At 48.3% G+C, this 137,878-nt stretch overlaps 10 protein-coding genes and 1 long non-coding RNA gene across 17 annotated transcripts in view; 3 read left to right on the top strand and 8 right to left on the bottom strand.

The window, feature by feature from the left end:
- Positions 1-1,015: 1,015 nt before the first annotated feature.
- Positions 1,016-3,951, top strand: LOC129151643 (spermatogenesis-associated protein 31E1-like). The gene is made up of 4 exons (XM_054727232.1): positions 1,016-1,208; positions 1,939-2,002; positions 2,586-2,646; positions 2,898-3,951. The coding sequence occupies exons 1-4, from the start codon at positions 1,026-1,028 to the stop codon at positions 3,946-3,948; spliced, it is 1,359 nt and encodes a 452-aa protein (XP_054583207.1). The 5' UTR covers positions 1,016-1,025; the 3' UTR covers positions 3,949-3,951.
- A 5,799-nt stretch (positions 3,952-9,750) lies between these two features.
- LOC114227415 (spermatogenesis-associated protein 31E1-like) lies at positions 9,751-12,666 on the top strand. Of its 4 annotated transcripts, XM_054727235.1 has the most exons (5): positions 10,444-10,548; positions 10,655-10,718; positions 11,302-11,362; positions 11,614-12,187; positions 12,541-12,666. In XM_054727235.1, the coding sequence occupies exons 1-5, from the start codon at positions 10,522-10,524 to the stop codon at positions 12,655-12,657; spliced, it is 843 nt and encodes a 280-aa protein (XP_054583210.1). In that variant the 5' UTR covers positions 10,444-10,521; the 3' UTR covers positions 12,658-12,666. The 4 variants fall into 4 exon arrangements, 3 of the variants coding, with proteins under 3 accessions (XP_054583209.1, XP_054583210.1, XP_054583208.1); XR_008558298.1 differs by lacking the exon at positions 10,444-10,548 and adding an exon at positions 9,751-9,923 and having other exon boundaries at positions 11,614-12,666; XM_054727233.1 differs by having other exon boundaries at positions 10,449-10,548; positions 11,614-12,666.
- A 12,471-nt stretch (positions 12,667-25,137) lies between these two features.
- On the bottom strand, positions 25,138-29,233 carry LOC129151724 (spermatogenesis-associated protein 31E1-like). Its single transcript, XM_054727617.1, has 5 exons — positions 29,003-29,233; positions 28,214-28,277; positions 27,569-27,629; positions 26,744-27,317; positions 25,138-25,155 (listed from the first exon to the last, which is right to left on the bottom strand). The coding sequence occupies exons 1-5, from the start codon at positions 29,231-29,233 to the stop codon at positions 25,138-25,140; spliced, it is 948 nt and encodes a 315-aa protein (XP_054583592.1).
- Positions 29,234-34,937: 5,704 nt separating this feature from the next.
- Positions 34,938-37,907, bottom strand: LOC129151680 (spermatogenesis-associated protein 31E1-like). 2 transcript variants are annotated; one of them, XM_054727432.1, is made up of 5 exons: positions 37,710-37,907; positions 36,921-36,984; positions 36,277-36,337; positions 35,452-36,025; positions 34,938-35,098 (listed from the first exon to the last, which is right to left on the bottom strand). In XM_054727432.1, exons 1-5 carry the CDS (start codon positions 37,890-37,892, stop codon positions 34,982-34,984), a joined length of 999 nt encoding a protein of 332 aa, XP_054583407.1. In that variant the 5' UTR covers positions 37,893-37,907; the 3' UTR covers positions 34,938-34,981. The 2 variants fall into 2 exon arrangements, with proteins under 2 accessions (XP_054583407.1, XP_054583406.1); XM_054727431.1 differs by having other exon boundaries at positions 34,938-36,025.
- Positions 37,908-43,642: 5,735 nt separating this feature from the next.
- LOC129151682 (spermatogenesis-associated protein 31E1-like) lies at positions 43,643-46,613 on the bottom strand. The gene is made up of 4 exons (XM_054727434.1): positions 46,416-46,613; positions 45,627-45,690; positions 44,982-45,042; positions 43,643-44,730 (listed from the first exon to the last, which is right to left on the bottom strand). Exons 1-4 carry the CDS (start codon positions 46,596-46,598, stop codon positions 43,680-43,682), a joined length of 1,359 nt encoding a protein of 452 aa, XP_054583409.1. The 5' UTR covers positions 46,599-46,613; the 3' UTR covers positions 43,643-43,679.
- Positions 46,614-52,342: 5,729 nt separating this feature from the next.
- LOC129151679 (spermatogenesis-associated protein 31E1-like) lies at positions 52,343-55,312 on the bottom strand. 2 transcript variants are annotated; one of them, XM_054727430.1, is made up of 5 exons: positions 55,115-55,312; positions 54,326-54,389; positions 53,681-53,741; positions 52,857-53,430; positions 52,343-52,503 (listed from the first exon to the last, which is right to left on the bottom strand). In XM_054727430.1, exons 1-5 carry the CDS (start codon positions 55,295-55,297, stop codon positions 52,387-52,389), a joined length of 999 nt encoding a protein of 332 aa, XP_054583405.1. In that variant the 5' UTR covers positions 55,298-55,312; the 3' UTR covers positions 52,343-52,386. The 2 variants fall into 2 exon arrangements, with proteins under 2 accessions (XP_054583405.1, XP_054583404.1); XM_054727429.1 differs by having other exon boundaries at positions 52,343-53,430.
- Positions 55,313-61,048: 5,736 nt separating this feature from the next.
- Positions 61,049-61,844, bottom strand: LOC129151681 (uncharacterized). The gene is made up of 2 exons (XR_008558329.1): positions 61,563-61,844; positions 61,049-61,209 (listed from the first exon to the last, which is right to left on the bottom strand). It is a non-coding gene; the product is annotated as an uncharacterized LOC129151681 (long non-coding RNA).
- Positions 61,845-69,756: 7,912 nt separating this feature from the next.
- Positions 69,757-72,725, bottom strand: LOC129151678 (spermatogenesis-associated protein 31E1-like). Of its 2 annotated transcripts, XM_054727424.1 has the most exons (5): positions 72,528-72,725; positions 71,740-71,803; positions 71,095-71,155; positions 70,271-70,844; positions 69,757-69,917 (listed from the first exon to the last, which is right to left on the bottom strand). In XM_054727424.1, exons 1-5 carry the CDS (start codon positions 72,708-72,710, stop codon positions 69,801-69,803), a joined length of 999 nt encoding a protein of 332 aa, XP_054583399.1. In that variant the 5' UTR covers positions 72,711-72,725; the 3' UTR covers positions 69,757-69,800. The 2 variants fall into 2 exon arrangements, with proteins under 2 accessions (XP_054583399.1, XP_054583398.1); XM_054727423.1 differs by having other exon boundaries at positions 69,757-70,844.
- A 5,738-nt stretch (positions 72,726-78,463) lies between these two features.
- LOC129151653 (spermatogenesis-associated protein 31E1-like) lies at positions 78,464-81,427 on the bottom strand. Its single transcript, XM_054727334.1, has 5 exons — positions 81,237-81,427; positions 80,448-80,511; positions 79,803-79,863; positions 78,978-79,551; positions 78,464-78,624 (listed from the first exon to the last, which is right to left on the bottom strand). The coding sequence occupies exons 1-5, from the start codon at positions 81,417-81,419 to the stop codon at positions 78,508-78,510; spliced, it is 999 nt and encodes a 332-aa protein (XP_054583309.1). The 5' UTR covers positions 81,420-81,427; the 3' UTR covers positions 78,464-78,507.
- Positions 81,428-105,109: 23,682 nt separating this feature from the next.
- Positions 105,110-120,871, top strand: LOC129151654 (protein FAM240B-like). Its single transcript, XM_054727335.1, has 2 exons — positions 105,110-105,255; positions 120,778-120,871. Exons 1-2 carry the CDS (start codon positions 105,113-105,115, stop codon positions 120,869-120,871), a joined length of 237 nt encoding a protein of 78 aa, XP_054583310.1. The 5' UTR covers positions 105,110-105,112.
- Positions 120,872-136,208: 15,337 nt separating this feature from the next.
- LOC129151723 (NUT family member 2G-like) overlaps positions 136,209-137,878 on the bottom strand; it is a 6,409-nt gene continuing 4,739 nt past the window's right edge. Inside the window, exons 6-7 of the mRNA XM_054727616.1 lie at positions 137,621-137,737; positions 136,209-137,096 (exon numbers count right to left, since the gene is read on the bottom strand). Of these exons, the coding sequence (XP_054583591.1) occupies positions 136,209-137,096; positions 137,621-137,737 (1,005 nt within the window). The remainder of the gene's footprint in view (positions 137,097-137,620; positions 137,738-137,878) is intronic.

Genomic DNA, 137,878 nt, shown 5'->3' with positions numbered 1-137,878 from the left:
GGGGGAAAGGGGTGTCTGTGGGGGCGTACGGGAAGAGACTGGACAAAAATCATACACTTATGGATAAGGAAAGCGGGGGGAGGTAAGGCAGAGGAGGGGTGCGAACCGGGTGGTGGGGAGATATGGGGGGAAAATAGGAGAAACAATTGTAATAATCTGAACAATAAAGATTTACTAAATTTAAAAAAAAGTAAAGAAAAAGAAACCGAAGGCCACTATGCTAAGTGAAATAAGCTCGAGAAAGACAAAGACTGCATATTGTCACGCACATGCGACTCTAAAGAGAAACAAAGGTGTCTGCCAGGACTGGGGTTGGTGGAAATGGTGGAGCCAGGTCTAACACAGGGACAACTTCCAGTTATAAGATGAAGCCTGAGGCTCTAGCAGCTGATAACATTGAAATTTGGTATTCCTGTATGCATGTATGTGAGCATAACCAATGGACGCAAAACACTGGGGGGTGAGGGTGTGTATGGGAGTGGGGTGGGGGGCCAAAGGTAAGATATGTACACATATAATAACTTAATAAAAAATGAAAAAAAAAGAAATTTGATATTTTTTAATTTGCTACAGTAGAACTTAAATGTTCTCACAAGAAAAGAAATAAAAGGAAATATGTGTGGTGAAAAACGCCCACAAAATCAGAGTTGAAGACAGAGGAGATTCTAGAAGATCAATCCCTGTGAAATATCCAAAACCCCAGAGAGCACTTCAGACTTTCATCAGCGATGACATTGGGGATTGGTGGATTCATGCTAAGATCTCCAAGAGATACAGACACCAGGTAATGCCTGGCTTCCATGAGGAATCAATGGAAAACTGATAAAGGCCTAGAAGGTCCAGGAGAGCACAGGGATGAGGCCTGCAGGCGGGAGCGAGGGGCAGTGTTCAGCCTCCCTCTCCTGGCCCTCTCTTTGCCTCAGGAGCCCTTTGTGACCTGGCTCAGCTGTGATGTGAGCCTGGGCCTCTAGGCCTGCATGGCTGCCAGTGCTCCATTGCCTGAGGGCAGCTGTGCGATTCAGATCATGGAGAACCTTCTCTGTCCTCTGAAAAGCGCTATTGCTACCTGGCAGCAATCCAGTCCTTGCTGGGTGATCGATGCCATCGTGGGCATCGTGTGTGGGGTGCTGCTCTTCCTTGTGTTCACCCACTGCTCCGAGAGTGATGGACCCTCACCACCACCGAGGGAACATAGAAACACCAGGAAGGTAGGGGTCCCTTGGCCAGACCCAACGGAGATGATCCTTTTTCTATCCTTATTCCCACTTTTCTGAATGACCATTGGAGACTCCTGTGATGGGAGGAGAGAGCAGCTGCTCTCAGGAAAGGACAGAACCTCATCCTGCTGGGAAGCAGCCAGGCGGGGAGGGTTAGAGCAGGCGGAGGATTTCTCTGCTGAGCTCTCCGACCAGGAGGCAGGTGTGGTGGGGGCTTTAGGGCCCGGCCCCAAACACAGTGACCAGTGGCCAAGGATGGAATTCTAAGTTTGGGCCTCTGTGGGGGATAGGCCCAGAGCCCTGGTTTCCCACCGCCTTACTCGGCAGGTGCCTTGAGCGAGCCTCCCCTCTGTGGGGTTGATCCGAGGGAGCCCCTGGGAGCCGCTGAGCAGGGGCTGGGTGGGCTGTGGCCTCAGGAAGCAGAGTCCTACCTGAGGGAGCTCTCGGCAGGCCGGCAGGTCTGAGGATGTGTGTGTTTCTCGAGCTGAGGAACAGTGATGGAAGAAATCCCTGCTCGGTCTCCAATAGAAATATTCCTTACCTTTTTCAAAGAAGAAAAACATAAAATGATTTTAATGCACTTCACAAATGAAAGGGGAAGAACCAGAGAGCCCGGTAGGTAACTGTAGAAGGTCATATTGTTCACGAACCCTGAGCGACTGCCGCTGGTCTAGAGAGGAGAGTGAGATGGGGTCCCAGCCCCTCGTTTTTCTTGTCTCAGCGTTCAGTGGTGCCCAGGAGGAGCAGCAGGAGCAGGAGCAGGAGGAAAAGTGGAGCTTTGAAAGGTGAGCTTCTGCCCTCACTCAGCCCTGCCTGAGGCTTTGCCTCCATCTGCACTGTCCCTGAGGCCAGGCGGTCCCCAGGGTGCCAGCGGCACAGCTGTCTCTCAGGAAGCAGAGCCTCTGGAGGCTCCTGGAAGGATGCAGAAGGCAGATGCTTCCCAGATCCCGTGCTGGGAATGAAGCCTCAGGGCCTGGAAGTGGGTGCTTTCCTAGAAGAGGGTCCCAGGAGGGACATTGGGCTGTTGGGGACCAGTAGTGCCGGACTGGGAGCTGGGACCCCAGGTGTAGCTGTTGGCGTGCTGTTTACCTTTGCTCAGAGCCCTCCCTGGTGCCCCTGCCCTTTCTCCCCCTCAGGGACTTAGGGAGGGCCGTAGGGGGGAGTGGATGTGGAAACACTTTGTAAATGACAAAGCACTACCTCTCCTGAGCCTTGCCATGGCTGTCAGTGGTCATGTGGCCTTGACCCTGATGCTTGGGATCCTGAGTCAGCTCTCCAGGGTGTCACTCTTAAAGGGCCATGGCACTCAGCCTCCTGTAAGACCCCCTGGCCCTGGTCCACCATGTGACTTGGTCTCCTGATTTTCAGACGACAGAGAGTGCCTGCGGTACCTCGAAAAGGCTCGGGAATTGATTAGTCTTCTGCGAAGGTAAAGAATCTTGCCCTTCTCTCCTAGGTTCTCTTTTGTCCCAAATCTAGATGTGACCCCAGGGCTACAGGCTGCCTTGCACTGACCTGGGAGGACCCATGGGGTGGGCGTGGCTATGGCCTTGGGTGAGGAATGGCAGGAGCACTGGGTACTCAGGGTCAGGGCCATGGAGGACCCTGGGCCCCAGGTGCCCACCCTGCCCAGCCTGTCTGCCTTTCCCTGGCTGCAGCCTGTGCCTCTGTCTCCTGCAGCCACCTGGGGAGGCCCCCTGACCAGTGCGGCTTTCGTCAGCACTCCCATCAAGACAACTCAGCTTCCCAGGAGCACCATGACCGCAGTTCAAGTGGAGGGCGCTGCCAGCAGGAGCCCCTCAGACCTCAGGACCCATGTCACAGACAGAGCAAGAAGTGTGTCCCCACTGAGGAGAGGGAGGGCAACAGGAGGCCGGATCCAGGGAAGCACAGAGGGGGCTCAGCAGCACTGAGGGCCTCTCAAGCCAGTGGGATGAGCACTGCCCAGGATCAGAAATCAGCAGAGCCAGTCAGAAGCCAGTCCTGCCAGGGCTTGTGGGAGGGACAGGCCCCTGCAGAAAGCCTGTTCAAGACGAGGATGAGGCACCTTCTGCAGGGGGTGCTCCCCAGGAAAGGCAAAGGACGGGAAGGTCCCCAGCACAGAGGCCCGCCTGCAGCAGCCACTGCCCGCAGCTGGGGGCCAGCCAGACGCAGATCGGTGATGGACGGCAGAGCTGCGGAGGCTCACGTGCTCCAGACAGCTGCTGGCCCAGAGGCGGGCACAGCACTTCACCCGGGACTTCATGCCCCAGAGGTACATGGGCACAAAGGAGGACTCCAGGCTCCAGCAGGTCCCCATCTCAGCCGCCTCGGCGTTCTCTGCCACGGAGGGGTGGCCTGTGATCACCACGCCACCCCCAGTGGCCACAACAAGAGAAGGTGGAGCACAACTGGGGACAGCAAGGTGGCCTTCCCACCCAGGGAGCCAGAGGCCCCAGGCAGACACTGCCAGCATGGGCCGAGGATGGCAGGGCCCTCAGGCCGACCCCGCCACTGCCCAAGGCCCTGTCCCAAGGCAAGATCTGACTCCTGGTGTCGGCCAGAGCATGCTGCGCATGTCCTTCCTGATGGGACTTACGTACAGGAAAGCACATTTGCTCTGTACAGGGAAACCCTTTCCTCCTGTGTGCGCCCAACATCAGCATCGTTGCCTCTCCTCTCGTGGACAAGGACAACGACAACAGTTGTGACAGTGCAGTGGGCCGGTGGGGGACACAGAAGTGATAAATAGTGATGGGAAAAATGATAATAAAAATTTTAAAACTTTCTCTTTTCTGGTCTACCTCAATGTACTTCTCATGCTTTTCCTGATAAAAAGAAATTTGAAAAATTTCAGTTCATAGAGAGAAATCCTGCTTTTTTTCTCCTTAGCACATGCTGTTTGCACTAATGCCTTCTTCCTAGCACAAATTTGTTTCCAAAATATATGATTTTTGCAGTGAGAGCTGGTGGCCTCTGTGCCCTGCGGGGGAAGAGAAGGGAAGGGGGTTTGGTCTTCCCGAGTGCCTGTTTTGGCTTCCAGAAGGAAGGGGGCCATTGAGGGGTTGACCACACTGAGGCACACCCCTTCCCTCAATACAGCTTGTCTCCATAGTTCACCCTCACAAAGACAAATGGACGCCTTCAGGGGTTGTCAAGAGAATGGTGACTGAATTGCAAAGGAGTTACTGAATTATCTTTGCATTTGATTGCCAGGCAGATTTATAAGCTGGAACTATGCCCCATGGTGAGGTTCCGGATGGAATCTTTGCAAGGGGAGGAAGGGTGATTATGAAAGTAGAAGTAGGAAAGCAGACCCTCCACCAGAAGTATCTTTTCTTGCAAATAAATATCAAGAGGTATCGATTGTACAACCTATGGAAGTTGCAGATGGGGAAATTGATTTCCTTAAATCGATCTCATGAAAAGTCTGTGCACATCCCAGCGGGATGCATATCCCAGTTTGAAGACCACTGTTCTAGAGCAGTGAATCTCCAAAGGGCATGAGATTTGCAATCCAATGTGCCATGGAAACAACAGAGCAGAACTTACTTCTGAACTTATTCTTATCACAAAATAAGGAAGTTCCAATTATAAAATTCGTCCTGGCTGTTGTGCACCGCGGTGACTGCAGTTAATCACAATACGCTGTGGTTTTGAAGGTTACTAGGAGAGCAGATCTTAAAAATTCTCATCACAGGAAATAAAAATTGTACCTGTGTGTGATGATGCATGTTAACTAGACCTATAGTCAACCATTTCACAATATATACATATATCAAGTTATTGTGTCAGACACCTGAATAATCTGTAATAATAAAAGCATTATATGCTAATTAGACTGGACAGCCGAACGACCTTCTGGACGTCCTTCTGGACGACGTTCCAGATGAAGCCTGGGCTGTGAAGGCTGAAGCAGCCGCCAGGGCTACGAGGGCCGAGCCCCTTGCACGATTTCGTGCATCAGGCCTACAGTTAGGACGTAAGAGTCACTCAGTCATGTGGATCATTCACTATCTTACCAATGGAATTAATGCCCTTATAAATGAGACCTCTCTTAGCCCTTCTACCATGTGAGCACACATTAAAGGAGTGGGTTGTCCATGAGCCAGGAAGGGGGCCTTTACCAGACACCAGAAGCTGACCATGCAGGCACCCTTATCATGGCCTTCCAGCCTCTGGAATGGTGATAAACAAATTGCTCTTCTTTATAAGCAACCAAGTCCATGGTATTTTTGTTAGAGCCCTCTAGCTGATGAATTTTAAATTAAATCAATTAATTTTTTCAATTTAATGTTGAAAATATCACAGATGTCCTTCCTTCCCCTTCGCCTCCATTAACCCTCTCCTCCCCACTCTTACCCGCTCCCAGGCCTTCACCCCAGTGTTTTCTGTGTCCATGGGTTTATGTATATATGCATATAAATTTTTTGGTTTATCCTACCCACCCTGCCTTTCTTCTAAGATTCCTCAATCTGTTGCAAGCTTCCATGTGTCTGGATCTATTTTGTTTTTCAGATTATTCTGTTGAATAGATTCTTATAGGAGTGAGATCATGTGATACTTGTCTTTCTCCGACTGGCCTATTTCACTTAGCATAATACTCTCCAGGTTCCTCCATGCTGTTTTAAAGGTTAAGAGATACTCCTTTTTTTCAGAGGCATAGCATTCCATTGTGTAAATGTGCCACAGTTTTTTTATCCATTCCTCTACTGATGGGCACTTGGGTTGTTTCCAGATCTTAGCTATTGTCAATTGTGCTGCTCTGAACATAGGGGTGCGTATATGCTTTCTCATTGGAGTTTCAGGCTTCTTAGGGTCTCTTCCTGGAAATGGGATCACTGGGTCAAATGGCAGTTCTGTTTTTAATTTTAATTAAACGTCAAAATTAAATCATGAATTTAAGTTTTGTATCAGTTGTTCTGAGATTATACAACAAAGTTTAATGAAAACAATAACAACTTAAATAGTACAATTTAAATAAGTATAAACTTCTACTTCTGCATAGATGAAGGTAAAAAACTTATTACCTGCAGAAAATCGGTTGAGATGTGCAACAACATGGATGAAACTGAAGGGCGATAAACAAAGGAGGAACCAAGATGGCGACAAAGTTAAACAACTAAACTGCCGCCTCACACAACAATTTCAAAAATACAACTGAAAGACAAAACGTCGACCACCCAGAAGCATGGGAAAGCTGGCTGAGTGGCAGATTGACAACTAAGAAGAGAAAGGAGCACAAACGCTGAAAAGCTGAGGTCGGAGGCGTGCGAATCGGGCTGGTGGCAGGCGACTGGGCGCGCGGCTTTTCTTCAACCCAAAGGGAGACAAGCTCCGGGTCACTCTGAAATCCAGATTCTGGGGACACCCGGGGGACCCAGGCGCCTACAGGGAGAAGCTGGACTCTCAGCCATCGGGTCGGAAAGTGAGAGTGACTTTTTTGCAGAGGTGCATCCAGCAATCAGTGTTTATTGCGCTGGAGCGCGGGGCGCGGGGACTTGGAAATGCGGGAAGGCAGAGATGGCTGACAGCAGCCATCGCTGTTTGCCATGCTCTAGCCTAGTGACGCCCTGAGACCCCGCCCTGCACATTCTACAAACCCACCCAGGCTCCACACAGTGGCTTTTGCATATAAATGGCCTGTTCTGTGGCAGCTTAACCAAATTAACTGCAGCTCCAGTCAGACTGCTCCGAAACCACTCAAGCAAAGAGGAGAAAACTGTAGTTCTTGCTGTAGCTAATTCTGGGGGGACTCAGACAGTAGCTGACCTGCACCCCATTGGAGATCCAAACACTAGTGTATCTAGTGGTCGGTGTGAGACGACACCCGATTTCAACCACTCTCATAAGGGACGCATTCAAGAGGCAGACTCAGTGAGCACCAAAGCCTACTGTGTCTCCAGCACAGCAATTCTTCCGTTACAGACACAGCAGGCCCTCACAACCAACTGGACCGGAGGTCAATTCCTCCCAGTGTACCAACAGCAATCAGGGCTTTTAACTACACCAAGACTTTCCACTCAGCCCACAAAGGGGAGTACCAAGAGCGACCACCTAGGGTGATTGGGGAAGCTGAGCTACCAGCCCCTATAGGTCACCGACCACACAAAGCCACTCCATCAACACAGGGAGGCAGCCAAAATGTGGAGACATCACAGTATGTCACAAGTAGGAGAGATAGATGAAAGCAAACTAATGGACGACACAGTGTTCAGAACCATATTTATAAGGTTACTCAAGAATTCTAAAAACCGCTGAGAAACTTGAAGAGACCTTCAAGGACCTAAATGAGAATACCAAAAAATGGAAAAGGACCAGTCAGAAATTATGCATACACTGTCTGAAATAAAGAATATACAGAGTAGACCACTGCACCCAAAGAGTCAAACCAAAGATCTGGAATATGAGGAAGAAAAAAACACCCAACCAGAGAGGCGGAAAGAAAGAAGAATCCAAAAGTGTGAGGATAGCATAAGGAGCCTCCAGGATGGCTTTAAGCGTACCAATATCCAAATTTTGGGGGTGCCAGAAGAGAGAGAGCAAGATACTGAAAACCTATTTGAAGAAATAATGACAGAAAACTTCCCCCACCTGTTGAAAGAAATAGACTTACAGGTTCAGGAAGCGCACAGAACCCCAAACAAGAGGAATCCAAAGAGGAGCACACCAAGACACATCATAATTAAAATGCCAAGGGCAAAAGACAAAGAGAGAATCTTACAAGCAGCAAGAGAAAATCAGTTAGTTACCTACAAGGGAGCACCCATACGATTATCAGCTCATTTCTCAACAGAAACTATGCAGGCCAGACGGGAATGGCAAGAAATATTCAAAGTGATGAATAGCAAGAACCTACAACCAAGACTACTCTACCCAGCAAAGTTATCATTCAGAATTGAATGGCAGATAAAGAGCATCACAGATAAGAAAAAGCTAAAGGAGTTCATCAACACCAAACAAGTATTATATGAAATGCTGAAAGGTATTCTTTAAAAGGAGGAAAAAGAAGAAAACAGTAAAGATAAAAATTATGAACGACAAATACATATCTATCAACAAGTGATTCTAAAAATCAAGTGAATTAAAAAACTGAGGAACAGAATAAAGTGGTGAACATAATACAATCAGAGGCATAGAATGGGAGTGGATTAATAATTCTCAGGGGGAGAGGGGTGTTGGTGTGGGGGGTACGGGAAGAGACTGGACAAAAATCATACACCTATGGATAAGGACAACGGCGGGGAGGGAACCGGGTGATGGGGAGATATGGGGGGTAAAAAAGAAGAAACAATTGTAATAATCTGAACGATAAAGATTTATTAAAAAAATAAAAAGAGGAAAAAGAAGAAAAAAGTAAAGATAAAAATTATGAAAAACAAATACATATGTATCAACAACTAAATCTAAAAGTCAAGTGAATTAAAAATCTGAGGTACAGTGAACATAAACTAGGGAACATAATCGAATCAGAGGCATAGAATGGGAGTGGATTGATAATTCTCAGGGGGAAAGGGGTGTCTGTGTGGGGGATACAGGAAGAGACTGGACAAAAATCATACACCTATGGATAAAGAAAGCTGGGGGGAGGTAAGGACGGGGGGGGGGGGGCGTGCGAACCGGGTGGTGGGGAGATATGGGGGGAAAATAGGAGAAACAATTGTAATAATCTGAACATTAAAGATTTATTAAATTAAAAAAAAAGTAAAGAAAAAGAAACCGAAGGGCACTATGCTAAGTGAAATAAGCCAGAGAAAGACAAAGACTGCATATTGTCACGTACATGCGACTCTAAAGAGAAACAAAGGTGTCTGCCAGGACTGGGTTTGGTGGAAATGGTGGAGCCAGGTCTCACACAGGGACAACTTCCAGTTATAAGATGAGGCCTGAGGCTCTAGCAGCTGATAACATTGAAATTTGGTATTCCTGTATGCATGCATGTGAGAATAACCAATGGACGCAAAACACTGGGGGGTGAGGGTGTGTATGGGAGTGGGGTGGGGGGGAGCCAAAGGTAAGATATGTGCACATATAATAACTTAATAAAAAATGAAAAAAAAAAGAAATTTGATATTTTTTAATTTGCTACAGTAGAACTTAAATGTTCTCACAAGAAAAGAAATAAAAGGAAATATGTGTGGTGAAAAACCCCCCACAAAATCAGAGTTGAAGACAGAGGAGATTCTAGAAGATCAATCCCTGTGAAATATCCAAAACCCCAGAGAGCACTTCAGACTTTCAACAGCGATGACATTGGGGATTGGTGGATTCATGCTAAGATCTCCAAGAGATACAGACACCAGGTAATGCCTGGCTTCCATGAGGAATCAATGGAAAACTGATAAAGGCCTAGAAGGCCCAGGAGAGCACAGGGATGGGGCCTTCGGGCGGGCTCGAGGGGCAGTGTTCAGCCTCCCTCTCCTGGCCCTCTCTTTGCCTCAGGAGCCCTTTGTGACCTGGCTCAGCTGTGATGTGAGCCTGGGCCACTAGGCCTGCATGGCTGCCAGTGCTCCATTGCCTGAGGGCAGCTGTGCGATTCAGATCATGGAGAACCTTCTCTGTCCTCTGAAAAGAGCTATTGCTACCTGGCAGCAATCCAGTCCATGCTGGGTGATCGATGCCATCGTGGGCATCGTGTGTGGGGTGCTGCTCTTCCTTGTGTGCACCCACTGCTCCGAGAGTGATGGACCCTCACCACCACCGAGGGAACATAGAAACACCAGGAAGGTAAGGATCCCTTGGCCAGACCCAACGGAGATGATCCTTTTTCTATCCTTATTCCCACTTTTCTGAATGACCATTGGAGACTCCTGTGATGGGAGGAGAGAGCAGCTGCTCTCAGGAAAGGACAGAAGCTCATCCTGCTGGGAACCAGCCAGGCGGGGAGGGTTAGAGCAGGCGGAGGATTTCTATGCTGAGCTCTTCGACCAGGAGGCAGGTGTGGTGGGGCCTCTAGGGCCCGGCCCCAAACACAGTGACCAGTGGCCAAGGATGGAATTCTAAGGTTTGGGCCTCTGTGGGGGATAGGCCCAGAGCCCTGGTTCCCCACCGCCTTCCTCGGCAGGTGCCTTGAGCGAGCCTCCCCTCTGTGGGGCTGATCCGAGGGAGCCTCTGGGGGCCGCTGAGCAGGGGCTGGGTGGGCTGTGGCCTCAGGAAGCAGAGTCCTACCTGAGGGAGCTCCAGGCGGGCCTGCAGGTCTGAGGATGTGTGTGTTTCTCGAGCTGAGGAACAGTGATGGAAGAAATCCCTGCTCGGTCTCCAATAGAAATATTCCTTACCTTTTTCAAAGAAGAAAAACATAAAATGATTTTAATGCACTTCACAAATGAAAGGGGAAGAACCAGAGAGCCCGGTAGGTAACTGTGGAACGTCATATTGTTCACGAACCCTGAGCGACTGCCGCTGGTCTAGAGAGGAGAGTGAGATGGGGTCCCAGCCCCTCGTTTTTCCTGTCTCAGCGTTCAGTGGTGCCCAGGAGGAGCAGCAGGAGCAGGAGCAGGAGGAAAAGTGGAGCTTTGAAAGGTGAGCTTCTGCCCTCACTCAGCCCTGCCTGAGGCTTTGCCTCCATGTGCACGGTCCCTGAGGCCAGGCGGTCCCCAGGGTGCCAGCGGCAGAGCTGTCTCTCAGGAAGCAGAGCCACTGGAGGCTCCTGGAAGGAGGCAGAAGGCAGATGCTTCCCAGATCCCGTGCTGGGAATGAAGCCTCAGGGCCTGGAAGTGGGTGCTTTCCTAGAAGTGGGTCCCAGGAGGGACATTGGGCTGTTGGGGACCAGTAGTGCCGGACTGGGAGCTGGGACCCCAGGTGTAGCTGTTGGCGTGCTGTTTACCTTTGCTCAGAGCCCTCCCTGGTGCCCCTGTCCTTTCTCCCCCTCAGGGACTTAGGGAGGGCCGCAGGGTGTAGTGGATGTGGAAACACTTTGTAAATGACAAAGCACTACCTGTCCTGAGCCTTGCCATCGCTGTCAGGGGTTATGTGGCCTTGACCCTGATGCTTGGGATCCTGAGTCAGCTCTCAAGGGTGTCACTCTTAAAGGGCCATGGCACTCAGCCTCCTGTAAGACCCCCTGGCCCTGGTCCACCATGTGACTTGGTCTCCTGATTTTCAGACGACAGAGAGTGCCTGCGGTACCTGCAAAAGGCTCGGGAATTGATTAGTCTTCTGCGAAGGTAAAGAATCTTGCCCTTCTCTCCTAGGTTCTCTTTTGTCCCAAATCTAGATGTGACCCCAGGGCTACAGGCCGCCTTGCACTGACCTGGGAGGACCCATGGGGTGGGCGTGGCTATGGCCTTGGGTGAGGAATGGCAGGAGCACTGGGTACTCAGGGTCAGGGCCATGGAGGACCCTGGGCCCCAGGTGCCCACCCTACCCAGCCTGTCTGCCTTTCCCTGGCTGCAGCCTGTGCCTCTGTCTCCTGCAGCCACCTGGGGAGGCCCCCTGACCAGTGCGGCTTTCGTCAGCGCTCCCATCAAGACAAGTCAGCTTCCCAGGAGCACCATGACCGCAGTACAAGTGGAGGGCGCTGCCAGCAGGAGCCCCTCAGACCTCAGGACCCATGTCACAGACAGAGCAAGAAGTGTGTCCCCACTGAGGAGAGGGAGGGCAACAGGAGGCCGGATCCAGGGAAGCACAGAGGGGGGTCGGCAGCACTGAGGGCCTCTCAAGCCAGTGGGATGAGCACTGCCCAGGATCAGAAATCAGCAGAGCCAGTCAGAAGCCAGTCCTGCCAGGGCTTGTGGGAGGGACAGGCCCCTGCAGAAAGCCTGTTCAAGACGAGGATGAGGCACCTTCTGCAGGGGGTGCTCCCCAGGAAAGGCAAAGGACGGGAAGGTCCCCAGCACAGAGGCCCGCCTGCAGCAGCCACTGCCCGCAGCTGGGGGCCAGGCAGACGCAGATCGGTGATGGACAGCAGAGCTGCGGAGGCTCACGTGCTCCAGACAGCTGCTGGCCCAGAGGAGGGCACAGCACTTCACCCGGGACTTCATGCCCCAGAGGTACATGGGCACAAAGGAGGACTCCAGGCTCCAGCAGGTCCCCATCTCAGCCGCCTCGGCGTTCTCTGCCACGGAGGGGTGGCCCGTGATCACCACGCCACCCCCAGTGGCCACAACAAGAGCGGGTGGAGCACAACTGGGGACAGCAAGGTGGCCTTCCCACCCAGGGAGCCAGAGGCCCCAGGCAGACACTGCCAGCATGGGCCGAGGGTGGCAGGGCCCTCAGGCCGACCCCGCCGCTGCCCAAGACCCTGTCCCAAGGCAAGATCTGACTCCTGGGGTCGGCCAGAGCACGCTGCGCATGTCCTTCCTGATGGGACTTACGTACAAGAAAGCACATTTGCTCTGTACAGGGAAACCCTTTCCTCCTGTGTGCGCCCAACACCAGCATCGTTGCCTCTCCTCTCATGGACAAGGACAACGACAACAGTGGTGACGGTGGGATGGGCCGGTGGGGGACACAGAAGTGATAAATAGTGATGGGAAAAATGATAATAAAAATTTTAAAACTTTCTCTTTTCTGGTCTACCTCAATGTGCTTCTCATGCTTTTCCTGATAAAAAGAAATTTCAAAAATTTCAGTTCATAGAGAGAAATCCTGCTTTTTTTCTCCTTAGCACATGCTGTGTACACTAATGCCTTCTTCCTAGCACAAATTTGTTTCCAAAATATATGATTTTTGTAGTGAGAGCTGGTGGCCTCTGTGCCCTGCGGGGTAAGAGAAGGGATAGGGTTTGGTCTTCCCGAGTGCCTGCCTTGGCTTCCAGAAGGAAGGGGGCCAATGAGGGGATTGACCACACTGAGGCACACCCACCCTTACCCCCTTCCCTCAATACACCTTGTCTCCATAGTTCACCCTTACAAAGACAAATGGACACATTCAGGGTTGTTAAGATGAACACAAGTATAAGATGTGGCTTGGCCGTCCTCTCATGCTTTCTCTACCTTAAACTTGTGGGCTTTAGAGAAAATATTATTTATTTTCTTTTTAGTATTGAATGTACTTTATAAACAGTAAAATGTAGATATCCTATATATACAGTTTGCTGAGTTTGAAAACACATCTATACTAATAAAAGCCTAGGTGGTCCTTGTGCCCTCACATCATCACAAGATGGCTGCCACAAGATGGCCATCCTCACATTGTCAGAAGATGGCCAACACAAGATGGCAGCTACAAATTGGCCCACAGGGGAGGGCAGTTGTGGGCGAAGAGGCCAGCAGGAGAGGGTAATTGTGCGCAATCAGGCCAGCAGGGGAGTGCAGTGGAGGTGATCTGGCCAGCAGAGGAGGGCAACTGGGGCAAACAGGCCAGTAGGGGAGGGCAGTTGTTGGTGATCAGGCCATTAGGGGAGGGCAGTTCGGGGCAAAAAGGCCAGCAGGGGAGGGCAGTTGTTGGTGATCAGGCCAGCAGGGGAGGGCAGTTGGGGGCAAACAGGCCAGTAGGGGAGGGTAGTTGGGGGCAATCAGGCCAGCAGGGGAGGTTAGTGGGGACAATTGGGTCAGCAGGGGAGGGAAGTTAGAGATGATCAGGCCAGCAGGGGAGCAGTTAGGCATCAATCAGGCCAGCTAGGAAGTGGTTAGGGGGTAATCGGGTTGGCAGGCAGGTGAGTGTTTAGGAGCCAGCAGTCCTAGATTGTGAGAGGGATGTCCAATTGCTGGTTTAGGCCCAATCCCTGCCAGCAGTCGGACATCCCCCGAGGGGTCCCAGATTGGAGAGGGTGAAGGCTGGGCTGAGGTACACCCTTACCCCACACACGAATTTCGTGCATGGGCCTCTAGTCTATATATATAAAAAGCCAACGATAGTAATGCCATGACGACACTAATGACCATAATGACCAGTCGCTATGATGCCCACTATGACCAGCAAACCACCCAATTGGGGTTTGGCTTGTCAGCTAACCTCCCGCAGCCCTCCCTCTGGCTGGCCCTCCACAATCAGACTCTCCCACCCTGATCACGGGCATGTCGGCCTGCCAAACGCCCCCCCCTTCCCCTCAGCTGGCCCTGCCCCCGATGGGCCCCCACCACCCTGATCAGCCCTCAGCTGCTCCCCCAGCTGGTCCCACCCTTGATAGCCCCCCCATAGGGGGCAGGGCCAGCCAGCCAACCTCCTGCAGCCTCTCTCCCCAGCCACTTCACCCCTGATCACACCCCTACTCCAATAGGGGGTGGGGTCAGCCAGCTAACCTCACACAGCCCCTCCCCACAGCCTCCCCACCCCTGATCAGCCCCTCCCACCCCAATCAGGAGGCAGGGCCAGACCTGCCCTGATTGCCCCCCACCCCAATATGGGGAGGACAGCATGGCCAAACTTCTGCAGCCCCTTCCCCCCACCTAGCCCCACCCATGATCGGCCCTCCCACCCCAGTCAGGGGCAGAGCTGGCCAGCCAACTGCCTGCAGCACCTCCCCCCAGCTGTCCTGCCCCTGATGGGCCCTCACCACCCTGATAGGCCCACAGCCCCTTCCCCAAGCCAGCTCTGCCCCTGATTGGCCCCCCACTCTGATTGGGGGCAGGGCCCACAGGCCAATCACCCACAGCCCCTCCCCCAACCAGCCCAGCCCTGACAGAGCCCCAATAGGGGCAGGCCAGCCGGCTAACCTCCCACCATCTTTTCCTCCTGACGGGCCTGGCCCGGATCCTCCCCTATTGGGGCCAGGCTGGCTGGACCTCACCGGTGCACAAATTTGTGCACTGGGCCTCTAGAATACCCATATAACTCACTGCTGTCAATTTATTACCCTAGAAAGATTCCTGATACTTAGGGTGATCAAATAGCCTCGGTTTGCCTGGGACTTCTCGGCTTTTAGAGTTGAAAGGCTTGTATCCTGGGAACCCTCTTGGTCCTAAGAGGACTGTGGCAGCTGGATACCCTACTGGTAGTTCTTCCCATGAAGTCTGTGTGATCAACGCTCTAATTGCTTTGGAGAACATTTGAAGATCTTTTCAGAGAGGAACTTTCTGGTGATGGAAAAGATTGGGTAAAGGAATATTGCCAGTATATGGTGGATGCTTTAAAAAACTCAGTCAACATTCAACATATCAATGGTTGAATGAATTGGTGGGGCTTTTTCTTTCTTCTGTGATTGTTTTGGCTGGGGAGAGATAGAGGGATTCTTTCTAGGTTTGGTGATCTTTTCAATTCAAAGCAAAGCTAAGCCATGATACATAACTTATTTATTTTTAATTTCTGCAACACTAAACGTGAATTTAAGACTTAGGCAAAGGGAAGGCAACAAGTGCCATGAACAGAAAATTGTCACATGATTCTTGGAAACAGTGTCAGAGGATACACTCTTATTGCCACCGTATGAGAAGGTCCATTTCACACAGCCACACCAGGTCTGGTTATCATTAAAGAACTTGGTTTTTATTAATCTTATAGATTAAAAAATCATATATCCTTGATACTTGAATTTGCATTAATTTATAGTGTAATTTGATTTTTTTCACATTTATTGACTCTTCTTATTTCCTTTTCAAGGAGTTGGCCAGGAGATTTCTGCTGAAGTTGAACAGAGAACTTTCACTCTGCTTATGCGTCATTTCCTCTGGGAATTCCTTCCTGACAAATCCCGTACTCTTCTCATTCCCTTCTAGGCTAAGATATTCCATCTGCACACACACCCCTTCCTCTTCTCAAGGGATTCTTCACACAGATCGTGAAGCATTCCTTGTGTTCCACCCCTCTCTTCCTCCTCCATCTCCCTGATCCCCCAAGAGACTGGGCTCCCACCTGTTTCTCCAAGGCCCAGCACAATTTCTGCACTTTTTGGCTTCATTTTGCCTAAGTCGCAATTCACCCCTAGTGTTTGCCACCCCTGTATTTTTTTTTTTTTAAATCAGGTGTCATGGTTTAGCTTTGCTTTTTAAACTGTCCAGTCATTGAGAAGATTATTGACTCCAGGGGGAAAAATTCCCTTCCTTTTCCCCCCATCCCAGAATAATCACAGAGGAAAGAAAGGCAAAATCCCACCAAAACATTCCATTACCATTGATATTTTGTGAAAGGGTTAAAGAGAATAAAACGGGGCAGAGAAAAACTTACTGTCCTTAGCAGATAGCTTGCAGAAAGCTTGCAGCCTTGAACACCCCATAGCTCAGAAGACACCTGGTGGTGAGAGGAAGGAAGGACCATACCCTTATGTCAGCTGAACTGCTTGCAGCCAACAGTACTATATAATAAAGAGGGAATATGCAAATTGACCATCACTCCATTACAAAGATGGCTGCACCCACATCTGAGGCCAAGTTCCCATAAGGAGCCTTAATGAGCAATCATCAGGGACCTGCGGCTACGCCCTCCCCGACCCCTGTGGGGCTTGATAGGGGACCTCAGGCCACACCCCCCACCTGGAAGGGCTTGACAGGGAACCTCAGGCCGTGCCTCCCATGTAATGGGGCTTGACAGTGCTGGGTCAGGGGAACTCAGGCAGTACCCCCCACCCAGCAGGGCTTGACCAGGGACCTTAGGCTGTTCCCCCTGCTGGTGGGGCTTGATGGGGGACCTGAGGCTGTTCCCCACTCCTGGTGCTAGACCGGGGTACCTGAGGCTGTGCCCCCTCGCCTGGTGGGGCGTGACAGGGGACCTCAAGGCACACCCCCCGGTCTGGGCTGGGGGACCTCAGGGCATGCCCCCAGTCCTGGCGCCGGGCCAGGGGACGTGAGGCTACATTCCTTGCCTGGCGGGGCTTGACAAGGGTGGGACTGGCTGGGTCTGAATCTAGCCCAAAGGGGAGGGGGTCCAGCCAGGTCTGGGTCTCACACAATTTTGAGGCACATGTGGGCGGGCGAGAACCTGACTCTGGATCCCGTGTTGTGCCTCAGACTCTGACAGGAGGAAGGTTTTCATATACATTTTACTAATTTTCTTTCATCTCTGATACTTCTATTATAGAGAAAGGGAAAATAGCAATATTAAATTATTTCCTCGAATTAATCCCCTTTTAATGTGCACGAATTTCGTGCACCGAGCCACTAGTAGCTGTTAAAAGTCTTCCCCCTCCCTGCACTCTCCTCTGACTCCTTTTTGTCGGACTCAGCCAGTCCACACTCAGGCACCTGAAATAAAAGCTTTTTGATACATAGGTGTGTGACCCCGGCCCACTCCGAACCTTTAATTTTGGATGCTGATAGCTTTTTAAAGCACCCACCGTATGCCACAATGTGCACTGTTACATTTCCCACTGTGGCGTCAGGGATCCTCCTCTCTGGCGGGGCTCTGATGGAATAAAAGGAGCTCCTGTCAGTATGGGCAGAGTCTGATTTTTGGCTTTAGGCAAGGTCACAGTTTATAGATGTTTTCCCCACCTAGGTGCACTTTTTCTTTTTAAACTCAACAAATATTTACTCACCAATTAATTACCAGATGCTAAGCAGAGGGGATCACAAAGATCTCTGTATGGGTGTATGTGTTGTCCTCCAAGGTAGAGAAAAAGCACAATAGTTCATGATAAAGAGAGAAGGTGAAATTGACACTTTACACACGAAAAAATGCTGAGGAGGGGAGGTCACTTCCAGACAGCTAGTGCTGAACTGGTTTCGGCCAAGTAATGTGAGAGCAAACAGACAGGTAGTCCCAAAAAGTTTCCCTGGGAAAGGGAGTGTGGGATTTTTTAAAGGGTGGGGGGGTGGTCATAGTAAAGCACTTTTTATTAGAATGTGATATTTGGACCCCTTTCTCAGCTCTTACTGGTCTGAAATGTGATAACGTGCAAAGTGAAGACGGGAGGCAGGGATGCCAAACCCTGGCTGCACTTGGAAATGAGACGATCTCTAGAGAGAACACATCTTGCTCCCATGCAGCATGTGAAGTGCATCTAGCCCTGTGCTAAGGAGGCTGCACAAACACTCGTCTTTCCTGTATTTTCTCCTAGGTTCATTGGCCCTGGCAAAGCTTCTCTGAGCCCTCTTGTGAACTAGGCCTCAACATAGGCCTTGAACAAACACTATCACAGTCTGTAATAGCTCAAGGCTACATCCCAAAGGAGACCCCAGCCCTCCTTAAAGTGCCTGCCTGAGAAACTCAAGTTGGTCAAAAACAATTATGTTTGTTCCAGCCAACACCTGAAGATCAGATCTCTGTCTTCCAGTCTCCGTGGGAGGATAGAATTTTATCTTTGATGATTGCCAGTTACCGGGCACAGTTGGCTGGAGCCACCTTTCTGCCTTTGCTCTGGCCCAGAGCCGCCTTTCTGCCTTAGCTCCAGCCTGGAGTCGCCTTTCCACCTTCCCAGGCTGACCAGAGGCCTGGAGCGAAACGCCTGCATTGTCACCATGGCAATGAAGCAAGCATCCCGCCCCCAGCTGCTCAGCGCCTGTGTATGCAAATTAACCCACCATCTTTCTTGGGTTAATTTGCACACTCACTCCTGATTGGCTGGTGGGCATCGTGAAGGTATGGTCAATTTTCATCCTTCTCTTTTATTAGAATAGGTTATTTATATTCTTATCTTGTGTTTTGGCTCCAATAGTTATTTTCAAGTATTGATTGGTGAACAATTAATAGCTCATATAACTCTCACTAATGGCTACATTTAGCATTCAGCAGACTTTCCAATAAGACTGTCTTTCAGGACATAATTGTGCAATTATCCTGATTGAATTGGGGTCTATAACATTTACCAAACACCTGTGTGAGGGACTGCTCCAGGTGCCCAGGAAGCAAAGAGAAATAAGATCCTTTTCCCCAGAGATCTTGCACGTAACCATTGTTACTGTCACATACCTGCTGTTAGGGGTGTTGTTTTGAGTTCTCTAGCTGGGTGCCTTGGGGTATAGAGGAGGAGAGAGAGATTCTGGTGAACAAGAATGCTGTGTTTCTGACAGCAAGGCAGGCATGACTTGGGCCTTTAGGAAGAGTGAGATTTTGCATAGAGGAGAAGAGGGGGAAAGGAGTGGCCTCAGAATAGCAGTGGGCTACAGGTGTAAATATTGTCTGGACTCTGCACTTGGGGGTTGGATAATGGGACAATAGTGGGGATGAGGTAGGAAAGAGAGGAGGCATGCAAAGTAGGTCAGACAGACTGTGAAGAGCCTGGGATGTGAAGTTATGGGACCATGACTACTCGGCAGCCATGGGAATCCACTGGAGATTTGTAAGAGAAGGGTGACTCCTCAGTCCTGAGAGGAGGGAGGCTTAGAGAGGAGAGCGCTGCGTTTCAGGCACCAGTTAGGAGACCCTTCAAATAGTTCAGCAGATCAGCGAGCAGACAAGGTTTTTGGAAATACTTCTGAACTCTACCTTGTTCAAATGGAAAGAAAGGGGCTGATTCCGTTGCCATATCAGCTACATAATTTGTGTCCTTAACAAACTGCAATAGGTGGAAGCTCCCTCTTAGTTGACTAGGGCTGCTAAAAAGGCCACAGACTACACAACAGAAATTCATTTTTTCCCAGATTTGGAGGCTAGAAGTCTACGATCAACTTGTGGCAGGTTTGATTTCTCTGGAGGCCCCTCTCACTATGTCCTCACATGACATGGTCTTTCCTTTGTTGGTGCACATCTCTGGGGTCTTCCTGTTCATCCAGATGTCTCCAGTCAGATTGGATTAGGGCCCACCTAATGGCCTCATTCTAACTTTATTGCCCCTTTAAAGGCCCTGTCTTTAATACAGTCACGTCCGAGGTACTAGAGGTTAGGGCTTCAACATCTGAATTGGAGAGGGGTCAGGGGAGAAGACACAATTCAGCTCATAACAGGACTCAGGAAATATTCTTGGTGGGAGGCAGTAGAGCTTCCTGGTTAAACACATGGGCCTAGAAGCCATATTACTTGGGTTTAAATATTGAATTCTGTGCTTAAGCAAGTTACTTGACCTCTCTGCTCCTCAGTTTTCTCACCTGTCAAATGAGGATGTGCAGAATAGTCCCTACTTTATACGGTGAGGGGTAAACAAAATAATATATAAGAGTGTTCAGAACAGTGCCTGGTACCCAGCAAGCTGTATATGAGGGCTTCCTTCAATGACCATGGCTGTGGGCAGCATGCTGGCAGCTCTGGAAGTCAATCCCACCCTGGGCTCAGGTGGACACTGGCCAGTGAGTTGCATGGCCTGAACTTCTGTCCGAAGCATTCCTGCTGCTTCCACAAAGTCAGTCTCTTAAAGCAGTAGTCCTCAGTCTTGGCTGTACATTAGAAATCGGAATCTGAGGAGATGGGGCCAAGGTCTCGGTGAATTTTTACACTTTCAGGTGATTCTTCCATGTAGCCAGGATTGGAAATTGTTGCCTTACGTCCTTTGTTCCTTGGGGAAACTTGGAAACTGAGCTTAATGAGGTGGTTGCATAATCTTACTTCTCACCACTAGCACCAGCATCACTGTGAGCACATGTCACAGGCTGCAGTTTAATAACTGCCCAGGGAGTTTGCATGCACGGGAAGGTTTGAGGATTCTGGGAAGTACTTTGGTATTCACAGGTGCTTTTTAGGGCCCTTTCTTCTGTGGATGGAGGTCAGAATGTGGCTGCTAACACTCAGCGCAATGGAGGATTTTTAGTGATGCACCTGTTGGTGATGGTAATAATATGTGTAAGCACAGGAGGTGGAAAGACCATTGCCTTTAGAGTTAGGATATTCAAAAGGAGGTCTCACAGCAGTCTGAGGTAGCTCAGCGACCTTGGGCAAGCCATCTAGCCCCTCTGAGCCTCTGCTTCTTCAAGCAGCGTTTAATGCTGCGTACACACCAAGTCTGTGCGAGGTGCCCAAAACAAAATGAAACAAACAAGATACTACTCCTGCTACTACTACACACACACACACACACATGCACGTTCATGCAGCCAACAGCAAACAAGGCTCTCAGGGACTTCACAATTTGGGAGAAATGACACAAAAACTGTTATACACAATAGACAAGCAACATCAAAGGCCCTTGGGATCCAAAAGGAAGGGGGAAAATTCTGTCTGAACTTGGCAAAGAACATGACATTGGAGCTGCATCTTAATGAGTGGGTGGATTGATTTTCAGCAAGGACAAAAGTCTCATGGGTAAAGTCAAGAGTGGGAGAAGGTTAAGGGCATATTTGAGGCAGCAGAGGGATAGGTTTTAACTGAAAATTAAGTGCTTAGGAATAAAAGGGTGGGAAATCAATAAATTCATTTGACATCCTTATTACTGAACATCAAATATATAACAGGTACTCTTCTAGGTACACTCCGGCAGCTGTGAAAATATAATCCCAAATACTAGTCAGGGAGACACATTATAAAAGGCATAAGTAAGTAAATATTAAGGCATAAAAATACAAAATCCAACAGAAGAGCAGCCCAGGCGGAGAGAATAGCAAGTCAAATCCTTGGGGCATGAGCAAGCAGTTGTACTCAGAGCAGGAAGGTGGGCACTGACTACGGTGAGGTTGCAGAGCAGGGGATTAGTTACAGATTGAATCAGAGTTGTGTTATCAGGCCCCACCGTGCTATAAGGATTGTTGGCTTCTACTAGTATTCTGAGTAAGAAGGGAGTGACTGGAGGGTTTTGAGCAGAACTTAAGGCAGATCAAGAGTGACATGATCTGCCTTAAGTTTCAATGATTTACTCTGGATGCTGAGCAGAGAAGAGGCATTAGGAAGATAAGGGTGGAAGCAGAGACACCAGTTAGGAGACTACTGTAATAACTCAACAACAAATAATGGTGAAAAAATGAAGAAAGCTAGCAACCTGACTCTGTACCTGGTCAATCAGTATGCCTAATGCACATTCTTATTAACCTATAGTCAAGTCACTGCCCCTACCTTAATTATCTGGTCTTACAAAACCTATTTACCTAAATATTCCCATTTTTCAGAGGCCATAAAACATGAACCATACAAAATCCCCGGGGAGGGTTATCCATGCTGGCGCCAGGCCAGGCTTTTAGGTGTGGTCTCACAGCCCCCGTCCAAACACAGAGGGATTTTTGAAAAGCCTGTGAAAGGTCCAGAAGTCTAATCCATATTTGGGGGACAAAGAAAACAAAGGGTATAAAGAGAAAGCTTCCTCTGTATTCAGCTTCTCAGGATTTGTAAAACTGTCCCCCTGCGTCACTGTATCAATACATGTGAAACATCTAAAAGTAAACGGGTTTATCCTGAATCTCCAAGTATTCCTGTGTATTTTGAGGTCGCCTGGTAAATTATGTAACAAAGGAGGAAGCAGAAGACAAGTTACACACTCCTGATTGGACAACTACAATGAGGTCTGATGTCAAAACACTGGATTCAGCAACATGGGAGCCATGGTTGCCTTCACGGGGACAGGTTCAGTAGGATGTGGGTTGAAAGCCTGGTTGTAGTGGATTTCAGAGAGAGTGAGAGAAGAGGAATTGTACACAGCAGCTAAAGATGATGCTTCTGAAGAGCTTTGATGGAAAGGGGAACAGAAACTTGGAGCAGTACTTGGAGGCGAAGTGCTGTTTTGTTTCCTCCAGAAGCTGATCTTGAGCTAAGCATTAAGTGGAAGCAGTTTAACTGGGAGGCTCAAGGAACATCAGCAGGGGAACGAGAAGTTAGAGGAGGAAGAAGCCCAGAAGGACGACTTCTCAAGCCAGCTCCCAGTGTGGGATGGAACTCAGTCCTGTGGGGAAGCTTCGGGACACACACATACAAGCCAGAAGTAGCCCACCTGAGGGCGAACGGAGATGCAGTACTTATACACCAACTCCTGCCAATCATTAGTTGAAAACTGTTCCAGGGAGTGTTAATTTACTGGCACTTCTGTTTGGAATTGGTAAGTGGGGGGCAAAACTGAGGCAGGAGAAAACAAGGCTTTGAAGAACACGTGCTGATAGGTGAAGTAGGGCCTTGGAAAGGTAATAACAGAGATAACAGAAATGGGGAGAGGGATAAGCATCAGTGGTTCCAAGCCCAAAGACATTTTTAAGAAAGATGGGAGGAATAAAAGATTCTTTGCTGATGTGAATGATTGTGTGTGTGTGTGTGTTCACGTGCGTGCCCAGGGGCTGGCCCTGGATAGCAGCATGGAGAGTCCACCTGCAGGAAGAAAGCTGGAAGGCAGCACATGTGTGTGCAGACAGAGCTAGGGATTTGTGCTCACCCTCCCTGATTACTGCAATTTTCTGAGTGAATAGGAAATAAGGCCATGAGTGGAGAGTGAAGATGGACTAGGAGGAGTTGGAGGCTTCTAGAGAAAGGAGAAGGAGTGCAATTCCATGTAGCAGAGTGGGCAGGGAATGGACTTGGGTCTGTAGTATGATTCCTTGGCAAGCTCAAAGGGACCACCTTCTAGAATGTAGCCTCTTAGCAAATTGCAGAGGTCCTGGGAAATGTGTTAGAAGGCCAAGTGTCATTGGTTTTCTGAGTGGTTTAGTCAAACAGTGAAGTGTTTGCTCAGAGTCAGGCTACAAAGCTGGGTGTTAGAAATGGGGGTGTTGAGCTGGGGAAGATGTGAGAGCATAAATCAGTTAGGGAGCTTCCTCATTAGCCTGACAAAAGATGGGGAACTCTTGTACTGGGGATGGAAAATGAGGAGCAGAGTGGGCCTGTCCCAGCCTCAGGGCCTCAAGGGGAGTGAAATGTTAATGCTACATCTTATTAGTTGCTTGTGCTTGCCTGATTAAAATTATCTGTAATTCTTGGTTTCTTTTCGAGTATTTTTAAGCTTCATTATGTGTGTGAATTCATTTAGTTACAATTAAATAATGAGGTGTATTGAACCCCTGCACTGGGCACTAAAATGCTAAAAGCAAACAACTGGTGTGAATTCCACTCTTCTTTCAAGAGGCTCGGGGTCTTCCTGACATATGGAGCAAACATCAACCCATATACTAAGTATTAGTAAAGCAAAATTATCTCTTCATTTTTCCAAACACATTTTTCGTAATACAAACAAACAACAAAAACCCTCACTCTATTCCTAAGCCACTGGCATTACAAAAACGTCTATGGAAGTGAAAGGGGGCAGCAACAGAATCTGGGGAACCAGCTCGTATTGGGAGAAATATGAATCGCTCTGTCTACCATGACTGTTTTATTCTGATTAAAGGAGGCACATTCTACCCTGGCTGGAGCTGACCTGGAGATGCAGCCCTTCCTCCCCATCTGGAGCTGCTGGTTATCATGGAAAGATTGACAACTTTGCTGCAGAAACCGGAATCGCCAGCCCTTTGAAGGTCCCCAGCCCTTTGCACACCTGCAGGCCTTTGCAGACCTCCAGCCTGCTCACCTGTGACCTGCCCACCTGGCACTCCCTTTGGCTATTTCCCCTGTAAGCCCCCCAGCCCTTGCCTATCACTCAGCCCTTTGAAGACCCCCAGTCCTTTCGTACATCTGTAAACTGCCCTTCTGCCTACTTTTCCTTTGTAGTTCTACCTATATAAGCATGGTGGGCTGCAGAGCAGATTTTTGTGGATAACTTACTGCTCTCTCATACTGCCAGCAACATTGGAATAATCCCGCATATATGATTCAACCCTGTGTCTGCTTAATTGGCTCAAGTACTGACAGGCAGCATGGACCCATTGTTTGTCCAGTTACAAAAGGTTCATTGGCTTAGTATTAGGTTCTAATGTAGTAGCATCAGTCACAGTCCTGTGCATCTCTCAAGACAATTGTACCATCAAAATGTGGTGCAAGAGACATTAACAGCACAGAACTGGTGTATTTTTCATTCTCACCCACCGTAATTATGCCAACATGTAAGAGTCAGGCTTCCACACGTAAAACAACAAACATGCATATGAAAACTTCTTTTTCATTGAATATAATTGACATATATAATTACACTAGAGGCCCAGGACACGAAAATAATTCATGCACTGGTGGGAGGGAGTGGGGGGTGTCCCTCAACCCGGCCTGCCCCCTCTCACAGCCTGGGAGCCCTCAGGGAATGTCCTACTTTGGGAGGCGACCAGGCCTATCAGGGGATGGCACCGCCCCCATCACCCCACTGCTGCTGCAGCTGCCAGCCACCATGGCTGCCTGCCCTTGGCCCTCAGAGCCGCGACGGCTATGTCCGGAAGGATGTCTGGAAGGACATTCAGCCGTTCAGTCTAATTAGCATAGTATGCTGTTATTATTATAGATTATTCAGGTGTCTGACACAAAAATTTCATATATGTGTATATTGTGAAATGGTGACTATAGGTCTAGTTAACATGCATCATCACACACAGGTACAACTTTGATTTCCTGTGATGAGAATTTATAAGATCTGCTCTCTTAGTAACCTTCAAAACCACAGCAAAATGATATTAACTGCAGTCACCGCGGTACACAACAACCAGGACGTATTTTATACTTGTAACTTCGTGATTTTGTGATAAGAACAATTTCAGACGTAAATTCTGCTCGATTATTTCCATGGCACATTGCATTGCAAATCTCATGCCCTTTGGAGATTCACTGCTCTAGAACAGTGGTCTTCAAACTGGGATATGCATCCCCCTGGGAAGTGCACAGACTTTTCATAAGATCGATTTAAGGAAATCAATTTCCCCATCTGCAACTTCCATAGGTTCTACAATTGACACCTCCTGATATTTATTTGCAAGAAAAGACTTCTGGTGGAGGGTCTGCTTTCCTACTTCTACTTTCATAATCACCCTTCCTCCCCTTGCAAAGATTCCATCCGGAACCTCACCATGGGGCATAGTTCCAGCTTATAAATCTGCCTGGCAATCAAATGCAAAGACAATTCAGTAACTCCTTTGCAATTCAGTCACCATTCTCTTGACAACCCCTGAAGGCGTCCATTTGTGTTTGTGAGGGTGAACTATGGAGACAAGCTGTATTGAGGGAAGGGGTGTGCCTCAGTGTGGTCAATCCCCTCATTGGCCCCCTTCCTTCTGGAATCCACAGCAGGCACTTGGGAAGACCAAACCCCCTTCCCTTCTCTTCCCCTGCAGGGCACAGAGGCCACCAGCTCTCACTGCAAAAATCATTCATTTTGGAAACAAATTTGTGCTAGGAAGAAGGCATTAGTGTACACAGCATGTGCTAAGGAGAAAAAAAGCTGGCTTCATCTCTATGAACTGAAATTTTTGAAATTTCTTTTTATCAGGAAAAGCATGAGAAGCACATTGAGGTAGACCAGAAAAGAGAAAGTTTTAAAATTTTTACTATCATTTTTCCCATCACTATTTATCACTTCTGTGTCCCCCACCGGCCCACCCCACCATCACCACTGTTGTCGTTGTCCTTGTCCATGAGAGGAGAGGCAACGATGCTGGTGTTGGGCGCACACAGGAGGAAAGGGTTTCCCTGTACACAGCAAATGTGCTTTCTTGTACGTAAGTCCCATCAGGAAGGACATGCGCAGCGTGCTCTGGCCGACCCCAGGAGTCAGATCTTGCCTTGGGACAGGGCCTTGGGCAGTGGCGGGGTCGGCCTGAGGGCCCTGCCACCCTCGGCCCATGCTGGCAGTGTCTGCCTGGGGCCTCTGGCTCCCTGGGTGGGAAGGCCCCCTTGCTGTCCCCAGTTGTGCTCCACCCGCTCTTGTTGTGGCCACTGGGGGTGGCGTGGTGATCACGGGCCACCCCTCCGTGGCAGAGTACCCCGAGGCGGCTGAGATGGGGACCTGCTGGAGCCTGGAGTCCTCCTTTGTGCCCATGTACCTCTGGGGCATGAAGTCCCATGTGAAGTGCTGTGCCCTCCTCTGGGCCAGCAGCTGTCTGGAGCACGTGAGCCTCCGCAGCTCTGCTGTCCATCACCGATCTGCGTCTGCCTGGCCCCCAGCTGCGGGCAGTGGCTGCTGCAGGCGGGCCTCTGTGCTGGGGACCTTCCCGTCCTTTGCCTTTCCTGGGGAGCACCCCCTGCAGAAGGTGCCTCATCCTCGTCTTGAACAGGCTTTCTGCAGGGGCCTGTCCCTCCCACAAGCCCTGGCAGGACTGGCTTCTGACTGGCTCTGCTGATTTCTGATCCTGGGCAGTGCTCATCCCACTGGCTTGAGAGGCCCTCAGTGCTGCTGAGCCCCCTCTGTGCTTCCCTGGATCCGGCCTCCTGTTGCCCTCCCTCTCCTCAGTGGGGACACACTTCTTGCTCTGTCTGCGACATGGGTCCTGCGGTCTGAGGGGCTCCTGCTGGCAGCGCCCTCCACTTGTACTGCGGTCATGGTGCTCCTGGGAAGCTGAGTTGTCTTGATGGGAGCGCTGACGAAAGCCGCACTGGTCAGGGGGCCTCCCCAGGTGGCTGCAGGAGACAGAGGCACAGGCTGCAGCCAGGGAAAGGCAGACAGGCTGGGCAGGGTGGGCACCTGGGGCCCAGGGTCCTCCATGGCCCTGACCCTGAGTACCCAGTGCTCCTGCCATTCCTCACCCAAGGCCATAGCCACGCCCACCCCATGGGTCCTCCCAGGTCAGTGCAAGGCGGCCTGTAGCCCTGGGGTCACATCTAGATTTGGGACAAAACAGAACATAGGGGAGAAGGGCAAGATTCCTTACCTTCGCAGAAGACTAATCAATTCCCGAGCCTTTTCGAGGTACTGCAGGCACTCTCTGTAGCCTGGAAATCAGGAGACCAAGTCACATGGTGGACCAGGGCCAGGGGGTCTTACAGGAGGCTGAGTGTCATGGCCCTTTAAGAGTGACACCCTTGAGAGCTGACTCAGGATCCCAAGCATCAGGGTCGAGGCCACATAACCCCTGACAGCGATGGCAAAGCTCAGGAGAGGTAATGCTTTGTCATTTACAAAGTGTTTCCACATCCACTACCCACTGTGGCCCTCCCTAAGTCCCTGAGGGGGAGAAAGGACAGGGGCACCAGGGAGGGCTCTGAGCAAAGGTAAACAGCACGCCCACCGCTGCACCTGGGGGTCCCAGCTTCCAGTCCGGCACTACTGGTCCACAACAGCCCAATGTCCCTCCTGGGACCCCCTGCTAGGGAAGCACCCACTTCCAGGCCCTGAGGCTTCATTCCCAGCACGGGATCTGGGAAGCATCTGCCTTCTGCCTCCTTCCAGGAGCCTCCAGAGGCTCTGCTTCCTGAGAGACAGCTCTGCCGCTGGCACCCTGGGGACCGCCTGGCCTCAGGGACCGTGCACATGGAGGCAAAGCCTCAGGCAGGGCTGAGTGAGGGCAGAAGCTCACCTTTCAAAGCTCCACTTTTCCTCCTGCTCCTGCTCCTGCTGCTCCTCCTGGGCACCACTGAACGCTGAGACAAGAAAAACGAGGGGCTGGGACCCCATCTCACTCTCCTCTCTAGACCAGCGGCAGTCGCTCAGGGTTCGTGAACAATATGACCTTCTACAGTTACCTACCGGGCTCTCTGGTTCTTCCCCTTTCATTTGTGAAGTGCATTAAAATCATTTTATGTTTTTCTTCTTTGAAAAAGGTAAGGAATATTTCTATTGGAGACCGAGCAGGGATTTCTTCCATCACTGTTCCTCAGCTCGAGAAACACACACATCCTCAGACCTGCAGGCCCGCCTGGAGCTCCCTCAGGTAGGACTCTGCTTCCTGAGGCCACAGCCCACCCAGCCCCTGCTCAGCGGCCCCCAGGGGCTCCCTCGGATCAGCCCCACAGAGGGGAGGCTCGCTAAAGGCACCTGCCGAGGAAGGCGGTGGGGAACCAGGGCTCTGGGCCTGTCCCCCACAGAGGCCCAAACCTTAGAATTCCATCCTTGGCCACTGGTCACTGTGTTTGGGGCCGGGCCCTAGAGCCCCCACCACACCTGCCTCCTGGTCGAAGAGCTCAGCATAGAAATCCTCCGCCTGCTCTAACCCTCCCCGCCTGGCTGGTTCCCAGCAGGATGAGCTTCTGTCCTTTCCTGAGAGCAGCTGCTCTCTCCTCCCATCACAGGAGTCTCCAATGGTCAAAAGTGGGAATAAGGATAGAAAAAAGATCATCTCCGTTGGGTCTGGCCAAGGGATCCTTACCTTCCTGGTGTTTCTATGTTCCCTCGGTGGTGGTGAGGGTCCATCACTCTCGGAGCAGTGGGTGCACACAAGGAAGAGCAGCACCCCACACACGATGCCCACGATGGCATCGATCACCCAGCAAGGACTGGATTGCTGCCAGGTAGCAATAGCGCTTTTCAGAGGACAGAGAAGGTTCTCCATGATCTGAATCGCACAGCTGCCCTCAGGCAATGGCGCACTGGCAGCCATGCAGGCCTAGAGGCCCAGGCTCACATCACAGCTGAGCCAGGTCACAAAGGACTCCTGAGGCAAAGAGAGGGCCAGGAGAGGGAGGCTGAACACTGCCCCTCGAGCCCGCCCGAAGGCCCCATCCCTGTGCTCTCCTGGGCCTTCTAGGCCTTTATCAGTTTTCCATTGATTCCTCATGGAAGCCAGGCATTACCTGGTGTCTGTATCTCTTGGAGATCTTAGCATGAATCCACCGATCCCCAATGTCATCGCTGTTGAAAGTCTGAAGTGCTCTCTGGGGTTTTGGATATTTCACAGGGATTGATCTTCTAGAATGTCCTCTGTCTTCAACTCTGATTTTGTGGGGGTTTTTCACCACTCATGTTTACTTTTATTTCTTTTTTTGTGAGAACACTTAATTCTACTGTAGCAAATTCAAAAATATCAAATTTCTTTTTTTTCATTTTTTATTAAGTTATTATATGTGTACATATCTTACCTTTGGCCCCACCACCCCACTCCCATACACACCCTCACCCCCGAGTGTTTTGCGTCCATTGGTTATGCTCACATGCATGCATACAGGAATACCAAATTTCAATGTCATCAGCTGCTAGAGCCTCAGGCCTCATCTTATAACTGGAAGTTGTCCCTGTGTTCGACCTGGCTCCACCATTTCCACCAACCCCAGTCCTGGCAGACACCTTTGTTTCTCTTTAGAGTCGCATGTACGTGACAATATGCAGTCTTTGTCTTTCTCGGGCTTATTTCACTTAGCATAGTGCCCTTCAGTTTCTTTTTCTTTACATTTTTTTTAAATTTAATAAATCTTTATTGTTCACATTATTACAATTGTTTCTCCTAATTTCCCCCCATATCTCCCCACCACTCGGTTCGCACCCCCCCCCCCTGCATTACCTCCCCGCCACTTTCCTTATCCATAGGTGTATGATTTTTGTCCAGTCTCTTCCCGTACCCCTCCCCACAGACACCCCTTTCCCCCTGAGAATTATCAATCCACTCCCATTCTATGCCTCTGATTCGATTATGTTTTCTAGTTTATGTTCACTGTACCTCAGATTTTTAATTCACTTGACTTTTAGATTTAGTTGTTGATACATATGTATTTGTTGTTCATAATTTTTATCTTTACTTTTTTCTTCTTTTTCCTCTTTTTATTTTTTTATTTGTTTTAATAAATCTTTATCGTTCAGATTATTACAATTGTTTCTTCTTTTTCACCCCCCATATCTCCCCATCACCCGGTTCCCTCCTCGCCATTTTCCTTATCCATATGTGTGTGATTTTTGTCCAGTCTCTTCCCGTACCCCCCACACCGACACCCCTTTCCCCCTGAGAATTATTAATCCACTCCCATTCTATGCCTCTGATTCTATTATGTTCACCAGTTTATTCTGTTCCTCAGTTTTTTAATTCACTTGATTTTTTGAATCACTTGTTGATAGATATGTATTTGTTGTTCAAAATTTTTATCTTTACTTTTTTCTTCTTTTTCCTCCTTTTAAAGAATACCTTTCAGCGTTTCATATAGTACTGGTTTGGTGGTGATGAACTCCTTTAGCTTTTTCTTATCTGTGAAGCTCTTTATCTGCCCTTCAATTCTGAATGATAACTTTGCTGGGTAGAGTAGTCTTGGTTGTAGGTTCTTGCTATTCATCACTTTGAATATTTCTTGCCACTCCCGTCTGGCCTGCATAGTTTCTGTTGAGAAATCAGCTGACAGTCGTATGGGTGCTCCCTTGTAGGTAACTAACTGTTTTTCTCTTGCTGCTTGTAAGATTCTCTCTTTGTCTTTTGCCCTTGGCATTTTAATTATGATGTGTCTTGGTGTGCTCCTTTTTGGATTCCTCTTGTTTGGGGTTCTGTGCGCTTCCTGAACCTGTAAGTCTATTTCTTTCACCAGGTGGGGGAAGTTTTCTGTCATTATTTCTTCAAATAGGTTTTCAGTATCTCGCTCTCCCTCTTCTGGCACGCCCAAAATTTTGATATTGGTACGCTTAAAGCCAACCCGGAGGCTCCTTATGCTATCCTCACACTTTTGGATTCTTCTTTCTTTCCGCCTCTCTGGTTGGGTGTTTTTTTCTTCCTCATATTCCAGATCTTTGGTTTGACTCTTCGGGTGCAGTGGTCTACTCTGTATATTCTTTATTTCAGACAGTGTATGCATAATTTCTGACTGGTCCTTTTCCATTTGTTTGGTATTCTCATTTAGGTCCTTGAAGGTCTCTTCAAGTTTCTCAGCGGTTTTTAGAAGATTCTTGAGTAACCTTATAAATATGGTTCTGAACACTGTGTCGTCCATTAGTTTGCTTTCATCTATCTCTCCTACTTGTGACATACTTCACTGTCTCCACATTTTGGCTGCCTCCCTGTGTTGATGGAGTGGCTTTGTGTGGTCAGTGACCTATAGAGGCTGGTAGCTCAGCTTCCCCAATCACCATAGGTGGTCGCTCTTGGTACTCCCCTTTGTGGGCTGAGTGGAAAGTCTTGGTGTAGTTAAAAGCCCTGATTGCTGTTGGTACACTTGGAGGAATTGACCTCCGGTCCAGTTGGTTGTGAGGGCCTGCTGTGTCTGTAACGGAAGAATTGCTGTGCTGGAGACACAGTAGGGCTTTGGTGTTCACTGAGTCTGCCTCTTGAATATGTCCCTTATGAGAGTGGTTGAAATCTGGTGTAGTCTCACACCGACCACTAGATACACTAGTGTTTGGATCTCCAGTGGGGTGCAGGTCAGCTACTGTCTGAGTCCCCCCAGCAGAACTACAGTTTTCTCCTCTTTGCTTGAGTGGCTTTGGAGCAGTCTGACTGGAGCTGCAGTTAATTTGGTTAAGCTGCCACAGAACAGGCCATTTATATGCAAAAGCCGCTGTGTGGAGCCTGGGTGGGTTTGTAGAATGTGCAGGGCGGGGTCTCAGGGCGGAGCAGGGTCTCAGGGCGTCACTAGGCTAGAGCGTGGCAAACAGCGATGGCTGCCGTCAGCCATCTCTGCCTTCCCGCATTTCCAAGTCCCCGTGCCCCGCGCTACAGTGCAGTAAACACTGATTGCTGGGTGCACCTCTGCAAAAAAGTCACTCTCACTTTCCGACCCGATGGCCGAGAGTCCAGCTTCTCCCTGCAGGCACCTGGGTCCCCCGGGTGTCCCCAGAATCTGGATTTCAGAGTGACCCGGAGCTTGTCTCCCTTTGGGTTGAAGAAAAGCTGCGCGCCCAGTCGCCTGCCACCAGCCCGATTCGCACGCCTCCATACCTCAGCTTTTCAGCGTTTGTGCTCCTTTCTCTTCTTATTTGTAAATCTTCCACTCAGCCAGCTTTCCCATGCTTCTGGGTGGTCGACGTTTTGTCTTTCAGTTGTATTTTTGAAATTGTTGTGTGAGGCAGCAGTTTAGTTGTTTAACTTTGCCGCCATCTTGGTTCCTCCTTTGTTTATCGCCCTTCAGTTTCATCCATGTTGTTGCACATCTCCACCTATTTTCTGCAGGTAATAAGTTTTTTACCTTCATCAATGCAGAAGTAGAAGTTTATACTTATTTAAATTGTACTATTTAAGTTGTTATTGTTTTCATTAAACTTTGTTGTATAATCTCAGAACAACTGATACAAAACTTAAATTCATGATTTAATTTTGACGTTTAATTAAAATTAAAAACAGAACTGCCATTTGACCCAGTGATTCCATTTCCAGGAAGAGACCCTAAGAAGCCTGAAACACCAATGAGAAAGGATATACGCACCCCTATGTTCAGAGCAGCACAATTGACAATAGCTAAGATCTGGAAACCACCCAAATGCCCATCAGTAGAGGAATGGATAAAAAAACTGTGGCACATTTACACAATGGAATGCTATGCCTCTATAAAAAAGGAGAATCTCTTAACCTTTAAAACAGCATGGAGGAACCTGGAGAGTATTATGCTAAGTGAAATAGGCCAGTCGGAGAAAGACAAGTATCACATGATCTCACTCCTATAAGAATCTATTCAACAGAATAATCTGAAAAATAAAATAGATTCAGACACATGGAAGCTTGCAACAGATTGAGGATTCTTAGAAGAAAGGCAGGGTGGGTAGGATAAACCAAAAAATTTATATGCATATATACATAAACCCATGGACACAGAAAACACTGGGGTGAAGGCCTGGGAGCGGGTAAGAGTGGGGAGGAGAGGGTTAATGGAGGCGAAGGGGAAGGAAGGACATGTGTGATATTTTCAACAATAAATTGAAACAATTAATTGATTTAATTTAAAATTCATCAGCTAGAGGGCTCTAACAAAAATACCATGGACTTGGTTGCTTATAAAGAAGAGCAATTTGTTTATCACCATTCCAGAGGCTGGAAGGCCATGATAAGGGTGCCTGCATGGTCAGCTTCTGGTGTCTGGTAAAGGCCCCCTTCTTGGCTCATGGACAACCCTCTCCTTTAATGTGTACTCACATGGTAGAAGGGCTAAGAGAGGTCTCATTTATAAGGGCATTAATTCCATTGGTAAGATAGTGAATGATCCACATGACTGAGTGACTCTTACGTCCTAACTGTAGGCCTGATGCACGAAATCGTGCAAGGAGCTTGGCCCTCATAGCCCTGGTGGCTGCTTCAGCGCTCACAGCCCAGGCTTCACCTGGAACGTCGTCAAGAAGGTAGTTCGGCTGTCCGGTCTAACTAGCATATAATGCTTTTATTATTACAGATTATTCAGGTGTCTGACACAATAACTTGATATATGTATATATTGTGAAATGGTGACTATAGGTCTAGTTAACATGCATCATCACACACAGGTACAATTTTTATTTCCTGTGATGAGAATTTTTAAGATCTGCTCTCCTAGTAACCTTCAAAACCACAGCATATTGTGATTAACTGCAGTCACCGCGGTACACAACAGCCAGGACGTATTTTATAATTGGAACTTCTTTATTTTGTGATATGAATAAGTTCAGAAGTAAGTTCTGCTCTGTTGTTTCCATGGCACATTGGATTGCAAATCTCATGCCCGTTGGAGATTCACTGCTCTAGAACAGTGGTCTTCAAACTGGGATATGCATCCCGCTGGGATGTGCACAGACTTTTCATGAGACCGATTCAAGGAAATCAATTTCCCCATCTGCAACTTACATAGGTTCTACAATCGATACCTCTTGATATTTATTTGCAAGAAAAGATACTTCTGGTGGAGGGTCTGCTTTCCTACTTCTACTTTCATAATCACCCTTCCTCCCCTTGCAAAGATTCCATCTGGAACCTCACCATGGGGCATAGTTCCAGCTTATAAATCTGCCTGGCAATCAAATGCAAAGACAATTCAGTAACTCCTTTGCAATTCAGTCACCATTCTCTTGACAACCCCTGAATGTGTCCATTTGTCTTTGTGAGGGTGAACTATGGAGACAAGCTGTATTGAGGGAAGGGGTGTGCCTCAGTGTGGTCAACCCCTCAATGGCCCCCTTCCTTCTGGAAGCCAAAACAGGCACTCGGGAAGACCAAACCCCCTTCCCTTCTTTCCCCCGCAGGGCACAGAGGCCACCAGCTCTCACTGCAAAAATCATATATTTTGGAAACAAATTTGTGCTAGGAAGAAGGCATTAGTGTACACAGCATGTGCTAAGGAGAAAAAAAGCTGGCTTCATCTCTATGAACTGAAATTTTTGAAATTTCTTTTTATCAGGAAAAGCATGAGAGGTACATTGAGGTAGACCACAGGAGAGAAAGTTTTAAAAATTTTATTATCATTTTTCCCATCACTATTTATCACTTCTGTGTCCCCCACCGGCCCACCCCACCGTCACCACTGTTGTCGTTGTCCTTGTCCATGAGAGGAGAGGCAACGATGCTGGTGTTGGGCGCACACAGGAGGAAAGGGTTTCCCTGTACACAGCAAATGTGCTTTCTTGTACGTAAGTCCCATCAGGAAGGACATGCGCAGCGTGCTCTGGCCGACCCCAGGAGTCAGATCTTGCCTTGGGACAGGGCCTTGGGCAGCGGCGGGGTCGGCCTGAGGGCCCTGCCACCCTCGGCCCATGCTGGCAGTGTCTGCCTGGGGCCTCTGGCTCCCTGGGTGGGAAGGCCCCCTTGCTGTCCCCAGTTGTGCTCCACCCGCTCTTGTTGTGGCCACTGGGGGTGGCGTGGTGATCACGGGCCACCCCTCCGTGGCAGAGAACCCCGAGGCGGCTGAGATGGGGACCTGCTGGAGCCTGGAGTCCTCCTTTGTGCCCATGTACCTCTGGGGCATGAAGTCCCGGGTGAAGTGCTGTGCCCTCCTCTGGGCCAGCAGCTGTCTGGAGCACGTGAGCCTCCGCAGCTCTGCTGTCCATCACCGATCTGCGTCTGCCTGGCCCCCAGCTGCGGGCAGTGGCTGCTGCAGGCGGGCCTCTGTGCTGGGGACCTTCCCGTCCTTTGCCTTTCCTGGGGAGCACCCCCTGCAGAAGGTGCCTCATCCTCGTCTTGAACAGGCTTTCTGCAGGGGCCTGTCCCTCCCACAAGCCCTGGCAGGACTGGCTTCTGACTGGCTCTGCTGATTTCTGATCCTGGGCAGTGCTCATCCCACTGGCTTGAGAGGCCCTCAGTGCTGCTGAGCCCCCTCTGTGCTTCCCTGGATCCGGCCTCCTGTTGCCCTCCCTCTCCTCAGTGGGGACACACTTCTTGCTCTGTCTGCGACATGGGTCCTGCGTTCTGAGGGGCTCCTGCTGGCAGCGCCCTCCACTTGTACTGCGGTCATGGAGCTCCTGGGAAGCTGAGTTGTCTTGATGGGAGCGCTGACGAAAACCGCACTGGTCAGGGGGCCTCCCCAGGTGGCTGCAGGAGACAGAGGCACAGGCTGCAGCCAGGGAAAGGCAGACAGGCTGGGCAGGGTGGGCACCTGGGGCCCAGGGTCCTCCATGGCCCTGACCCTGAGTACCCAGTGCTCCTGCCATTCCTCACCCAAGGCCATAGCCACGCCCACCCCATGGGTCCTCCCAGGTCAGTGCAAGGGGGCCTGTAGCCCTGGGGTCACATCTAGATTTGGGACAAAAGAGAACCTAGGGGAGAAGGGCAAGATTCTTTACCTTCGCAGAAGACTAATCAATTCCCGAGCCTTTTCCAGGTACTGCAGGCACTCTCTGTAGCCTGGAAATCAGGAGACCAAGTCACATGGTGGACCAGGGCCAGGGGGTCTTACAGGAGGCTGAGTGCCATGGCCCTTTAAGAGTGACACCCTGGAGAGCTGACTCAGGATCCCAAGCATCAGGGTCAAGGCCACATAACCCCTGATAGTGATGGCAAGGCTCAGGAGAGGTAATGCTTTGTCATTTACAAAGTGTTTCCTATCCACTACCCCCTGCGGACCTCCCTAAGTCCTTGTGGGGGAGAAAGGACAGGGGCACCAGGGAGGGCTCTGAGCAAAGGTAAACAGCACGCCCACAGCTGCACCTGGGGGTCCCAGCTTCCAGTCCGGCACTACTGGTCCACAACAGCCCAATGTCCCTCCTGGGACCCCCTGCTAGGGAAGCACCCACTTCCAGGCCCTGAGGCTTCATTCCCAGCACGGGATCTGGGAAGCATCTGCCTTCTGCCTCCTTCCAGGAGCCTCCAGTGGCTCTGCTTCCTGAGAGACAGCTCTGCCGCTGGCACCCTGGGGACCGCCTGGCCTCAGGGACCGTGCACATGGAGGCAAAGCCTCAGGCAGGGCTGAGTGAGGGCAGAAGCTCACCTTTCAAAGCTCCAATTTTCCTCCTGCTCCTGCTCCTGCTGCTCCTCCTGGGCACCACTGAACGCTGAGACAAGAAAAACGAGGGGCTGGGACCCCATCTCACTCTCCTCTCTAGACCAGCGGCAGTCGCTCAGGGTTCGTGAACAATATGACATTCTACAGTTACCTACCGGGCTCTCTGGTTCTTCCCCTTTCATTTGTGAAGTGCATTAAAATCATTTTATGTTTTTCTTCTTTGAAAAAGGTAAGGAATATTTCTATTGGAGACCGAGCAGGGATTTCTTCCATCACTGTTCCTCAGCTCGAGAAACACACACATCCTCAGACCTGCAGGCCCGCCTGGAGCTCCCTCAGGTAGGACTCTGCTTCCTGAGGCCACAGCCCACCCAGCCCCTGCTCAGCGGCCCCCAGGGGCTCCCTGGGATCAGCCCCACAGAGGGGAGGCTCGCTAAAGGCACCTGCCGAGGAAGGCGCTGGGGAACCAGGGCTCTGGGCCTGTCCCCCACAGAGGCCCAAACCTTAGAATTCCATCCTTGGCCACTGGTCACTGTGTGTGGGGCCGGGCCCTAGAGCCCCCACCACACCTGCTTCCTGGTCGAAGAGCTCAGCATAGAAATCCTCCGCCTGCTCTAACCCTCCCCGCCTGGCTGGTTCCCAGCAGGATGAGCTTCTGTCCTTTCCTGAGAGCAGCTGCTCTCTCCTCCCATCACAGGAGTCTCCAATGGTCAAAAGTGGGAATAAGGATAGAAAAAAGATCATCTCCGTTGGGTCTGGCCAAGGGATCCTTACCTTCCTGGTGTTTCTATGTTCCCTCGGTGGTGGTGAGGGTCCATCACTCTCGGAGCAGTGGGTGCACACAAGGAAGAGCAGCACCCCACACACGATGCCCACGATGGCATCGATCACCCAGCAAGGACTGGATTGCTGCCAGGTAGCAATAGCGCTTTTCAGAGGACAGAGAAGGTTCTCCATGATCTGAATCGCACAGCTGCCCTCAGGCAATGGCGCACTGGCAGCCATGCAGGCCTAGAGGCCCAGGCTCACATCACAGCTGAGCCAGGTCACAAAGGGCTCCTGAGGCAAAGAGAGGGCCAGGAGAGGGAGGCTGAACACTGCCCCTTGCTCCCGCCTGCAGGCCCCATCCCTGTGCTCTCCTGGACCTTCTAGGCCTTTATCAGTTTTCCATTGATTCCTCATGGAAGCCAGGCATTACCTGGTGTCTGTATCTCTTGGAGATCTTAGCATGAATCCACCGATCCCCAATGTCATCGCTGTTGAAAGTCTGAAGTGCTCTCTGGGGTTTCGGATATTTCACAGGGATTGATCTTCTAGAATGTCCTCTGTCTTCAACTCTGATTTTGTGGGGGTTTTTCACCACACATATTTACTTTTATTTCTTTTCTTGTGAGAACACTTAAGTTCTACTGTAGCAAATTCAAAAATATCAAATTTCTTTTTTTTTCATTTTTTATTAAGTTATTATATGTGTACATATCTTACCTTTGGCCCCACCATCCCACTCCCATACACACCCTCACCCCCCAGTGTTTTGCGTCCATTGGTTATGCTCACATGCATGCATACAGGAATACCAAATTTCAATGTCATCAGCTGCTAGAGCCTCAGGCCTCATCTTATAACTGGAAGTTGTCCCTGTGTTCGACCTGGCTCCACCATTTCCACCAACCCCAGTCCTGGCAGACACCTTTGTTTCTCTTTAGAGTCGCATGTACGTGACAATATGCAGTCTTTGTCTTTCTCGGGCTTATTTCACTTAGCATAGTGCCCTTCAGTTTCTTTTTCTTTACATTTTTTTTAAATTTAATAAATCTTTATTGTTCACATTATTACAATTGTTTCTCCTATTTCCCCCCCATATCTCCCCACCACTCGGTTCACACCCCCCCTCTGCATTACCGCCCCCTCGCTTTCCTTATCCATAGGTGTATGATTTTTGTCCAGTCTCTTCCCGTACCCCTCCCCACAGACACCCCTTTCCCCCTGAGAATTATCAATCCACTCCCATTCTATGCCTCTGATTCGATTATGTTTTCTAGTTTATGTTCACTGTACCTCAGATTTTTAATTCACTTGACTTTTAGATTTAGTTGTTGATACATATGTATTTGTTGTTCATAATTTTTATCTTTACTTTTTTCTTCTTTTTCCTCCTTTTATTTTTTTATTTGTTTTAATAAATCTTTATCGTTCAGATTATTACAATTGTTTCTTCTTTTTTACCCCCCATATCTCCCCATCACCCGGTTCCCTCCTCGCCATTTTCCTTATCCATATGTGTGTGATTTTTGTCCAGTCTCTTCCCGTACCCCCCACACCGACACCCCTTTCCCCCTGAGAATTATTAATCCACTCCCATTCTATGCCTCTGATTCTATTATGTTCACCAGTTTATTCTGTTCCTCAGTTTTTTAATTCACTTGATTTTTTGAATCACTTGTTGATAGATATGTATTTGTTGTTCAAAATTTTTCTTTACTTTTTTCTTCTTTTTCCTCCTTTTAAAGAATACCTTTCAGCGTTTCATATAGTACTGGTTTGGTGGTGATGAACTCCTTTAGCTTTTTCTTATCTGTGAAGCTCTTTATCTGCCCTTCAATTCTGAATGATAACTTTGCTGGGTAGAGTAGTCTTGGTTGTAGGTTCTTGCTATTCATCACTTTGAATATTTCTTGCCACTCCCGTCTGGCCTGCATAGTTTCTGTTGAGAAATCAGCTGACAGTCGTATGGGTGCTCCCTTGTAGGTAACTAACTGTTTTTCTCTTGCTGCTTGTAAGATTCTCTCTTTGTCTTTTGCCCTTGGCATTTTAATTATGATGTGTCTTGGTGTGCTCCTTTTTGGATTCCTCTTGTTTGGGGTTCTGTGCGCTTCCTGAACCTGTAAGTCTATTTCTTTCACCAGGTGGGGGAAGTTTTCTGTCATTATTTCTTCAAATAGGTTTTCAGTATCTCGCTCTCCCTCTTCTGGCACGCCCAAAATTTTGATATTGGTACGCTTAAAGCCAACCCGGAGGCTCCTTATGCTATCCTCACACTTTTGGATTCTTCTTTCTTTCCGCCTCTCTGGTTGGGTGTTTTTTTCTTCCTCATATTCCAGATCTTTGGTTTGACTCTTCGGGTGCAGTGGTCTACTCTGTATATTCTTTATTTCAGACAGTGTATGCATAATTTCTGACTGGTCCTTTTCCATTTGTTTGGTATTCTCATTTAGGTCCTTGAAGGTCTCTTCAAGCTTCTCAGCGGTTTTTAGAAGATTCTTGAGTAACCTTATAAATATGGTTCCGAACACTGTGTCGTCCATTAGTTTGCTTTCATCTATCTCTCCTACTTGTGACATACTTCACTGTCTCCACATTTTGGCTGCCTCCCTGTGTTGATGGAGTGGCTTTGTGTGGTCAGTGACCTATATAGGCTGGTAGCTCAGCTTCCCCAATCACCATAGGTGGTCGCTCTTGGTACTCCCCTTTGTGGGCTGAGTGGAAAGTCTTGGTGTAGTTAAAAGCCCTGATTGCTGTTGGTACACTGGGAGGAATTGACCTCTGGTCCAGTTGGTTGTGAGGGCCTGCTGTGTCTGTAACGGAAGAATTGCTGTGCTGGAGACACAGTAGGGCTTTGTTGCTCACTGAGTCTGCCTCTTGAATGTGTCCCTTATGAGAGTGGGTGAAATCTGCTGTAGTCTCACACCGACCACTAGATACACTAGTGTTTGGATCTCCAGTGGGGTGCAGGTCAGCTACGGTCTGAGTCCCCCCAGCAGAACTACAGTTTTCTCCTCTTTGCTTGAGTGGCTTCGGAGCAGTCTGACTGGAGCTGCAGTTAATTTGGTTAAGCTGCCACAGAACAGGCCATTTATATGCAAAAGCCGCTGTGTGGAGCCTGGGTGGGTTTGTAGAATGTGCAGGGCGGGGTCTCAGGGTGGAGCAGGGTCTCAGGGCGTCACTAGGCTAGAGCGTGGCAAACAGCGATGGCTGCCGTCAGCCATCTCTGCCTTCCCGCATTTCCAAGTCCCCGTGCCCCGCGCTACAGTGCAGTAAACACTGATTGCTGGGTGCACCTCTGCAAAAAAGTCACTCTCACTTTCCGACCCGATGGCCGAGAGTCCAGCTTCTCCCTGCAGGCACCTGGGTCCCCCGGGTGTCCCCAGAATCTGGATTTCAGAGTGACCCGGAGCTTGTCTCCCTTTGGGTTGAAGAAAAGCTGCGCGCCCAGTCGCCTGCCACCAGCCCGATTCGCACGCCTCCATACCTCAGCTTTTCAGCGTTTGTGCTCCTTTCTCTTCTTATTTGTAAATCTTCCACTCAGCCAGCTTTCCCATGCTTCTGGGTGGTCGACGTTTTGTCTTTCAGTTGTATTTTTGAAATTGTTGTGTGAGGCAGCAGTTTAGTTGTTTAACTTTGCCGCCATCTTGGTTCCTCCTTTGTTTATCGCCCTTCAGTTTCATCCATGTTGTTGCACATCTCCATCTATTTTGTGCAGGTAATAAGTTTTTTACCTTCATCAATGCAGAAGTAGAAGTTTATACTTATTTAAATTGTACTATTTAAGTTGTTATTGTTTTCATTAAACTTTGTTGTATAATCTCAGAACAACTGATACAAAACTTAAATTCATGATTTAATTTTGACGTTTAATTAAAATTAAAAACAGAACTGCCATTTGACCCAGTGATTCCATTTCCAGGAAGAGACCCTAAGAAGCCTGAAACACCAATGAGAAAGCATATACGCACCCCTATGTTCAGAGCAGCACAATTGACAATAGCTAAGATCTGGAAACCACCCAAATGCCCATCAGTAGAGGAATGGATAAAAAAACTGTGGCACATTTACACAATGGAATGCTATGCCTCTATAAAAAAGGAGAATCTCTTAACCTTTAAAACAGCATGGAGGAACCTGGAGAGTATTATGCTAAGTGAAATAGGCCAGTCGGAGAAAGACAAGTATCACATGATCTCACTCCTATAAGAATCTATTCAACAGAATAATCTGAAAAATAAAATAGATTCAGACACATGGAAGCTTGCAACAGATTGAGGATTCTTAGAAGAAAGGCAGGGTGGGTAGGATAAACCAAAAAATTTATATGCATATATACATAAACCCATGGACACAGAAAACACTGGGGTGAAGGCCTGGGAGCGGGTAAGAGTGGGGAGGAGAGGGTTAATGGAGGCGAAGGGGAAGGAAGGACATGTGTGATATTTTCAACAATAAATTGAAACAATTAATTGATTTAATTTAAAATTCATCAGCTAGAGGGCTCTAACAAAAATACCATGGACTTGGTTGCTTATAAAGAAGAGCAATTTGTTTATCACCATTCCAGAGGCTGGAAGGCCATGATAAGGGTGCCTGCATGGTCAGCTTCTGGTGTCTGGTAAAGGCCCCCTTCTTGGCTCATGGACAACCCTCTCCTTTAATGTGTACTCACATGGTAGAAGGGCTAAGAGAGGTCTCATTTATAAGGGCATTAATTCCATTGGTAAGATAGTGAATGATCCACATGACTGAGTGACTCTTACGTCCTAACTGTAGGCCTGATGCACGAAATCGTGCAAGGAGCTTGGCCCTCATAGCCCTGGTGGCTGCTTCAGCCCTCACAGCCCAGGCTTCACCTGGAACGTCGTCCAGAAGGTAGTTCGGCTGTCCGGTCTAACTAGCATATAATGCTTTTATTTTTACAGATTATTCAGGTGTCTGACACAATAACTTGATATATGTATATATTGTGAAATGGTGACTATAGGTCTAGTTAACATGCATCATCACACACAGGTACAATTTTTATTTCCTGTGATGAGAATTTTTAAGATCTGCTCTCCTAGTAACCTTCAAAACCACAGCATATTGTGATTAACTGCAGTCACCGCGGTACACAACAGCCAGGACGTATTTTATAATTGGAACTTCTTTATTTTGTGATATGAATAAGTTCAGAAGTAAGTTCTGCTCTGTTGTTTCCATGGCACATTGGATTGCAAATCTCATGCCCGTTGGAGATTCACTGCTCTAGAACAGTGGTCTTCAAACTGGGATATGCATCCCGCTGGGATGTGCACAGACTTTTCATGAGACCGATTTAAGGAAATCAATTTCCCCATCTGCAACTTACATAGGTTCTACAATCGATACCTCTTGATATTTATTTGCAAGAAAAGATACTTCTGGTGGAGGGTCTGCTTTCCTACTTCTACTTTCATAACCACCCTTCCTCCCCTTGCAAAGATTCCATCTGGAACCTCACCATGGGGCATAGTTCCAGCTTATAAATCTGCCTGGCAATCAAATGCAAAGACAATTCAGTAACTCCTTTGCAATTCAGTCACCATTCTCTTGACAACCCCTGAATGTGTCCATTTGTCTTCGTGAGGGTGAACTATGGAGACAAGCTGTATTGAGGGAAGGGGTGTGCCTCAGTGTGGTCAACCCCTCAATGGCCCCCTTCCTTCTGGAAGCCAAAACAGGCACTCGGGAAGACCAAACCCCCTTCCCTTCTTTCCCCCGCAGGGCACAGAGGCCACCAGCTCTCACTGCAAAAATCATATATTTTGGAAACAAATTTGTGCTAGGAAGAAGGCATTAGTGTACACAGCATGTGCTAAGGAGAAAAAAAGCTGGCTTCATCTCTATGAACTGAAATTTTTGAAATTTCTTTTTATCAGGAAAAGCATGAGAGGTACATTGAGGTAGACCACAGGAGAGAAAGTTTTAAAAATTTTATTATCATTTTTCCCATCACTATTTATCACTTCTGTGTCCCCCACCGGCCCACCCCACCGTCACCACTGTTGTCGTTGTCCTTGTCCATGAGAGGAGAGGCAACGATGCTGGTGTTGGGCGCACACAGGAGGAAAGGGTTTCCCTGTACACAGCAAATGTGCTTTCTTGTACGTAAGTCCCATCAGGAAGGACATGCGCAGCGTGCTCTGGCCGACCCCAGGAGTCAGATCTTGCCTTGGGACAGGGCCTTGGGCAGCGGCGGGGTCGGCCTGAGGGCCCTGCCACCCTCGGCCCATGCTGGCAGTGTCTGCCTGGGGCCTCTGGCTCCCTGGGTGGGAAGGCCCCCTTGCTGTCCCCAGTTGTGCTCCACCCGCTCTTGTTGTGGCCACTGGGGGTGGCGTGGTGATCACGGGCCACCCCTCCGTGGCAGAGTACCCCGAGGCGGCTGAGATGGGGACCTGCTGGAGCCTGGAGTCCTCCTTTGTGCCCATGTACCTCTGGGGCATGAAGTCCCGGGTGAAGTGCTGTGCCCTCCTCTGGGCCAGCAGCTGTCTGGAGCACGCGAGCCTCCGCAGCTCTGCTGTCCATCACCGATCTGCGTCTGCCTGGCCCCCAGCTGCGGGCAGTGGCTGCTGCAGGCGGGCCTCTGTGCTGGGGACCTTCCCGTCCTTTGCCTTTCCTGGGGAGCACCCCCTGCAGAAGGTGCCTCATCCTCGTCTTGAACAGGCTTTCTGCAGGGGCCTGTCCCTCCCACAAGCCCTGGCAGGACTGGCTTCTGACTGGCTCTGCTGATTTCTGATCCTGGGCAGTGCTCATCCCACTGGCTTGAGAGGCCCTCAGTGCTGCCGACCCCCCTCTGTGCTTCCCTGGATCCGGCCTCCTGTTGCCCTCCCTCTCCTCAGTGGGGACACACTTCTTGCTCTGTCTGCGACATGGGTCCTGCGTTCTGAGGGGCTCCTGCTGGCAGCGCCCTCCACTTGTACTGCGGTCATGGAGCTCCTGGGAAGCTGAGTTGTCTTGATGGGAGCGCTGACGAAAGCCGCACTGGTCAGGGGGCCTCCCCAGGTGGCTGCAGGAGACAGAGGCACAGGCTGCAGCCAGGGAAAGGCCGACAGGCTGGGCAGGGTGGGCACCTGGGGCCCAGGGTCCTCCATGGCCCTGACCCTGAGTACCCAGTGCTCCTGCCATTCCTCACCCAAGGCCATAGCCACGCCCACCCCATGGGTCCTCCCAGGTCAGTGCAAGGGGGCCTGTAGCCCTGGGGTCACATCTAGATTTGGGACAAAACAGAACATAGGGGAGAAGGGCAAGATTCCTTACCTTCGCAGAAGACTAATCAATTCCCGAGCCTTTTCGAGGTACTGCAGGCACTCTCTGTAGCCTGGAAATCAGGAGACCAAGTCACATGGTGGACCAGGGCCAGGGGGTCTTACAGGAGGCTGAGTGTCATGGCCCTTTAAGAGTGACACCCTTGAGAGCTGACTCAGGATCCCAAGCATCAGGGTCGAGGCCACATAACCCCTGACAGCGATGGCATAGCTCAGGAGAGGTAATGCTTTGTCATTTACAAAGTGTTTCCACATCCAGTACCCAGTGTGGCCCTCCCTAAGTCCCTGAGGGGGAGAAAGGACAGGGGCACCAGGGAGGGCTCTGAGCAAAGGTAAACAGCACGCCCACAGCTGCACCTGGGGGTCCCAGCTTCCAGTCCGGCACTACTGGTCCACAACAGCCCAATGTCCCTCCTGGGACCCCCTGCTAGGGAAGCACCCACTTCCAGGCCCTGAGGCTTCATTCCCAGCACGGGATCTGGGAAGCATCTGCCTTCTGCCTCCTTCCAGGAGCCTCCAGTGGCTCTGCTTCCTGAGAGACAGCTCTGCCGCTGGCACCCTGGGGACCGCCTGGCCTCAGGGACCGTGCACATGGAGGCAAAGCCTCAGGCAGGGCTGAGTGAGGGCAGAAGCTCACCTTTCAAAGCTCCACTTTTCCTCCTGCTCCTGCTCCTGCTGCTCCTCCTGGGCACCACTGAACGCTGAGACAAGAAAAACGAGGGGCTGGGACCCCATCTCACTCTCCTCTCTAGACCAGGGGCAGTCGCTCAGGGTTCGTGAACAATATGACATTCTACAGTTACCTACCGGGCTCTCTGGTTCTTCCCCTTTCATTTGTGAAGTGCATTAAAATCATTTTATGTTTTTCTTCTTTGAAAAAGGTAAGGAATATTTCTATTGGAGACCGAGCAGGGATTTCTTCCATCACTGTTCCTCAGCTCGAGAAACACACACATCCTCAGACCTGCAGGCCCGCCTGGAGCTCCCTCAGGTAGGACTCTGCTTCCTGAGGCCACAGCCCACCCAGCCCCTGCTCAGCGGCCCCCAGGGGCTCCCTGGGATCAGCCCCACAGAGGGGAGGCTCGCTAAAGGCACCTGCCGAGGAAGGCGCTGGGGAACCAGGGCTCTGGGCCTGTCCCCCACAGAGGCCCAAACCTTAGAATTCCATCCTTGGCCACTGGTCACTGTGTGTGGGGCCGGGCCCTAGAGCCCCCACCACACCTGCTTCCTGGTCGAAGAGCTCAGCATAGAAATCCTCCGCCTGCTCTAACCCTCCCCGCCTGGCTGGTTCCCAGCAGGATGAGCTTCTGTCCTTTCCTGAGAGCAGCTGCTCTCTCCTCCCATCACAGGAGTCTCCAATGGTCAAAAGTGGGAATAAGGATAGAAAAAAGATCATCTCCGTTGGGTCTGGCCAAGGGATCCTTACCTTCCTGGTGTTTCTATGTTCCCTCGGTGGTGGTGAGGGTCCATCACTCTCGGAGCAGTGGGTGCACACAAGGAAGAGCAGCACCCCACACACGATGCCCACGATGGCATCGATCACCCAGCAAGGACTGGATTGCTGCCAGGTAGCAATAGCGCTTTTCAGAGGACAGAGAAGGTTCTCCATGATCTGAATCGCACAGCTGCCCTCAGGCAATGGCGCACTGGCAGCCATGCAGGCCTAGAGGCCCAGGCTCACATCACAGCTGAGCCAGGTCACAAAGGGCTCCTGAGGCAAAGAGAGGGCCAGGAGAGGGAGGCTGAACACTGCCCCTTGCTCCCGCCTGCAGGCCCCATCCCTGTGCTCTCCTGGACCTTCTAGGCCTTTATCAGTTTTCCATTGATTCCTCATGGAAGCCAGGCATTACCTGGTGTCTGTATCTCTTGGAGATCTTAGCATGAATCCACCGATCCCCAATGTCATCGCTGTTGAAAGTCTGAAGTGCTCTCTGGGGTTTTGGATATTTCACAGGGATTGATCTTCTAGAATGTCCTCTGTCTTCAACTCTGATTTTGTGGGGGTTTTTCACCACACATATTTACTTTTATTTCTTTTCTTGTGAGAACACTTAAGTTCTACTGTAGCAAATTCAAAAATATCAAATTTCTTTTTTTTTCATTTTTTATTAAGTTATTATATGTGTACATATCTTACCTTTGGCCCCACCATCCCACTCCCATACACACCCTCACCCCCCAGTGTTTTGTGTCCATTGGTTATGCTCACATGCATGCATACAGGAATACCAAATTTCAATGTCATCAGCTGCTAGAGCCTCAGGCCTCATCTTATAACTGGAAGTTGTCCCTGTGTTCGACCTGGCTCCACCATTTCCACCAACCCCAGTCCTGGCAGACACCTTTGTTTCTCTTTAGAGTCGCATGTACGTGACAATATGCAGTCTTTGTCTTTCTCGGGCTTATTTCACTTAGCATAGTGCCCTTCAGTTTCTTTTTCTTTACATTTTTTTTAAATTTAATAAATCTTTATTGTTCACATTATTACAATTGTTTCTCCTATTTCCCCCCCATATCTCCCCACCACTCGGTTCACACCCCCCCTCTGCATTACCGCCCCCTCGCTTTCCTTATCCATAGGTGTATGATTTTTGTCCAGTCTCTTCCCGTACCCCTCCCCACAGACACCCCTTTCCCCCTGAGAATTATCAATCCACTCCCATTCTATGCCTCTGATTCGATTATGTTTTCTAGTTTATGTTCACTGTACCTCAGATTTTTAATTCACTTGACTTTTAGATTTAGTTGTTGATACATATGTATTTGTTGTTCATAATTTTTATCTTTACTTTTTTCTTCTTTTTCCTCCTTTTATTTTTTTATTTGTTTTAATAAATCTTTATCGTTCAGATTATTACAATTGTTTCTTCTTTTTTACCCCCCATATCTCCCCATCACCCGGTTCCCTCCTCGCCATTTTCCTTATCCATATGTGTGTGATTTTTGTCCAGTCTCTTCCCGTACCCCCCACACCGACACCCCTTTCCCCCTGAGAATTATTAATCCACTCCCATTCTATGCCTCTGATTCTATTATGTTCACCAGTTTATTCTGTTCCTCAGTTTTTTAATTCACTTGATTTTTTGAATCACTTGTTGATAGATATGTATTCAAAATTTTTATCTTTACTTTTTTCTTCTTTTTCCTCCTTTTAAAGAATACCTTTCAGCGTTTCATATAGTACTGGTTTGGTGGTGATGAACTCCTTTAGCTTTTTCTTATCTGTGAAGCTCTTTATCTGCCCTTCAATTCTGAATGATAACTTTGCTGGGTAGAGTAGTCTTGGTTGTAGGTTCTTGCTATTCATCACTTTGAATATTTCTTGCCACTCCCGTCTGGCCTGCATAGTTTCTGTTGAGAAATCAGCTGACAGTCGTATGGGTGCTCCCTTGTAGGTAACTAACTGTTTTTCTCTTGCTGCTTGTAAGATTCTCTCTTTGTCTTTTGCCCTTGGCATTTTAATTATGATGTGTCTTGGTGTGCTCCTTTTTGGATTCCTCTTGTTTGGGGTTCTGTGCGCTTCCTGAACCTGTAAGTCTATTTCTTTCACCAGGTGGGGGAAGTTTTCTGTCATTATTTCTTCAAATAGGTTTTCAGTATCTCGCTCTCCCTCTTCTGGCACCCCCAAAATTTGGATATTGGTACGCTTAAAGCCATCCCGGAGGCTCCTTATGCTATCCTCACACTTTTGGATTCTTCTTTCTTTCCGCCTCTCTGGTTGGGTGTTTTTTTCTTCCTCATATTCCAGATCTTTGGTTTGACTCTTCGGGTGCAGTGGTCTACTCTGTATATTCTTTATTTCAGACAGTGTATGCATAATTTCTGACTGGTCCTTTTCCATTTGTTTGGTATTCTCATTTAGGTCCTTGAAGGTCTCTTCAAGCTTCTCAGCGGTTTTTAGAAGATTCTTGAGTAACCTTATAAATATGGTTCTGAACACTGTGTCGTCCATTAGTTTGCTTTCATCTATCTCTCCTACTTGTGACATACTTCAATGTCTCCACATTTTGGCTGCCTCCCTGTGTTGATGGAGTGGCTTTGTGTGGTCAGTGACCTATATAGGCTGGTAGCTCAGCTTCCCCAATCACCATAGGTGGTCGCTCTTGGTACTCCCCTTTGTGGGCTGAGTGGAAAGTCTTGGTGTAGTTAAAAGCCCTGATTGCTGTTGGTACACTGGGAGGAATTGACCTCTGGTCCAGTTGGTTGTGAGGGCCTGCTGTGTCTGTAACGAAAGAATTGCTGTGCTGGAGACACAGTAGGGCTTTGGTGCTCACTGAGTCTGCCTCTTGAATGTGTCCCTTATGAGAGTGGGTGAAATCTGCTGTAGTCTCACACCGACCACTAGATACACTAGTGTTTGGATCTCCAGTGGGGTGCAGGTCAGCTACGGTCTGAGTCCCCCCAGCAGAACTACAGTTTTCTCCTCTTTGCTTGAGTGGCTTCGGAGCAGTCTGACTGGAGCTGCAGTTAATTTGGTTAAGCTGCCACAGAACAGGCCATTTATATGCAAAAGCCGCTGTGTGGAGCCTGGGTGGGTTTGTAGAATGTGCAGGGCGGGGTCTCAGGGCGGAGCGGGGTCTCAGGGCGTCACTAGGCTAGAGCGTGGCAAACAGCGATGGCTGCCGACAGCCATCTCTACCTTCCGCATTTCCAAGTCCCCGTGCCCCGCGCTACAGTGCAGTAAACACTGATTGCTGGGTGCACCTCTGCAAAAAAGTCACTCTCACTTTCCGACCCGATGGCCGAGAGTCCAGCTTCTCCCTGCAGGCACCTGGGTCCCCCGGGTGTCCCCAGAATCTGGATTTCAGAGTGACCCGGAGCTTGTCTCCCTTTGGGTTGAAGAAAAGCTGCGTGCCCAGTCGCCTGCCACCAGCCCGATTCGCACGCCTCCATACCTCAGCTTTTCAGCGTTTGTGCTCCTTTCTCTTCTTATTTGTAAATCTTCCACTCAGCCAGCTTTCCCATGCTTCTGGGTGGTCGACGTTTTGTCTTTCAGTTGTATTTTTGAAATTGTTGTGTGAGGCAGCAGTTTAGTTGTTTAACTTTGCCGCCATCTTGGTTCCTCCTTTGTTTATCGCCCTTCAGTTTCATCCATGTTGTTGCACATCTCCATCTATTTTGTGCAGGTAATAAGTTTTTTACCTTCATCAATGCAGAAGTAGAAGTTTATACTTATTTAAATTGTACTATTTAAGTTGTTATTGTTTTCATTAAACTTTGTTGTATAATCTCAGAACAACTGATACAAAACTTAAATTCATGATTTAATTTTGACGTTTAATTAAAATTAAAAACAGAACTGCCATTTGACCCAGTGATTCCATTTCCAGGAAGAGACCCTAAGAAGCCTGAAACACCAATGAGAAAGCATATACGCACCCCTATGTTCAGAGCAGCACAATTGACAATAGCTAAGATCTGGAAACCACCCAAATGCCCATCAGTAGAGGAATGGATAAAAAAACTGTGGCACATTTACACAATGGAATGCTATGCCTCTATAAAAAAGGAGAATCTCTTAACCTTTAAAACAGCATGGAGGAACCTGGAGAGTATTATGCTAAGTGAAATAGGCCAGTCGGAGAAAGACAAGTATCACATGATCTCACTCCTATAAGAATCTATTCAACAGAATAATCTGAAAAATAAAATAGATTCAGACACATGGAAGCTTGCAACAGATTGAGGATTCTTAGAAGAAAGGCAGGGTGGGTAGGATAAACCAAAAAATTTATATGCATATATACATAAACCCATGGACACAGAAAACACTGGGGTGAAGGCCTGGGAGCGGGTAAGAGTGGGGAGGAGAGGGTTAATGGAGGCGAAGGGGAAGGAAGGACATGTGTGATATTTTCAACAATAAATTGAAACAATTAATTGATTTAATTTAAAATTCATCAGCTAGAGGGCTCTAACAAAAATACCATGGACTTGGTTGCTTATAAAGAAGAGCAATTTGTTTATCACCATTCCAGAGGCTGGAAGGCCATGATAAGGGTGCCTGCATGGTCAGCTTCTGGTGTCTGGTAAAGGCCCCCTTCTTGGCTCATGGACAACCCTCTCCTTTAATGTGTACTCACATGGTAGAAGGGCTAAGAGAGGTCTCATTTATAAGGGCATTAATTCCATTGGTAAGATAGTGAATGATCCACATGACTGAGTGACTCTTACGTCCTAACTGTAGGCCTGATGCACGAAATCGTGCAAGGAGCTTGGCCCTCATAGCCCTGGTGGCTGCTTCAGCCCTCACAGCCCAGGCTTCACCTGGAACGTCGTCCAGAAGGTAGTTCGGCTGTCCGGTCTAACTAGCATATAATGCTTTTATTTTTACAGATTATTCAGGTGTCTGACACAATAACTTGATATATGTATATATTGTGAAATGGTGACTATAGGTCTAGTTAACATGCATCATCACACACAGGTACAATTTTTATTTCCTGTGATGAGAATTTTTAAGATCTGCTCTCCTAGTAACCTTCAAAACCACAGCATATTGTGATTAACTGCAGTCACCGCGGTACACAACAGCCAGGACGTATTTTATAATTGGAACTTCTTTATTTTGTGATATGAATAAGTTCAGAAGTAAGTTCTGCTCTGTTGTTTCCATGGCACATTGGATTGCAAATCTCATGCCCGTTGGAGATTCACTGCTCTAGAACAGTGGTCTTCAAACTGGGATATGCATCCCGCTGGGATGTGCACAGACTTTTCATGAGACCGATTTAAGGAAATCAATTTCCCCATCTGCAACTTACATAGGTTCTACAATCGATACCTCTTGATATTTATTTGCAAGAAAAGATACTTCTGGTGGAGGGTCTGCTTTCCTACTTCTACTTTCATAATCACCCTTCCTCCCCTTGCAAAGATTCCATCTGGAACCTCACCATGGGGCATAGTTCCAGCTTATAAATCTGCCTGGCAATCAAATGCAAAGACAATTCAGTAACTCCTTTGCAATTCAGTCACCATTCTCTTGACAACCCCTGAATGTGTCCATTTGTCTTTGTGAGGGTGAACTATGGAGACAAGCTGTATTGAGGGAAGGGGTGTGCCTCAGTGTGGTCAACCCCTCAATGGCCCCCTTCCTTCTGGAAGCCAAAACAGGCACTCGGGAAGACCAAACCCCCTTCCCTTCTTTCCCCCGCAGGGCACAGAGGCCACCAGCTCTCACTGCAAAAATCATATATTTTGGAAACAAATTTGTGCTAGGAAGAAGGCATTAGTGTACACAGCATGTGCTAAGGAGAAAAAAAGCTGGCTTCATCTCTATGAACTGAAATTTTTGAAATTTCTTTTTATCAGGAAAAGCATGAGAGGTACATTGAGGTAGACCACAGGAGAGAAAGTTTTAAAAATTTTATTATCATTTTTCCCATCACTATTTATCACTTCTGTGTCCCCCACCGGCCCACCCCACCGTCACCACTGTTGTCGTTGTCCTTGTCCATGAGAGGAGAGGCAACGATGCTGGTGTTGGGCGCACACAGGAGGAAAGGGTTTCCCTGTACACAGCAAATGTGCTTTCTTGTACGTAAGTCCCATCAGGAAGGACATGCGCAGCGTGCTCTGGCCGACCCCAGGAGTCAGATCTTGCCTTGGGACAGGGCCTTGGGCAGCGGCGGGGTCGGCCTGAGGGCCCTGCCACCCTCGGCCCATGCTGGCAGTGTCTGCCTGGGGCCTCTGGCTCCCTGGGTGGGAAGGCCCCCTTGCTGTCCCCAGTTGTGCTCCACCCGCTCTTGTTGTGGCCACTGGGGGTGGCGTGGTGATCACGGGCCACCCCTCCGTGGCAGAGTACCCCGAGGCGGCTGAGATGGGGACCTGCTGGAGCCTGGAGTCCTCCTTTGTGCCCATGTACCTCTGGGGCATGAAGTCCCGGGTGAAGTGCTGTGCCCTCCTCTGGGCCAGCAGCTGTCTGGAGCACGCGAGCCTCCGCAGCTCTGCTGTCCATCACCGATCTGCGTCTGCCTGGCCCCCAGCTGCGGGCAGTGGCTGCTGCAGGCGGGCCTCTGTGCTGGGGACCTTCCCGTCCTTTGCCTTTCCTGGGGAGCACCCCCTGCAGAAGGTGCCTCATCCTCGTCTTGAACAGGCTTTCTGCAGGGGCCTGTCCCTCCCACAAGCCCTGGCAGGACTGGCTTCTGACTGGCTCTGCTGATTTCTGATCCTGGGCAGTGCTCATCCCACTGGCTTGAGAGGCCCTCAGTGCTGCTGAGCCCCCTCTGTGCTTCCCTGGATCCGGCCTCCTGTTGCCCTCCCTCTCCTCAGTGGGGACACACTTCTTGCTCTGTCTGCGACATGGGTCCTGCGTTCTGAGGGGCTCCTGCTGGCAGCGCCCTCCACTTGTACTGCGGTCATGGAGCTCCTGGGAAGCTGAGTTGTCTTGATGGGAGCGCTGACGAAAACCGCACTGGTCAGGGGGCCTCCCCAGGTGGCTGCAGGAGACAGAGGCACAGGCTGCAGCCAGGGAAAGCAGACAGGCTGGGCAGGGTGGGCACCTGGGGCCCAGGGTCCTCCATGGCCCTGACCCTGAGTACCCAGTGCTCCTGCCATTCCTCACCCAAGGCCATAGCCACGCCCACCCCATGGGTCCTCCCAGGTCAGTGCAAGGGGGCCTGTAGCCCTGGGGTCACATCTAGATTTGGGACAAAACAGAACATAGGGGAGAAGGGCAAGATTCCTTACCTTCGCAGAAGACTAATCAATTCCCGAGCCTTTTGCAGGTACTGCAGGCACTCTCTGTAGCCTGGAAATCAGGAGACCAAGTCACATGGTGGACCAGGGCCAGGGGGTCTTACAGGAGGCTGAGTGCCATGGCCCTTTAAGAGTGACACCCTGGAGAGCTGACTCAGGATCCCAAGCATCAGGGTCGAGGCCACATAACCCCTGACAGCGATGGCAAGGCTCAGGACAGGTAATGCTTTGTCATTTACAAAGTGTTTCCACATCCACTACCCACTGTGGCCCTCCCTAAGTCCCTGAGGGGGAGAAAGGACAGGGGCACCAGGGAGGGCTCTGAGCAAAGGTAAACAGCACGCCCACAGCTGCACCTGGGGGTCCCAGCTTCCAGTCCGGCACTACTGGTCCACAACAGCCCAATGTCCCTCCTGGGACCCCCTGCTAGGGAAGCACCCACTTCCAGGCCCTGAGGCTTCATTCCCAGCACGGGATCTGGGAAGCATCTGCCTTCTGCCTCCTTCCAGGAGCCTCCAGTGGCTCTGCTTCCTGAGAGACAGCTCTGCCGCTGGCACCCTGGGGACCGCCTGGCCTCAGGGACCGTGCACATGGAGGCAAAGCCTCAGGCAGGGCTGAGTGAGGGCAGAAGCTCACCTTTCAAAGCTCCACTTTTCCTCCTGCTCCTGCTCCTGCTGCTCCTCCTGGGCACCACTGAACGCTGAGACAAGAAAAACGAGGGGCTGGGACCCCATCTCACTCTCCTCTCTAGACCAGGGGCAGTCGCTCAGGGTTCGTGAACAATATGACATTCTACAGTTACCTACCGGGCTCTCTGGTTCTTCCCCTTTCATTTGTGAAGTGCATTAAAATCATTTTATGTTTTTCTTCTTTGAAAAAGGTAAGGAATATTTCTATTGGAGACCGAGCAGGGATTTCTTCCATCACTGTTCCTCAGCTCGAGAAACACACACATCCTCAGACCTGCAGGCCCGCCTGGAGCTCCCTCAGGTAGGACTCTGCTTCCTGAGGCCACAGCCCACCCAGCCCCTGCTCAGCGGCCCCCAGGGGCTCCCTGGGATCAGCCCCACAGAGGGGAGGCTCGCTAAAGGCACCTGCCGAGGAAGGCGCTGGGGAACCAGGGCTCTGGGCCTGTCCCCCACAGAGGCCCAAACCTTAGAATTCCATCCTTGGCCACTGGTCACTGTGTGTGGGGCCGGGCCCTAGAGCCCCCACCACACCTGCTTCCTGGTCGAAGAGCTCAGCATAGAAATCCTCCGCCTGCTCTAACCCTCCCCGCCTGGCTGGTTCCCAGCAGGATGAGCTTCTGTCCTTTCCTGAGAGCAGCTGCTCTCTCCTCCCATCACAGGAGTCTCCAATGGTCAAAAGTGGGAATAAGGATAGAAAAAAGATCATCTCCGTTGGGTCTGGCCAAGGGATCCTTACCTTCCTGGTGTTTCTATGTTCCCTCGGTGGTGGTGAGGGTCCATCACTCTCGGAGCAGTGGGTGCACACAAGGAAGAGCAGCACCCCACACACGATGCCCACGATGGCATCGATCACCCAGCAAGGACTGGATTGCTGCCAGGTAGCAATAGCGCTTTTCAGAGGACAGAGAAGGTTCTCCATGATCTGAATCGCACAGCTGCCCTCAGGCAATGGCGCACTGGCAGCCATGCAGGCCTAGAGGCCCAGGCTCACATCACAGCTGAGCCAGGTCACAAAGGGCTCCTGAGGCAAAGAGAGGGCCAGGAGAGGGAGGCTGAACACTGCCCCTTGCTCCCGCCTGCAGGCCCCATCCCTGTGCTCTCCTGGACCTTCTAGGCCTTTATCAGTTTTCCATTGATTCCTCATGGAAGCCAGGCATTACCTGGTGTCTGTATCTCTTGGAGATCTTAGCATGAATCCACCGATCCCCAATGTCATCGCTGTTGAAAGTCTGAAGTGCTCTCTGGGGTTTTGGATATTTCACAGGGATTGATCTTCTAGAATGTCCTCTGTCTTCAACTCTGATTTTGTGGGGGTTTTTCACCACACATATTTACTTTTATTTCTTTTCTTGTGAGAACACTTAAGTTCTACTGTAGCAAATTCAAAAATATCAAATTTCTTTTTTTTTCATTTTTTATTAAGTTATTATATGTGTACATATCTTACCTTTGGCCCCACCATCCCACTCCCATACACACCCTCACCCCCCAGTGTTTTGCGTCCATTGGTTATGCTCACATGCATGCATACAGGAATACCAAATTTCAATGTCATCAGCTGCTAGAGCCTCAGGCCTCATCTTATAACTGGAAGTTGTCCCTGTGTTCGACCTGGCTCCACCATTTCCACCAACCCCAGTTCTGGCAGACACCTTTGTTTCTCTTTAGAGTCGCATGTACGTGACAATATGCAGTCTTTGTCTTTCTCGGGCTTATTTCACTTAGCATAGTGCCCTTCAGTTTCTTTTTCTTTACATTTTTTTTAAATTTAATAAATCTTTATTGTTCACATTATTACAATTGTTTCTCCTATTTCCCCCCCATATCTCCCCACCACTCGGTTCACACCCCCCCTCTGCATTACCGCCCCCTCGCTTTCCTTATCCATAGGTGTATGATTTTTGTCCAGTCTCTTCCCGTACCCCTCCCCACAGACACCCCTTTCCCCCTGAGAATTATCAATCCACTCCCATTCTATGCCTCTGATTCGATTATGTTTTCTAGTTTATGTTCACTGTACCTCAGATTTTTAATTCACTTGACTTTTAGATTTAGTTGTTGATACATATGTATTTGTTGTTCATAATTTTTATCTTTACTTTTTTCTTCTTTTTCCTCCTTTTATTTTTTTATTTGTTTTAATAAATCTTTATCGTTCAGATTATTACAATTGTTTCTTCTTTTTTACCCCCCATATCTCCCCATCACCCGGTTCCCTCCTCGCCATTTTCCTTATCCATATGTGTGTGATTTTTGTCCAGTCTCTTCCCGTACCCCCCACACCGACACCCCTTTCCCCCTGAGAATTATTAATCCACTCCCATTCTATGCCTCTGATTCTATTATGTTCACCAGTTTATTCTGTTCCTCAGTTTTTTAATTCACTTGATTTTTTGAATCACTTGTTGATAGATATGTATTTGTTGTTCAAAATTTTTATCTTTACTTTTTTCTTCTTTTTCCTCCTTTTAAAGAATACCTTTCAGCGTTTCATATAGTACTGGTTTGGTGGTGATGAACTCCTTTAGCTTTTTCTTATCTGTGAAGCTCTTTATCTGCCCTTCAATTCTGAATGATAACTTTGCTGGGTAGAGTAGTCTTGGTTGTAGGTTCTTGCTATTCATCACTTTGAATATTTCTTGCCACTCCCGTCTGGCCTGCATAGTTTCTGTTGAGAAATCAGCTGACAGTCGTATGGGTGCTCCCTTGTAGGTAACTAACTGTTTTTCTCTTGCTGCTTGTAAGATTCTCTCTTTGTCTTTTGCCCTTGGCATTTTAATTATGATGTGTCTTGGTGTGCTCCTCTTTGGATTCCTCTTGTTTGGGGTTCTGTGCGCTTCCTGAACCTGTAAGTCTATTTCTTTCACCAGGTGGGGGAAGTTTTCTGTCATTATTTCTTCAAATAGGTTTTCAGTATCTCGCTCTCCCTCTTCTGGCACCCCCAAAATTTGGATATTGGTACGCTTAAAGCCATCCCGGAGGCTCCTTATGCTACCCTCACACTTTTGGATTCTTCTTTCTTTCCGCCTCTCTGGTTGGGTGTTTTTTTCTTCCTCATATTCCAGATCTTTGGTTTGACTCTTCGGGTGCAGTGGTCTACTCTGTATATTCTTTATTTCAGACAGTGTATGCATAATTTCTGACTGGTCCTTTTCCATTTGTTTGGTATTCTCATTTAGGTCCTTGAAGGTCTCTTCAAGCTTCTCAGCGGTTTTTAGAAGATTCTTGAGTAACCTTATAAATATGGTTCTGAACACTGTGTCGTCCATTAGTTTGCTTTCATCTATCTCTCCTACTTGTGACATACTTCGATGTCTCCACATTTTGGCTGCCTCCCTGTGTTGATGGAGTGGCTTTGTGTGGTCGGTGACCTATATAGGCCGGTAGCTCAGCTTCCCCAATCACCATAGGTGGTCGCTCTTGGTACTCCCCTTTGTGGGCTGAGTGGAAAGTCTTGGTGTAGTTAAAAGCCCTGATTGCTGTTGGTACACTGGGAGGAATTGACCTCCGGTCCAGTTGGTTGTGAGGGCCTGCTGTGTCTGTAACGAAAGAATTGCTGTGCTGGAGACACAGTAGGGCTTTGGTGCTCACTGAGTCTGCCTCTTGAATGTGTCCCTTATGAGAGTGGTTGAAATCTGGTGTAGTCTCACACCGACCACTAGATACACTAGTGTTTGGATCTCCAATGGGGTGCAGGTCAGCTACGGTCTGAGTCCCCCCAGCAGAACTACAGTTTTCTCCTCTTTGCTTGAGTGGCTTCGGAGCAGTCTGACTGGAGCTGCAGTTAATTTGGTTAAGCTGCCACAGAACAGGCCATTTATATGCAAAAGCCGCTGTGTGGAGCCTGGGTGGGTTTGTAGAATGTGCAGGGCGGGGTCTCAGGGCGGAGCGGGGTCTCAGGGCGTCACTAGGCTAGAGCGTGGCAAACAGCGATGGCTGCCGACAGCCATCTCTACCTTCCGCATTTCCAAGTCCCCGTGCCCCGCGCTACAGTGCAGTAAACACTGATTGCTGGGTGCACCTCTGCAAAAAAGTCACTCTCACTTTCCGACCCGATGGCCGAGAGTCCAGCTTCTCCCTGCAGGCACCTGGGTCCCCCGGGTGTCCCCAGAATCTGGATTTCAGAGTGACCCGGAGCTTGTCTCCCTTTGGGTTGAAGAAAAGCTGCGCGCCCAGTCGCCTGCCACTAGCCCGATTCGCACGCCTCCATACCTCAGCTTTTCAGCGTTTGTGCTCCTTTCTCTTCTTATTTGTAAATCTTCCACTCAGCCAGCTTTCCCATGCTTCTGGGTGGTCGACGTTTTGTCTTTCAGTTGTATTTTTGAAATTGTTGTGTGAGGCAGCAGTTTAGTTGTTTAACTTTGCCGCCATCTTGGTTCCTCCTTTGTTTATCGCCCTTCAGTTTCATCCATGTTGTTGCACATCTCCATCTATTTTGTGCAGGTAATAAGTTTTTTACCTTCATCAATGCAGAAGTAGAAGTTTATACTTATTTAAATTGTACTATTTAAGTTGTTATTGTTTTCATTAAACTTTGTTGTATAATCTCAGAACAACTGATACAAAACTTAAATTCATGATTTAATTTTGACGTTTAATTAAAATTAAAAACAGAACTGCCATTTGACCCAGTGATTCCATTTCCAGGAAGAGACCCTAAGAAGCCTGAAACACCAATGAGAAAGCATATACGCACCCCTATGTTCAGAGCAGCACAATTGACAATAGCTAAGATCTGGAAACCACCCAAATGCCCATCAGTAGAGGAATGGATAAAAAAACTGTGGCACATTTACACAATGGAATGCTATGCCTCTATAAAAAAGGAGAATCTCTTAACCTTTAAAACAGCATGGAGGAACCTGGAGAGTATTATGCTAAGTGAAATAGGCCAGTCGGAGAAAGACAAGTATCACATGATCTCACTCCTATAAGAATCTATTCAACAGAATAATCTGAAAAATAAAATAGATTCAGACACATGGAAGCTTGCAACAGATTGAGGATTCTTAGAAGAAAGGCAGGGTGGGTAGGATAAACCAAAAAATTTATATGCATATATACATAAACCCATGGACACAGAAAACACTGGGGTGAAGGCCTGGGAGCGGGTAAGAGTGGGGAGGAGAGGGTTAATGGAGGCGAAGGGGAAGGAAGGACATGTGTGATATTTTCAACAATAAATTGAAACAATTAATTGATTTAATTTAAAATTCATCAGCTAGAGGGCTCTAACAAAAATACCATGGACTTGGTTGCTTATAAAGAAGAGCAATTTGTTTATCACCATTCCAGAGGCTGGAAGGCCATGATAAGGGTGCCTGCATGGTCAGCTTCTGGTGTCTGGTAAAGGCCCCCTTCTTGGCTCATGGACAACCCTCTCCTTTAATGTGTACTCACATGGTAGAAGGGCTAAGAGAGGTCTCATTTATAAGGGCATTAATTCCATTGGTAAGATAGTGAATGATCCACATGACTGAGTGACTCTTACGTCCTAACTGTAGGCCTGATGCACGAAATCGTGCAAGGAGCTTGGCCCTCATAGCCCTGGTGGCTGCTTCAGCCCTCACAGCCCAGGCTTCACCTGGAACGTCGTCCAGAAGGTAGTTCGGCTGTCCGGTCTAACTAGCATATAATGCTTTTATTTTTACAGATTATTCAGGTGTCTGACACAATAACTTGATATATGTATATATTGTGAAATGGTGACTATAGGTCTAGTTAACATGCATCATCACACACAGGTACAATTTTTATTTCCTGTGATGAGAATTTTTAAGATCTGCTCTCCTAGTAACCTTCAAAACCACAGCATATTGTGATTAACTGCAGTCACCGCGGTACACAACAGCCAGGACGTATTTTATAATTGGAACTTCTTTATTTTGTGATATGAATAAGTTCAGAAGTAAGTTCTGCTCTGTTGTTTCCATGGCACATTGGATTGCAAATCTCATGCCCGTTGGAGATTCACTGCTCTAGAACAGTGGTCTTCAAACTGGGATATGCATCCCGCTGGGATGTGCACAGACTTTTCATGAGACCGATTTAAGGAAATCAATTTCCCCATCTGCAACTTACATAGGTTCTACAATCGATACCTCTTGATATTTATTTGCAAGAAAAGATACTTCTGGTGGAGGGTCTGCTTTCCTACTTCTACTTTCATAACCACCCTTCCTCCCCTTGCAAAGATTCCATCTGGAACCTCACCATGGGGCATAGTTCCAGCTTATAAATCTGCCTGGCAATCAAATGCAAAGACAATTCAGTAACTCCTTTGCAATTCAGTCACCATTCTCTTGACAACCCCTGAATGTGTCCATTTGTCTTTGTGAGGGTGAACTATGGAGACAAGCTGTATTGAGGGAAGGGGTGTGCCTCAGTGTGGTCAACCCCTCAATGGCCCCCTTCCTTCTGGAAGCCAAAACAGGCACTCGGGAAGACCAAACCCCCTTCCCTTCTTTCCCCCGCAGGGCACAGAGGCCACCAGCTCTCACTGCAAAAATCATATATTTTGGAAACAAATTTGTGCTAGGAAGAAGGCATTAGTGTACACAGCATGTGCTAAGGAGAAAAAAAGCTGGCTTCATCTCTATGAACTGAAATTTTTGAAATTTCTTTTTATCAGGAAAAGCATGAGAGGTACATTGAGGTAGACCACAGGAGAGAAAGTTTTAAAAATTTTATTATCATTTTTCCCATCACTATTTATCACTTCTGTGTCCCCCACCGGCCCACCCCACCGTCACCACTGTTGTCGTTGTCCTTGTCCATGAGAGGAGAGGCAACGATGCTGGTGTTGGGCGCACACAGGAGGAAAGGGTTTCCCTGTACACAGCAAATGTGCTTTCTTGTACGTAAGTCCCATCAGGAAGGACATGCGCAGCGTGCTCTGGCCGACCCCAGGAGTCAGATCTTGCCTTGGGACAGGGCCTTGGGCAGCGGCGGGGTCGGCCTGAGGGCCCTGCCACCCTCGGCCCATGCTGGCAGTGTCTGCCTGGGGCCTCTGGCTCCCTGGGTGGGAAGGCCCCCTTGCTGTCCCCAGTTGTGCTCCACCCGCTCTTGTTGTGGCCACTGGGGGTGGCGTGGTGATCACGGGCCACCCCTCCGTGGCAGAGTACCCCGAGGCGGCTGAGATGGGGACCTGCTGGAGCCTGGAGTCCTCCTTTGTGCCCATGTACCTCTGGGGCATGAAGTCCCGGGTGAAGTGCTGTGCCCTCCTCTGGGCCAGCAGCTGTCTGGAGCACGCGAGCCTCCGCAGCTCTGCTGTCCATCACCGATCTGCGTCTGCCTGGCCCCCAGCTGCGGGCAGTGGCTGCTGCAGGCGGGCCTCTGTGCTGGGGACCTTCCCGTCCTTTGCCTTTCCTGGGGAGCACCCCCTGCAGAAGGTGCCTCATCCTCGTCTTGAACAGGCTTTCTGCAGGGGCCTGTCCCTCCCACAAGCCCTGGCAGGACTGGCTTCTGACTGGCTCTACTGATTTCTGATCCTGGGCAGTGCTCATCCCACTGGCTTGAGAGGCCCTCAGTGCTGCTGAGCCCCCTCTGTGCTTCCCTGGATCCGGCCTCCTGTTGCCCTCCCTCTCCTCAGTGGGGACACACTTCTTGCTCTGTCTGCGACATGGGTCCTGCGTTCTGAGGGGCTCCTGCTGGCAGCGCCCTCCACTTGTACTGCGGTCATGGAGCTCCTGGGAAGCTGAGTTGTCTTGATGGGAGCGCTGACGAAAACCGCACTGGTCAGGGGGCCTCCCCAGGTGGCTGCAGGAGACAGAGGCACAGGCTGCAGCCAGGGAAAGGCAGACAGGCTGGGCAGGGTGGGCACCTGGGGCCCAGGGTCCTCCATGGCCCTGACCCTGAGTACCCAGTGCTCCTGCCATTCCTCACCCAAGGCCATAGCCACGCCCACCCCATGGGTCCTCCCAGGTCAGTGCAAGGGGGCCTGTAGCCCTGGGGTCACATCTAGATTTGGGACAAAACAGAACATAGGGGAGAAGGGCAAGATTCCTTACCTTCGCAGAAGACTAATCAATTCCCGAGCCTTTTGCAGGTACTGCAGGCACTCTCTGTAGCCTGGAAATCAGGAGACCAAGTCACATGGTGGACCAGGGCCAGGGGGTCTTACAGGAGGCTGAGTGTCATGGCCCTTTAAGAGTGACACCCTTGAGAGCTGACTCAGGATCCCAAGCATCAGGGTCGAGGCCACATAACCCCTGACAGCGATGGCAAGGCTCAGGACAGGTAGTGCTTTGTCATTTACAAAGTGTTTCCACATCCACTACCCACTGTGGCCCTCCCTAAGTCCCTGAGGGGGAGAAAGGACAGGGGCACCAGGGAGGGCTCTGAGCAAAGGTAAACAGCACGCCCACAGCTGCACCTGGGGGTCCCAGCTTCCAGTCCGGCACTACTGGTCCACAACAGCCCAATGTCCCTCCTGGGACCCCCTGCTAGGGAAGCACCCACTTCCAGGCCCTGAGGCTTCATTCCCAGCACGGGATCTGGGAAGCATCTGCCTTCTGCCTCCTTCCAGGAGCCTCCAGTGGCTCTGCTTCCTGAGAGACAGCTCTGCCGCTGGCACCCTGGGGACCGCCTGGCCTCAGGGACCGTGCACATGGAGGCAAAGCCTCAGGCAGGGCTGAGTGAGGGCAGAAGCTCACCTTTCAAAGCTCCACTTTTCCTCCTGCTCCTGCTCCTGCTGCTCCTCCTGGGCACCACTGAACGCTGAGACAAGAAAAACGAGGGGCTGGGACCCCATCTCACTCTCCTCTCTAGACCAGCGGCAGTCGCTCAGGGTTCGTGAACAATATGACGTTCTACAGTTACCTACCGGGCTCTCTGGTTCTTCCCCTTTCATTTGTGAAGTGCATTAAAATCATTTTATGTTTTTCTTCTTTGAAAAAGGTAAGGAATATTTCTATTGGAGACCGAGCAGGGATTTCTTCCATCACTGTTCCTCAGCTCGAGAAACACACACATCCTCAGACCTGCAGGCCCGCCTGGAGCTCCCTCAGGTAGGACTCTGCTTCCTGAGGCCACAGCCCACCCAGCCCCTGCTCAGCGGCCCCCAGGGGCTCCCTGGGATCAGCCCCACAGAGGGGAGGCTCGCTAAAGGCACCTGCCGAGGAAGGCGCTGGGGAACCAGGGCTCTGGGCCTGTCCCCCACAGAGGCCCAAACCTTAGAATTCCATCCTTGGCCACTGGTCACTGTGTGTGGGGCCGGGCCCTAGAGCCCCCACCACACCTGCTTCCTGGTCGAAGAGCTCAGCATAGAAATCCTCCGCCTGCTCTAACCCTCCCCGCCTGGCTGGTTCCCAGCAGGATGAGCTTCTGTCCTTTCCTGAGAGCAGCTGCTCTCTCCTCCCATCACAGGAGTCTCCAATGGTCAAAAGTGGGAATAAGGATAGAAAAAAGATCATCTCCGTTGGGTCTGGCCAAGGGATCCTTACCTTCCTGGTGTTTCTATGTTCCCTCGGTGGTGGTGAGGGTCCATCACTCTCGGAGCAGTGGGTGCACACAAGGAAGAGCAGCACCCCACACACGATGCCCACGATGGCATCGATCACCCAGCAAGGACTGGATTGCTGCCAGGTAGCAATAGCGCTTTTCAGAGGACAGAGAAGGTTCTCCATGATCTGAATCGCACAGCTGCCCTCAGGCAATGGCGCACTGGCAGCCATGCAGGCCTAGAGGCCCAGGCTCACATCACAGCTGAGCCAGGTCACAAAGGGCTCCTGAGGCAAAGAGAGGGCCAGGAGAGGGAGGCTGAACACTGCCCCTTGCTCCCGCCTGCAGGCCCCATCCCTGTGCTCTCCTGGACCTTCTAGGCCTTTATCAGTTTTCCATTGATTCCTCATGGAAGCCAGGCATTACCTGGTGTCTGTATCTCTTGGAGATCTTAGCATGAATCCACCAATCCCCAATGTCATCGCTGTTGAAAGTCTGAAGTGCTCTCTGGGGTTTTGGATATTTCACAGGGATTGATCTTCTAGAATCTCCTCTGTCTTCAACTCTGATTTTGTGGGAGGTTTTTCACCACGCATATTTACTTTTATTTCTCTTCTTGTGAGAACATTTAAGTTCTACTGTAGCAAATTCAAAAATATCAAATTTCTTTTTTTTCATTTTTTATTAAGTTATTATATGTGTACATATCTTACCTTTGGCCCCACCACCCCACTCCCATACACACCCTCACCCCCCAGTGTTTTGCGTCCATTGGTTATGCTCACATGCATGCATACAGGAATACCAAATTTCAATGTTATCAGCTGCTAGAGCCTCAGGCCTCATCTTATAACTGGAAGTTGTCCCTGTGTTCGACCTGGCTCCACCATTTCCACCAACCCCAGTCCTGGCAGACACCTTTGTTTCTCTTTAGAGTCGCATGTACGTGACAATATGCAGTCTTTGTCTTTCTCGGGCTTATTTCACTTAGCATAGTGCCCTTCAGTTTCTTTTTCTTTACTTTTTTTTTAAATTTAATAAATCTTTATTGTTCACATTATTACAATTGTTTCTCCTATTTCCCCCCCATATCTCCCCACCACTCGGTTCACACCCCCCCTCTGCATTACCGCCCCCTCGCTTTCCTTATCCATAGGTGTATGATTTTTGTCCAGTCTCTTCCCGTACCCCTCCCCACAGACACCCCTTTCCCCCTGAGAATTATCAATCCACTCCCATTCTATGCCTCTGATTCCATTATGTTTTCTAGTTTATGTTCATTGTACCTCAGATTTTTAATTCACTTGACTTTTAGATTTAGTTGTTGATACATATGTATTTGTTGTTCATAATTTTTATCTTTACTTTTTTCTTCTTTTTCCTCTTTTTATTTTTTTATTTGTTTTAATAAATCTTTATCGTTCAGATTATTACAATTGTTTCTTCTTTTTTACCCCCCATATCTCCCCATCACCCGGTTCCCTCCTCGCCATTTTCCTTATCCATATGTGTGTGATTTTTGTCCAGTCTCTTCCCGTACCCCCCACACCGACACCCCTTTCCCCCTGAGAATTATTAATCCACTCCCATTCTATGCCTCTGATTCTATTATGTTCACCAGTTTATTCTGTTCCTCAGTTTTTTAATTCACTTGATTTTTTGAATCACTTGTTGATAGATATGTATTTGTTGTTCAAAATTTTTATCTTTACTTTTTTCTTCTTTTTCCTCCTTTTAAAGAATACCTTTCAGCGTTTCATATAGTACTGGTTTGGTGGTGATGAACTCCTTTAGCTTTTTCTTATCTGTGAAGCTCTTTATCTGCCCTTCAATTCTGAATGATAACTTTGCTGGGTAGAGTAGTCTTGGTTGTAGGTTCTTGCTATTCATCACTTTGAATATTTCTTGCCACTCCCGTCTGGCCTGCATAGTTTCTGTTGAGAAATCAGCTGACAGTCGTATGGGTGCTCCCTTGTAGGTAACTAACTGTTTTTCTCTTGCTGCTTGTAAGATTCTCTCTTTGTCTTTTGCCCTTGGCATTTTAATTATGATGTGTCTTGGTGTGCTCCTTTTTGGATTCCTCTTGTTTGGGGTTCTGTGCGCTTCCTGAACCTGTAAGTCTATTTCTTTCACCAGGTGGGGGAAGTTTTCTGTCATTATTTCTTCAAATAGGTTTTCAGTATCTCGCTCTCCCTCTTCTGGCACGCCCAAAATTTTGATATTGGTACGCTTAAAGCCAACCTGGAGGCTCCTTATGCTATCCTCACACTTTTGGATTCTTCTTTCTTTCCGCCTCTCTGGTTGGGTGTTTTTTTCTTCCTCATATTCCAGATCTTTGGTTTGACTCTTCGGGTGCAGTGGTCTACTCTGTATATTCTTTATTTCAGACAGTGTATGCATAATTTCTGACTGGTCCTTTTCCATTTGTTTGGTATTCTCATTTAGGTCCTTGAAGGTCTCTTCAAGCTTCTCAGCGGTTTTTAGAAGATTCTTGAGTAACCTTATAAATATGGTTCCGAACACTGTGTCGTCCATTAGTTTGCTTTCATCTATCTCTCCTACTTGTGACATACTTCACTGTCTCCACATTTTGGCTGCCTCCCTGTGTTGATGGAGTGGCTTTGTGTGGTCAGTGACCTATATAGGCTGGTAGCTCAGCTTCCCCAATCACCATAGGTGGTCGCTCTTGGTACTCCCCTTTGTGGGCTGAGTGGAAAGTCTTGGTGTAGTTAAAAGCCCTGATTGCTGTTGGTACACTGGGAGGAATTGACCTCTGGTCCAGTTGGTTGTGAGGGCCTGCTGTGTCTGTAACGGAAGAATTGCTGTGCTGGAGACACAGTAGGGCTTTGTTGCTCACTCAGTCTGCCTCTTGAATATGTCCCTTATGAGAGTGGTTGAAATCTGCAGTAGTCTCACACCGACCACTAGATACACTAGTGTTTGGATCTCCAGTGGGGTGCAGGTCAGCTACGGTCTGAGTCCCCCCAGCAGAACTACAGTTTTCTCCTCTTTGCTTGAGTGGCTTCGGAGCAGTCTGACTAGAGCTGCAGTTAATTTGGTTAAGCTGCCACAGAACAGGCCATTTATATGCAAAAGCCGCTGTGTGGAGCCTGGGTGGGTTTGTAGAATGTGCAGGGCAGGGTCTCAGGGCGGAGCAGGGTCTCAGGGCGTCACTAGGCTAGAGCGTGGCAAACAGCGATGGCTGCCGTCAGCCATCTCTGCCTTCCCGCATTTCCAAGTCCCCGTGCCCCGCGCTACAGTGCAGTAAACACTGATTGCTGGGTGCACCTCTGCAAAAAAGTCACTCTCACTTTCCGACCCGATGGCCGAGAGTCCAGCTTCTCCCTGCAGGCACCTGGGTCCCCCGGGTGTCCCCAGAATCTGGATTTCAGAGTGACCCGGAGCTTGTCTCCCTTTGGGTTGAAGAAAAGCTGCGCGCCCAGTCGCCTGCCACCAGCCCGATTCGCACGCCTCCATACCTCAGCTTTTCAGCGTTTGTGCTCCTTTCTCTTCTTATTTGTAAATCTTCCACTCAGCCAGCTTTCCCATGCTTCTGGGTGGTCGACGTTTTGTCTTTCAGTTGTATTTTTGAAATTGTTGTGTGAGGCAGCAGTTTAGTTGTTTAACTTTGCCGCCATCTTGGTTCCTCCTTTGTTTATCGCCCTTCAGTTTCATCCATGTTGTTGCACATCTCCATCTATTTTGTGCAGGTAATAAGTTTTTTACCTTCATCAATGCAGAAGTAGAAGTTTATACTTATTTAAATTGTACTATTTAAGTTGTTATTGTTTTCATTAAACTTTGTTGTATAATCTCAGAACAACTGATACAAAACTTAAATTCATGATTTAATTTTGACGTTTAATTAAAATTAAAAACAGAACTGCCATTTGACCCAGTGATTCCATTTCCAGGAAGAGACCCTAAGAAGCCTGAAACACCAATGAGAAAGCATATACGCACCCCTATGTTCAGAGCAGCACAATTGACAATAGCTAAGATCTGGAAACCACCCAAATGCCCATCAGTAGAGGAATGGATAAAAAAACTGTGGCACATTTACACAATGGAATGCTATGCCTCTATAAAAAAGGAGAATCTCTTAACCTTTAAAACAGCATGGAGGAACCTGGAGAGTATTATGCTAAGTGAAATAGGCCAGTCGGAGAAAGACAAGTATCACATGATCTCACTCCTATAAGAATCTATTCAACAGAATAATCTGAAAAACAAAATAGATCCAGACACATGGAAGCTTGCAACAGATTGAGGATTCTTAGAAGAAAGGCAGGGTGGGTAGGATAAACCAAAAAATTTATATGCATATATACATAAACCCATGGACACAGAAAACACTGGGGTGAAGGCCTGGGAGCGGGTAAGAGTGGGGAGGAGAGGGTTAATGGAGGCGAAGGGGAAAGAAGGACATGTGTGATATTTTCAACAATAAATTGAAACAATTAATTGATTTAATTTAAAATTCATCAGCTAGAGGGCTCTAACAAAAATACCATGGACTTGGTTGCTTATAAAGAAGAGCAATTTGTTTATCACCATTCCAGAGGCTGGAAGGCCATGATAAGGGTGCCTGCATGGTCAGCTTCTGGTGTCTGGTAAAGGCCCCCTTCTTGGCTCATGGACAACCCTCTCCTTTAATGTGTACTCACATGGTAGAAGGGCTAAGAGAGGTCTCATTTATAAGGGCATTAATTCCATTGGTAAGATAGTGAATGATCCACATGACTGAGTGACTCTTACGTCCTAACTGTAGGCCTGATGCACGAAATCGTGCAAGGAGCTTGGCCCTCGTAGCCCTGGCGGCTGCTTCAGCCCTCACAGCCCAGGCTTCATCTGGAACGTCGTCCAGAAGGTAGTTTGGCTGTCCGGTCTAATTAGCATATAATGCTTTTATTATTACAGATTATTCAGGTGTCTGACACAATAACTTGATATATGTATATATTGTGAAATGGTGACTATAGGTCTAGTTAACATGCATCATCACACACAGGTACAATTTTTATTTCCTGTGATGAGAATTTTTAAGATCTGCTCTCCTAGTAACCTTCAAAACCACAGCATATTGTGATTAACTGCAGTCACCGCGGTACACAACAGCCAGGACGTATTTTATAATTGGAACTTCTTTATTTTGTGATATGAATAAGTTCAGAAGTAAGTTCTGCTCTGTTGTTTCCATGGCACATTGGATTGCAAATCTCATGCCCTTTGGAGATTCACTGCTCTAGAACAGTGGTCTTCAAACTGGGATATGCATCCCGCTGGGATGTGCACAGACTTTTCATGAGACCGATTCAAGGAAATCAATTTCCCCATCTGCAACTTACATAGGTTCTACAATCGATACCTCTTGATATTTATTTGCAAGAAAAGATACTTCTGGTGGAGGGTCTGCTTTCCTACTTCTACTTTCATAATCACCCTTCCTCCCCTTGCAAAGATTCCATCTGGAACCTCACCATGGGGCATAGTTCCAGCTTATAAATCTGCCTGGCAATCAAATGCAAAGACAATTCAGTAACTCCTTTGCAATTCAGTCACCATTCTCTTGACAACCCCTGAATGTGTCCATTTGTCTTTGTGAGGGTGAACTATGGAGACAAGCTGTATTGAGGGAAGGGGTGTGCCTCAGTGTGGTCAACCCCTCAATGGCCCCCTTCCTTCTGGAAGCCAAAACAGGCACTCGGGAAGACCAAACCCCCTTCCCTTCTTTCCCCCGCAGGGCACAGAGGCCACCAGCTCTCACTGCAAAAATCATATATTTTGGAAACAAATTTGTGCTAGGAAGAAGGCATTAGTGTACACAGCATGTGCTAAGGAGAAAAAAAGCTGGCTTCATCTCTATGAACTGAAATTTTTGAAATTTCTTTTTATCAGGAAAAGCATGAGAGGTACATTGAGGTAGACCACAGGAGAGAAAGTTTTAAAAATTTTATTATCATTTTTCCCATCACTATTTATCACTTCTGTGTCCCCCACCGGCCCACCCCACCGTCACCACTGTTGTCGTTGTCCTTGTCCATGAGAGGAGAGGCAACGATGCTGGTGTTGGGCGCACACAGGAGGAAAGGGTTTCCCTGTACACAGCAAATGTGCTTTCTTGTACGTAAGTCCCATCAGGAAGGACATGCGCAGCGTGCTCTGGCCGACCCCAGGAGTCAGATCTTGCCTTGGGACAGGGCCTTGGGCAGCGGCGGGGTCGGCCTGAGGGCCCTGCCACCCTCGGCCCATGCTGGCAGTGTCTGCCTGGGGCCTCTGGCTCCCTGGGTGGGAAGGCCCCCTTGCTGTCCCCAGTTGTGCTCCACCCGCTCTTGTTGTGGCCACTGGGGGTGGCGTGGTGATCACGGGCCACCCCTCCGTGGCAGAGTACCCCGAGGCGGCTGAGATGGGGACCTGCTGGAGCCTGGAGTCCTCCTTTGTGCCCATGTACCTCTGGGGCATGAAGTCCCGGGTGAAGTGCTGTGCCCTCCTCTGGGCCAGCAGCTGTCTGGAGCACGCGAGCCTCCGCAGCTCTGCTGTCCATCACCGATCTGCGTCTGCCTGGCCCCCAGCTGCGGGCAGTGGCTGCTGCAGGCGGGCCTCTGTGCTGGGGACCTTCCCGTCCTTTGCCTTTCCTGGGGAGCACCCCCTGCAGAAGGTGCCTCATCCTCGTCTTGAACAGGCTTTCTGCAGGGGCCTGTCCCTCCCACAAGCCCTGGCAGGACTGGCTTCTGACTGGCTCTGCTGATTTCTGATCCTGGGCAGTGCTCATCCCACTGGCTTGAGAGGCCCTCAGTGCTGCTGAGCCCCCTCTGTGCTTCCCTGGATCCGGCCTCCTGTTGCCCTCCCTCTCCTCAGTGGGGACACACTTCTTGCTCTGTCTGCGACATGGGTCCTGCGTTCTGAGGGGCTCCTGCTGGCAGCGCCCTCCACTTGTACTGCGGTCATGGAGCTCCTGGGAAGCTGAGTTGTCTTGATGGGAGCGCTGACGAAAACCGCACTGGTCAGGGGGCCTCCCCAGGTGGCTGCAGGAGACAGAGGCACAGGCTGCAGCCAGGGAAAGCAGACAGGCTGGGCAGGGTGGGCACCTGGGGCCCAGGGTCCTCCATGGCCCTGACCCTGAGTACCCAGTGCTCCTGCCATTCCTCACCCAAGGCCATAGCCACGCCCACCCCATGGGTCCTCCCAGGTCAGTGCAAGGGGGCCTGTAGCCCTGGGGTCACATCTAGATTTGGGACAAAACAGAACATAGGGGAGAAGGGCAAGATTCCTTACCTTCGCAGAAGACTAATCAATTCCCGAGCCTTTTGCAGGTACTGCAGGCACTCTCTGTAGCCTGGAAATCAGGAGACCAAGTCACATGGTGGACCAGGGCCAGGGGGTCTTACAGGAGGCTGAGTGTCATGGCCCTTTAAGAGTGACACCCTTGAGAGCTGACTCAGGATCCCAAGCATCAGGGTCGAGGCCACATAACCCCTGACAGCGATGGCAAGGCTCAGGAGAGGTAGTGCTTTGTCATTTACAAAGTGTTTCCACATCCAGTACCCAGTGTGGCCCTCCCTAAGTCCCTGAGGGGGAGAAAGGACAGGGGCACCAGGGAGGGCTCTGAGCAAAGGTAAACAGCACGCCCACAGCTGCACCTGGGGGTCCCAGCTTCCAGTCCGGCACTACTGGTCCACAACAGCCCAATGTCCCTCCTGGGACCCCCTGCTAGGGAAGCACCCACTTCCAGGCCCTGAGGCTTCATTCCCAGCACGGGATCTGGGAAGCATCTGCCTTCTGCATCCTTCCAGGAGCCTCCAGAGGCTCTGCTTCCTGAGAGACAGCTCTGCCGCTGGCACCCTGGGGACCGCCTGGCCTCAGGGACCGTGCACATGGAGGCAAAGCCTCAGGCAGGGCTGAGTGAGGGCAGAAGCTCACCTTTCAAAGCTCCACTTTTCCTCCTGCTCCTGCTCCTGCTGCTCCTCCTGGGCACCACTGAACGCTGAGACAAGAAAAACGAGGGGCTGGGACCCCATCTCACTCTCCTCTCTAGACCAGGGGCAGTCGCTCAGGGTTCGTGAACAATATGACATTCTACAGTTACCTACCGGGCTCTCTGGTTCTTCCCCTTTCATTTGTGAAGTGCATTAAAATCATTTTATGTTTTTCTTCTTTGAAAAAGGTAAGGAATATTTCTATTGGAGACCGAGCAGGGATTTCTTCCATCACTGTTCCTCAGCTCGAGAAACACACACATCCTCAGACCTGCAGGCCCGCCTGGAGCTCCCTCAGGTAGGACTCTGCTTCCTGAGGCCACAGCCCACCCAGCCCCTGCTCAGCGGCCCCCAGGGGCTCCCTGGGATCAGCCCCACAGAGGGAGGCTCGCTAAAGGCACCTGCCGAGGAAGGCGCTGGGGAACCAGGGCTCTGGGCCTGTCCCCCACAGAGGCCCAAACCTTAGAATTCCATCCTTGGCCACTGGTCACTGTGTGTGGGGCCGGGCCCTAGAGCCCCCACCACACCTGCTTCCTGGTCGAAGAGCTCAGCATAGAAATCCTCCGCCTGCTCTAACCCTCCCCGCCTGGCTGGTTCCCAGCAGGATGAGCTTCTGTCCTTTCCTGAGAGCAGCTGCTCTCTCCTCCCATCACAGGAGTCTCCAATGGTCAAAAGTGGGAATAAGGATAGAAAAAAGATCATCTCCGTTGGGTCTGGCCAAGGGATCCTTACCTTCCTGGTGTTTCTATGTTCCCTCGGTGGTGGTGAGGGTCCATCACTCTCGGAGCAGTGGGTGCACACAAGGAAGAGCAGCACCCCACACACGATGCCCACGATGGCATCGATCACCCAGCAAGGACTGGATTGCTGCCAGGTAGCAATAGCGCTTTTCAGAGGACAGAGAAGGTTCTCCATGATCTGAATCGCACAGCTGCCCTCAGGCAATGGCGCACTGGCAGCCATGCAGGCCTAGAGGCCCAGGCTCACATCACAGCTGAGCCAGGTCACAAAGGGCTCCTGAGGCAAAGAGAGGGCCAGGAGAGGGAGGCTGAACACTGCCCCTTGCTCCCGCCTGCAGGCCCCATCCCTGTGCTCTCCTGGACCTTCTAGGCCTTTATCAGTTTTCCATTGATTCCTCATGGAAGCCAGGCATTACCTGGTGTCTGTATCTCTTGGAGATCTTAGCATGAATCCACCGATCCCCAATGTCATCGCTGTTGAAAGTCTGAAGTGCTCTCTGGGGTTTTGGATATTTCACAGGGATTGATCTTCTAGAATGTCCTCTGTCTTCAACTCTGATTTTGTGGGGGTTTTTCACCACACATATTTACTTTTATTTCTTTTCTTGTGAGAACACTTAAGTTCTACTGTAGCAAATTCAAAAATATCAAATTTCTTTTTTTTTCATTTTTTATTAAGTTATTATATGTGTACATATCTTACCTTTGGCCCCACCATCCCACTCCCATACACACCCTCACCCCCCAGTGTTTTGCGTCCATTGGTTATGCTCACATGCATGCATACAGGAATACCAAATTTCAATGTCATCAGCTGCTAGAGCCTCAGGCCTCATCTTATAACTGGAAGTTGTCCCTGTGTTCGACCTGGCTCCACCATTTCCACCAACCCCAGTCCTGGCAGACACCTTTGTTTCTCTTTAGAGTCGCATGTACGTGACAATATGCAGTCTTTGTCTTTCTCGGGCTTATTTCACTTAGCATAGTGCCCTTCAGTTTCTTTTTCTTTACATTTTTTTTAAATTTAATAAATCTTTATTGTTCACATTATTACAATTGTTTCTCCTATTTCCCCCCCATATCTCCCCACCACTCGGTTCACACCCCCCCTCTGCATTACCGCCCCCTCGCTTTCCTTATCCATAGGTGTATGATTTTTGTCCAGTCTCTTCCCGTACCCCTCCCCACAGACACCCCTTTCCCCCTGAGAATTATCAATCCACTCCCATTCTATGCCTCTGATTCGATTATGTTTTCTAGTTTATGTTCACTGTACCTCAGATTTTTAATTCACTTGACTTTTAGATTTAGTTGTTGATACATATGTATTTGTTGTTCATAATTTTTATCTTTACTTTTTTCTTCTTTTTCCTCCTTTTATTTTTTTATTTGTTTTAATAAATCTTTATCGTTCAGATTATTACAATTGTTTCTTCTTTTTTACCCCCCATATCTCCCCATCACCCGGTTCCCTCCTCGCCATTTTCCTTATCCATATGTGTGTGATTTTTGTCCAGTCTCTTCCCGTACCCCCCACACCGACACCCCTTTCCCCCTGAGAATTATTAATCCACTCCCATTCTATGCCTCTGATTCTATTATGTTCACCAGTTTATTCTGTTCCTCAGTTTTTTAATTCACTTGATTTTTTGAATCACTTGTTGATAGATATGTATTTGTTGTTCAAAATTTTTATCTTTACTTTTTTCTTCTTTTTCCTCCTTTTAAAGAATACCTTTCAGCGTTTCATATAGTACTGGTTTGGTGGTGATGAACTCCTTTAGCTTTTTCTTATCTGTGAAGCTCTTTATCTGCCCTTCAATTCTGAATGATAACTTTGCTGGGTAGAGTAGTCTTGGTTGTAGGTTCTTGCTATTCATCACTTTGAATATTTCTTGCCACTCCCGTCTGGCCTGCATAGTTTCTGTTGAGAAATCAGCTGACAGTCGTATGGGTGCTCCCTTGTAGGTAACTAACTGTTTTTCTCTTGCTGCTTGTAAGATTCTCTCTTTGTCTTTTGCCCTTGGCATTTTAATTATGATGTGTCTTGGTGTGCTCCTTTTTGGATTCCTCTTGTTTGGGGTTCTGTGCGCTTCCTGAACCTGTAAGTCTATTTCTTTCACCAGGTGGGGGAAGTTTTCTGTCATTATTTCTTCAAATAGGTTTTCAGTATCTCGCTCTCCCTCTTCTGGCACCCCCAAAATTTGGATATTGGTACGCTTAAAGCCATCCCGGAGGCTCCTTATGCTATCCTCACACTTTTGGATTCTTCTTTCTTTCCGCCTCTCTGGTTGGGTGTTTTTTTCTTCCTCATATTCCAGATCTTTGGTTTGACTCTTCGGGTGCAGTGGTCTACTCTGTATATTCTTTATTTCAGACAGTGTATGCATAATTTCTGACTGGTCCTTTTCCATTTGTTTGGTATTCTCATTTAGGTCCTTGAAGGTCTCTTCAAGCTTCTCAGCGGTTTTTAGAAGATTCTTGAGTAACCTTATAAATATGGTTCTGAACACTGTGTCGTCCATTAGTTTGCTTTCATCTATCTCTCCTACTTGTGACATACTTCAATGTCTCCACATTTTGGCTGCCTCCCTGTGTTGATGGAGTGGCTTTGTGTGGTCAGTGACCTATATAGGCTGGTAGCTCAGCTTCCCCAATCACCATAGGTGGTCGCTCTTGGTACTCCCCTTTGTGGGCTGAGTGGAAAGTCTTGGTGTAGTTAAAAGCCCTGATTGCTGTTGGTACACTGGGAGGAATTGACCTCTGGTCCAGTTGGTTGTGAGGGCCTGCTGTGTCTGTAACGAAAGAATTGCTGTGCTGGAGACACAGTAGGGCTTTGGTGCTCACTGAGTCTGCCTCTTGAATGTGTCCCTTATGAGAGTGGTTGAAATCTGGTGTAGTCTCACACCGACCACTAGATACACTAGTGTTTGGATCTCCAGTGGGGTGCAGGTCAGCTACTGTCTGAGTCCCCCCAGCAGAACTACAGTTTTCTCCTCTTTGCTTGAGTGGCTTCGGAGCAGTCTGACTGGAGCTGCAGTTAATTTGGTTAAGCTGCCACAGAACAGGCCATTTATATGCAAAAGCCGCTGTGTGGAGCCTGGGTGGGTTTGTAGAATGTGCAGGGCGGGGTCTCAGGGCGGAGCGGGGTCTCAGGGCGTCACTAGGCTAGAGCGTGGCAAACAGCGATGGCTGCCGACAGCCATCTCTGCCTTCCCGCATTTCCAAGTCCCCGTGCCCCGCGCTACAGTGCAGTAAACACTGATTGCTGGGTGCACCTCTGCAAAAAAGTCACTCTCACTTTCCGACCCGATGGCCGAGAGTCCAGCTTCTCCCTGCAGGCGCCTGGGTCCCCCGGGTGTCCCCAGAATCTGGATTTCAGAGTGACCCGGAGCTTGTCTCCCTTTGGGTTGAAGAAAAGCTGCGCGCCCAGTCGCCTGCCACCAGCCCGATTCGCACGCCTCCATACCTCAGCTTTTCAGCGTTTGTGCTCCTTTCTCTTCTTATTTGTAAATCTTCCACTCAGCCAGCTTTCCCATGCTTCTGGGTGGTCGACGTTTTGTCTTTCAGTTGTATTTTTGAAATTGTTGTGTGAGGCAGCAGTTTAGTTGTTTAACTTTGCCGCCATCTTGGTTCCTCCTTTGTTTATCGCCCTTCAGTTTCATCCATGTTGTTGCACATCTCCATCTATTTTGTGCAGGTAATAAGTTTTTTACCTTCATCAATGCAGAAGTAGAAGTTTATACTTATTTAAATTGTACTATTTAAGTTGTTATTGTTTTCATTAAACTTTGTTGTATAATCTCAGAACAACTGATACAAAACTTAAATTCATGATTTAATTTTGACGTTTAATTAAAATTAAAAACAGAACTGCCATTTGACCCAGTGATTCCATTTCCAGGAAGAGACCCTAAGAAGCCTGAAACTCCAATGAGAAAGCATATACGCACCCCTATGTTCAGAGCAGCACAATTGACAATAGCTAAGATCTGGAAACCACCCAAATGCCCATCAGTAGAGGAATGGATAAAAAAACTGTGGCACATTTACACAATGGAATGCTATGCCTCTATAAAAAAGGAGAATCTCTTAACCTTTAAAACAGCATGGAGGAACCTGGAGAGTATTATGCTAAGTGAAATAGGCCAGTCGGAGAAAGACAAGTATCACATGATCTCACTCCTATAAGAATCTATTCAACAGAATAATCTGAAAAATAAAATAGATTCAGACACATGGAAGCTTGCAACAGATTGAGGATTCTTAGAAGAAAGGCAGGGTGGGTAGGATAAACCAAAAAATTTATATGCATATATACATAAACCCATGGACACAGAAAACACTGGGGTGAAGGCCTGGGAGCGGGTAAGAGTGGGGAGGAGAGGGTTAATGGAGGCGAAGGGGAAGGAAGGACATGTGTGATATTTTCAACAATAAATTGAAACAATTAATTGATTTAATTTAAAATTCATCAGCTAGAGGGCTCTAACAAAAATACCATGGACTTGGTTGCTTATAAAGAAGAGCAATTTGTTTATCACCATTCCAGAGGCTGGAAGGCCATGATAAGGGTGCCTGCATGGTCAGCTTCTGGTGTCTGGTAAAGGCCCCCTTCTTGGCTCATGGACAACCCTCTCCTTTAATGTGTACTCACATGGTAGAAGGGCTAAGAGAGGTCTCATTTATAAGGGCATTAATTCCATTGGTAAGATAGTGAATGATCCACATGACTGAGTGACTCTTACGTCCTAACTGTAGGCCTGATGCACGAAATCGTGCAAGGAGCTTGGCCCTCATAGCCCTGGTGGCTGCTTCAGCCCTCACAGCCCAGGCTTCACCTGGAACGTCGTCCAGAAGGTAGTTCGGACTGTCCGGTCTAACTAGCATATAATGCTTTTATTATTACAGATTATTCAGGTGTCTGACACAATAACTTGATATATGTATATATTGTGAAATGGTGACTATAGGTCTAGTTAACATGCATCATCACACACAGGTACAATTTTTATTTCCTGTGATGAGAATTTTTAAGATCTGCTCTCCTAGTAACCTTCAAAACCACAGCATATTGTGATTAACTGCAGTCACCGCGGTACACAACAGCCAGGACGTATTTTATAATTGGAACTTCTTTATTTTGTGATATGAATAAGTTCAGAAGTAAGTTCTGCTCTGTTGTTTCCATGGCACATTGGATTGCAAATCTCATGCCCGTTGGAGATTCACTGCTCTAGAACAGTGGTCTTCAAACTGGGATATGCATCCCGCTGGGATGTGCACAGACTTTTCATGAGACCGATTCAAGGAAATCAATTTCCCCATCTGCAACTTACATAGGTTCTACAATCGATACCTCTTGATATTTATTTGCAAGAAAAGATACTTCTGGTGGAGGGTCTGCTTTCCTACTTCTACTTTCATAATCACCCTTCCTCCCCTTGCAAAGATTCCATCTGGAACCTCACCATGGGGCATAGTTCCAGCTTATAAATCTGCCTGGCAATCAAATGCAAAGACAATTCAGTAACTCCTTTGCAATTCAGTCACCATTCTCTTGACAACCCCTGAATGTGTCCATTTGTCTTTGTGAGGGTGAACTATGGAGACAAGCTGTATTGAGGGAAGGGGTGTGCCTCAGTGTGGTCAACCCCTCAATGGCCCCCTTCCTTCTGGAAGCCAAAACAGGCACTCGGGAAGACCAAACCCCCTTCCCTTCTTTCCCCCGCAGGGCACAGAGGCCACCAGCTCTCACTGCAAAAATCATATATTTTGGAAACAAATTTGTGCTAGGAAGAAGGCATTAGTGTACACAGCATGTGCTAAGGAGAAAAAAAGCTGGCTTCATCTCTAGGAACTGAAATTTTTGAAATTTCTTTTTATCAGGAAAAGCATGAGAAGTACATTGAGGTAGACCACAGGAGAGAAAGTTTTAAAAATTTTATTATCATTTTTCCCATCACTATTTATCACTTCTGTGTCCCCCACCGGCCCACCCCACCGTCACCACTGTTGTCGTTGTCCTTGTCCATGAGAGGAGAGGCAACGATGCTGGTGTTGGGCGCACACAGGAGGAAAGGGTTTCCCTGTACAGAGCAAATGTGCTTTCTTGTACGTAAGTCCCATCAGGAAGGACATGCGCAGCGTGCTCTGGCCGACCCCAGGAGTCAGATCTTGCCTTGGGACAGGGCCTTGGGCATGGGCGGGGTCGGCCTGAGGGCCCTGCCACCCTCGGCCCATGCTGGCAGTGTCTGCCTGGGGCCTCTGGCTCCCTGGGTGGGAAGGCCCCCTTGCTGTCCCCAGTTGTGCTCCACCCGCTCTTGTTGTGGCCACTGGGGGTGGCGTGGTGATCACGGGCCACCCCTCCGTGGCAGAGTACCCCGAGGCGGCTGAGATGGGGACCTGCTGGAGCCTGGAGTCCTCCTTTGTGCCCATGTACCTCTGGGGCATGAAGTCCCGGGTGAAGTGCTGTGCCCTCCTCTGGGCCAGCAGCTGTCTGGAGCACGTGAGCCTCCGCAGCTCTGCTGTCCATCACCGATCTGCGTCTGCCTGGCCCCCAGCTGCGGGCAGTGGCTGCTGCAGGCGGGCCTCTGTGCTGGGGACCTTCCCGTCCTTTGCCTTTCCTGGGGAGCACCCCCTGCAGAAGGTGCCTCATCCTCGTCTTGAACAGGCTTTCTGCAGGGGCCTGTCCCTCCCACAAGCCCTGGCAGGACTGGCTTCTGACTGGCTCTGCTGATTTCTGATCCTGGGCAGTGCTCATCCCACTGGCTTGAGAGGCCCTCAGTGCTGCTGAGCCCCCTCTGTGCTTCTCTGGATCCGGCCTCCTGTTGCCCTCCCTCTCCTCAGTGGGGACACACTTCTTGCTCTGTCTGCGACATGGGTCCTGCGTTCTGAGGGGCTCCTGCTGGCAGCGCCCTCCACTTGAACTGCGGTCATGGTGCTCCTGGGAAGCTGACTTGTCTTGATGGGAGCGCTGACGAAAGCCGCACTGGTCAGGGGGCCTCCCCAGGTGGCTGCAGGAGACAGAGGCACAGGCTGCAGCCAGGGAAAGGCAGACAGGCTGGGTAGGGTGGGCACCTGGGGCCCAGGGTCCTCCATGGCCCTGACCCTGAGTACCCAGTGCTCCTGCCATTCCTCACCCAAGGCCATAGCCACGCCCACCCCATGGGTCCTCCCAGGTCAGTGCAAGGGGGCCTGTAGCCCTGGGGTCACATCTAGATTTGGGACAAAAGAGAACCTAGGAGAGAAGGGCAAGATTCTTTACCTTCGCAGAAGACTAATCAATTCCCGAGCCTTTTGCAGGTACTGCAGGCACTCTCTGTCGTCTGAAAATCAGGAGACCAAGTCACATGGTGGACCAGGGCCAGGGGGTCTTACAGGAGGCTGAGTGCCATGGCCCTTTAAGAGTGACACCCTGGAGAGCTGACTCAGGATCCCAAGCATCAGGGTCGAGGCCACATAACCCCTGACAGCGATGGCAAGGCTCAGGACAGGTAATGCTTTGTCATTTACAAAGTGTTTCCACATCCACTACCCACTGCGGCCCTCCCTAAGTCCCTGAGGGGGAGAAAGGGCAGGGGCACCAGGGAGGGCTCTGAGCAAAGGTAAACAGCACGCCCACCGCTGCACCTGGGGGTCCCAGCTTCCAGTCCGGCACTACTGGTCCACAACAGCCCAATGTCCCTCCTGGGACCCCCTGCTAGGGAAGCACCCACTTCCAGGCCCTGAGGATTCATTCCCAGCACGGGATCTGGGAAGCATCTGCCTTCTGCATCCTTCCAGGAGCCTCCAGAGGCTCTGCTTCCTGAGAGACAGCTCTGCCGCTGGCACCCTGGGGACCGCCTGGCCTCAGGGACAGTGCACATGGAGGCAAAGCCTCAGGCAGGGCTGAGTGAGGGCAGAAGCTCACCTTTCAAAGCTCCACTTTTCCTCCTGCTCCTGCTCCTGCTGCTCCTCCTGGGCACCACTGAACGCTGAGACAAGAAAAACGAGGGGCTGGGACCCCATCTCACTCTCCTCTCTAGACCAGCGGCAGTCGCTCAGGGTTCGTGAACAATATGACGTTCTACAGTTACCTACCGGGCTCTCTGGTTCTTCCCCTTTCATTTGTGAAGTGCATAAAAATCATTTTATGTTTTTCTTCTTTGAAAAAGGTAAGGAATATTTCTATTGGAGACCGAGCAGGGATTTCTTCCATCACTGTTCCTCAGCTCGAGAAACACACACATCCTCAGACCTGCAGGCCCGCCTGGAGCTCCCTCAGGTAGGACTCTGCTTCCTGAGGCCACAGCCCACCCAGCCCCTGCTCAGCGGCCCCCAGGGGCTCCCTCGGATCAGCCCCACAGAGGGGAGGCTCGCTCAAGGCACCTGCCGAGGAAGGCGCTGGGGAACCAGGGCTCTGGGCCTATCCCCCACAGAGGCCCAAACCTTAGAATTCCATCCTTGGCCACTGGTCACTGTGTTTGGGGCCGGGCCCTAGAGCCCCCACCACACCTGCCTCCTGGTCGAAGAGCTCAGCATAGAAATCCTCCACCTGCTCTAACCCTCTCCGCCTGGCTGGTTCCCAGCAGGATGAGCTTCTGTCCTTTCCTGAGAGCAGCTGCTCTCTCCTCCCATCACAGGAGTCTCCAATGGTCAAAAGTGGGAATAAGGATAGAAAAAAGATCATCTCCGTTGGGTCTGGCCAAGGGATCCTTACCTTCCTGTTGTTTCTATGTTCCCTCGGTGGTGGTGAGGGTCCATCACTCTCGGAGCAGTGGGTGCACACAAGGAAGAGCAGTGCCCCGCACACGATGCCCACGATGGCATCGATCACCCAGCAAGGACTGGATTGCTGCCAGGTAGCAATAGCGCTTTTCAGAGGACAGAGAAGGTTCTCCATGATCTGAATCGCACAGCTGCTCTCAGGCAATGGCGCACTGGCAGCCATGCAGGCCTAGAGGCCCAGGCTCACATCACAGCTGAGCCAGGTCACAAAGGACTCCTGAGGCAAAGAGAGGGCCAGGAGAGGGAGGCTGAACACTGCCCCTTGCTCCCGCCTGCAGGCCCCATCCCTGTGCTCTCCTGGACCTTCTAGGCCTTTATCAGTTTTCCATTGATTCCTCATGGAAGCCAGGCATTACCTGGTGTCTGTATCTCTTGGAGATCTTAGCATGAATCCACCAATCCCCAATGTCATCGCTGTTGAAAGTCTGAAGTGCTCTCTGGGGTTTTGGATATTTCACAGGGATTGATCTTCTAGAATGTCCTCTGTCTTCAACTCTGATTTTGTGGGGGTTTTTCACCACACATATTTACTTTTATTTCTTTTCTTGTGAGAACACTTAAGTTCTACTGTAGCAAATTCAAAAATATCAAATTTCTTTTTTTTTCATTTTTTATTAAGTTATTATATGTGTACATATCTTACCTTTGGCCCCACCACCCCACTCCCATACACACCCTCACCCCCCAGTGTTTTGCGTCCATTGGTTATGCTCACATGCATGCATACAGGAATACCAAATTTCAATGTTATCAGCTGCTAGAGCCTCAGGCCTCATCTTATAACTGGAAGTTGTCCCTGTGTTCGACCTGGCTCCACCATTTCCACCAACCCCAGTCCTGGCAGACACCTTTGTTTCTCTTTAGAGTCGCATGTACGTGACAATATGCAGTCTTTGTCTTTCTCGGGCTTATTTCACTTAGCATAGTGCCCTTCAGTTTCTTTTTCTTTACTTTTTTTAAAAATTTAATAAATCTTTATTGTTCACATTATTACAATTGTTTCTCCTAATTTCCCCCCATATCTCCCCACCACTCGGTTCGCCCCCCCCCCCGCATTACCTCCCCCCCCACTGTCCTTATCCATAGGTGTATGATTTTTGTCCAGTCTCTTCCCGTACCCTTCCCCACAGACACCCCTTTCCCCCTGAGAATTATCAATCCACTCCCATTCTATGCCTCTGATTCGATTATGTTTTCTAGTTTATGTTCACTGTTCCTCAGATTTTTAATTCACTTGACTTTTAGATTTAGTTGTTGATACATATGTATTTGTTGTTCATAATTTTTATCTTTACTTTTTTCTTCTTTTTCCTCTTTTTATTTTTTTATTTGTTTTAATAAATCTTTATCGTTCAGATTATTACAATTGTTTCTTCTTTTTTACCCCCCATATCTCCCCATCACCCGGTTCCCTCCTCGCCATTTTCCTTATCCATATGTGTGTGATTTTTGTCCAGTCTCTTCCCGTACCCCCCACACCGACACCCCTTTCCCCCTGAGAATTATTAATCCACTCCCATTCTATGCCTCTGATTCTATTATGTTCACCAGTTTATTCTGTTCCTCAGTTTTTTAATTCACTTGATTTTTAGAATCACTTGTTGATAGATATGTATTTGTTGTTCAAAATTTTTATCTTTACTTTTTTCTTCTTTTTCCTCCTTTTAAAGAATACCTTTCAGCGTTTCATATAGTACTGGTTTGGTGGTGATGAACTCCTTTAGCTTTTTCTTATCTGTGAAGCTCTTTATCTGCCCTTCAATTCTGAATGATAACTTTGCTGGGTAGAGTAGTCTTGGTTGTAGGTTCTTGCTATTCATCACTTTGAATATTTCTTGCCACTCCCGTCTGGCCTGCATAGTTTCTGTTGAGAAATCAGCTGACAGTCGTATGGGTGCTCCCTTGTAGGTAACTAACTGTTTTTCTCTTGCTGCTTGTAAGATTCTCTCTTTGTCTTTTGCCCTTGGCATTTTAATTATGATGTGTCTTGGTGTGCTCCTCTTTGGATTCCTCTTGTTTGGGGTTCTGTGCGCTTCCTGAACCTGTAAGTCTATTTCTTTCACCAGGTGGGGGAAGTTTTCTGTCATTATTTCTTCAAATAGGTTTTCAGTATCTCGCTCTCCCTCTTCTGGCACCCCCAAAATTTGGATATTGGTACGCTTAAAGCCATCTCGGAGGCTCCTTATGCTATCCTCACACTTTTGGATTCTTCTTTCTTTCCACCTCTCTGGTTGGGTGTTTTTTTCTTCCTCATATTCCAGATCTTTGGTTTGACTCTTTGGGTGCAGTGGTCTACTCTGTATATTCTTTATTTCAGTCAGTGTATGCATAATTTCTGACTGGTCCTTTTCCATTTGTTTGGTATTCTCATTTAGGTCCTTGAAGGTCTCTTCAAGCTTCTCAGCGGTTTTTAGAAGATTCTTGAGTAACCTTATAAATATGGTTCTGAACACTGTGTCGTCCATTAGTTTGCTTTCATCTATCTCTCCTACTTGTGACATACTTCGATGTCTCCACATTTTGGCTGCCTCCTTGTGTTGATGGAGTGGCTTTGTGTGGTTGGTGACCTATAGGGGCCGGTAGCTCAGCTTCCCCAATCACCCTAGGTGGTCGCTCTTGGTACTCCCCTTTGTGGACTGAGTGGAAAGTCTTGGTGTAGTTAAAAGCCCTGATTGCTGTTGGTACACTGGGAGGAATTGACCTCTGGTCCAGTTGGTTGTGAGGGCCTGCTGTTTATAACGGAAGAATTGCTGTGCTGGAGACACAGTAGGGCTTTGGTGCTCACTGAGTCTGCCTCTTGAATGTGTCCCTTATGAGAGTGGTTGAAATCTGGTGTCGTCCACACTGACAGAAAAGTCACTCTCACTCTCAGACCGATGGCCGAGAGTCCCGTAGGCGTCTGGGTCCCCCGCGTGTCCCCAGAAACTGGAGTTCAGAGTGGTTGGGATTGTTGGTATCACTGGCGGGAGTTGATCTCCAAGCCAGTTGGCTGTGAGGATCATCAGTGTCTCTGCTGGGAGAGCTTCTGTGCTCAGCTTGGATGGGGTGGAGTCTCAGGGTGGCGCAGACAATCTTTGGTTTCCCGTCTGCTCTGCCCTAAGAGGGGCGGTTTCTCCGTGCCCAAATTAATGTCTGCGTGCCTCTGAGAGAAGGCAGCTTTTGAGCCTCTCCCGCTGCCTAACAGATCAATTTCTGCCTAGCTGGGGCTGGATTTCAGTGCAGACCAGAGGTTTTGTTTTCCTCCCGAACGAGAAATCCACTCACTGGGAGGGCTGTGCTCTGCTTGGATGGGGCGGAGTCTCAGAATGGTGCAGACAAACTTGGTTTCCATCCACGCCGCCCTAAGAGGGCAGGTTTCTCCGTGCCCTAATCAATGGCTGTGTGCCTCTGAGAGAAGGCAGCTTTTTAGCCTTGCCCGCTGCCAAACAGACCAGTTTCTCCCCGACCGCAGCTGGATTTCAGTGCAGTTGGGACGTTTTGTTTTTCTCCCAAATGAGAAAGCTAGCCACGCAGCGTCTGCTGCCCTCCCTCTCCGCGCCACTGCGAGCAAGCCTGCTGAGTATTCAGCCGCCTGCTCTTTCCCAGCTCACGGATCTCCGCACCTCCACAGCTCCTGAGGCTCAGCGTCCCCCTCTCTTTTTTACTTTAGTTGTAGGTTTTCCACTCTGCCAGCTTTCTGGTGGTTCTGGATGGTGTGCGCTCTGTTTTCCAGTTGTAGTTTCAAAATTGTTGTGGCAGGCAACAATTAGGTGTTTACCTTATGCCACCATCTTGGTTTCTCCTTTTTCCTCTTTTTAAAGAATACTTTTCAGCATTTCATATAATACTGGTTTGGTGGTGATGAACTCCTTTAGCTTTTTCTTATCTGTGAAGCTCTTTATCTGCCCTTCAATTCTGAATGATAACTTTGCTGGGTAGAGTAGTCTTGGTTGTAGGTCCTATTGATTCAACGATGTCAGCCTCCCAGTTACCTGAGGTGGAAACTCTTGGTGTACCACTTTGTGGACTGTGTGTACAGCCTTGTTGTAGTTAAGTCTTGATTGTTGTTGGTGTCACTGGGAGGAATTGACCTCCAGGCCAATTGGGTGTGAGGGCCCACTGTGTCTATAACGGAAGAATTGCTGTGCTGGAGATACGTTTATGGGGCAGAACTTCTTCCAATAGGGCTTTGGTGCTCACTGAGTCTGCCTCTTGAATGTGTCCCTTATGAGAGTGGTTGAAATCTGGTGTCATCTCACACTGACCACTAGATACACTAGTGTTTGGATCTCCAATGGGGTGCAGGTCAGCTACTGTCTGAGACCCCCCAGCAGTAGCTACAGCAAGAACTACAGTTTTCTCCAATTTGCATGAGTGGCTTTGGAGCAGTCTGACTGGAGCTGCAGTTAATTTGGTTAAGCTGCCACAGAACAGGCCATTTATATGCAAAAGCCACTGTGTGGAGCCTGAGTGGGTTTGTAGATTGTGCAGGGCGGGTCTCAGGGCGGAGCGGGGTCTCAGGGCATCACTAGGCTAGAGCGTGGCAAACAGCGATGGCTGCCGACAGCCATCTCTGCCTTCTCGCATTTCCAAGTCCCCGCGCCCTGCGCTACAGCGCAGTAAACACTGATTGCTGGGTGCACCTCTGCAAAAAAGTCACTCTCACTTTCCGACCCAATGGCCGAGAGTCCAGCTTCTCCCTGTAGGCGCCTGGGTCCCCCGGGTGTCCCCAGAATCTGGATTTCGGAGTGACCAGGAGCTGGTCTCCCTTTGGGTTGAAGAAAAGCTGCGCGCCCAGTCGCCTACCACCAGCCCGATTCGCACGCCTCCGTACCTCAGCTTTTCAGCGTTTGTGCTCCTTTTTCTCCTTAGTTGTAAATCTTTCACTCAGCCAGCTTTCCCATGCTTCTGGGTGGTCGACGTTTTGTCTTTCAGTTGTATTTTGGAAATTGTTGTGTGAGGCTGCAGTTTAGCTGTTTAACTTTGCCGCCATCTTGGTTCCTCCTTTGTTTATCGCCCTTCAGTTTCATCCATGTTGTTGCACATCTCAACCTATTTTCTGCAGGTAATAAGTTTTCTATTTTCATCAATGCAGAAGTAGAAGTTTATACTTATTTAAATTGTACTATTTAAGTTGTTATTGTTTTCCTTAAACTTTGTTGTATAATCTCAGAACAACTGACACAAAACTTAAATTCATGATTTAATTTTGACCCTTAATAAAAATTCAAAACAGAACTGCCATTTAACACAGGGATCTCACTTCCAGGAAGAGACCCTAAGAAGCCTGAAACACCAATGAGAAAGCATATACGCGAAGGGGAAGGAAGGGCATCTGTGATATTTTCAACAATAAATTGAAACAATTAATTGATTTAATTTAAAATTCATCAGCTAGAGGGCTCTAACAAAAATACCATGGACTTGGTTGCTTATAAAGAAGAGCAATTTGTTTATCACCATTCCAGAGTCTGGAAGGCCATGATAAGGGTGCCTGCATGGTCAGCTTCTGGTGTCTGGTAAAGGCCCCCTTCCTGGCTCATGGACAACCCTCTCCTTTAATGTGTGCTCACATGGTAGAAGGGCTAAGAGAGGTCTCATTTATAAGGGCATTAATCCCATTGGTAAGATAGTGAATGACCCACATGACTGAGTGCCTCTTATGTCCTAACTGTAGGCCTGATGCACGAAATCGTGCAAGGGGCTCGGCCCTCGTAGCTGTGGTGGCTGCTTCAGCCCTCACAGCCCCGGCTTCATCTGGAAGCTTGTCCAGAAGGACGTCCAGAAGGTCGTTCGGCTGTCCAGTCTAAATAGCATATTATGCTTTTATTATTATAGATCATCCCAAAGGCCTCACCTCCAAAACAGAACATTGGAGATTAGAATCAACATAGGAATTTTGCAGGGGACATTCAGTCTATGACAGGGACTGCTCACCCACTCAGCACTTTTACCTGTAGGTTCCTATGCTACAAAAATAAGTGACGCAGAAAACATTTATTGTGAAGCTACTGGTATAGAGCTTCAGGCTGCTCACTTATGTGGACCCCTGTAGCTTTATATTTTTTATTTCATAATCATATTCCTAAAGAGGACTCCAATATTGCATAAGCTGTAGTAACCATAAAAACTGGATCTCCCACAGACTTGCACAGTGTACACAAAGATGTCAAGTACAGGTATGATAACTATTTAACAAAGTCTACATACCTAGAAATAGTGGGAATTTTAAGTATTACTCAAGGTTTTCTGGCCTCAGCACTATTAACTTTTGAGCTCAATAATGAGGTTCAGAGAGGAACCAAGATGGCGCCATAGGTTAAACACCTAACCTGCAGCCGGGCACAACAATTTCAAAAATACAACTAGAGGTCAGAACGGACATCGTCCAGAACCACAGGAAAGTTGGTGGACTGAAATGCCCACAGCTGGGGGGAAGGAGAAGGCCACGGGGACAGTCGGGGAAGCCGTAAAAGCCTGAGGTATGGAGAAACGGGCGGAGACACGAGCACACGTGCCTGCGGGGAGGATGGAACCGGAGAGGAAGGGGCGGCTGATGACCTGGCCGGCGTTCACTGGCAGGAAGGAGATAAAGGCTCCGGAGTGCGCTGAGCGCCGGCTCCGATTGCACTGAACCCCATTCCGGGCGAAACCCTGGGAAACTCACTCACTTTCGCAACTCCGCCGCCCCCGCAGGCCGCCCGGCCCGGGACGCTGGGGACGCCACCGCAACGGCAGCGCCCGGAGCCCGGCGGCCTCCCAGCACCCGTCCCCGCCGCGCAGCCCCCGCGCGCCTGGTGCCGCGGGCCGCGCGCCCCGCACACCGGAAGGAGGCCTGGGCGCCCTCTTCGTGCACCTCCCGGCGGCGCTAGACTTCAGTAGAGTTGACTGAATTCAAGGGATTAAGAAGTACAAATTGGGGAGACGCCGCGGCGGCGACGCCCGGAACGCGGCGATGGCGGTGCCTGGAGCTCGGCGGCCGCCCAGCGCCCGTCCCCGCCGCGCGGCCCTCGCGCGCCTGGTTCCGCGGGACGCGCGCACCGCGCACCGGACGGAGGCCCGGGCGCCCTTTCCGTGCACCTCCCGGCGGCGCTAGACTTCAGTAGAGTTGACTGAAATGAAGGGATTAAGAAGTACAAATTGGGAAGTTTGAAAAAGATGGCGGCGGAGGTTAAAGGCTGTTCTGTTGCCTCGCACCCAGCGAAATCGGAGGGGATGAGGTGTGGAGGCGCGTGGGTCTGGCTGGTGGCGGGGGAAAGGGGCTTTTGTTCCAAACCTAGGGGAGATTAGCTCTCCATCACCCTGAAATCCATCTTCTGGCGAACCGCGGGAGACCCAGATGCCTGCGGGGAGAGGCGGGACTCTTGCGGAGGTGCGCCCAGCAATCAGTGTTTGCTGCGCTGGAGTGCGGAACGAGGGGACTTAGATACGTGGAAGGCAGAAGGACCAGACTCACAGCCATCGCGGCTCGCCGCACCATGGCCTGTTGGCACCCTGAGACCCCGCCCCGCCCTGGGACCCACCCCGCACGTTTGGAAGACCTGCCCTGCAAGTCTTGCAGGCACACCTGCGCCCCAAGCAACGGCTTATGCATGTGGGTGTCCTGCCCTCTGGCAGCGGACCAGATGAACTGCTGTTCTAGTCGGACTGCTCCAGGGCCACTCAGACAGGAGGAAGAAACTACAGTTTTTGCTGTAATCCTTGCTGAGTGCCTAAGGCAGTAGCTGATCTACACCCCATTGGAGACCCAGAAACGAGGGCATCTAGTGGTCTGTGGGAGATGACACCAGATTTCAACCACGTGCATAAGGGACACATTCAACAGGAATATTCAGTGAGCGCCAAAGCTTTGCTGCACCAAGACCCGGCCCATAAACGTGTCTCCTGCACAGCAACTCTTCCTTTACAGACAAAGAGAGCCCCCCCAGTGACACCAACAACAATCAAGACTTAACTATACAAAGGAGGACCAAGATGGAGGCATAGGGCGGAAGCCTGATTGTTGCCTACCACAACAACTTTGAGACTACGACAAGAGAGCAGAGCAGACACCATCCAAGACCACCATAGGGCTGGCTGAGTAGATGCACTAGAATAAAAGAGGGGTATGTGGGATGATGCTGATGCCGGTGACCCAAAGACCACACTTTAAGAACTACGGCTCAGGTGACACAAAAGAACTATGGCTCAGGCGATAAAACAGCGGCCTAGAACGTGCTCGGCACAGTTCCCCCGGCGGTCTCCGGCTGAGGGGACGGCTCCACTGGCAGCCAAGCACGGACAGACGAGCCCCTATGAGACATGGGGTGGAAGACTCCGCGCTTGCTGACCTCCGAGTCCGTCAAGAATCTCAACGCCCCGGAAGCGGCCAGGTGCGCATGCTCGGCGACCGGCCACCGATGCAGACCCAAGGGCCGACACAGCGACGCCAGACCGGCCCACCACCCTGCACCGGGTGCACCGGAGCTTCGCCGAGCCGCCGCCCGACGAGTTCTGCAGCAGCCATACTGGAGCTCTGGAAGGATGGCCAGGGGAATTGCTGAAGGGGGATTGACCGGCAGGAATTGGGATCGGGAAGACGGGGCTCCGCTGAGACCCGGGTGCGGGCGGGGTTGCGCGCCTCTGGGCTCGGGTGTGGTCACACGCCTCTGGGTATAAGTGAGGCCTCACGTCCCTGGGTCAGGTGAGGCCACATGCCCCTGGGTCCAGGTGAGGCCGGACTCCGGGTCCGGGTGAGGCCATGTGCCCCTGGACCTGGATGACGCTGCATCCCGTGCCCGGGCGAGGCCAAGCGCCCCTGGGTCTTGGAGAGCCCACACACCCCTGGGTCCAGGCGAGACCATGTGTCCCTGGATCCAGGTGAGACCCCGTGCACCTAGGCCTGGGTGAGGTCACGTGCCCTTGGGTCTGAGAGGCCAAGCGTCCCTGGGTCCGGGTGAGACCATGTGTCCCTGGATCCGGGTGAGGCCGCATGCACCTAGGCCCGGGTGAGCCCAAGTGGCCCTGGGTCTGGGAGAGGCCAAGCGTCCCTGGGTCCGGGTGCGACCATGTGTCCCTGGAGCCGGATGAGGCCTCGTGCACCTAGGCCCGGGTGAGGCCACGTGCCCCTGGGTCTGGGAGAGGCCAAGCGTCCCTGGGTACGGGTGAGACCATGTGTCCCTGGATCCGGGTGAGGCCTCGTGCACCTAGGCCCGGGTGAGCCCAAGTGGCCCTGGGTCTGGAAGAGGCCAAGCGTCCCTGGGTCCGGGTGAGACCATGTGTCCCTGGATCCGGGTGAGGCCTCATGCACCTAGGCCCGGGTGAGCCCAAGTGGGCCTGGGTCTGGGAGAGGCCAAGCGTCCCTGGGTCCGGGTGAGACCATGTGTTCCAGGATCCGGGTGAGGCCTCGTGCACCTAGGCCCGGGTGAGCCCAAGTGGCCCTGGGTCTGGGAGAGGCCAAGCGTCCCTGGGTCCGGGTGCGACCATGTGTCCCTGGAGCCGGATGAGGCCTCGTGCACCTAGGCCCGGGTGAGGCCACGTGCCCCTGGGTCTGGGAGAGGCCAAGCGTCCCTGGGTACGGGTGAGACCATGTGTCCCTGGATCCGGGTGAGGCCTCGTGCACCTAGGCCCGGGTGAGCCCAAGTGGCCCTGGGTCTGGAAGAGGCCAAGCGTCCCTGGGTCCGGGTGAGACCATGTGTCCCTGGATCCGGGTGAGGCCTCGTGCACCTAGGCCCGGGTGAGCCCAAGTGGCCCTGGGTCTGGGAGAGGCCAAGCGTCCCTGGGTCCGGGTGAGACCATGTGTTCCAGGATCCGGGTGAGGCCTCGTGCACCTAGGCCCAGGTGAGCCCAAGTGGCCCTGGGTCTGGGAGAGGCCAAGCGTCCCTGGGTCCGGGTGAGACCATGTGTCCCTGGATCCGGGTGAGGCCTCGTGCACCTAGGCCCGGGTGAGGCCACGTGCCCCTGGGTCTGGAAGAGGCCAAGCGTCCCTGGGTCCGGGTGAGACCATGCGTCCCTGGATCCGGATGAGGCCTCGTGCACCTAGGCCCGGGTGAGGCCACGTGCCCCTGGGTCTGGGAGAGGCCAAGCGTCCCTGGATCCGGGTGAGACCATGTGTCCCTGGATCCGGGTGAGGCCTCGTGCACCTAGGCCCGGGTGAGGCCATGTGCCCCTGGGTCTGGGAGAGGCCAAACATTCCTGGGTCTGGGTGAGACCATGTGTCCCTGGATCCGGGTGAGGCCTCGTGCACCTAGGCCCGGGTGAGGCCACGTGCCCCTGGGTCTGGGAGAGGCCAAGCGTCCCTGGGTCCAGGTGAGACCATGCGTCCCTGGATCCGGATGAGGCCTCGTGCACCTAGGCCGGGGTGAGCCCAAGTGGCCCTGGGTCTGGGAGAGGCCAAGCGTCCCTGGGTCCGGGAGAGACCATGTGTCCCTGGATCCAGGTGAGGCCTTGTGCAACTAAGCCCGGGTGAGGCCACGTGCCCCTGGGGCTGGGAGAGGCCAAGCGTCCCTGGGTACGGGTGAAGCCAGATCCTGGGTCCGGGTGAGGCCGTGCGCCCCTGGATCCATCCGGGTGAGGCTGGGTCCCAGGCCCGGGTGAGACCACGCGCCCCTTGGGTATGGGTGAGGCCACGTGCCCCTTAGTCCAGGTGACGCCGTGCCCCTGGGTTCGGGCGAGACCAAACCAGAGGGAGTCGGACCTCCGTTACCACCATTTGTCCACCATCCAGAGCTGAGGGGTCAGTGCTGACATGTACACATAAGGAACTACTGGACATTGAAATTGGGTCTCAAAAGAACTGTTGGTCCAGGGGGAAGCTCGCTACAGATTGATTCATTTGCCTGTCAGCATAACTATTATTGCTCGTCTCACATTCAGTTCTTATTAGTATATATCTAGTGACATATGATCTCGCTCATCTAGGGGAAATGATGAACAACATAGACTGAGGAACAATAACAGAACCAGAAGCAAGGAGGCATCGATCAGACTATCGGGCCTCAGAGGGAGGATAGGGGAGGGTAGGGGGCGGGGGGGGGGAGGGGGAGAGTTCAACCAAAGGACCTGTATGCATGCATATAAGCCTATCCAACGGTTAAGTTCAACAGTGGATTGGGGCATGCGTGGGGAGAGGGGTGGGATGGGAATGGGGGGATGAGGACAAATATGTGACACCTTAATCAATAAAGAAATTTAAAAAAAAATAATAATGAGGTTCAAAAATTTTTGAAGCAGGGTCTGTGTTTTCCATTATAAGATGCTCAGTGGCATCCCTGGCCTCTACCAATTAAATGTCAGTATCCCACACACACCTCCAGCTGTGACATTTATATATGTTTCTGGATGTTCTTAGATATACACCAGGGGGCAAAATGCCCCTTCTCCTGAGACTATAGCCATACTAAGACAGACTATGCAGCCATTTAAAAGGAATGCCATCATCATTTAAGTCTTGATGTGAAAAGAAAAACATAAACATACAGATTAAGTGACAAAAGCAAGTTGTAGATTCATATAATGGTATGAGTCCACTCAATAAGAAGAATACACCTGTGTGTGAGCACACACATTTGCATGCATATGATTGACAAGCACTGGAAAGGTGCACAACAAAAGGTTAACAGTGGGCACTTACAGAGAGGAGTGAGATGGGGCAGGGTGAGAGGAAATGGTGGTGGAGAGAAAACTTTCATGTGTAAACACATCTCTAAAGACAGGGTGCTCTTTCAATCTTTTAGGCCAGTAAAGTCTTTAAGTCAATCCTTTACTCCTTAGAAAATTAAAGCAACTTATTTCCCAAAAGGAATAAAAATTATGGTACATACTTTTTAATTTATGCTCCAGCCAACAGAGTATAAGGGTTCCTGTTTCCACAATGCTCACTAACATTGGGTGTCATCACTCTCCATCATCAAGTACCTGAAAAAAAATCATCATTATTTACTTTGTATTTCTTTAATAATCAGGTTGGTTAGAATTTGAAATAGCTATTCACTATCTGAATTTCTTCTAAGAGCTGCCTGTTCACACCTTTGCCCATTTATATTGCCCATTGTTCTTAGTTTACTTATATTTTTCTGATTGACATTAACCTTTTATTGGTCACATATGTGACATATATATTGTCAACCAAAGGTCACAGTCACCAATTCAATGCCAACAGGAATCCCCAATTTGGAATGCAGTTGAACAAGTCTTGTACACAAATGACATTTATATCAGAAAAATTATTTCAAGGAAGGCAAGATGAAAAGAATGGAAAATGATAATGAGCAATGGATCTTGTAATCAGAAATGATGTATGCTCTAAGGGGAAAATCTAATAGAAGCAAAGAAATGAAAATAATACATTATCTGGATTTGGAAGAAGGATGTTTGTGGCTAGGGAGGAGAAAGCACTCGCAGTTCTTGTCTTGGTGGAGGAAGGGAGGGAATTGGCAAGGAAGAGGGCAGTGAGGGCTCCAGTCAGTGGAGAAGGAGTGAAAGGAGGCAGTGATGCTTGAAAATGGCCGAGGAGAGCAAGCTGTGTATCTGATGCAGGGCCATGTGTGGGCCCTGCCTCTACTACACACAGCTCTTCCTGTGCCTGTCCCACCTTCCAGCAGGAGGAGTCTTGCAGGGTCTCTGACCTGAGCACATAGTCTATTTTTTTCTTTTCCTTTTTCTCCTTCTTTATCAGTAGGGGAATGAATGATGGGACCCCGTGTGCTCTGGGGCAGAGTCACACACTTTCTTGAAACTGAACATCTCTTTTGAGTAAGAGCTGGAGAGCTGAACAGCTTAGGTTCAAATCCCAAATTTTCCACTTCCTAGCCATGTGACCTCACCCTTTCATGCCCCCATTCTCCCAATGCGGTTAAATAGAAAAGAAAACCAAAATTTAAACATCCAAATACTTGGAGATTAAAACTTCAGTAGAATTAAATTTGCACAATTAATGATTTGGGACACTTCAGCAAGTTATTAATTGTGCAAAATTCCATGATAGTAGTTTAAGTATTTATAGAATCACTCTACACCAAGTGGAATAACACCATGTAAGAAGTATTTGAATAACCTTTCTCTTGTAATCTTGCTAATGGTTTAAACAAAGACTGCGAAATCCCATGTAACAGAAATAACCTTCAAGGCTTTTGGAATATCAGTGATAAACAGGGAGGGGAGGGGGGAAGAGGGAGTGAGAGGGGGAAGGAGAAGTGGGGAGGGGAAGTGAAAGGAGAGGGGAGGGGTGAGGAGAGAGAAGGGGAGAAGGGAAGGGAGGGGAGGGGAAGGAAAAGAAACTCTCATGTTGTAATCTGTCATCTGCTGGTTATTCAGTTTCACTCTATTTTCATAGCAGGATACATGTGTACACTGTATATGAAATTTCACTTCTATTGCTTTTGTTGTGGGACATACCCTGCAATATGGTTTCAGAATTAATTCCTCTCTTTCCTTATAAAAAAGAAAAATTCTCGCCCTGGCCAGTGTGGCCCAGTTGGTTGGAGCCTCATCCCATGCACCAAAAGGTGGCACATTCCAATCCTGGTCAGGGCACCTACCCAGGTTGCATGTGGGATTCCATCCCTCATTGAGTTGCTTGTGGGAAGCAAGCTATTGATGTTTCTCTCTCATAACACACACACACACACACACACACACACACACACACACACACACACACTCACTGGCTCTTACCCTGGCTCTTACTCTCCCTCTCAAATCAATGAAACATATATCCTATGGTGAGGATAAAAGAAAATCTCATCTGTAGAATTTGGTTCTCCTATTAAAGTAAGGAATACAGTTTAAGGTGAACATGCTTATTAAACTACTTTTATACATTCAATATTCAATATTAACACTTCAAGAAGATAAAATCTGAACATTAATATTAGATGAGCTGTTATGTGTACCCTAAGTTATAAACTTATAACCCACTAAACCAAGTGATGGGTATGCAACTAGCAGAATAGGAGAAGTATTTGATGAAAAGCAGAGCTATTGTTGTTACCAGAGGAGTGAGTATTCTAAGTGTTTTTCCTCAGAAGGACATGTCCTCCTCTGCAATAGGGTAAGGGCCACTCTAAAATGAGAAGTTGATCTCACTTGGATGCGTTTTATTGAAAACCACTCATGGAAGGTCAACGCCTGCTCCAGCTGGGAGAGGACTAGGCAGACCGTGATATGTCATCACCAGATCCCTTCAAGGATTAATGGCTCAAAGAACAAGATGCCTTTCTAAGTCTCCCTGTAATGTTACACCCAAGAGTGACTTGTCCCACCATTCCAGTCCTACCCAGGGGCAGACAGTGGCTTTTCACAAGTGTCAGACGAACAGGGCACATGTATAATCCCGCATGTTCTAAATCATCTCTCTTGTCTCGGGCCAAGTCATAGCACTCATGGGACCTGCCAAACAGAAGCTGGCCTGCCCTGGGAAAGGCGGGGCAGCAAAAGATGCTTAGAGCATCTCTCACCACCAGGGAAGGCTGCAATGTCCCTGGAAAGGTATTGTCTGATTCTGCTACTAATTTGGTTCAAATGACCTTGAAAGGTCGAGGGATTCCTGTGAGTCCTCCACTCCGCATATAAAGGGCTGCCACAGTGAGCTTTCAGGACAGCGCCAGTGGCCTTCACAAGTCAGAGCTGAGCAGTGAGGAGTGGGGCTGGGAGACGGGCCTCCTTTGCACCAAGCAGGATATTAGTTCACCTGCCAGTTCATCTTTAAGGTACAGTCTGTTGAGTTTGTGTTGTCAGGAGTGTGAACAGCTCGTCGGGGGCTGAAAGCTGGACACGCTTCTTATTCCGGTGCCTTTGGTGCCCACTTGGACTCATTTCCTCCTCCTTTGGAGCGGCCCAGCCTCACCATTTGGGAAGTGATTTCCACAGGCCCAGAGAGTTTTTCCCTCTCTGACTTACAGCTGTCAGAAATGCATGAATTTCCTGTTGCAGAGTGTAACAAAACAGAAGTTAGTGTTGATCTCACTGAACAAGGCTCTCTTAAGATGAAGTAAAACACAGAATGTATCCCATCGTGATTGATTAGTAACTGAGTCCCAAGGAAACATTCACTAGAGGGGCCAGAATTCTGGAGGCTTCTCAGAAAGCTGATGGTCAGGAGGTTTTAACGTTCATTGGGGATTTTACCTGACAGAGTAACCTGGAACTTGGCAATTTAAACTGGAATTTTCTTTTACTTTAGGTTATACATTTAAGCATTATCTAATCCCTTATTAGACATAGTGTGTGAGCTTACACAAAGTCAAGGTTCAACAAATGTTATTTGATTAGTATTTATTAAAAGGGAGTTCTAGTACTCTTTAAGTGTTACTTAATTAGTAAAGTAAATTTAAGAGTTGCCATTGGAATTATGACTTTTCCAAATTAGTAATGAGTTACTGCAAATAAATCTAATTCTCTCAATAGATACAAAGGCTAGTAAAAATGCCTTTGCTGTGGGGAATACAGAGAAATAGAATTGTTTATTTATCAAAGAGCAGTCCCCTTTTCCTGAAAGCCTGTCTAATTACTGATATTGCCCTTCACACATGGGTAGGGCAACCAGATATTCTCATTTGGACTGAAATAACTAAAATACAAAGCCCCTCCCATGTTGAACTTGATGTTGATGGATTTACTTGCCTGTTAGAGCCAGGGGGCCTCGATGAACCTCTCAACCAAACACCTCAATTCACAGGTGAGGACACTGAGGGAAGAATCTGCCAAATTCTACAAAATAAGCTTTCCTAACAGTCAATGAAACACATGAAATAAGAGGCAATTAAACATGTACTAGGTAGTAACTATGCGTTAATAATAATATGGTTGAAATAACTGTAAGACGAATATTATTTTTTAAAAGAGAAACAGGAATTAGAATTGGCCAGGTAGATATCTGTTGACTGTTAGAACCTGACCATTTGTTTACTGACCTCGAAGTGTGTGTGTCTTTCCTATCAGCATAAGAATGCAATGAAACTGAAGTTAATGTTTATTGGTTTAACACTGAGTTTGTATGTTTGAAGTGTAGCAGAATTAAAACACATACTGTCTCCGTCTCCGCACAGCATAGCTTTTTTATTCATTAATCCAACAGATGTTTGAGTGCCAGCTGCTTCCAGGGTCTGTCTGGGGGTGCCATTCAGGTGTGGTCTCCTGAGTCCAAGACCAGAAGCTGTGCTTGTGCCTTTTCACCAAGAGCCACATGAGCTGACAGCCTGGTCTTTGCTGCCCTAGCGGAGATGGGGCATTCCTCATAGAAGAGGGTTTTCTGTCCACAAATGATCCAACACTCATGGAAATGCAGAGGTCGACACGCAATTAGACACTCAACATTTAAAGACACGTGGCCTTTGACCTGCAATTATACTTCTAGGAGTCTGCGCTATAGATATGCTTATATATGTGAACCAAATGAATGATTCACTCTGGGTTTTTGGGTAGTAGACCCCAACAGGAATGGATTTAAATGTCCATCAGTGTAAGACTGGTTGAATGAATTACGGCATATCCACGCCATGGAAGCTATGAAACCCATGTGGGCTGGCCAGGAGATACTTTCTTACGTGAAAACATCAGAACGCAGAGCAGTACATGAAGCATGGTCCTGCTTGCAGAAACGAAAATGTCATATACTCACAGGGTGGGCCAAAAGTGGGTTTACAGTTGTGCATACGCAAAACAGAGTTTATTCTTCTATTATTATTTATTAATTACTGGATTGTTTTCGGTATGAACAACTGTACACCTATTTTGCCCCACTCTGTATACACGCACACATGCTTTCATTAAAGGGGAAAGATAAATGAGACACCCTTAACAGTGGGTATCTTTGGGAAGTGTAGCTGGCTGCAACAAGAAAGGAGGTGAAGGACTGTGACTACTAGGTTTCGATGCTTCAGTACTCTCTGAAGTGTTGTGCTGTGTCCAAGGACTACATTTACATGTTTTCCTGAAGTAGCCTTAAAGGAGCATCATTGCTAATGGTGTAAAACTTTGAAACCCGTTGACCAAATTATTGTGGGGATTTTCTGAAGAGAGCCATTGGGTGAATTATGGCGTGCAGTAATTTCCACAGGTGTGTATCTCCAAACACGCGAACCAAAGACCTCCTGCAGCGCTCGGGGAGGGAAGGGACAGTGAAGGCGAGTCTGTCTCATTTCTGTGGCTCTCAGTGTCTGATTCCCCTCAGCACCAGCAGCAAGTGTGCAGCTGTGTTGCTCCCCTGGGCAGCCGGGCTGCCCCTCACACCACTTGGGTTTCTGAGGAATTACTCTCTATTGATCAGAGTCATCCAGCTTGTTTAGAAAGCACACCCTATGCGATAGGAATGTGGGACAACCACCCGTCATTTAAATCTCACTCAACAGGGAAATCGAGATGATTAAGGAGCCTGCCATCCAGATATTCGATGACCTAAAAGAAAAGATGTTTCTGAAAACTCAATTATTTTTGCGCAATCAGACCCTGGCTCATGCCCACTCTTTTAAAAGAAAGAAATAACACTGATTAGGGTTCATGTCTCTTTAATCTCTTTCAATCTTTGACAATTTTTTCAGTCTTTCTTTGACTTACATGCCTAGCATGGCAAGTGACCTTGACATGTTTAACGGGTGATAGTCAGGTATTTTGTATAATTGCTGGAATTTGAGTTTGTTTACAGTTTTCTCATGAAGAGACTGAAGTTTGTGGAGTTAGGGGAAGGATGCCACAGAGGCAATGTCCCAGCTGTCACACGGTGGCAGGAGTCATGTGATATCAACATAGCTTATTCCCAGTGATGTGAACCTTGATCACATGGTTGAGGTGCTGTTTGTTTCTCCACTGCAGTTACCATTTTCCCATCAGTCACCAAGTCACAACAGATGCAAGGAGAAGGAGTTCAGCTCCCCCTTGGGGGAAGTGGAGGGTGAGCAATCAAGGAATTTGTGGTCATCTTTAAAACCACCACAATCATTAGCAATTTTTTTGGAGGGATATTTTGAGGTTGTGCAAATACCCTGCTTTTCCTTAAGGTTTCATCCACTAATTTTATTATTCACTAGAGGACCGGTGCATGAAATTTGTGCACGAGGGGGGGGATCCCTTAGCCCGGTCTGCACCCTCTCTAATCCGGGACTCCTTGGGGGATGTCTGACTTCCGGTTTATGCCAATATGACATCCCTCTCACAATCCAGGACCATTGGCTCCTAACCGCTCACCTGCCTGCCTGCCTGATCACCCCTAACTGCCTCTGCCTGCCTATTTGATCGCCCCTAACTACTCTGCCTGCTGGCCTGATTGCCCCTAACTGCCCTCTCTTGCTAGCCTCATCGCCCCTAATCACCTCTGCCTCGGCCCCCGCCACAGTGGCTTGATCTGGAAGGAGGACCTGACAACCAAAAGATGTCCAGTCTATCCAGTCTAATTAACATCTTACGCTTTTATTAGTATAGGTTAATGGATCCTGTCTGTAGCAATTATTACTGTGATATTCTCATGGTGATTTTATATCCCTTCATTTCTTCTGCATTTATTCATCGGAATAGTTCTGAAAACAATAGTTGATTCTCCCTCATTTATTTATTTCAATAATTTATATTAATTTGGGTTCATTCTTTCGGTTGTAACTAATATCATGTTACTTATTTTGCTGCTCAAATTGTTTCCAGTTTGGGGTATCGGGAGCTCTTTCAAGACAGTTCCTCTGTGTTTTTGAAATGCCCCCACTTGTGTCTTAAGCCCTTGTTTACTCTTGGCATTAAAACTGCTCACGACAAAGAATGTCAAAAGGTAAAATTGACCAGGGTTTATCTACAGATGTTTGTGTATTGCACAAGAGTCTGGGTGAGAAGGGGGGTAAATTTGAGAGAAGCAAGCCAAATAACCATTTTTCTCTTAAAAGGAAAGAAAAGTCATTTTTATTTACTTCATTTTTATTTGAAGGTAATTTTAAGGCTGCGAAATATTACCAGAATAAAGAATTATCATATACTGTTAACCCAAGTACACCCTCCACCACCCCCTTTGCTTTAAGATTTGCTTTATCTTTCTACATAGTTTGACGAACTATTTGAGAATAAGTTGACTCATCATGAGCCTTCACCTCAAAATACTTCATTGTGAACGTCCTAAGAACACAGTCATTTTCTTCCATAATCAGAGCACAGTTGTCAACTCAGGAAGTTTAATGTACATACTATCCTGTGATGGTCCATATTCCAGTTTGTACATGGACTCAATTTTGAGCTATATAGCAGTTTGAAATTTAATTTTTGAGCCAATGAACTAACTAGATGGATATTTATGATCTCACTGGTCCTCATTCCCAGCTGGGTGCCCAGAGCTCCTGTCTTCTCCAAGGGTGCTGTCTGATCTAGTTACCAAGACCCCAGACCAACCTCACAGGACTGAGAGCACCGGTTAGATGTGGGTGGGTCTAAGCGATGCCCTGGCAGGGCTTTTGTGGTGATTATCTTTTTTGATGACAGACACTAACACTAACTAGTCTTCTTTTCTAAGGCAGGTACACATTCCCTCAAATGAGTGAGGAAGGTGGTTCCACTGTGGGAGGTGATGACAGGACCTTTGGAACCAGACAGTGTAGGTTCAGAGCTCAGCACCAGCATTTACTGGTTCTGTGATACTGACAAGCACTTAGAACTTCTCAACCTGGCTTCTCCTCTGGTAACTGGGGAAATGATGAGACTTACTTCCCGGAGCTACTGTTATCATGAAGACAGTTCTCAGTATCTCACTGGCATCTGCAGAGGAGGATGTGTGGCTCACTGTTACTTAGGTGTCACGTCAGCACCCAGTGAGTGGACAGACCCGGGTCTGAGAGGGCAGCAGGTTTGGGCTAGATTCCTGGCTCTGAGGCTGAGGGACGGTCACTCCCTTCCCAGATTCACGTCCTCACCCACAAATACGGGAATAGAAACTAACACAGTATGTTGAGAATTAAATGAGATAGCATTTAAGACTGTACTCAATGCAGTTTGCTATGAGCATTGATGATGATGACGATGAGCATTTACAGTGGGCCAGATTCTATTCTATGTTAGGCACTTTGGCTGCTAATCTACAGTTAATTCACAGGAAAAAGCCTTTTTCTTCAATATGAGATATTTAAGCTGTAGGAAGGATATATGTTTCTCTCTTACTGCCCCACGTGGCCTTTTATTTCACTTGTGCCTTTTCTTAAGTCCCAAATGTCAAATTGTGAGCATATTCTGAAAGGCTTTGAAGGACATTAATTGGAAGGCAAACTGTGGACAGGGACTCAAGACTTAAATCCAAAGAGCTTGACTGAATTGTGGAGGAGAGGTTAAAAAGAAAATGTTTTCTAAAAGGTGCTGACCAGAGGAGCAGCACTCTCACACATTGCTCCCACTTCCATCTGTGAAGGAGAAAAGGGGACCAAAGAAATCTGATCTTAATCTCTGTCCAATGGGGCCCAGAGCGGGAATGGGAGGAGACACCTAGCAAATCCCACCAAAGGCTGTTCTCATCTTAGCACCTGGGCCTAGGAGCATCATCCCTTAAGGTGTTTTCATCCCGAGTGACAAGGTCCACCTGGGAAGAAATGAGGTGGCAGCTATGTCCTTGGCACCTGTAGAAGCAGAATTGCCGGGTGATGGAAGGGGCGTTTGTGCGGGATGGTGAGGTGTACATTTTACAAAGTGCTGGTGTAGGAAGAGTCAGCGTCCCACGAGCATTGTGTTTGTGTGTGTCTGTGTGTGTGTCCTTACCATGAAACCCATAAAACAGCTTGCGGTGTGCTCCTCTGACAAATGGTATTAAAGAGAGAAAAGGAAGTCTGTCTCACTGTAATAGCATGGACTACTCTTGAAAAAAGTCCATCTAGTCCAGCCTTGACAAAGAATAATGATCTTCACATTGCTCAGAACAATTTAACCAGGAGGTATGCTTTTCGAGCCACCCAGCTCTTTCCATGAGTGCCATCTTTGTGGCTGATTGCCAAGTCGTGTGCCCGTGATGAGCACAGGTGTTGGAGTTGGGCAGGACTTGAATCCCAACTCCATCCCCTTCAATGGGGTGACCTTAGGCAATGGCCTGCCTTTTTGCACCTCCTCTGCAAATGTGGCCAAGAGTGGGCTTGTGAGAAATGACTGAGGACTGCACAGCACTTTGAGGACTGAAGGCATTCAACCTGTGCTCAGTGAAGAGCATAGCAATGAGCCAGAGGTCACAGACCAGCAGCCCACCGGCCAGGAGGTGAGGGCCTGCCGGCAGGTTTCATCTGGCCACTAGTGAGAACAGTCTTGCTTCATCCCTAAATCACTGTCACTCCTTGTTGTCACCCCGGGATCGGGCATCATTGCCAATACCAATGCCTTCTCCCTATTGTCTATCTTAAAAACGATAAACATGTCTCTGTACCCATGTTTATATCAAAATTGGGGACAAAAAAGCAAACTCAGTGATCCTGATAGATATTCTTAAAGGGGAAAGCAGCTACTATTCCTAAGGGTTTATTGTGAAGATAACCAGAATGACTTACTCATGTGAACTTCTAGCCATTGTAGTTATTTACATTAGCTGCTGCTGAGTTTTGTGCCATTGAGGGTGAAGGGAAACACAGTTATCTGGGTATCAATTTTTAAAAATCCTATATTCGTAAAGAATCTCAGGAGAGGTCAACTGGGAAGTGTATTTCCCGCCCATCTGCAAACACCATGGTATGAAAGTAGCTCATTGAAATTTAGATGAATGACTGCAAAAATATAAATGGGGCTTATTTAAAAAGTTGCTTAAGAACAGAATGGAGACACCTCATTTTGAAAAATTCCTCAGGAAAAAATGTGAGTTTTATCTCGAAGATCTTTAAGTGATTCGGGAGGTTTCAGGTACCTGATACATCACATGTCTGCACATTCCTTAGGATTTATTTCTGTGACTAGAAAAGTACCAGGGATCTGTCTCTAGGAGATCAGTGTGCTCCCTTCTCCCTGGTCCCACTGAGAGCAGACTTGGGAAGTGATGCCTTGTTGCTGTCCTCAGCGCCCTCTGCAGGTGCAGGGAGTAGCAGTCAGGACCCACAGGGCAAACTGGACACCATTCATTCTCTGCTCCCTGCTTTATTTTGATGTTTTCCTAAAACTGCTATCAATTTCGTTTCTTAACAGTATAAAGCAGATGATCCCAGCTGCTAACGTGCTTCTCACACTCAGCATAGTAAATGGAGCAACAAATCCAAAACAAGTTAAAAAAAGGGGGTTGGGGATGTTACAAGCCCTCTAAAACAGAATGCATTTCCCCTTGTAGCAGTTCTGACAAGTCGGCATGATCTTAGTTCAGGTTCCCAGCAGTTCCCAGCAAAGCAAGCAGTTAGGCTGAGCAATAACATGGGGGATTGAGTCCAGTCTTTAGCAGAGTGGCAACTGTCAACTGTAGTAACATAACCACTTCTCAGGCGTGTCGGGCATCCCTCAGTGACTGTTCACAGTGATTCCCAAATGTGCATCCTAAACGGTGTCAGAGTGAAACTCACCACCAGGAGCTTTTGCTAAAGGCTTCTCTGGACACAGCCCAACACTGGACCTTGGACAAGAAAGGAAGCATCTTGTCCCTGAGATTAAAGAATTTCTAGTCTTGTCAGCCCAGCAACAGAGATAGAAAAACCTTAAATACAGGCAGAGTCAATAAGGAGCAAAGCATTTAATATCAGATGTAAACTAGAGACAGTGAGAACGTAGGTGGTGATTTCCTGGGAAGGAGTAGGGCACAGACTGTGAGCTCCCAAGAGCAAGCATTTGCTGTTGGGCAGATGAACGTTGGGAGTGGATGGCAGTGTGTTGGGCAGTTTCCTCTCTATGATCACATTTATTCTCCACTTCATGGATAGGGAAACTTGGGCTCAGAGCACAGGAAGGGTTTTGGACCGAAGTCATAATCATGGCAACAGTCGTCTGTCCTCCTTCTCAGCTCCCAGTGGCCATCTCTTATCATGAGGATCGATGCAGGAGAGAGCATCTACTTTGAAGATAGACAAACCTAGGTTCAAATTCCCATTCCTTCATGTTCAGTAATGAGACGACAGGCAAATTCTCTCATTTTCTCATCAGACCAATGAGTGTGAAATCGCCCATCTCCGAGTTGTAGTGAGGATCAAATGAACCCGTGTGTGTAAAATGCCCATGTCACACTATGTGCTCAGTAAACCATAGAGGTCATTGTTATTCTCTGAGGAAGGATGGGAAGAGCATAACATTTGTTCAGTGCCTATTTACTATTTGCATATGTTATCCATTTCACATGCAACTGTAAAGCAACTGTTAAAGGATAATTTTTTAACAAAGTTAAAATCATGACTCTCTTAAAATGTAAAATAAACATTTCAAGTATTGTACCAAGCTTAATAATTAATTAATGAGGTAACTAGTAAGATATTACAATGTATTTAAAGGAGAAGTTTAGAAAACACATATAGGCAATAAAGAATACTGAGATGAATTTACAAGTTTATGAAAAATGGGTTGGTATCCATAGGGGTATAAATTACATCCCACTGGACAAAATGTATTTGAATTTCTATGTTCAAGAATGACTGGTACTACCATATTTTTTTCTATAATTTACAGCGTTGTAAACCAGCTCGAGGACAATGGAAGTGCCCAGCCTATATATAACCAGATAATCTGGAACAGTTACTCAACACCTTTTAGTTCATTTCAAATCTTTTTGCAATGTTTTCTGATTATGGCCCACATTTCCTGCTGTGAGAACAGGCTGATAGTGGCTGGGTGCCTTGTTCAGACTCACTGAAAGTATAGAAGGCAATGTCTTGATTCAAACCCATCGTTCTCTCCTCCCAAATTAGAGTGGCTTTATTTGAGGGGCTGAGATTTGTTTTTGTTTAATTTTAGGGGATGAACAATCAATACATCCGTCGGGAAGTCTTTTGCTGTGAAACTTGTCACGAGCTCAAAAGCTTCTGGGAAAAAGAAATTAGCAAACAGACTTACTATCGGGAGCTGGAGGAAGAGCGTCAGGGAAGGAGCGCCCTGAGGAAGTATGTGGGGTGTTTCTCTGCTACTTTTGAAAAGTAGGCTTCCCCAGAAACAGACCAGATGTGAAGGTGGAGAGACCGGATGTTTTCATGACCCATTGTTCTGAGAGTGCGAATGCTGGCTGTGGTGTGCTGAAGTCGCTGTCGCCAAGAAGAAGGAAGAATGAGGTTTGGGGGGGGGGGGCAGACGCACCACGGGCCAAGGGGAGCCACAGCAGAAGCACCAGCTTCTCATCAGATGGCAGAGACAGAACCAAAGGGAAAGTCTAAGCCAGAGCCTTTCCTGGGGTCTCTATGGGAAAGGCGAGGAAGGCCAGGTACACAGGTTAGGACTGTTAGTTTGAATAATCCCAGTGGATTTGTTTATTCTGTGGATGTGGTCCCTAGCTGCCTGGTCCCTTGCCATGGGATGATTTAGGACAGAGGAAATACGGCTTCACGTGGGACTATTAGGTAAGTAAGTAGTTGGGGTCACAAGAGCAGGATTGATCTAGATGCTTAGCAGCTAAGCTTTTTGCTGTCTCTGAGAGAGGGCAAGTCCTGGGATGGACAGTCCTTCTGTGGCCAGCACGCATTTCACGATGTCAGAATATCATAAAGTATCAAAAATTAAAGACATGTTAAATCCTCTACCCATTCAGTCTTACCACAATCTACACCAGAGTTTCTCAACTTCAGCATATTTGACATTTAGGGCCAGATAATTCCTGTTAACTATCTCCCGACAATAACAAATGTGCCCTGGAAGGCATAGTCACCCCATTGAGAACCAATGACTTGTAGAGAAAATGAGCATTTTTATATAAATAACAATGAGGTTCTGTTGTTTATATCTAAATGAACTACAAAATATCTTCCCCACCTCTGTTACCATCCCCAGCACATGAGATTATACTAAATTTCAAGATTAGGTCAACAGGTATGTGTAAGTGTGAAAGACCCCACGTCTGGGGTTATACATATTAAGATCTGTGGGGGAAGGCTAATGTGGCCTTGTCCTCATTGTCAAATGAGCTTGTGTTCTGGCTAAAGGAGTTTGCTCAGAGGGGGACACTTACTCATGTGAGAAGACATGTGTCAACATCGCTCTGAGTACAAGGAGCAGCACCAGCCTGCACATGTGCAGGGCCTTGCAGCACATGAATCAGCTCAGTTTTTCAGGGACTGTCTATGTTTTCTGCCCCTAAAATAGGAACAGCCCAGCCAAGTGGTCTGTTTGCTGAGATGTCCACTTGCAAGTGGAGTGGCAGCTGGGCGTTCTGCTAGTCAGCAAGGCACCTGTTTCTGAGCATGAAAACAAGTGTAATTCACATGTGCTGAATCAACATTCACTTAGAAAAGCCTTCCTTAGCTCCTGAGGGGAAATAGACTGTGTCCACACCCAGACATGATCTCTGCCATCAAGCCAACTCCATTACTGTGTAATGTAAAAACCAGGCTCTTCTGCATGCTAGAGCCCACATGTTAGAGTATGCAGTCCTGGCGATTCCAGGAGAGCAAGAAGAGTCAGTGGTGGGGTCCTGGCCTTCTTCCTCCGCTCAGTCCTGGTCCACAAGCTCATGGAACCAGATGCCAGTAAGAACCCTGTACCACAGCTTCCCTTCCAGAAGCCCTGGGTGCAATATTAAAAGCAAAACTTGCAACATGATCTGATTTGGTAAAAAATATTTGTGTATATGCACACATACAAAGTCTACCTGTATGTATTGGGAAAAGGTTAGAAGACAATACACTCAGATATTAAGAGTGGTAAGATATTGACTCTTGGGATGGCAGAGTTTGTGTGTGTGCTCTATTTTCTCCAAAGTTTCTATAACAATACTGTGCCATTTTGTAATTAAAGAAAAAAATATGTAGAAAAGGCCACCAAATGCAAATGGTGCATAAAACAAATGCATTAATTCTCCAGGCTCCCATGTGCCACCGAAATGACCTAGTCAAAATTTCGGTTAGTTTGCTCTTCTTCTATAGGCAAAATAATAAATCCTTAAAACGTGAACTTTGATTAAAAATGGCGGTGGAGTAAGTGGAGGCTACACAGACACGCTCCCAGGACCAAACTGGAAATACAACTAAAATTTGAAAAAACAACCATCCTGAATAACCAACTGAAAAATAGGTAGAGAGAACCCTGATAACCAAGGACGGAAAGTGGAGACCACTTAGAGACTGGTAGGAAGGGCAGAGGTGGGAAAGGGCTGGCCAGGCTCCCACAGACAGCAGCTGAAGTTCTGGAAAGACATCTCATCTGTGGGGGTTTTCCCCCTGAGAACTCTGGGGTCCCGGATGCCCAAGCTGGGCTCCCCAGCACAGAGCACCAGAACTGAGAAAGGTACCCACATAACATCTGGCTGTGAAAAGCAGTAGGGTTGTTGTTGTTAGGGAGAGTCAACTGCAAATGTCTCACACGAAATTTCATGTGCAGCCACTCACCTTGGGCTACAGCAGAGGGGGGGCAGAGTGGGCTGAAGCTGTGTAAGCATAAGCCAGGGTTGAGGGCTCTGGGATTTCCTGTTCTGAGTCATTCCCTCACACCAGAAAATACTAACTTAATAAATGAATTTAGTAAAATAGCAGGATACAAAATTAACATCCAGAAATCTATGGCATTTTTATACACTAACTAGAGGCCTGGTGCACAGATTTGTGCATGGATGGGGTCCCTCTGGGTGGCCTGCAGGGATCAGGATGAAACCCGCAGTCCAATGCTGCCTGCAACCCCTCCTGCTGTTCCTGCTCATCCCAGTCCCACTGTGCCTGCTGTGTGCTCACGCCCAATCAGTTCCCATTGGGAGAGGCTCTCACTGCTGCAGCAGTGCTTGCAAGCCATGAGCCCTGTGTCTGCCGCCCTTCCAATGGGAGTGGACTACGGGATCGGGCTGAAACCAGCTCTCCGACATCCACTGAGGGGTCCCAGATTGTGAGAGGGCACAGGCCAGGCTGAGGGACCTCACTGTTGCACGATCACTAGGGAGAGACCACGGGAGGGCTCCAGGGCCTGTCTGGCCCATCTCGCTCAGTCCCAATTAGCCAGACCCCAGCAACAAGCTAACCTACTGGTTGAAGCATCTCATCTGCCCCTGGTAGTCAGTGCACCTCATAGCGACTGGTTGATCAGTTGACTATCTGCCCCCTGGTGGTCAGTGCATATTATAGCAAGCAGTTGAGCAGCCTTAGCATATCATTAGCATATTATGCTTTGATTGGTTGTTTGGTTGTTCTGTCGTTCAGTCTATTTGCATATTGCCCTTTTATTATATAGGATAATGAATTCTCAGAAAGAGAAACTAAGAAAGGTATCCCAATTGCCATTGCAACAACAACAAAAAAATAATATTAACATACCTAGGAATAAACTTAATGAAGGAAGTAAAAGACCTATTCTTGGAAAACTATAGGACATTGAAAAAAGAAATAGAAGATGATGCAAACAAACGGAAGCATATACCATGTTTATTAACTAGAAGAATTAACATCATTAAAATATCTATCTACCCAAAGCAATCTATAGATTGAACACAATCTCTATTAAAATACTAATAGCATACTTCACAGAGCTGGAACAAACACACAAAAGTTTATATGGAATCATAAAAGATCCCAAATAGCTGCAGCAATCTTGAGAAAGAAAAAAGTAGAAGGGATCACAATACTGGATATCAAGCTATACTAAAAAGCCATTATAACCCCAACAGCTTGGTACTGTCACAAGAACAGGCATATAGACCAATGGATCAGAACAGAGACCCATAAATTGGCCCAAACCACTACATCAATTAATATTTGACAAAGGAGGCAAGAACATGCAATGGAGTAAAGACAGCATCTTTAACAAACGATGTTGGAAAAACTGGACAGACACATGCAAAAAAATGAAAGTAGACCACCAACTTATAGCATATACAAGAATAAACTCAAAATGGATAAAAGACTTAACTGTAAAGCGTGAAACCATAAAATGTTAGAGGAGAGCATAGGCAAGTAAAATCTCAGACGTCTCACATAACAATATGTTTACAGATACATCTTGGAGGGCAAAGGAGACTATGGAAAAAATAAATATATGGGACTACATCAAACTAAAAAGCTTCTGCACAGCAAAAGAAACCAGCACCAAAATGAAAAGGGAACCCACTGTATGGGAGAACATATTGCCAATGATACACCTGATAAGGGATTAATATCCAAAATATATTAAGTGCTTATACAACTCAACAAAAGGAAGACAAACAATCCAATTTAAAAAATGGACAGAAGACCTGAATAGACATTTCTCCAAGAGGACATACAAATGCCCAAGAGACATAAAAAAATGTTTAAAGTTATTAATTACCAAAGAAGTGCAAATCAAAACTTCAATGAGATATCACCTCACACCTGTCAGAATAACTATCATTTAAAAAAATCAACAAACAACAAGTGCTGGGGAGGATGTGGAGAAAAGGGAACACTAGTTCACTGCTGGTGGGAATGCAGATTGGTGCAGCCACTGTGGAGAACAGTATAGAGTTTCCTCAAAAAAATTAAAAATGGAACTTGTTTGACCCAGCGATCCCACTTCTTGGAATATATCCTAAAACCCCAAAATACCAATCACAAGGACAAGGAATATATGCACCCCTATGCTCATAACAGTGTCATTTACAATAGCTAAGATTTGAAAACAGCCCAAGTGCCCATTGTAGATGAATGCATCAAAAAGCTGTGGGACATTTACACAATTGAATACTATGCAGCTGTAAAAAAAATGAGAGATCTCTTACCCTTTTTGGGACAGCAGGATGGACCTGGAAAATATTATGCTAAGTGAAATAAGCCAATCACAGAAAAAAACAAACACATGATCTCACTTATTTGTGGAATCTGATGAACAAAATGAATTGAACAACAAAATAGGACTTGAAGCATGGAGGCATGGAACAGAGTGACGTACCTCGATGTGGGGTTAGGGAGGAGTGCGAGAAGAGATAAACCAAAGAACTTAGATACTTACATGCATAGCCCATGGACACGGCCAATAGGGTGGTGAAGACCTGGCGGGGGGGGGGGGGGTTGGGACTGGAAGGAGGGAGGTAAAGGGAGTGGGAAATGGGAGATATCTGTAATAATATCAACAATAAAAATATATGTAAAAAGACAAAAAAATGTGTTCTTCCTGAAACACGTCATCACTCCGTCCCCCAAATAAAAGTCTGAAGACTTGGCAGCGCCGCTGCATTGCGTGGAGCAGAGGAAGGCCTAAGCGGGGGGAGTGGAGACAGCATCCTGTGTCCCCTCCTCTGGGCTGGAGTCTCACTCACCAGCACTGTCACCTTATGAACAGTGAATAAAATCCAACCCTTCCTAACTTGGTAAATCATGAATGACAACTTAGTGGTTTTATCATTTTTTTGCTAAAACACAAAAATGCACACCTACATATATCCCTCATGAAGCAGGTTGCACCAAAAAGGGAAAAAAAATGTTTTTAAATCAAAAAGGGAATAAGAACATTTGTTAACTCAGCAAATGCAAGTCCTTGTGCCATGAAGAAATGTCCTAGTGAACAAGGAAGACAAAAACCTCGAAACTTTCCTGCAACCCCTGTGCTGATAGAACTAGGTTGACATTACGTTATGTTCCTCTCACTTTGCTGAGCGACCAGCCAGGGCTTGTGGCGGAAGGGAAATGGTGGAAGGGAAATGGGGGCCGGTAAACATGCCTGCGGGGTCACAGAGGCGAAGGATGCAGGGGAGCCATTTACCTGGTGGAGGTTGCATCTGGCAGAGGCCCTGGAGCTGAGATCACAAGGCAAAGTGTGTGACACCAGAACTGGACACACCATGCTCTCTCCCAGTGCAGCTGCAAAGGAGCAACACGGCGTAAGTGGGAGAAGGTGAAAACCGCATGCAAATCACTGAGGGAGGCAACCTGAGAAAGTCAAGGGCAGCGTTTGCCTGGCTTGTGGGACAGTCCCGCTGTACAGCTATCATCCTGCGGTAATTGTGGATTGCACTTCCTTAATTTCCAACAGCCTGTCAGTTTAGAGGATAAATTAAATGGGCACCTAAGTCTACGTGACCAGTCTGGAATTTTAACTGAGAACCTTGCCGTGCTTCTCTGCAAGAGAGAGTCTTCAAAATGCCTCTTTGGGACTTAGCAGAACTCACGGTGTCAGGAAGACATCACGTCTGGTGGGCCTGAGTGGGCAGACGGGTTTAGCAAGCCTCAACGCAAGACCACTCACCTCCTTTGCTCAGATTCCTGCTTATCAACTGTGTCCGTCAGAACGCTGTCAGCTGCAGGTAACAAAATATTCAACTCGTAGCTCCGAGCCAGATGAAATCATTATTTCAAACTTTTTATAAAATAAGAGTTCATCTACAGACAACAACCAGTGAGAAAAAAATAGTTAGATTTTTTCATTCAAACTGAGTGTGTGAGGAAAGTGGCTGGTAAATTGGGTTGGTCAGTGGCGTGTGCCGGGGCTGCAAGCCTGAGCTGACCATGGACATGGTCTGCCCTATGACCAGACCCACCGGGGAGCTGCAGGTCACAGGAAAACCAAAATCAGGCCCATCTGTCCTCGCTAAGGACAGACAACTCAAGGCATGTTCATTACTGTGCTGGAGCAGGAGAGGCAAAACCATCATCTGACCTTTCATATTAAGGACAGATCACACGAATGCTCATGTTTTCATATTACACAACGTTTTACAAAGTATCATACTTTAAAAAAGATATTAGCTTGTAAGAACATGTAATAAATAACTTCAAAATGCAATGGGTATTTAATTTTAAGGCATGCCTTTAACATTTAAGTAAAACGTTTTGTGTACTCGTTCAATAGAAACTTATTTGGCCACTGGGTAAAGCTAGCAATAAAACTACTGGTCCGCAATGTGTCAAAACAAAAGTGCAGAGGTTCTGATTGGATTACTGAGATCTGAAAGGGGAGCCCCAGAACTCGGTAACTATCAATTCCTTGACGACAGGGATTACCATTTTGCTGTCTTCTCTCACCTGGGGCGGCCACAGAAGTGCTCCTTGGAGCTCCTTCAAGATCACTTGCAATGGGGAGCACAGCCGCATGGAGCTCCGGGTGCCACCTTTCTGGATCTGCCACTGCGTCTGAGCTGAGGCCACACTTACCCCAACTGCTCCTAGACAATGACTGGTCCCGGCACGGGTGACTGACTAGTCCTGGGCGATTCCCACATGGCAGGGCTCCTCTGGCGGGTGACCTTTGCTCAGGGACAAGCTCTCTCAGAGCTGTGCTGGTGTGGGCTCTTCCCAGCTCAGCCCTCCTTCCTTCTCGCTGTCCTTTCCCAGCATGGCAGTCTGAAGGCTCTCCCTACCACTTCTGTTCCCTCCCCCGTTTATTTTTTGTGGGTGAATCCTCCAAATCTGCTACTTGGAGGACTCAGACTGACACATATACATAGTGCCGAGAACATGAGAGAAAGTATCTAATTATGTGCCCAATTGATCTTCACCAGTTCCCAGTGAGAACAACAAGATTCTGGTTCAAGAATCTCATGAACACCATCCTACTTTCTAGCCAAACCCCTTATTTATCAAGGGTAATTAGTGTTCCTAGATATTAACTACAATTCCCCCACAAAGCAGATAAATCTAGAACAGTAAGTAGGAAACGTATTGTTCCATTTGGTCTCCATTTGAAAAGTGAGCTCAATGTTTCTAGGCATATGGAAAAAGTTCTCTTCAAGCTGTCATGTCCATTGTATTGCTCCTCCTCTGTCTGTATCTGTCCATATACATGTGATTTCTAGCTGGGCTCCCTATTCTGTTCCATTGATTTGTGTGTCTGTTTCTCTGCCAATACCATGCTGTTTTGATTATTGTAGCTCTGTAGTATAATTTGAAGTCAGGTTGCGTGATACCTCCTGCCGGGGCTGGCCAGTAGCTCCTGAACAACAGATGAGCAGATTACTCAGACACAGTTTGTGCAAGAGAGGGCTAAGGGGCCCCTGGCTTTAGTAGCCAGAGCAGCCTCTATTGCCTGCCTCGTTAGGCCTTTACAGGCAGTCCTCGGGTTACGTCGGACCCAATGTACATTGTTTCATGGTTACGTCGCCATCTCCCATTTATTTATAAAAAAAAGTTCCGTCATTTTGATATATGTACATATGTGCTTTCTGTTTTTTATTATTTATTTGCTACAAGTAAAGGTCAGGAATTGTTACCTTTCTTTTAATTTTTTTTACTGTTTCACTTCATTACTGCTGTGTATGTGCTCCATGTGAGTGACGTAAGTGCTTATGTAGGTGGGTTCTGACTTATGGCAAAAATCGCATTGTGTCGCACCTTAGGAATGGATCTCCTACGTAACCCGAGGACCTACTGTATTGGAATTATTCTCTTTAGATACAATCAGCAGGGTGAGTAATCTTGGAAGGACACATGCTACATTGTCCTGTAGGCAAGGGCATCCAGGGATTGAGCATAATGATTCCAGTAAACAGGTGGGGGTCTGCACATACACAGACTTGTTTGGAAAGGTCAAGGAATAATCAGGGACACGCCTTCGACACTCCCCTAAGTCTCCTCTAGGTTGGAATTCCAATAAACAGGACCAGCAGCCTTCCACACACTCCTTTCCTCAGAATGTCCTACTCACAACTTTCCCACCAAGTCTCTTGTGCTCCCCAACAGCCTCCAGCTTTATTCTTTTGGCTCAGGATTGCCTTGGCTATTCAGGGTCTTTTGTGGTTCCATACAAACCTGATGATTTCTCATTCTATTTCTTTAAAACATGACCTTGGGATTTTTATGTTGATTGCACTAAACCTGTGTAATGCTTTGGGTAATATGGCCATTTTGACTACATTGATGCTTCTAATCCATGAACACAAAATATTTTTCCATCTTGTGTATTTTTCAATCTCTTTTGATAATGCTTTGTAATTTTCAGTATATAGGTGTTTCACATTCTTTGTTAAGTTTATTCTTAGGTATTTCATTCTTTTGGTTGCAATTACAAAAGAAATTGTGCTTTTTTTTCTGGAGTTTTGTTGTTAGTATACAGAATGGCAATGGATTTTGTATCCTGCAACTTGACTGTATTTGTTACTTGTGTCTAATAGTTTTTAGTGATGTCTTAGGGTTTTCTATATACAGCATCATGTCATGTGTAAAAAGGCACCCTGCTTGGATGCCTTTTATTTCTTTCTCTTGCCTTATTGCCCTGGCTAGGACTCCCAGCTCTATGTGGAATAGGAGTGGTGAGAGTGGACATCCTTTCCTTGTTCCTGATCTTGGAGGAAAGGCTTTTATGATATGATATTGACTGAGTATGATATTGACTGAGGGTTTATCATATATGGCCTTTATTATATTGAGGTGCTTTCCTTCTATTCCTATGTTATTGAGTGTTTTAATCATAAATCGATGTTGTATTTTATAAAAAACTTTTTGTGCATCCATTGATAAGATCATATGAATTTTATCCTTTCTTTTGTTAATGTGGTGCATTATGTTAATTGATTTGTATATGTTGAACCATCCTTGTGCCCTGGAATGAGCTCCACTTGATGGTGATGTATTATTTTTTGGATTTAGTGTTGTATTCGATTTGCCAGTATTTTGTTTAGGATTTCTACACCTGTATTCATCAGAGATACTGGTCTGTAGTTTTCTTCTTTTTGTGTTATCTTTGCCAGGATTTGGTATCAGGGTTATATTGACCTCATAGAATATGGCAGAAGTATTGCTTCTTTAATTTGTTGGAAGAGTTTGAGAAGGATAGATTTTAAATCTTCTGTGAATACTTGGTAGGATTCACTGGTGATGCCATCTGGTCCTGGACTTCTGTTTTTTGGCAGGTTTTTGATGGTTGTTTCAATTTCCTCACTGCTGATTGGTCTATTTAGATTTTCCAGTTCTTCATGATTTATTCTAGGAAGGTTATATATTTCTAGAAACTTATCCATTTCTTCTTGTTAATTGAATGTGGTGGCATATAGTCTTTCATAATATTCTACTTACTAGAATATAGTTAGAATCTAGTATGATCCTTTGTATATCTGTGATGTCTGTGGTGAGTTCTCTTTTATTTATGATTTTGTTTATATGGGTCTTTTCCCTTTTTCCCCTTAGTGAGTGTAGCCAGTGATTTGTCAATTTTTTTAAATTTAAATTCTTTATTGTTTAAAGTATTACATAAGTCTTGTTTTACACCCATTGACCTCTCCCCACCACCCCCCAGCACATGCCCTCAACCCCCTTCCCCCATCTGTGTCCATTGGTTATGCTCATATGCATGCATACAAGTCCTTTGGTTGATCTCTTATTTTATTAAACATTTCAAAGAACCAGCTCTTTGTTTTATTGATTTTTTGCCAAGTCTTTTTATTCTCTATTTCATTTCATTCTGCTCTAATTTTTATTATTTATTTTTTTCTGCTGACTTTGGTTGGGTTGCTTTTGTTCTTTCTTTCTAGTACCTTACGATGTGACATTAGATTATTTACTTGGGGTTTTTCTTGTTTCTTGAGCTAGGCCTGTAATGATACAAACTTCCCTGTTATTACTGCTTACACCGACTTCCAGAGGTTTTGATATGTTTTATTGTCATTCTCATTTGGCTCTATATATCTTTTGATATCATCTTTTATTTCTTCTTTGACACAGTTAATTTTCAGAGTATATTGCTTAATCTCTACGTATTTGTGGGTTTCTTTACATCTTTTTTGCAGTTCATTTCTAATTTCAAGGCATTGTGGTCAGAGAATATGCTTGGTATAATTTCAATCTTCTTGAATTTGTTGATGCTAATTTTGTGACCAACATATGGTCTATCCCATGTACATGTATCCCATGAGAATGTCTGATGTGCACTGGAAAAGAATGCACAATCTGATTTTATGGGATGCAAGGTTCTGTAAATGTTAATTATGTCCATTTGGTCTAGTGTTTCATTCAAGGCCAATATTTATTAATTGATTTTCTGTTTGGTTGGTCTGTCTAGAGCTGTCAACAGAGTATTAAGGTCCCCAATTATCATTGTGTTTTGATCTGTTCTCCCTTTAGTTCTGTGAGTAGTTGTTTTATATATTTCGGTGCTCCCTGGTTGGGGGCATATATATTAAGAAGTGTTATGTCTTATTGATGTAGTGTTCCCTTTGTCATTATAAGGTATCCATCCTTGTCACATGTTATCTTTGTTATCTTGAAATCTATTTTGTCAGATGTAAGGATGGCCACACCTGTTTCTGTATGGATGTTGTTTGCTTGGAGAATCCTTTTCCACCCTTTTACTTTGAATCTACCTTTGTCTTTGCAGCTTAGATATGTCTCTTGTAGGCAGCATATGGTTGAGTTTTGGTTTTTGATCCATTCTGCTACTCTGTGCCTCTTCATTGGTGAATTCAGACCATTTCCATTTATGATAATTATTGATATACTAGTAGCCCGTTTGCACGAAGATTCGTGCAATAGATTTTCATTCACCTGGCTGCCTGCACCAGTTTTCTGCCGGCACCGGGGACCCACCTTGGCTGTGGCCACCACCTTCTGCCTTCTTTCAGGGTCAGGGCTTGGCTCCGGGCAGCGGCCTTGGGCTCGGCTCCACCCCAGCCTCCCTGCTACGGATCGCAGAAGCCGACCCCCGGTGGTTGCCTGCGATCCGTGCAGGCTCCCCGCTGGTGCCCAAGGCCGGGAAAACCTCTGCCCGAGGCTTTCCCGGCCTTGGGCTCAGCCGCACCCCAGCGTCCCTGTGACGGTTTCCTGGTGGGCGTGGCTGGGGGCATGGCTGGGGGCGTGGCTGGTGTGTAGCGAAGGCATGGTCAATTTGCATATTACTCTATTATTAGGTAGGATGAGGATTTCCTATAGCCCGTTTATCTTTTGTTTTATGATAGTTCTGTGCCTTCATTGGTTCTTTTCCTTTATGTTTCTGTTGTTTTTGTTTGATCATATTCCATACATCTTTCTTCTGTTTCCTCTGTTTTTAAGCTATATGTCCTGGTTTGGGGATTTCTGTGTGTGGTTACCATCCTATATAATAAAAACCTAATATGCTAAGTGTCCGGTCGTCCATTCAACCAATCAAAGCATAATATGCTAATAATATGCTAAGGCTACTCAACTGCTCGTTATGATGTACACTGAACACCAGGGAGCAGACTCTCCAACCAGTAGGTTAGCTTGCTGCTGGGGTCCGGCCAACTGGGACTGAGTGAGATGGGCCAGACACACCCTGGAGCCCTCCTGCAGGCCCTCCCTGGTTGGCTAACCTCCCAGCCCCAATCGTGCACCAGTGGGTCCCTTGACCTAGTCTGTGCCCTCTCATAATCCAGGACCCCTTGGGGGATGTCAGAGAGCCGGTTTCAGCCCAATCCCGTAGGCCAGGCTGAGAGACATCCCCCCAGTGCATGAATTCGTGCACCGGGCCTCTAGTTAGGTTTATAAAAAATGAAGTTGCATATATACCATAGTTTGTTTTCTTATTTTCATTTTTTAGTGCATCTGATCTTCATCTTTCTTTGCCACTTCAGACTTTTCCCCTCCCTTTTTATATTTTTATTGTCACAAACTCTCCCTGTTTATGTTGTAAGTTTTTTTTCCCCCTTGATGATCTTACTAATAGTATTGTGACTTTATGGTCTTCGTTCAAGTAGAATAACTTCCTTGAGTATTTCCTGCAATTGAGCTTTTCTGATGATAAAATCTCTCAGCTTCTGTATGTCTGGGAATATTTTTATTTCTCCTTCATATTTAAAGGATAATTTTGCTAGATATATTATTTGTGGCTGGCAATTTCTCTCTTTCAGATGTTTGAATAATTGGTTCTACTTTCTTGTGGCCTATAGAGTTTCTGCTGAGAATTCGGATAAAATTCTGATGGGTTTTCCTTTGTAGGTCAACTTCCTTCTATTCCATGGCTGCCTTGATAATTTTTCTTTTCTTTTGTCACTAATTTTGACAGCTTTAATACCAACTGCCTTGGAGAGGGCCTGTTTGGATTTACATAACTAGGTGTTCTGATTACTTCTTGGATTCAAGGATCTAGTCTTTCCATAGATTTTTGAAATTGTCATCCACTATTTGTTTTAATAGACTCTCCAATCCATGCTCCCTCTCTTCCTCCTCCACAATGCCTATAATTCTAATATTGCCTTTTCTGATGGAGTTAGATAGCTCTTATAGAGCTCTTTCATTTTTCTTTATGTTCAGATTTCTCTCTTCTTCCCTCTGCATCATTTCTTGCTTCATATCTTCCATATCATTAATTATTTCCTCCATCTTGTTGGTTCTGTTTTCTATACTCCGTAGTTTATTCTCCATTTCCTTAATTGCACTCTTCATTTCCAGATTTTCTGATTGATTCTTTTTTAAAACTCCAGTCTCTTTGGTAAAGTACTCATTTGATTCCTTGATTTGTTTTCTGAGTGCACTGAATTCCCGGTTGGTATTTTCTCTCATCTTGTTGAGTATTTTCAGAACTGCAATCTTGAAATCTCTGTCATTTATATCACATATTTCCATGTGTTCTAGTTTGCTTTCTGGGGATTTTTCCTTTCCTTTCTGGTCATCTTCGTTACTGTGGTTCTTCATGGTACTTGCTGTCCTCCTTTGCTTACACATTTATCTCTGAAAGGTCTTTCTATTTTCCAACAGTTGGTACTGGATTGGAAGATTTTTACCTCTGTGGTCTTCCAGTCTTGAATCTCTGCAGCTTCCATAGGCAGTATAGCTGCACTGCTTGGGATGAGGTTTGTTTTGCCCTTATCATAGTGGCAACCCCTGACCTTCCTGGGGTCCTGCCAACACCTGTTTTGGCTTCCATTGTGGGAGTTTTTTGTTTTGTTGTTAATCCTTACCCAAGGATATTCTTCCATTGATTTTTAGAGAGAACAGAAGAGAGAGAGCGAGACAGAGAGAGAGAAACATCAATGGGAGAGAGTCACATCAATTGGTTGCCTCCCACACTCTCCCCAACCAGGGTACATGCCCTGGAGTGGAATCAATCCCATGACCCTTCATTCCAAGGGCCAATGCTCTAACCACTGAGTGAAACCTGCTAGGGCAAGATTTTTTTGTTTTTGTTTTTTATATTTCTTTTTTTTTGTGTGTTTTTCTTGGTGGGTTTTTTGGTATCTGGTTTGTTTGTTTGTTTGTTTGTTTGTTTTGATCATTCTATGAAGTGGGTGGTACCTCATTGTAGTTTAATTTCCATTTTTCTAATTATGTTGAGCATCTTATATAGGCTTATTTGTCATCCATACAACTTCTTTGGTAAAATGTCTGTTCAAATTTTTACCAGTTATTTTCTTATCATTGAGTTTGAAATTTTATATATTCTGGAACCAAGTCCCTGAATATGTGATTTTTAAATATCTTTTCTCTGTTTGTCTTTTACTTTATTTGCAGTATCTTTTGCAGAGCAAATTTAAGTCCCAAATCTTCCTTTTTTTTAATGAATCATGCCTTTTGTTTTGTATCTAAGAATTCTTCCTTATCCCAAGGAGTATAATACAGACATCGTTTTGTGGGTGTTTTCCTAAAAGTCTTAGTGTTACAGTTACATTAGACCTATGATTAATTTTGTATAAGATGTGGAATATGGGTCAAAGTTCATCTTTTCTTTTGAATATGAATGTATGATGTCTTAGTCCCATTTGTTAAAACGTATATATACTAATATATACTAGAGGCCAGTTGCAGGAAGATTCCTGCAAGAATAGGGCTTCCTGCAGCCTTCTCAGCCACCCTGCCTGCTTCCCTCCCTTCCCCGCAGCCCCGCCTGCTTCCCCGTGGCCCTGCTTGCTTCTCCACAGCTTCGCTCCCTTCTGCAGCACTTGGCTTCCTTCTATGCTGTCTTCAGACTTCACTCTGAGCCTGAATATGCAAATTAACCACCATCTTGGTTGGGTTAATTTGCATACTCCCTCCTGATTGGCTGGAGGGCGTGGCTTGTGGGCATAACAGAGGTATGGTCAATTTGTATGTTTCTCTTTCATTAGATAGGAGATATATATATATATATATATATATATATATATATATATATATACCTACCTCCAATGAGTTGCCTTTGTCCCTTGTCAAAAGCAATTGGCCAATTGTGTATATTTCTGGGCTCTCTATTTAAACACATTGATCTCTTTGGAATAGATCTTCACCAATGCCACACTGTCTTGATGGTGGTAGCCTTATATTACGTCTCAAAATCATCCAGTGTGAGTTCTCTGACTTCTTTTCCTTCAAAATTGTTTTCACTAATCTATTTCTTTTGCCATTCCATATAAACTTCAGAAACTGCTTATTCTTGTATACAAGAGATGGGACATTGATTTAGGTTACATTGAATCCACATAGGAAGAAATAAACTTTGGGGGGAAATTATATATTCAGAGGATTTGCTCATTTTTCTATGCATTTTTTTCCTTCACTAATTTGTAAAAGTCATATGTTTCTCTTAATAATGTTCTTTTATAAGAAAAAGAAAAAACACACACCTTCATGGGACCAGCAGACATGGAGGCAAATGCACTAAGCCAGTGTACTGTTTCTCCCCCTCAGGCTCAGAGAAGGATGGAAACGGAGACTGGAGGAAAGACTGCGGATGCTGGACAATCCTGAGGAGAAGCCCCAGGAGGCAAACACAGTGGGCTGATGGCCTCCTGCCTCCTCCACTTCACAGATAACAAGCCAAGGGCACTTTCCTAGGAGATACAACACATGCTTCCATTATGCCCACTTACTGAGCAGGACACTCTGTTTGCTCTCCCATTTACATGCGAATCCTTCCTGTGCTCATGGAAGTTACTGCCCAAGGCATTCCTCCCTGCAGGAGCAGGATGACTGCCAATGGGATATGAAGCTCGGGTGATTTAATATAAAAGCTCCTGGAACAGCAATGCCCCAGCTTCACGGATCCATGCAGGGTAGCTTATTTCCACCTTTTCTTTCCTTGTGGAAGCTGAATGCCTTATCTAAGCTGACCGAGGGCAATTGTCTTGTTGGGAACCTGTCTTCCTCAGTCTTTTGGGAAAACAGTCATATAATCTTTGCTTCCTGTTGCCCCTGTGTGTGAAGACAAAAATGCAATCACTTACAGAAATAAAGTAATTACTATAAAGAGAAGATGTGGTTTGAAAATAAACAGAACTAATGTCTTTTCTCTTCATATGATTTGGATTGCTTTTTTTCATAAACATGCTTAATTATAAATAAGCAGTGACAAGGTAATGCTTAGTACACGTGGCTGCGGTGGCCTTGATGGGGTGTGCCTTGTGTTAATTCCCCGTCTTGGTCAGTTCTCAGGTGCAATAGCAGTGCCAGTTCCAGTTGTCCCCAGACATGCTCTGGAATTTCAAGCCACCCTCACTGCAGCTCCTCTCAGGCCCAGATCATGATCACAGGACCCCAGGCCCTGCCCTGCAGCTTCTGCTCTTCTAGCTCTTCACATATTCCATCAGCAGCTAGGGCTCCTCTGCCCAGGGATTCCTCTCTAGGGGAAAGGAGCAGAGTGGGGAGCCCTGGGCAGCCAAGGAACCCAGGTGGCCAGAGGTACCAGGGGGTGAGGTGGCAGATGCTAGTGATGCCATCTGGTGTTAAATATATAAACTGCTGCCCCTGGAAAACTACAGGAGCTCACCATGGCTGAGAGAGCAATGGGGTGCCATGAGGGCTGGAGAGGTGGTTCTCGGTCACCACAGTTACCAGAGCCAGAGCGCATCCTCAGGACCTGCTGTGGGCTCTTACCCAATCTGGATACAATAAAGAAACAGTAAACAACAGCTGGGGAAATGTGTGCAAAGTTTTAAAAAACGTGACTAATAGTAAAATGGAATACTAGTAAGGACAAAGAATCATTGGGAATATAAATCAGGGTACCTAACCCCATCTGGGGGTCATGAGAACTCCTGTGAGAAACTGCTGTTTAAGCTGAGACAATAAAAGTGAGGAAGAGTCATCCAGGAAAACGGGCATGGAGGGATGCTCTTGGCAGAAAGGGCAGCATATGTGAAGAGCTAGAGGAGCAGAAGCTGCAGGGCAGGGCCTGGGGTCCTGAGGAAATGTGGGCCCATGACTCAGAGGGAGGAGGGGGGCTGCTCTAGAGGAGGGTGGGGAGCTGAGCAGGGGCTTCCATTGCCCAGGCTGAGATTCTGGATTGACCCACAGGGGCACACGAAGCCATGACATGTTTTAGGAAGAATGAGCTGATTAGATTTGCATTTCTAAACTTTTCAGATTTTGTAATACACATTCATACATGTATAGAATTTATAGACGTTCATAAGTATGATCATATCATACGTGCTGATGTGATTTTGTTAGTTTACTATTAACCTTTTCTCCCTGTCTTTGCTGGCTCCCTCCCTTTCTTCTCTATCATCAGCAACCGGCCTCCCCTAACCCAGGTTAACAGCCCAGGGTGGGTCCTCAGGCAGTTGTCTCTGTGCTCACAGGGCCATGTGCAGACACTCGCACTCACTCACACATCACAGAAACTGTGCATCTAAAGGGCTTCGTGTGGGTGTGTGTGTGGAAGCATTTCACAAAGCGGGGCCAGCGTGGCTCATGCTCTGCACCTTGGTTTCCTCACTCACTGCACCTCCTCCCACCTCCAGGTCAGTGCGGCTGTGCCTCCCATTTCTCACGGGTGTTACTGTGTCGCTCTGCTGAGGGTGTTTCCGAATAAAGTCAGAGCTCTTCTGGGACAGACAGGCACCCAATGCCCAGGTGTTTGCTGGGGACAGGTCAGCAGTAAATGGTCTTGTTCACAGGTCCTTCATGCTAGTGGTTTTGTGCTGGGAAATAGATCCCAGGAGTGGAGGATGAGAACAAACAGCATTGCCGTTTCTACTTTTTAATGTTTCTGGAATGCTTTCCAGAAAGGCTGGTGACATTCCCACCGGAACCAACAGTTTATAGAGTTCCCTTCTCCCTGCCTCACGGCCAGCGGTGAGGGTGACAGCCGTTCTCAATTTCTTCTAGTCGAAGGGATGTAGACATCACTTCGTGTTTTGTTTTGTTTTACCTCCAGTGACCAGCTTTCTTTTCATTTGTTTGTTCACTAGTTTAATTTCCTCGTCTGTGAATTGCTTATGAAGACGTAGTGTCCATTTGACTAAGTTAGTCTTTCTATGTCAGTGTGTACAAACTCTTCACACATTGTAAGTTTAATCCCTGGATTGCCATTTGCATTAAAAGTCTAGAGGGCAGGGAAGGCCTGCCTAGACACCCATTATATGTCTGAGAACCTCAAAGACATAAAGGAAAGAGAGACATGGCTGTCGGTGTAAAAATGAAAACCTTATACGTGGCCACAGGTACCATAAGGAGAATGGCTTTGGCAGACTTTCAAGTTTAAATGGTCACTTGTCAGCAGTTGGGAAAGCGGATTAGAGGGGAGATGGCCCAAGATGGGGAGAGATGAAGGAGGAGGCAGTTTCCCAGAAAGTTGAGCAGAGAGGCAGGTGGACTGAATGTAGGAGAGTTCCTAAAACAAGATGTCAATTTATTTTAACTAATATTTAATTAACACGGGTTAAGTAAAAAGAATAGGGCCTGACCAGTGTGGCTCAGTAGTTGAGCATTGAACTATGATCCAGGAGGTCACGGTTTGATTCCTGGTAAGTGCACATGCCCGGATTGATGGCTTGGGGGTGGGGGGGGGGAGCATGCAGGAAGCAGCCGATCGATGATTCTCTCTCATCATTGATGCTTCTAACTCTCTCTCCCTCTCCCTTCCTCTCTGAAATCAACAGAAATATATTTTTAAAAGAATAGGAGCCTAAAGAGACTGCAGAGCTGGTCCTGTTACTGGGACCCGAGCTCTGGCTTCCTCATCTGTGGTTTCCTGTCTGTGGTACTGGGCATCCTGTCATCTCCCTTCCCCGTGGCTGAGATTAAGTAGCAGATGTAAGAGCTCCTAGAGCAGGACCTGGCCTGCAGCGAGGCCTCCTCATTCCTCAGCTCTGCCTCCTTCCATCCCCGCTGTCACTCGGCTCGGCCCACCGGACACGCGGGCTCGTCCTGGGCAATGGTTACCTAGCCTACTTGCTGACCACAGTCACCTGGAACACTTTTTAAATGTATGCATCCCTGGGCTCCAGTCCCACGGGTTCTAATTCTGTGGGCCTGGTGTGAGGAGCAGGAATGCTGTGTTTGTATCAACCTGCCCAGCAGATCTGGATGCTTAGCCAGACATGGGAGCTGCTCCCCAGAGGGTGCAGGGGCCGGTGGAGAAGCAATTAAACTGATTGGTCACCAGGCTGCACATCAGATCGCTAGGATTTAGTCATCCTGAATGAATGAAATTGTGACATCTCCCCACTGCCCTGCCCCAGCCACTAGCAGCCACTATAACTAGTAATACTGTGTTGTAGACTCAAAATTTTCTAAGACAGTAGATTGGGTGTTCTTACCACACACAAAAAAAGTAATTAAGCTGATGGAAATATTAAATAACTTGATTTTGTAAAGCATTTCACAAAGAATATGTGTATCAAAACATCACATTCTATGCCTTAAATATATATGATTTTTATTTGTCAATTATACTTCAGTAAAGGGGAGAGACTGAGTCAGGGTGGTAAGAAGAGCACCAGTGCTGCTATGGAGGTCGGCCTGGGGGTGAGGGGCGTGGTGGTCTCCCAACAGAGTGAGGAGTCAGCTGTGCTGTCAGCCAGGGGAGTGGAGGGAGGAAAGGAGAGGGAGGTTGTGGTTAAATGGGAAGCCCTGGAAATGCTGGCTAAGGAGTTTGGACTTTGTCACAAAAGCAATGGAGACTCATCAGAGGTTTCTAAGCAGGGCAGTGACTTGCTAAGTCTGGTCTTAGTGGCTGAGTGAGAGCACCCTGGCAGCGGGTGGAGAATGCACTCCACAGATGTTAGGGATTGTCTTTGCTAAAACTGCGATCACCCAACCAGCCCAACTGGAAACGTGCTCCTTATGTGACCTCCACTCTGTTCAAGGTGAGAGACGGTGCACATAGGAGGGCGGGCTAAGTGGTGGAGATTAGGGGGAAACGTGGCAAATATGCCTCATGCTGAGACTCAAGGTAAACACCTTTGTACTTCCAGCTTTTATCTGAAAATTAATTCGCACTTTTCCTTTAATAACCTTGCTGACATGTAGGCTGGAAAATGACAAAATCTCGGAATGTACCAACTGAGAAGTGAGCTCAGCTGCTCAGAAAGGCTTTACTGAATTTAAGCCACAGCTTTGCTTCTGTTTGACTGATGCGTAGCAACACAGGTCCGCTTGACTTGGGGACAAATGAGTCAGTAGCAGTGGCAGAAGAAATAAGAGCAGAACACGTCTGACTTCACAAAGCAATTCAGTGTAAACTTAAGAAGAACTCTTGCTTCCAGACCACAGCCCAGGCCCTCAGGCCGCTTCTGGTGCAGACAAGCTGAACATACGTGCCCAGCCCAGAGAGCAGCAGGCAGAGGCTTTGCTTTGGGAGACAGGGAGCAGGGGAGGGAGGGAGGGAGGGAGGGAGGGAGGGAAGGAGGGAGGGAGGGAGACACTGGTCAAAGACGATTTCCTGTCCTAGCATTCAGAGAGATGGGCAGCACCCAAAGATTGGAGGGCAAATCAGAGGATGACTTGAAATGCTGGGCCACCTCACCCAGACAACACGAACATGGGATGCTGGCAAAGTGTAAGCCAGGCCCAAAGCCAGGCCTCCCAGGTGACCGTGACAAGGACAGGAGGCAGTACCTTAGGGACAAGGCGCTCCAGGCCATGCCCTCAGCCCCCGCTGGCCAACTTGCTCCTTGAGAACATACAGATTCTAAAGGCAGAAGTAGGATCGCCCATGCCCAGAATCTTACATTAGATTAGAGTTCTCCGAAAAGAATAAATAATTGTACTTCTTCCGATTGTAAACATATGCATGTGTGTGCTAAAAATTCAGGAAAGTAAAAGGCTTGTAAAAATTACCCAAAGTCCACCATGCAGCAATGAACACTACTAATGCAGTATTTAGAAAAGTATTGAGCAGCTCTTTATCCATGCAGAATAAAAACGATAAATAACTTTTCAAAATTATGATCTTACCACAAATGATTTTTGTTACCTGTGTTTTCAGTCACCAATATGTCTGGAAATCTCAAAATTAATGATTACAGACTACATCATCATTTTGATGGTTGCATAGTTTTGGGTGTCAATAATTTATTTAAACAATTACCTTTTTAAAGACTTTTTAGTTTCTCACTATGACAAACAACATTTCAATGAACATCATACATACACATACATGTTTTGCATGTCTGTCCATTATCTGCTTAGGATAAATTCTACGAACCGGATCTGTTCTGAGAGGTGAGTAGACAACTCCTTGCTCACAGCACCTCCCCTCATACTGGAGCTAGTGGCTTTGCCTGACTGGTGTCAATCCCCCCTTCCCTTTCAGCAGCCTGAAACAGGTGCTATAGGGAAGATGCTCATCTTTAACTCACCTTCCTGTGGGAAAGGGCGGCTAACCCCACCCCTAGGCCTGTGACACAGCCTGCCCCATCAGAGAAGTGCCAGAGATTGGCTAATGGATGACCCAGGGCCTGGAGTAGAACTGAAGGGAAGGGACAGCAGTAATGATGGAGCCTGGAACTGCTGCCGTTCACTGTGGGGAGAGTGTTGCCCAAGCATGAAGCCAACACACGGGGAGGCAAAGGTGTGGGAGAAGGGGGTGGGTGCCGAGAGTTCCTGAGCTCAGACAGATCTGGAACAAGCTTTATCCCAGGGATTTCTGGCCGGTGGAAATCATGTTCTTTCTCAGAATCCCAAAAAAAAGCATGCCAGGGACCCATGTATGGGAGACTGAGGCATGGTAAGATTTATTTTGGGTGGAAAGAGAGGGCGGCCCCTAGGTTCCCACTGTCACATCTCCATTCATCCCACTGTGGCAAAAGTGCAGCCTTGTCTTCATCAGGCCCAGAGGAAAGAGCAGTGCCCAGAGATTCTGTGCGGCGCTAAAGCTGAGCCCTTAGGAGCCATTGTGGTCCACTGCAGGCCCCAGGCAGCTGCTGGACCCGCATGGCTACTGCAAAATGGCAAAGTAATGGGGCAACTGCATGTCACCAGCAAGAGCCAGGGAGGGAGAGAGAGAGAGAGAGCACACTTGTTTGTTAATCTATAACAATAAAAGCATAATATGCTAATTAGACCGGACATCCTTCCCGACAACCTACGGACAAAGCTGAGGCTGTGAGGGAATCCCTGATCCCAGGTGCCTGCTGGCGGTTGGAGGGAAGCCTGGGTCCTGGGTGCCAGAGGGAAGCTGGTGCTGGCAGCCAGAGGAAGGAAGGCCTACTCTTGCATGAATTTTGTGCATCGGGCCTCTAGTTTGATTATATAATCTCAGGTTATGATTGACCAGGTGCTTCTTCAAACTAATCAACTTATAATCTTTCATGACCTTGGGCTGGTTCCACCCTCCAACCAATCCATTTCCTAGACTGTCAGGCTAGACTGACAGGCCTCTGTGGTCACCATCTTGACTTGTGCTGAGCATGTGCCCAGCAGAGGAATTTCTATCACCTCCCCCTCCCATGATCCTTGCTGAGGACCTGGGGGGATTATGTCCTCAGGGCCAGGATGCCCTGGGGAGTGTGTGAAGCTGTAGCTTCCTAGTGAAGCAAGCCTATGCTCCCTAGTTGATTATGCTTAAGGAAATGATCCCCTTTGCCCTCTTCCTTTATTAATGTCTAGCTATCTGCACTGGCAGAGCCTGTGATTTCTCGAGCAGATGTGTACATAACCTCCCTCCATTTTTTTCTCCCTTAAATCACTGGAGTTGTCTTTTTTCTTATAGTTAAAAAATATCCTGAATAAGGAAAAAAAGTCCTTCTCTGGGTGGGTCCCCAGTAAACAGGCACGGACTCTAGGGCCTAGACTAGGTGGCACCCAGTGATCCCTTCTGGCCGTCTGGCCACAGTGACCGATCCCAGGCTGGTCAAAGACAGAGTGCTGGGGGAGAGCCCACCAGCAGCTGAGCTGGGAGGGGAAGCTCTTCCCACAACTGCTCAGAGGGCCCTCAGAGGCCTGGCTCACTCCCTTCTATTTTCGGGGAATATTAACTCCATCCAAAAAGACCTGGCGCAAGGGGACCCATTGTGAACTAAGTGTGAGAAACTCCAGACTGGAGAACAGTAAGGCTTCATTTTAAGTGTTTACTGCTGACCTTCTCAGACTCATGACATGCTGACAGGCATCAGGACTCTCCAAGGCCCCTGTGCTCCGGGCCTGCGGGGGAACTCTGGGGCAAGCAGCCCTGGGCTGCCAGGTGAGAGTCCTGGGGCTGTACCTCTGGCCTCTCTGAACCTCAGGGCTGCTGTGAAGGTTACATAAGCAAAGTGTTTGCACAGCACCTTACATACAAAAGTCTGCAAGAAATGTTAGCACAAAGTCCACAATGTACTTCTCCCCTTATTGCCTCACCTGAGGACTCATTTTGACCAGAAAGCAAACTTCCTGCATTCTATTGTTCTTGTGTTTTCGCCCAAATACTAGTACAACCAGCAGAGAGCAGGGAGCAGGTCATGCTCTACTGTCATGTGACCTGGCAGGAGGCTGGTTGAAAGGAGGTGATAGTAGAAGGTGTATGTAGTAAAGGAGCCATTTGGGAATCAAGGTCACCTTGACTTTTGGCTTCTGAACTGGCTGAAGTGTCCACTGAGCTTCTTCTTGTGTAAACTGTGGTCACAGTGCATCTTGGGAGGTGGGGCAGGAGGCGACCTCCTGCCAAGGTTGCTCTTCGTGGCTGTTTGTTCAGGGCTGACTTTCAGTATTTCCTTTCCTTTTTTTATTTTTTATTTTTTGAATGGTACAAAAATGTGTTACAATTCCTCCCAGGGAGAAAATTTTCAACCCTTCAGATACCTCCTTGATGCCCAGGATGTCACCCCACAGCCATAAATACAGGCTGACCCCTGAGAAGCCTCATCTGTCCCCAAGGTGATGTAGCCTCTCAGAAGCCTGGGGCTGGGGTACCCCTCCTTTACTTCATCCCAACTATTAGGTTTTTTCAGTCTTTTCTCACCACCAATTCCTCCTACTATGTGACAATCAGACCAATGCAGTGAAAGGTTTTTAAAAATGCTTAATAGATGTGAATGCACATTCACATACTATTGGGTAAAGCCTGATTGAGACCTATAAAGGTTTTTAAAAAACACATTTACTTGCCTTGGCTGGTGTGGCTCAGGTGATTGGGTGTTGTCCTGTGCACTGAAAGGTTGCTGTTGGGGCCCACGCCAGGGTTTTGTGCTCAGTCCCCGGTAGGGAGCAAGGAGGAGGTGGCTGATGGAGGTTTTGCCCTCACGTTGATGTTTCTGTCTCTCTCCCTCTCCCTTCCTCTCTCTCTAGAGAGCAATCTTAAAAATATAAATAAATAACAACACATTTACTTACGCAAAAGAAAGTGAGCATATTTTTAAATATTAAGCAAATAAGACAGATGGTGCACAGACAAGTCAAAACTTGTGCCAATGGTATTCCAGTGGGGGTTGGGACCCCTGGCCCACAGCAAAGACAGGAGGGGAGTTTCCCCTGCTCGGGCTGATAGATGTGTGTGAAAGTATCCTAGTCACCCCAGAGCACTAAATAGGTGCTGGGCAGGTGCGTGTTTCTATCAGTATATTAAACGTTCAAATAGCATATACCCATGGTAAGAGAAAAATTCAAAGTATCCCGGAAAACACAGTGCAAAGGAAGGCCCCTCCGGTGCCCTCCCCTCAGGCCCCCACAGCACAGGAAGCTGAGTGAGCTGCCAGGCGAGGCGAGGCTGAGTCCTGGGGACTGACCAAACTCCTTCCAAGCACCAGCTGTTTACACATTGACTCTTTCCTTCCCTGGCTCTCTCCCACGACTCTGTTTGGTGTTCTGTACTAACTCTTCTCCGCCTCTTTCTCTAGTTCATATAAAAGGAAGAGGAGAAGCAGCCTGAACGTTCTAAGACCCAGCAATCAACTTTCTTTCTGTCAAGTTCACCTCTTTGCTGGCACCAAGTCCCTTGGAGATTCTGCTAAGAGAGGCCCTGCAGCGCCACCTCCTGGATAACTTCTGTTCATCGGCCCTGGACACTTCAAGCTGACCCATGTCTTTCCAGGTGAAGCAACACATGCTGCTCCTTCCTCCCACCATTCATTTAACACACAAGGTCTGACAGGTGAGAATAGAGCCAGGACTCAAGAGAAACTAGACTTGGTGCAAATTTGCAGAATCAATGGCGACACCTACAGATCATGTGAAAGCTGAACCTTCTCTGGTGGACCTCACACTAGAGGAATGTTCAGGTCATGACTGGGTATTGCCTCCCTTTGCCCAGAATCAGAAGTGAGGAGCCTTAAGCTTTCTTATACGATCATTTGATAACAAACAGAATGGGAGGACTGCCCCTCTGCGTGAGTGCCAAAGACTGGGCAATGTAGCTGACGAGTGGGGTGGAAATGTGTGTGTGCAACAAAGACATCACAGAGATTATAGTTGTTGTAATATTAATATTCCTACCCCAGCTTTCTTTGCTTGGCACTTGTTGGATATTCCTTTTCTGTCCCTCTATTTCCCATTGTCCTATATCTGACACACATCGACATGGGATGAAACATTGTGAGTTGACATTATTCTTGTCCTTTCTTCCTGCCAACTCAGCCAAGTGCAGTGAACTAAGGCTCCCAAATGCAGCACAGGCCAGGACCCCGTGGTGCAATGGACGTGGGGATCCAGAAGATGTCGCTTGAATTCTCATGTTTGATTTTTCCCCTGTGGAGTATTCTTTTGGGAGGACCTTGCCAAGTGGTTGAGTTTAGGTGTTAAAACTTGGATAAAAGCTAAAAGAGACTTACTAGAGCAAGTGTGGCCTGATAATATTTCTCTTCCAAGACCTTTCGCAGGATTAAAGTCACAGTATTTTACGTAAATATTTAATAAATATCAGGGACCAGTTAATGTGCAACTATCCTGTGTGGAACAGTGGCTGGGAGAGTAATGAACTAAGAAACAGAAATCTACAAATGTGTTGCTTGCTGGGACTGTGAGCCTAGGAATGAGTGCATGGGCTTTGGAGTCAGACGGGCCTAGGAGCTAATCTCAGGTCTGCCACTTGCGAGGGAAGTTAGCTAAACTCCTTAAACACCGGTTTCCTCACCTCAGGATGGTGACAATCATGCTATTCCACAGGAATTGTGGAAGGATCACATGAGGAAAAGTACACGGTCTATTTTAAAATTGGAATCTTGGTTCATCTGGATCCACCATTGGTAAGGATGCGGAGTCAGGCCTTGGAGTGAATGGGGGCTTTGTCACACATAACAGAGAAGCTTGGAAACAGCTCATGTGAGGACAAATGGCAGTACTGCTGTTGGTGGTGGGATGGAGCATGAATTGATGCAGCCACTTTGGAAAGGGCTCAGCACCATCTACTGCAGGGAAGATGAGCGAGCCCCTGGCCCAGCACTTCCTGTGTGAGCCGGAGATGCATGCAGGAATGCGCATAACAGCACTGTTACAGTGGCCACAACCTGGAATTGGCTCAGATGTGAACAATAGAGTGGATAAATGTATGTTTCTTTCATGCAATGAAGTGTTACATCACAAAGAAGATAGATGAATCCCAGCTACATAAAGCAATGTGCATAAATCACAACTGTGATATTGAGGAAAAGAAGCAGGACACAAAAGAACACATACTGTGAGGTTCCATGTATGTGAAACTGACAAACTGCAAGACAAAAACCAACTTTGGAAATGCATATTTTGCAGCAGACGACTAAAAATAAAAACGGGGAAATGATTACCTGCAATGTCAGGGTGAAGGCTGTCTTTAATGGAGAATGAGGGGTTAGGGAAAAGGAGGTCAAGGTGGTTTCTGGGGTGTTAGCTATGTTTTATTTCTTTTTTAATCTAAGCACTGGCTACGTGAGTGTTTGTGATAATTCTCTCACAGGTATATTTTTGTTTTCTAAGCTCTTTTTGTATGTGTGTGTCATATTTCACAATAAAAGTGCTAAGAAAATGGAAATGCATGGAAAACCTTTAGCACAATGTAAGATCTCATTGAAGAAGGTAGTTGTTGGTTCTGTTCATATGAGTTTTGGAGATGCCTAATTGGAGCTGCTAAACTAGAGGAAGCATTTCAAACTGACAACTAGGTTTCTAGTTGTGCAAGCTAAGAGGGAGACAGAATGGGCCGGACCCAAGAGTGAGTTAGGAGACACAGCCGAGGAGACACCTTTTCTTGGTGTTAATGGAGCCAGCCAGCTGCCGGCAAGCAGAGGGCACGGTGCCTTGAGAGGCTGTGCCCAGCAGAGCTCAGGAGAAAGACCTAGCCTAGGTAAGCGAGCATTTCTGAAGCTGAGGACAGCTGGGCACTTTATCAAGCCTCCCTGGTGATGCAGCCTCAGGCAGGGGAGGAGCCTGCACCAGTGCTGAGGTGGAGGATGCCAACTGCTGCTGAAGGACCCTGGGCTGCTCTCAAGGAGAACAGATGCCCGAGGTGGGGCAATGGCCCTCAGCGGACCCTGTGCCAAGGGATCTTGGGTCACAGGCTGAGATGAGTAGCCATGTGAGTGGCTGATCCCCAAAACTGCCTCCCTGCATTTGTTTCTTAGGGCGTCAGAGCCTCTGTGTTCATGAGTAGCCCCTTTTATCCCCTGCAAATGCTTACGCCTTAAATTAGTGTTTCAGAGAAGGACACCACTGTCATTGGGCTCAACATCATCCTGAATAGCAGCCCATGCACAGGATGCACTGGAACCAGTTGTTAAAAATGGGATTTTCTCAGACCGCCTGAGAACATCTGACTACTTAAAAAAGAAGAGTTGCAGGCTGTTTCAACAATAACTAAACACTTATCCATTTACGAGTCTTTCCTAAGACACATGTGCCACTAAAGACAAAATACATGGAATGATATGAAGTTAAGGGAAAGAAATCTTATCTGGAATATGTGACCCTACAAAAATCCTAGGGAGACCGGGGCAGGGCAGGCACACCTTCTCCCTGGCCATGAGTACAGCCTTTGTATGTGGCAACACAATTCAATTCTGATGGAAACACCCCAAGTTAGCATCAGACTCCACAGGTTAAAGTGCACGGTCCCCAACAAGACTTTCCCCATCTGAGATGACAGCCACAAGTTTGGGGATCTCCAGAACACCTGTACTTCTCATCAAATGGCGACAAGTCCAGGAGGTCCCAGGGACCCTTCTTGGTTTCAATAATTCACTACAATGCCTCATAGAACTCAGGAAAGGCTATATTACACAGTTGTATTATAAAGAATTCTAATCAGGACCAGACAAATGAAGATGCCCATAGGACAAGGTCTGGAAGAGTCATGAACACAGAGCTTCCACGCCCTCCCCCATGAGGGCAAGGTGCCTCACCCTCTCGGCACATCCATGTGACCATGTGATCACTACCAGGAAGCGCCACCATCTTCAGTCTCCAGAGATTTTATTGAGGTCTCCTTATGCATCTATGATGGATGGAATCATTGGTTACAGGGTTGAACGAAATCTCCAGCTCCCCTGCCCTCCCTGGAAGCTAGGCTGGCTCAAAGCCTCCACCCTCTCATCACATGGCTGGTCTTCCTGGTGACCAGCCTCCATTCTGATCATCCTGTCTGGGGCAAGGAGCTCATGAATAACAAATAGACTCCTATCAGCCCAGGAAATTCTTAGGATGTAGTCTCCCTCCTGGAAACCGGAGACAAAGGCCAATCAAATTTTTTATCTACACTAATAAATGAGAAATATGCAAATTGAACGTCACTTCACGATGCCCACCAGCCAATCAGGAGTGAGTTTGCAAATCAACCTGACAAAGATGGTGAAGGCCCCACCCCCGGCCACTCCAGGCCTCTTGGCAGCATGCATGCAGGCGTGGAGTGGCCAGGCGGGGCGGGACGCCTGCTATGTGGGGGATGGCGGGGGGCGGAGGGAGCTACAGGAGTGGTACTCAGGCCAGAAAGAAGACTAAAGACTCTGGCTGGAGCAAAGACACAAGGTGGTGGCCAGAGCAAAGGCCTGGGTCCCGGGTGCCGGAGGAAAACCGTGCCAGCAACCAGGGGAAGGAAGGCCAATTGCACAAATCTTCATGCAACGAGCCTCTAGTTATACAATAAGCTTCATACTCTGGGTTACCATGTTGGAGAGGAAAAGCAGAGAGCTCAAAGGGTGCGCTTTTGTCCAAGAGAAGATTTAAACCAGCCCTGATATAAAATGGGACTTTAGACCAAATGCTCAGAATCAAAATGTCCTGTTTAAAGCAAAATGCTGTTAATCGCACATCTAAAGTGACTGCCACCCTTCACATGGTGGGCTTCCAAGGAAGGTCAAAGCAGTTTAGAGGCTGTGGAACTGACCAGCACCGCCAAACTTACCCAAGAACTTATACAAATCTGAGGAACAGTGTAGCCATTTACAATAAGGAATATTTTCATTAGGTGATTCAAAATCATTGTACCAGCTGGTTGGTACCTTCTTCCACCAGCAGCAGAGCCAAAATCCAGAGCCAAGTTAATAAGAGGTTGGTGCTCGGTGACCTTCTGCTTTCACAGTGCAATGCTTCCCTTAGGTTTGCAGTGACATTTACTTACTCATATTCAGACTTCCTTACATCGCATCGTATTTTCTTGAAGACACATCAAGGTCATCATGGCTGACCTTTTTAGGTTAACAAATTTCCCTCAGTCCATTTACCCTCAAACCAGAGGGTTTACTTCCTACTGTTCTCCACTGTTAAACTGGTGATGACCAGCCACTTGCTGGGCATTAAATTTCAGGGGTTGGCCCAGAATTTGGCCTGTATACCTTTATCCACTGTGAGAGAATTCAGTCAGTGAGCAGGATTAAAAATAGCCATCTGGTCCATTACTCTCCTGTCACCCACTTGTTCCAACCTCGCCCCCCACCCCCTCCAGTTTCTTTTTTTTTTTAATATATTTTATTGATTTTTTACAGAGAGGAAGGGAAAGGGATAGAGAGTTAGAAATATCGATGAGAGAGAAACATCGATCCGCTGCCTCCTGCACACTCCCTACTGGGGATGGGCCCGCAACCAAGGTACATGCCCTTGACATGAATCGAACCTGGGACCCTTGAGTCCGAAGGCCGACGCTCTATCCACTGAGCCAAACCGGTTAGGGCCCCCCTCCACTTTCAATTACCCATTGAGAGAGAGCATGCTCCTCCTGCAGGAGGCCCAGAGGAGACAGCCTGCCCCTGAGGCCCAGCCTTATCCTCTTGGACCAGGCCACAGTCAGCAGATGATGGGAGGGGTCCCTGGGGATTAGAGAGCTGTGTGCTCCCAGGAGCAGTGGGAAGAGGTCCCTGTCAGTTGGGAAGGAGGGACTGAGGGTCCCCTGTGGATGCAGAGCGCCCAGGACCTCCCGCTCCTCCCTTCCTCTGAGGTCCCCTCTCTAAGGAGCAGCGCAGACCCGAGTATGGACACAGCAGCCCCAGAGCATTTTCAAACAAAATTATCTTTATTCATAACAGGCCCACAATGCCCCAAAGGTGCTACTCCTACCCCCACCCTAACCGAACCCTCCATAACAGTCCTGCCCACGCTCCTACCCCCACCCCAGGCCCACCCCCTCCCTAAGGGTCCTGCCCTCCCTCCTACCCCACCCCAGGCCCACCCCCTCCCTAACGGTCCTGCCCTCCCTCCTACCCCACCCCAGGCCCACCCCCTCCCTAAGGGTCCTGCCCTCCCTCCTACCCCACCCAGGCCCACCCCCACCATAACAGTCCTGCCCTCCCTCCTACCCCACCCCAGGCCCACCCCCACCCTAAGGGTCCTGCCCTCCCTCCTACCCCACCCCAGGCCCACCCCCACCCTAAGGGTCCTGCCCTCCCTCCTACCCCACCCCAGGCCCACCCCCTCCCTAAGGGTCCTGCCCTCCCTTCTACCCCACCCAGGCCCACCCCCGCCATAACACTCCTGCCCTCCCTCCCTGCCTCCCATCCTCCCATGTCAGTGGAACAGCAGGATCAGCCCTGCGATGAGAAGGAGCCCTTGGCTCCTCTGGGGGACAGCCAGGTCCCATGGAGTCTGGGCCCCTCGGGGCGCTGGCAGTGGGGGGCACACCCCTCTGCTGCATACTGGCTGCAGTGCCGCTTCCTCCAGCTCCCTGGGTCAGACGGGTCACACTTTCTCTTGTGAGGCTGTGAGGAGGGAACCAGCCCTGGAGCCAGTGCTGGCCTCCCCCAGACCCCGAGCTCGGCCCCTGGGCGGGGGGTCTTCTCCGCATGGGCGGGGTCTCCCCCCAGAGCGCGCTTCCCAGACTGGCCAGCTGCAGGGGGAGCGCGGCTGAGGCCTGGTCTCTGCAGGGACCGGGCAGCGCCCCGGGTCCCCCGACCTCCAGGGCGGGCCAGGCCCGAGGCAGGGACAGGACTCAGAGAGAGCGCGCAGGGCAGCAGGCGGCCGGGAGAGGCCCAGAGGAAGGCCAGGCTGGCGAGGTCCTCCTCGGCCTCACGGGGCCTGTCCGCTGGCCCGAGCGGCTCCCTGACCAGAGAGGCCTCTCTGGGGACGCAGGCGCCCCTGGGTCCCCGTGCACAGTCAGCAGGCCCGTGGCCCTGGGGAGCAGCGGGGGGGCACCGAGCCCGGAGCGGTGGGTGCTCCTCACGCCCCGAAGAGACAGCAGCAGCCGGGGGCCTGGAGCGGGGGGCGTGTGCTGGGCCGCGCCTCTGCCGGTCCTGGAAGCCAGTCTCTGGCGGGCAGGCTGTGTCACTGACCCCCAGCTGGGGGCCATGCTCACGCCTCCGGGCCTCTGGGCTGCTCGCAGACTCAGAAGGACTGGAGTCCCACAGGGGAGCACCGTGACTCGGGGGTGCCTGCACGCCGCCCTCCTCGGAGGCCAGGAGTCGCTCCTCTGCCAGCTGGAGGAAGAAGGGGACAGTGACTGGCACTGCACACGTGTGAGAGGAGGAGGAGGTGGGTGATGGGACAGTGGCACTGGGGGGAGGAGGGAGGAGGGGACACCGTGACTCGAATCCACGACAGTCATGAGGCCCTGCTCCGTCCCCTGTGCCATATTCCCAGCTTTGTGCCCCTGCCCTTCTGGGCTCCCATCCCCTCCTCCTCTCTGTTGTCCTCTCCTTCTTGTCCCGCGCTGCTCCCACCCAGGGCTGGCCCCTTGGCATGCGCTGCCTGCAGGCAGGGGTGGCGTGGACACAGGCATGTGCGCCCTGTTCCAGGTTGCTCCCTGCCCTGGTTTACCCGGGTGCTCCCTCCCCTGGCTCCCTGAGGCCCCTCCTCCCCAGCCCCCCTGACCTACCTGGATTCCTTCCTCCCTGACTCACTAGGGCCAGTCCCTCCTCTAACTCCCCTGGGGTCCCTGGTCCTATGGCTCACTTGGGGTCCCCCTCCCATCTCCCTAAGGTCCCACCCTCCCCTGGCTCACCTGGGCAGCAGTGAGCCCTTCTTCCTGCTCCAACTCCTCAGCCAGGGCCAAGGGGTCCTGCTGTGCGTCTGGGGAATTCATTTGCTTCAGGAACTGGGGGTCAATGACCTCCTCCACCTGGGACAGAAGGAAGCGGCCGTGAGCCCCTTGGCAGGGAGTGAACTGGGAGTCAGCGGGGCCTGGAGGACAAGTGGGAAAACCAAGACCCACCCCGTCCTCCTGCACAGGTGGGTGTTTCACTGCATCACGGTCAACAGG

The sequence above is a fragment of the Eptesicus fuscus genome, chromosome 15 (genome assembly GCF_027574615.1).
Source record: "Eptesicus fuscus isolate TK198812 chromosome 15, DD_ASM_mEF_20220401, whole genome shotgun sequence".
Classification (NCBI taxonomy): Eukaryota; Metazoa; Chordata; class Mammalia; order Chiroptera; family Vespertilionidae; genus Eptesicus; species Eptesicus fuscus.
Note: the sequence above shows the minus strand (reverse complement) of the source record. Positions and strands in the feature narration are given on the sequence as shown.

What these genes read in the sequence shown, in the direction of transcription:
- LOC129151643 (XM_054727232.1), top strand. Translation starts at nt 1,026, where the DNA reads ATGGAGAACCTTCTCTGTCCTCTGAAAAGCGCTATTGCTACCTGGCAG. An exon ending in GAAAAGTGGAGCTTTGAAAG is followed by an intron (nt 2,003 to 2,585) that starts GTGAGCTTCTGC and finishes CCTGATTTTCAG; the next exon opens with ACGACAGAGAGTGCCTGCGG. An exon ending in TTGATTAGTCTTCTGCGAAG is followed by an intron (nt 2,647 to 2,897) that starts GTAAAGAATCTT and finishes TGTCTCCTGCAG; the next exon opens with CCACCTGGGGAGGCCCCCTG.
- LOC114227415 (XM_054727233.1), top strand. Translation starts at nt 10,522, where the DNA reads ATGAAAGGGGAAGAACCAGAGAGCCCG. An exon ending in GGGAAGAACCAGAGAGCCCG is followed by an intron (nt 10,549 to 10,654) that starts GTAGGTAACTGT and finishes TTCCTGTCTCAG; the next exon opens with CGTTCAGTGGTGCCCAGGAG. An exon ending in GAAAAGTGGAGCTTTGAAAG is followed by an intron (nt 10,719 to 11,301) that starts GTGAGCTTCTGC and finishes CCTGATTTTCAG; the next exon opens with ACGACAGAGAGTGCCTGCGG.
- LOC129151724 (XM_054727617.1), bottom strand. Translation starts at nt 29,233, where the DNA reads ATGGCTGCCAGTGCGCCATTGCCTGAGGGCAGCTGTGCGATTCAGATC. An exon ending in AACATAGAAACACCAGGAAG is followed by an intron (nt 28,278 to 29,002) that starts GTAAGGATCCCT and finishes TTCTTGTCTCAG; the next exon opens with CGTTCAGTGGTGCCCAGGAG. An exon ending in GAAAAGTGGAGCTTTGAAAG is followed by an intron (nt 27,630 to 28,213) that starts GTGAGCTTCTGC and finishes CCTGATTTCCAG; the next exon opens with GCTACAGAGAGTGCCTGCAG.
- LOC129151680 (XM_054727431.1), bottom strand. Translation starts at nt 37,892, where the DNA reads ATGGAGAACCTTCTCTGTCCTCTGAAAAGCGCTATTGCTACCTGGCAG. An exon ending in AACATAGAAACACCAGGAAG is followed by an intron (nt 36,985 to 37,709) that starts GTAAGGATCCCT and finishes TTCTTGTCTCAG; the next exon opens with CGTTCAGTGGTGCCCAGGAG. An exon ending in TTGATTAGTCTTCTGCGAAG is followed by an intron (nt 36,026 to 36,276) that starts GTAAAGAATCTT and finishes TGTCTCCTGCAG; the next exon opens with CCACCTGGGGAGGCCCCCTG.
- LOC129151682 (XM_054727434.1), bottom strand. Translation starts at nt 46,598, where the DNA reads ATGGAGAACCTTCTCTGTCCTCTGAAAAGCGCTATTGCTACCTGGCAG. An exon ending in AACATAGAAACACCAGGAAG is followed by an intron (nt 45,691 to 46,415) that starts GTAAGGATCCCT and finishes TTCTTGTCTCAG; the next exon opens with CGTTCAGTGGTGCCCAGGAG. An exon ending in GAAAAGTGGAGCTTTGAAAG is followed by an intron (nt 45,043 to 45,626) that starts GTGAGCTTCTGC and finishes CCTGATTTCCAG; the next exon opens with GCTACAGAGAGTGCCTGCAG.
- LOC129151679 (XM_054727429.1), bottom strand. Translation starts at nt 55,297, where the DNA reads ATGGAGAACCTTCTCTGTCCTCTGAAAAGCGCTATTGCTACCTGGCAG. An exon ending in GAAAAGTGGAGCTTTGAAAG is followed by an intron (nt 53,742 to 54,325) that starts GTGAGCTTCTGC and finishes CCTGATTTCCAG; the next exon opens with GCTACAGAGAGTGCCTGCAG. An exon ending in TTGATTAGTCTTCTGCGAAG is followed by an intron (nt 53,431 to 53,680) that starts GTAAGGAATCTT and finishes TGTCTCCTGCAG; the next exon opens with CCACCTGGGGAGGCCCCCTG.
- LOC129151678 (XM_054727423.1), bottom strand. Translation starts at nt 72,710, where the DNA reads ATGGAGAACCTTCTCTGTCCTCTGAAAAGCGCTATTGCTACCTGGCAG. An exon ending in GAAAAGTGGAGCTTTGAAAG is followed by an intron (nt 71,156 to 71,739) that starts GTGAGCTTCTGC and finishes CCTGATTTCCAG; the next exon opens with GCTACAGAGAGTGCCTGCAG. An exon ending in TTGATTAGTCTTCTGCGAAG is followed by an intron (nt 70,845 to 71,094) that starts GTAAGGAATCTT and finishes TGTCTCCTGCAG; the next exon opens with CCACCTGGGGAGGCCCCCTG.
- LOC129151653 (XM_054727334.1), bottom strand. Translation starts at nt 81,419, where the DNA reads ATGGAGAACCTTCTCTGTCCTCTGAAAAGCGCTATTGCTACCTGGCAG. An exon ending in TTGATTAGTCTTCTGCGAAG is followed by an intron (nt 79,552 to 79,802) that starts GTAAAGAATCTT and finishes TGTCTCCTGCAG; the next exon opens with CCACCTGGGGAGGCCCCCTG. An exon ending in CGGGACTTCATGCCCCAGAG is followed by an intron (nt 78,625 to 78,977) that starts GTACATGGGCAC and finishes TGCTCTGTACAG; the next exon opens with GGAAACCCTTTCCTCCTGTG.
- LOC129151654 (XM_054727335.1), top strand. Translation starts at nt 105,113, where the DNA reads ATGAACAATCAATACATCCGTCGGGAAGTCTTTTGCTGTGAAACTTGT. An exon ending in GGAAGGAGCGCCCTGAGGAA is followed by an intron (nt 105,256 to 120,777) that starts GTATGTGGGGTG and finishes TCTCCCCCTCAG; the next exon opens with GCTCAGAGAAGGATGGAAAC.